We start from the raw sequence: 144,179 nt of genomic DNA on the forward strand, positions 1-144,179 counted from the left end.
AAATACCTTGGGGATACAGCAAAGACAGTCTGCGGCTTCTTCAACAAAAAAAAAAAAAAAAACCTTGGATATACACCATGACTCAACCTCTGTAGGGGCATTTTTCATTGGGGAGCTGAACGTAAGTCACTCCCGCAAAGCAATCTGTGAACTTCATGCAAGGGTAAAGGCAGATAAAACCAAGTCTTTGGAATTCCTGATTAACCACCAGACTGATATGGCAACGTCATACCCAGACAATGAGGGGTCAACCGTGATAAACTTGAAGGGAGGTTGTTCAGACACAGTTGGGTGGTAATGACAAGTGTTAGGGTTGTGTGCAGCTCTATACCAGTGTTGTGAGGTGGGTTTGTGCTGTAAAGTAGAGGGGCCACTTGAGGTAGGAATGGTATCTTCTGATGCTGGTTTGTAAGAGTGTGTTGAGTGTCTCTCTGACATGCTATAGACGTTTAGTGAAGTTTGGTGCCATTCACAGCATGTCGGAGGTCACACAGGAGAACGCTCCCTTTAGAGCGTCACTGACTGAACAAGGTGTCCAACACAGACTTCCACAGACCAGAGTGAAGCCTGATTTTGGCTATCAGCACATAGCCAGATAGAGACAGAAGGGAAAAGAAAAGAAAAGAAAAGAAAAGAAAAGAAAAGAAAAGAAAAGAAAAGAAAAGAAAAGAAAAGAAAAATCATAAAATATATGGTAAGCATGTGATATGTTGTCACATACACTCTTTGAGGCAGGATGCATGTGCTGAGCAGACGTTTAAAGAGTCGATATCCAAAGTCAGATAGTTTAAACAGGCCAGGGCCAAACCACTGTACACAGATATATTCAAACAGGACTATATAAGCAAAGACCAGTCGATGCATAGCTCGATAGACTCAGAGGGAACACGGAACTTTCCAAGGAACCATTGCAAAAACATAGAGTAGTAAAACATAGTGTGTTTGTACACTGAATGAATGAGTTAACAAGCAACAGGTGTATGGGATATTCAGTTCAGAAGCTGATTGGTTCAGTGGTTAATAGGCCAGTGAGGTTGATTGCTGATTGGTTAGAACAGAGGAGGGCAGAGATGGAGGTGTGACATATGTAGTCAGAGTCCCTGCTTGCTGAGTGGTTTTAGGTGGTTTTACTGACTGTAAATACAGAACATGAAATGCATGACTGAGCGTAATGCAGTATAGTTTGATGCCATTTAAAACTAGAGAATTGGATGTTAAAACCCTGTATGTGGACCATGGCCGACAGGCTCAGGCAGTAAGACTCTGTGATAACGAAACATCCCTGTCGGTGTTTACACGTTCATCAAATGTCCTGTGATATATGCTTAGTTTAGAGTTGCATGTGTTGCCTGTGTTTACGGTGGAATATAAACATCCAGATGGATGTTTTAGGGTGGCTTAGGTGTCCACAGAGCTTCCACAAATGTTTTATAGACTAACACACCAGACTGACAAAAAGACAGGGAAACTCCACTCATAACAGACCATTTTGATGACTGTCACACAACATACAAGACCACAGAAACATACAGGTCTTGTAATACTGTGAGCGTTCTTGTCACCCATTGGGAAATATCTGTAAAACAGATTGTCTCTCACTCAAATTAATGGGAGTGCAGTGCATAACCTCCAGGGTATTAAGCAAGTTCTCTATCTCCAGGATACATGTATCACTCCTAACAAATTCAATGAGTCATGGTAAGTCTTTCGTCTTTCCCATGGTCAAAATGTGTGACAGAGTTTTTGGGTCAGAGATCACACCAGTCAATAAGAAACATTTGGATCGTATAATAAACTTCTCAGCTTGTACGTCTTTCGATGTTATGGGTGTTGTCACAACTCAGATTCTCTTAAGCGTTGTCAAAAATTCCCATGCTGAAAAAACATGTGGCCGGGGGAAATCATGCAATTCCTGAGTGAACCAGTGAAGTTGCAAATTCCTCTATTTTAAAGAAAAAAGAAAGAAAAATGGTTTAGGGAATCTCCTTGGTGATGAGTGTTGTTGCAGAACAACAAATGGGAGGTGGCAGTAGGGATGAGGAGGGGGAGTCTGTGGGCGGTGCGACTGTGGTTGATTAAAGAGGTAATTCAAGGTCTAATATGACTCAGCATTGTCCCTGTAGACAGCCAAGAAAAAAAAAAGCAATTTTATGGGAAAAAAAAGTTCAGAAAAGTAACTTCTGCTAAAAACTAATATCTAACCCAGCCCTAAACCACTTGTTCTTTCTAGGACATCTTATTTCCTCAGAAGACGTTGACCTTTGTTGTCTGTCTAGCTGCAACCCCATTTAGAATCTGATCAAAGAACAACTAACTATAATTAAATATTTTCCCTGACAGTAACTACTACAATCCAAACACAGCCTGCTGGATCTGATGTATGTATGTAGGTTTAGTGGTAAAAGGTCATTGAAGAAGATGTACTAAACTGAAATTCTGCCCTTGAGTTGCCACTACCTCCTCTTCTTTTCACGCAGAATTCTGGGGATCCATTTTCTTTCAAGTCAGCGGTCTGTATGAGAATGAACACGGTTAAAGTGAAAGAGATAAAGAGGTGTTGATATTCTTCCTCTGCGAGAGGGAGAGTGATCCTTTGATGCTTGTTTCTCTGCACCTCCCACTATAGTCTCTGTAAGGGCATTGTGTTATCAGGGACCTACAGGAGACTAACCAGTGAGCAAACATAGCCACATGGTGTGATGGGACAGAAAACAGCAATCAAGCTATAAGCCTGACAATGAGATTACACTACAAGGGCTTGTGTCTCCCACAAAGCTCCAATCCGCCACCCTCAGAAACACGTAAGGGAACTCATGTTACAAATTAACACAGTATGCTTTGAAATACTTAATGGCAAACACGGAACTAAAAGGGATTTCATATAGATTTATGAATAAAGAGCCTATGAAGGGCCGCCAAATATCTTCAGTGTTAGACAGAGATTTGAAAATGTTTGTTTGCATATCATGTATCATTTCATGCAACAATTTACAAATGCCAGTGAATGTATCCATGCAAAAATGATGCATACCATTCAGTAGATATAATATTTGTTATGTACTAATGTATGTATTAATGTATTATTAATTAATTTATTATTAGAAAGTCAATCCTACAACTTACCATACCACACGTACCATATAAATGCCATAGTCAAGCCTATACCTTGCACATTTAATACAGCTAATTTAACAGGTCTTCTATATACAGTTACAGAGGGGAAATACTTCAGAGTTGCCTTTTAAACAGTATTGAAAATGCATGAAATGGTGATTGAATTCAGTGGCACATTCAAGCAAAAAAAAGAAAAGAAAAGAAAAGAAAAGAAAAGAAAAAAGAGGAAAAATGTATCACCATTATTGTCCCACAGAAATGAAGAGAGATTCATGGTTTCAATCTGTTGCAAAGACTGGTTGAATTCCTTAGGCCTTGGCTTTGTAAGAAGAAAAGTACTAATGTACCAAATACAACTAAGAATAGTTATTTTAGGCTTTTTCCCCATAGGGGTCAGACTGTGTAAACTGAAGAGTCGGGGGTGGAGTGAGGTGGGGGTTGGGCTGGGTGTATGTGCGTGAGAGGGGCACAATGAGTCTGTGTGCATTAACACACTGTACTTTATCTTGGGGAACAGTTTCTGGATCCTGTACACAGAATAGATTGGAAAAGACAGGAAGATGGGAGGGATTGTGGGAGTCAGACAGACAGAGAGAAAGAGAAATACAGAGTGAGAGAGAGAGTGGGAGAAAGAAACTAACAAACTTTGCTAAGCCCTAGAGACTTGCTCTTATCTACAGTTCTGCTCAAATTTGGACGCAGTGAGTGCAAAGGAGTTTCTGTGACCTGATTCTAATGTCAAAGTTCAAGAGCGGTTCTAGACCCTAGCCCTGCCAATATCACTTAGCAAGAGGTCAAAGGTCATGCAAAGAGGTCAATAATGTCAAAGTCAGGATCAGGTACCAAAGAACTGCCTGAGGTAGTTTGACCTTCATTAACCTGAGTCACACACTCAAGTGCCCTAAATGACTCCTGAGCTCTCTGTGTCACACAGTCTGCAGTCTGTCTTTTTTGGCAACTGTGATAGACTCTTAACATCCTCTATAAAGAGTCGTTTGTGCTCTGTGTTCTCTCTGCCCACAATATCATTGCATTAAACAAAAGCCTTGATTTTTTCAAGCCTTGAATTTTTGGAGTTCAGACGCATTGCAAAAGAATTACTGACTACTGCATTTCAAAACCCTGACCAGCACAAGATCACAGACTATCAGTTCATTTGAAGGATGTACTTATGTTTGAACTAACTTTTTTTCTGAATTACACAGTCCACAGTCAGGTGAAGGGTCAGTAAAGCAGGTAAACCTGTTTTTACTGATGTGTGAGGGATGTCGTGTTGGGGAGGGTCAGGAGCAGGGCATGGCAGGATAGGAGCTTGTAGGAGGTGTGGTCAGGGGGGCGGGGCTCATAGGCCTCATGTTGGGGTAGGGACCTCAGAATAAGTGCCCCATGGTCAGGGCAGAGAAGAGAAGAAACGAAAAGAAGAAAAAAAAACTGTTCAGTTTGTTGAAGTATATACTGTAAGTTTGTAATATTTTATTTATTTATTTTTATTTGAGTAGAGCACTAGTGCTCTAGCAAGCCTAACTAATGCAGCATAAAAGTAAAAAGGGGAGAAACAGCGGACCGCATAGCCATGAGGGGTCCCTGAAACATCAACAACTCTCTGTCCCATGGTCAACAAACTAGATTGATCGGACATGAACAGAGAGGAGACAGCACCAATGCCTCGGTTCACCAAAACTCTCCATGACCACAGTTCACTACCTCTACCCCTTTGGCTATGGAAATTAGCTATATGCTAGGCTTAATAGGTAAGTCTTTAGTCTAGACTTAAACTGAGAGAGTGTGGAAGGCCAAAGTTTTGGAGCCATAAAGGAGAAGGATCTTCCACCAACTGTGGATTTCGCTAGGTACTGAAAGATGATGTACATTTTGTGATCTTAGAGGGTGAGGCAGACTATAAAGTGTTGGTAGGTCACTTTGGTACTGAGTGGCTAGAATATTTCAGGCCTTGTATGACAAAAGCAGAATTTTCTAGTCAATACAAAACCTGACAGGTAACCAGTACAGATTAGATAATACAGGATTAATGTGATCCTAATATGTAACTTCTTAGTTCTTGTAAGAACCCTCGTTGCAGCATTGTGATTCAACTGAAGCTTGTTTATGGATACAGCAAGGCATCCAGCTTATAGTGCAATCTAACTTTGATCTTATGAATGCATGAACTAACTTTTCTGCATCATGCAAGGGAAGCATGCTCCTTATCTTGGCTGTATTACAGATATGAAGGAAGGATGTTTGAACAATATCACTGAGGTGGCTTACAAATGTTAAGTCATGAGATCTTCTAAGCAGATCAAGCTCAGGCAGCTTATTTCTCGAGGTCTTGGGTTCAAGGACTAATATTCAGTTTCAGGTACTGTTCTGAGACATCTTCATTCTGTGGGAAAATGGATATACTGTCAATATCAGGTCTAAAGAACAAAATCTCTAAAGTCTGATTATGACAGCGAGAGAGTCCAGTGATGTTTTGACTAATCCTTCAGCAAATCCTGATCTCAATGAATCATTCTCGTTCTGCATGTGAATGTTAAAGTGATTCCATGTGAATTTCAGCTTTATCTACAGTAATCACTAGATTTCACGGAAAATCTGCAATTTCCTTTAAAAATTCAGCCTAAGCCCGAGGGGGCCTGCAAATGGTAATAAGAGTGAAGGTCTGAGAGGATTGGTTACTAGTACCAGGTAGACTGACACTAAGAACAAGTACCTTGAATGAATTAAACTTTTACCCTGATCTTTGCGTAATAACTAACATACCATGATAAATTGCGACAACACCTCATCCTCGTCCACTTAGGCAGGGGTTGTGTTTATAACTACACTCATTCAGTACTACTTATTCATCTGATCTGAACCATGTTTTTGTTAGATAGTGTATCAAAACTATTATCTGTAATAATTTCATTATTATATTTGTAATAGATCTAATATTTAAGGGCCCCAGTTTCACATCATGTTTGCTATCATTGCTTGTAGACTCGTTCAGTGTTAATGTTAATCAAGTTTTTCCTACATGGCTTCTTATATTTTTTTTTCCTTATAACGCATGGGAAAGATGCAAAACTCTATTTGAGAGAACCACTGTGACATCTCAAGGCAGCTGGCAGAGTCAAGAACTAATAAACTGAGACTATTAGCCACATCACTTAAGAGTAGAGCAGAGCCTTCCTGAGAGGGAAGGAGGTGCTCTCAGAATCTACCCCAAAAAGAGCTCCCATTATCAATAAACCCCACATTATTGCTTGAATTAGAAATATGAAGGAAACCACATAGTCACCACAAGGTTCTCTAAACTAGAGTCTCAGATTTGGAAAATTATTGTCCCCTGTTTGGCTAAAGCAAGCAAGGGACATAACAAAAGTATTGTTTTTATTAAAAACTCAATTTAGACCTGTTTTATATCCAGTCTCCCCTCAGACACAAATCTGCAGTGGATTAAGTTAAGATAAAATTGAAACAAGTGGAAACTTTTTCTCTGTTAAAAGAAAGAAAAAATCAGTACCCTCTGTGCACAATTTTCAAATATTATTAGTAGTTTGTCCCTCTTATTTCCGAGGCAAAGGAATGCCAATTCAGAGGAGTATGGCAAAAGTCTTCCCCCACATGGCCTTTCTTGTAAATCTGACACAGGTGTAAAGCTATAAGGAGTTTAGTGAACTGTGTCTGAGAACCTTTCTCAAGGCCTTAGACCAATATGGAAAGCTGTTGTGTCGGATGCCTGTGCCAGAGTTAAAGTTTCTTGATGTAATGGAATCTGAATCATGGCATAGAAAATAAGCTTTGCTGGCCAGATACTGTTCATTCAGCTCCTGCAAATGCCACTGAACTGGGTAAGTTTGCTCATGTGGGTGGGATGGAGAAACGGGGGAAACACCCAACAGGGAAATGCAAGGAGCACCACCTTGTCTAGTGCCCCTGCCCCCCCCCCCCCCCCCCCCCCCCACACACACACACACACAAGCATTGTGGTCCCCACCAGGCACTTTTGTCAGATTATGCTATCTTACTGGGGACTTACCAGTCCCAAGAAAGATACCAATACCTGCACACACACACATACACACACACACACACACACACACTCAAAGCATAGGCATACTGTACACATATACGGAAATCCTCCTAGACACACTACAAAACATATGCATCTACATACACATCCCACCAACACACTTCCTGTCCTCCCCTCCTCCCCCCTCTCCCTTTCTTCCTCTCCGTCTCTTTCTTTTTCTCTCTCTCTCTTTCTCTCTCTCTCTCTCTCTCTCTCTCTCTCTCATTAAAGGTCTGTGTCTTGTTAGATGATGAGATCCATGAAGGAGATCTCTTGGTGTCAATCAGATGCAGAGGTGCTGTAAATTAATTGTATGGCTGGTATACAAAAGTCTCTGAGAAGTTCTTTAGATTTTACCACTAATTATGACAAGTTTGAGTGCAAATGACACTGAAAACATTCTCAACATTCATTTAAAAGTAAGAATAAAAGCTCCTTCTGTCTCTCAAATTGTGTCTCTCAAAAATCAGATGGTAATCAGTTGACATATGGTCTTTGTTTTGGTAAATAAATCTACGTGATAATCTTTGTATTCTGTTGTTGCATAAAACCCCAGGAAATCCATTAAAGAATTATGGTAAAACTCTTAGAGACACAGTACAGTTGCAGCACACATAATGAAATAATTAGCTTAAGTAGGGTGAAGTCAATGTTACAGGAATGTGGAGCCATATTTGTCTGAGGGACTCATACCCGCAAGTTGACACACAATTGTTTTCAGACACTGATGCAGAAAACAAGCTCCTCTCAGATCACAGATTCTTCTTTTAGCCCATTTCAAAAGGATCTCCCTGAAAGCAGCTTCCAACGACAATTTATTCAGTCATCTCTGGACTCATCTTTGGCCTTCTAGGTCATCCAAATATCTCTTCCTCCTCAAGTAGGGTTGGACTTGTGTCACTTCATTCTTTCTTTTTTCAGGCAAAGCTTTTGCCCAGGTTTGTAAATAACTGCAAACTGAAGTCAGTCACTGAACTCTGCAAACCCAGACAGTCAGTCACTCAGTCCGTCAGTCAGACACCAATGGTTACTCTGTATGATTTATGCATGAATATGGATCAGACACCTTTTTTCCAGTAACTGAAACAATGTGAAATCCAATACAAATAGCAAGACTTTCCTTAAATGAGTGCCAACTGATGATTTATCATACACCCTTCATGCCTGTCTAATACATTTCATAGTATCTGTTTTATGATTATGTAAGAATGCTATTTTTCCATTAAATGTGAAATAGATATGCCCCTAACACCATATTGGTACTGAAGCAGTAAAACCAATGAGGGTGTGAGATATTATGATTAGCACAATATGCTGTGGTTTCTATAGATATGTGATGTAGCCAGATACCGTAGTCAGTGTTTCATTATTATCAGTATAATGAACACCATTTGCCTCTATTCTTACAATTATAAAATGGATTCATGACTTTATTTTATATAGTAATCATTTGAAGTAATGCCTAAATGAGATGAGAGACAGAATTTATGGAGTTTTATGGAATTCAATAAAAGCAGATACGCACAAGAACGTAATCTATGTACATTCTTATGAGGTGCGTTTGCCAGGTTACCAAAGCACTCTTTGAAAGAATCAGTTTATAGCAGACAAAGAGCATGAGAATCAATGTAAAACAGTAATTTGGTCTGAATGTAGAGCAGTGGTGCTAAGCTGTTCCACCCCTCATATTAACATCAGTACCAGCCAATCAAACTAAACTGAATATTAGGTTCAATGAACCAGATCAATCTGCATCGGTTTCTATGAGTTTACAACAACCAGTTCAATCATAGATGCAGAAGAATAAATGTTTACTAACAAAACAGTTCATAGTGCATCAAACATTCAAGCTCTATTAAATGTAGGACTTTTTAAGCCTGTATAACACAACCCTATGAGTTAAAACACTGTTTAAAAATCCGTATCCCAGGGCGGGGCTTTGTGCTTTGTTAACGCCCTTGGTCTCTTCTAAACTAACATCATATTTGGGGTGGATTAGGGCAATCCTTAGAGAACTGTTTGCCAAAGTGAGCAGAGGACCAGAGTCTACTAGAGGCGGGGGAGCAACAGTTTGAGTTAGGCAACCGTGAAGAGAGAAATAAAACGTCCGAATGGAGTGACAGAGCATAGTGTCTAAGATCCCCAAGTAATGTGTGGTGATGGGCCATTACTCAAACAGCTGCTTGATGCCTAGTATCATAAATACAGGTTTCCCCGTGCAAACTGCGCATTTTGTGGTGAAAACATTCAAGTAGGCACTCTTGCCCTGGACGTGACCCTCTGTGATGTTATGGTAAGGTGAAAATTTTATAAAAATGTGAGATTTTTACGGTGGCTAAAATAAAATTGTGAAACATACACAAATATACATGCCCACAGTTGACTGAGGCCAGCAGTGAGTCTCCGCGCTTCTGTCTGTAATGAAAATCTGCTCTGTGCTTCTTGGCACAGATATAATCTCTAAGGAGTCGACAGTGCGAAGCAAAAGCTTAGTTGCTTTGGCACTACAACGTCTCTCTCTTTCCTGTCTCTCAAATAGACGGTTATGCTTTTCCACAAAATGAAAGACACATGAATATGCCCCTACCCGTACACAAAACGACAGTCACTTGCATATATATCCACCATTTACTCTCAAAAAGGACCCACACCTTGCCTCATCTAGAACCTGTCAAAAGCTATTCTATACCCTGGCCTCTGAAACCGCTTTAAATGGACCTAAAAGACCTATAAGGGTATTACAGCAGTGACACTTGTAGCTTTGCACTCCAGGACAGATGTTTAAAAGGTTCCCCCTCAGATCCCAGCTCCCCCTGGAACATTAGATAATACACTAGTACATTTTTACCCAGCCACGGCAGGGAAGAGAGGAGCAAAAAAGAAAGAAAGAAAGAAAGAAAGAAAGAAAGAAAGAAAGAAAGAAAGAAAGAAAACACAGAATCATGAAGTGATGACATCGTCTTCATTTTGGCTCAGACCAGTGCTTTAAATGCGTTGATGTTTCAAAATGTGGAACATCTGTACTCTGCTGATCAGAAAACCAGCGAAACAGCTCATTATTCCCTTTTTTCTGTGAAAAGGCCTGACATGACAAATCTTTCTTAGTCTTTATGAATCCTAATAAAGGAAACAATGTAGAAGCATACTGGCAGTTCAATAAACAGTGGTTTGTCATGGTATTGCTCATGTTCAGTTCTGGGAAGCTATTTGCCACGATAAACAAGCCCTTGGTAAGTTCATTTGGGTTTGTTAGTGTGGGGCAGACCAAAAAGTATCTCTTCAGTAGGTTCCCAGGACGACAGATCAGACATATATTATAAAGTGCTTTACTGTAGCTATGACAACATCACTAAAATCGAATGTCAAAGCTGCGACCAGACTCTGTTGGCTGGATTTCGATGTTATCATTCTCGGAGCTGTATCGGGAATGTAGCTATAGATACAGATTGAACAGATTGATGTATTTGTTGAAAGTGAGTTGTTCATGATCTACTCACAAGGTTGATGCCGGCGGACCTACTGCATGACCTCAGCGTTTCTAACTCTGAACAACATACTTTAAAAGGTTAGGCCATGAAAACCCTATCTGTCAGACACTGCTGAGACATTTCAAGGAAAAATACCAGCAAAAAAAGTCAAAGACCATAGACTGTTTGAACCGATTCTGAATGTTTATGCTGCCTGTCAAATCGGGGGGCTGTACTAGGAAGCGAGGTAACTGGCTTATCCAGGTAACTTCTGGTTAAGTTAGCTCAGAGTAAGTAGTAAACCTGTAAATCTGTAAATCTCTGTGATTGCACACACACACTGTGAACAGTGAGCAGTGAATTCATCCTCTGCATTTAACCCATCCAACACACCGGTAGTGAACACACACACCAGGCGCAGGAGCAGTAGGCAGCATTCATCGCACCCCGGGGGCATTGGGGTTAATTGCCTTGCCCAAGGTCACGAGCCCAGTTCTCTACCATGGTCCTCTAGACCACAGCTGGCCCCTCCTAATAGAAGAGTCTTATGGCTTGGTTATGCTAGGAGAATGAAGCCATGGGGCTCTTCTATTAGGTTTGCTACTTACTCTGAGTTAACCTAACCAGAAGTTACCTGGATAAGCCAGTTACCTCACTTCATAGTACAGCTCTCTGGTCCACTGATAACCTGTGAGACAACAAGGACAGCCTGACACCTTCCAACATATATCGTCTCTAAAACATTGGTGGGTAACAAGTTCAGAATGGCGATAGGCAAAGCTAGTTGATTGAAGTATCACATTACAAATTTAATAATAGTAGACCATTCCTTTGTGAGAAAATCAAAATTTAAAAAAAATATATGAATGTGTATATTTATTGGTATATTTATTGGATATACAGATTCCAGTGCATTGCTGAAACCAAAGAGCCAAAGAGGAGTTGCTTGTTGATGGTTATGGCCACTTATTTTTGCCAGAAAGTAGCCCACAGAAGCTGATAAATAAGGAGGGGGATATTTGACTCTTGAAGTAATCAAGCTGTATAAAGGCTAATTAGCATTGATCCTTGGTCAGGGAAAAAGTGCTGTGTCTTATAACTGAGACGAGGGGATATGAGCTCTTTTATTGTCTTGGTTACAGAAAGGGAAATGACCTCCTTACTCCATGAGTACCGTGGCATAGCCTGCTCTAATGAAATTCCATTACACACACACACACACACACACACACGCACCCAGAGGTGAAGTATGGAAATAATTTGAGCAATGCAGTAGAAAACCATCTCGTTTTACGTTGAGTTCCTTTTAACGTTTCTTTATGAGGATATGGAAGAAAAGCTGTCTCAGAGTGCTTATAACAATGATGAAAGCTTTTGTTGCTATCATAAAACAAAGGAAACATTCTTCAAGAACCACTCAGACCTCTTAGATCCAAAAATGAGGTCCAAAACAATCTATGATATGTCTATGATTCTTACCAAATTCCTTATGCCACCTCTGGATTTTCCATATACTTCCCTTATTTTTGATGGTGTAGCTTCAAGATAAAAGGTTTTGAAGAACAAAAGATGGGACTTGGAGAAAAACTGAGCTGGTTTCTAAAAGTATGGGTGAACTGGCAAATCACTGCATAAACAAAATTCAATAGGTTCTCCAACTTAGGTTACTGTGGTTACGGCACAGCAAGCTACTGTTTACTCTGGTGAGGACCTGGTTCAAGATAAAAGAACAAGAATCGATTCTAGGCCAAAACATTTTTGATCTCAATGAATGGACTTTACAGCCTTATATCTTTGCAAACAATTAGAGTGGATAGTATTGTTCTGTGTGAAGTTTCTGATTTTTTTTTCCAAGAATGAGAATAATACTAAGTATACTTTGAGTGAAACATAGCCTTAACTATTTGACAATGAACCTGTGGGCTGAATCAAAACACAGGACCTCACAAAGGCCCCACTAAAAGGATAAAAGCTAGGCAGCCATTCCTTTTTGTAGAGTTATATGATCAGAGGTAGAGAAAACACTTTTTCCTTCTGAGCTCTGAAGGCCTGGTCCAAGGTTATTGTTCCCATCCAGGATATGTGTCTCTATAAACTTCTCCTACAGACTAAGGTGTGTCACAATCTTCAATCCCCAGCAGTTTTTCTGGAAAGGAGTGGACTATTTTACAGCCAGGTATTGTATGTATTATTACTAGGTCAATGAAGAATAAATAAGAAGACACACTGAGGGAACTTTGTAGAAACGATGCAAATATTGTGCAAGACAAGTGCCATTCCTTATACAAGAATATCTGTAAAATTTATTGATAGGTCATAAAAGTACATGGTAAAAATTAAAGTACACCTATTTCCAGTTTTGAGAACTGGCAAGAACTCTGGAAAGTTGGACATGTGTGCTACATCTAGATCTTGGCAAGGCGGGTCCTTTTGTTTGGGTTGAGCTGGAAAGATGAGAGAAAGCAATTATCTATTCGATTTTGTTATGTTTTTAATACACAGAGTCAATATGGACGTTTATGAAATCTCTGCAGCCCACACAGTTTCCAAAAGCACAAGTAATTTGAAACAAGACAACCATAATTGTTCAAACAAACAGACAGGGCACAAACACAACAACCAGTGATGATATCTGTAGATATTTTGTGATAATTTGTAAAGAAACAAGAGCTGACAAACCTGGTCAACAGTCAAACAACCAATGAAAATTGAACTAAACAATAATGTCCTAGTTAACTGACTGGTCAGTTTAAGCTTTCTACCACAATTAGAAACTTGTGTATTTGTTTCACATGTCTGCACATCACGTTGGAGAAAAAAAATCGTGCCATGTTTTGTGAGGTTCTGCTTTGTTTCTGCCCAGTTTCTCCCACCAATTTTTTCTAGAAATTGGTCAGGTCATTGGTTACAGACCTGAGCAGATATAACCGACAGCTTGATTTCTTGTTCTTGTTGCTTGATATTATTACATCCAGAACATGACTCTGACCTAATTCTCAGAAATCTTTCAAAAGCAAATCTTTTTAAAGTGTGTAAAACATGTTTACACATCGCTATGGTGAACGTGGGGCTGTACACACGTCAAAAACTGTTTTGTTCCAAATTTGCCAACAAACATTTTGAATCAAGTACTTAATTTAGCTGACACATAAACACTTTATTTGGAAAGCTCATGTGGAGTGGATAGTTTCAGAATGAGAGAAGGTTCTCTAAGTAATGGCTTTGTTCCATTTAAGTGTACCAAATCCATGCTGGAGTGCTTTTAGCCAGAGTACAATCCTTTAAAACACTCCATGGAGCGAGTATTAATGAGAGTGACAGCGACATAGGCCTCTGCTGTAAATGTGATGCTACCAACTGACAAAGAGATGAATACCGTGCAATGAAGTTGTATGAACCCATCCAAAGAAACCATACAAAGAACAGTACTATTGTCTGTTTGATTACCCTTTTCCCCCCAAAACCCACAAATTTCTCCTTTGGGCTCATTTGCCGATATTTTTGCTTTTTGGAGCAGCACTGGGATAAGGAGGAAGGACAAAAAAAAAAAACACTCACACACTACTACTACCTTCTGGCAGTTAACATTTCCATGTTTACTGCATTCTATCTTTATTGTGGCAATCAAGCTGAAACTCAAAACATGGACAATGCAGGTTTTCCAAATCAGGGCTGGATGTTTTGATGACATATTATGCTAATTCTTCAGAGTTGTAAGTCCCAGTTCCTTTGAATGAAAATAAAACACTCTCTGTCTGCCAGAATGAGAACAGATTGGGGTGGATGCTTTAAGCTGAAGCAGACGTCAACAGAAGATTTTGTAACTCAGCAGAAACCGAACTCCAGTTAGCCACAGAGACTGCGGTTCTGAGCATGGTCAGCTAGACAGCCGTTCAATGTGCCAACACTAAAGTGCTGCTTTTCATTAACCCATTAGTTTAAGGCTGATGCCATGCAAAATAATGACTTAGTGTTCCACAAAATACTAAACCGTGTCACTGCATCATCTGACATTCCAACAGCTTTTCTGCTTTGGGCTCATTAAGAACACTGTGGAGTCACAGATGGGAGAAACAACGCTACTCAGCCCTAAGCAATGGTCCATAAACAGAACTGCTACGATTTGCCTAGTATGATTTTGCTCGTAGTGTAAACAATTAATAGGCAATAGACGAGGGAAAGAACATCCCATGACTCCATCTACACCTTTACTACACAAACCCTTTTTCCTTCTTCAGGACTTTTTCCATCCGTGCCAGGTGGAGTAATCACACAAGCAGGTTTGCCAGTTTTATGTGCATCATAAATTCCATGACACATTTATTAAAATGCCCTTGCAGGCAGTTACACAGCTCCTCTGAAAATTTAGTTATCGCAGTATATTTCAGTTCAGGACTGTGACGTCAACTGTTTTAATAATCATAGTTTCAGTTAATAGCCAAATTTATGAAACCTTTCAGCATTGTGTCATTTTAACCAGTTGACTCTGTCACCTCTCTATGGCTAGAGTAACAGTCCTGTGATGTCTTCAGCCAGTAAAACAGATTTTAGAAGTCTTTGAAATGGACAGATAAACCTGTGGTGAAAAAGAATGAAAAACTGAATTTGTTTATAGCTGTACAATCAAATGGGTTAAACCAGTGGTGTTGAATCACTTTTATTTTTAATGATACTCCTTTATCGTGATCCTCTTTCTTTAAAATGGAAGAAGTGTTTAGCCTAGATCTGATTGGATTAGGAAGTAACGAGCCAGTGACTGAAGCCTGAATACAGGACTCCTAGCAGGGTGCAGATCTGTCCTCACTACCAAAGGAACACATACTGACACTGAGTTTGGGATCCACAGGGGGTAGTTATCTGTGGGTTTCCTGCTACTGTAGACAAACAGACACCTCCCACTTTGGGCACCTCCTCTTAACACAAACAGAGAATGTTTAAACCCCCCCCCCCCAACCTCCCCTTAAACTCTCAGCCTTGTTTGAGGACTCAGTAGGGGACAGTGCAAGCAAACATTATAGGCAGAAACACACACATAAATGTAACCATGGCCTAAACAGGCTCATGGGGGAAGGAAGGGACAGAATAATGGGGACAAAAACTAGAGGTTGGGGGTGGTAAAACCTCCCTAGTGCGGAAGGTGCAAGGAAACACCTGCTATACACGTGTGTTTGCGTGTGTGTGTTTGTGTGTGTGTGTGTGTGTGTGTGAGAGAGAGAGAGAATATCTGCCTGTGATAATGATGTGGCACTGGGTAACAGAGCCAAATCAGGCTATTCCAAATTTAGCCTGTGTTTCAGGCAGCAACTACAGGAGATAGAGCCAGGGAAAACAGATAGGATTCCAGCAGACAAACTAAAGCATTTTGATACTCCTCTGGTGTCAGTGTCATGACAGTGTCTAGACAGTCATAAAGGGTACTAATTCTCTAATATTTCATTAGATAAATAACGTGTTGTGCTCAAACAGTTATCGACTGGCTGCTGTCTCATAGGAATTAAACAATGTAGACAGAACTCTCTGATGAACAAAACTTTTTTTTAAATCTTTATCTGTTAAGTAGTTCCAGGCCACATCTTCTGAGAATCTGAGAGGGAGACTGTGTTCAGGGAGATCTTGAAAATGTCTCTTGTTTCCTAATGGCATGTCTGTGGAAAGTTTTCTTATAATATTAGGACAGTGTGTCAATTGCACATAAAAGTAATGTCAGACGAAACCATGGAAACCATGTTGTACCCTCAAAAGTAAAAAAACCAAAAAAAACACAAAAAAAAAAACAGCAACCCCCTACCCACCCACCCGACTTGTTCTAAAAACAAAACAAAATATATGTCTATCAGTAAGAATGTGAAAGTTCAGACAACTGATTATAGTTATTGTTCAGAGCTCTGAGTGGACTTCCATGAGAGGAAGAGGGAGTGCGAGTGCAACTGGGTGGAGTCAACAAAAAAAAAAGTCCAATTACATTTCTTTAGCAAAGCCACTGGACTGAATGCTTGAATATGCCCCATTTTCAAAGTGTGAAAAAGTACACTTTGATGGTAGCTATACTGTGGTAGCTAAGATGAGTTTGTTCTGTATATATAAATTATGTAAAATAAATTGCTTTACTGTCACTATATGTAATACATTAATACAGACATAAAGGATCATTGGTAAGTTGAAATGATTTGCTGTACATTCACTTTTAGGCTGTAGTTTTAGTAGATTTAGGTAAAAAAAAAAAGTTCCTGGTAATGGTTTTAAAATGAAAAAAAAAATCTGTTTTAGGACAAATCTAACAAGGACAAAGAGTGAGTACAATAATTGAGACTGTCAAATCTAGAGAGAGCAACATAAAGGGTGGAAATTTAAAAACAGTCTAAATATTATCTTCATTTTCTCCTTTATACATATCTGAAAATGACTAGTATTTTCTACACTTTCTGGGGCAACATGAATATTTGGGGTCACACACTAAAAAACACTTCAGAAATTTTTAAATCAGTCTGCTCTCTCTCTCTCTCTCTCTCTCTCTCTCTCTCTCTCCTTTGGAATGTGAACGGGTTTAAAACCGTCCATTAACACATCCATATCTCCTAAGTTCCTGTTCCTGCTTCCTTTCTGTTTTGAAAACTACATGCTTCAACTTCAGCTCCAATGAGCTTTCCTCCCACCAGAGAAATGAGCAAGATGAAAGGCTTCCTTCTCTCAAAAACTCAATCTAAGACTGCCTCCCACCAAAAACAATCTCTTTTAAATAAGAAAATTGTTGTTGTAATTTAGCAGTAATAGGTCACAATGGGCTGTGCAAACTCACAAAAAACACGTTGTGCGGGCAGTTTGGGGCAAAGGAAAGCGAATTGTTTGTTCCTGTTTGGTTGTAAGACAGTGGTTTTAGCAGACTGTGTTAATTAACATGGAAATGGTGCAGGAACTGCCTTTCTCTGGGGCTCAGCTCGAGATAAGACACAAATTCCCGGAGTTCCGTTAAAAAAAATGAGTCAGGAAAGTGTAGTGAGACCAGTATGACCAATGTTAAGCACAAAGTCAATAAGCAAGGTGTTAAAAATAAAACTTCACCACATCCTATAGGAACAAATGCTGTAAGTCAAATTATGCAGGTTGCTCTTGGAGTTACTTGGAAATTCTGTCACATTAGATAGCCTTCTTTTTGTTGGTTTATCAAAAATATCTCTTCTTCACTTCAGCAAATTGTCAAGTATCATATGAATCTGGAATCTGAAAACATATAAGTCATATAAGTCCACAGCTTTAAAAAAGCTCCATTAATAAATGAAAACATCCCTGATGTCCTTGGATGACATGAGGATGCATAAGTGGGTAAGAAAAACAGCTCATTTAGTGGTGCTTTTTTTTTTAATTACCAAACATGAGGACAATCTGGACACACACCCTTGGGGAAGTCAAGGGAATCTCAAAATCCCTAGAACGTCTGACATATATTTTAACTGACTCTGGACAAGACTGTCAGCCAAATGAATGTGTGGACACATCACTGCAAATAAATGATCATATTGTTGTGTGACATGCCATCTTGATATGTGACATGTCTGGAAACATATGTCGCTTAATCTCACTTAAGCTATTCACACTTGGATGTGGTCTATACTTATACTTTATCTTAATGGGTGGGTTCTATGTCATGTTTGTCTTTGTGGTTTTGCTTCAAATCATTTAAAAACCGAAAACTGCATTTGCGTTTCACATATGACAGACCCTATATGCCAAAGCCACATGGCAGTGGCACATATGTATATTAACTGCAGTGATTATTCACAATTTTAATTTACGGACTACACGCTTGTGTTAAATAATGTAGGCCTCTTTGTGTTGTCGAGAGTTACTTGATCTTCCTCCAGTTTCCTCTCTCAAGATCACTTCCCATCCCCTATATAAATACACACACACATGCACACACACACACACACACACACACGCACACACACACACACACACTTACTTCAGAAAACACAGTGGTTCAGGCTGAACCTCTATAGTTTGTTAAGGGGCCAGTCACCATAAAGATGGACTCAGATACTCCACTCCACCTTAAAGATTGTGTTTATAAAGTCGACACTTTTTCCAGCCATTGGGACCTGCAAGCACCCATTCCGCATTCATTTATATGATTAATGCAGACAAGCTCAGCTTTCACGCCAAAGGACTCCTGCACAATCCTACACAATGTGGCAGGACTTCTCTAAAAAGCACCCACTGTTGTTGAGGGAAATGTGACACTGGTCAAATGTGAGGGTTCACGGGCAGGTAGACGGATATAAGACACCGAGGGTAAAAGGAACAGGTGGAGGCCACCAAGACCGGGCTAAGGCGATGTTTATGCTTTTCTCACAGCAGGGCTAGAAGAAAGTCACAAATGTTCGCCATAACAAAAACACATTCAAACTCCTCCAGCCAGGAGACCCATCCTGGGAAAATCAGTATATGTATATATATATAACAGGAAGGCCCTGATATTACACAACTCCATTACAAAAGAAAAAGCGACACAGTATTTCATGGTTGTCATAAAAATACCATAAGGAGAGCAAATATGGTTCATACCATCTACCGATAATATTAATACAGAGCAAGGGGAATATTGGTCTATGACAATACAGACTTACTTTCATAGATCTGCTGATTTTAATGGATATGTGGATATGTGGATCTGAGTCTGTACTGAGGTTGAACAGGTTGTAGCTCTTATAATGTCTTATATTTAGAGACCTTTAAATATCTGAAAGTTTTACCAACATACAGAAGTCTCAGTAAAGGAATGAGGTTAAAATCTTGAACTAATTGTGAGGACACACACACACACACACACACACACACACACACACACAGTTTGTATTCATACCCTAGTGGGGACTTCCCATTAACTCCCATTGTCCTATAACCAAAGAATACCAACCTATCCCTAATCCTAACCTTAACCTTAACCCTAACCCTAACCCTAACCTTATCCAAAGCAATGTTTTGACATTTTTTGCTTTATCAGTAACAACAGTATAGTTTAAAAAAACTACTAGGGACCAGCCTTTTGGCCCCCACCAAGCACTTACCGGTCCCCAAAAAGATAGCAATACATGGTGCACACACACACACATATATGTATGTGGTGTGTGTGTGTACATATATATATATGTATGTATGTATGTATATGTATATATATGTATATACACAGAGAGAGAGAGAGAGGAAGAAGACTTTCTGTAATATATATATAGAAGAGGTACAGGTGGAATTAATAGAGATTTGAACTACGATGGCTTGAATCCCCACTTGTTGCTGCCTCCTTCCTGTGACCTGGATGTGAAGCCAGAGAAAACAGGGGTCCATTTAAAAGAGCACCACTGAAAGAGAGAGAGAGAGAGAGAGAGAGAGAGAGAGGGAGAGAGGGAGGGAGGGACGGAGAGGGAGGCCTATGGAACCGGTAGAGTATCCCCCAGGTTCTTCAGCAATATCCTCATACAGGAGGTCTAACATTGACATTTCGCTCCTTTCTCGTGTGTCAGCCGTAGTGTTGACCTGATCCATCTTGGTCTTTTTCCTTCTGTGGGCTTCTGCAGGTCTCATCAGAAGCCTTTTTATGAAGCTCAGTGCTTGACGCCTGTGGGCTGTAGAGGAAGGATACTGGGCGTGTTCTTTTTATTTTTTTAATGTTTGTATCATGAACTTAGCCTTGGGCATACAGAGTCAAATCAAATGTTTAATGAAATTTCAGTGCTAATTTTATGGGTTTAACTGCAAATGCAGGATCAGGAAACAGCTGTGATTTTGTTATTTCATTCTTTAGCACAGCTTTGCCAGGCAGATGTTTCATTCAAAGTTTTTTGTCTTAGCATGTCACATTGATTTCTCACAGCTCCTTGTAAATGAAGAGGCAACGCTAAGACATCCCATATCAACAGCTTCTTGTTTTCCTTCACCATGGACTTATTAATGACTCAACAGGAAATTTTCTAATCTTTCATTTTATTCGCCTTTAAAGTGACACATTTAATTTTTTCCTACTTTACACTGAGGGACTATGTCCCTCGTTCTCGTTGCTTGGAAGCCAGCTGATGCTCACAGACTCAGCTGTGAATGTAAGCTGCTGACATTCCTGCCTTGATTTGATTAGCTCCACTGTCATGGCAGAGAGTTTGACAGGAATTATCATGAGTCTGTATAAGACATGTGTCCTCTAGAGCATTTTTGTTCATAGTCATCATAGTCATCAACTTTCAAATGTGCTGTGGGAAAATGTTGGCCTAATTGTTGTGAAGACAATAGACTTGAGACAGCATGTGAACCTGTGGTACAAAGGTAAACAAACATCTCAGCACTTCACCAAAAATGGCAGTACAACACTGTCTTCTTTTGCAAAAGAAACGCAAAGGTTGAAATAGATGTGTCATGCCAGACAGGGAAACACAGCCAAAAAAGGGTTGCACTGCAAAGAAAGAATGTCCTTCAGACTGACTCACCCATTGCTAACAAGTCTGAAATATCTCCATACTTCTCTCCTCCGACAGAAACAGGTCACACAGACAACCGGAACTCAAAACAAACACTGCTTAAATGTTTCTGACTCCATTTAGGTATCACAGGGCCTGTAGAGATAACTAGACAAACAAAGAGACAGCAAAATAAACTGGTGAGAGATTATGGATTCATAATGCTACTTATTCTGTCAACAAAACAAAAAACAAAACAAAACAAAACAAAACATGTTTGCTTTTATTGAAATGCTATAATCAAACAATAATCAGAGGACACTTCTGGTAAAGAAATGTACAGATATGATGCTGAAACATGAATAGGATGTGTTTTTTTTTTTCAACTGGTTAGTTGTGAAAGTGAATGCATAAACATATTTCTGTCACTAGTAGAAATTGTTTCAATAGAAATCAACATTTTAAACAAATTTGAATCAGGTTTGGCCTGTTCTCTCCTATATACCTTCCTCACACCAGTGTAGCTACACTTCATCTGCTGCTCCAGCATCTCCGATTGAATCACCCTTTAATCAATTATAATCTAATTAAGAAGCCAGTAACTGATTAAAGAGTGCTGAATTTTGACATCTCTGTGATTCTCTTCGCTGTGGTCCTGCCGAGGAGGGAATAAACTGCAGAGCACAGAGGATGAACACTATCACAGATGAAGACATTCTGGTGTAATCATTGCATGTAGATTGGCTGAAGGGTACACCAGGTTCTCCATTCACACCATTATCAGCCATCTGTGGATGAACAAGGAGCCAGGAGTTTTCCCACAAACAGCCTGTTTACCGTTACACTATTACCACTTTATGAAACACGTGTGGTGAGCAAGGATAGGAGAAAATGTTTGTGTGCATGTTTGTGTGTGTGTGTGTGTGTGTGTGTGTGAGAGAGAGAGAGAAAGAGAGAGAGAGAGAGAGAGAGAGAGAGAGACAGAAAGAGAGAGAGAGAGAATAGTTAGAATAAACTGAAGAATAAACTGAATCTTTAGCGATGTTAAAATTATTAAGATGCAGCATTGATGGCAGCATGAGAAACAATTCATATGTCATCAATCAATATGTGAAGTGTTAGTCAATATTTAAGTTGTCAGTATTGAAGAATGAAAATCCTCCAGCCGGAGGTTTTTTATTCTGACCACAGTTCTTCACTCATCCTCATATGCAGTGCTATGAATTTAAGGCCCTGCTTCTGTAGCCACACCCAAGGTCTCTTCTCTTCCTCTGACAGTGTACCTCATGGACTCAGCCACCTCTGGCCCTCTCTGTTCACACTGGACCAGGCAACAAACACTCCATGCCCAAACACAGGTTGCTGGGGACGATATGAGTCAGGTCACTCATCAGTGCCACTGTGTTTGTCATGGTATTTCCCAGGCAGACGCCACACATCTGAATAAAGGCTTTTCATCAAAATAAAGCATCAGAGGAGTTACTGTGGCAAGACCAGACATGCTGGGAAAATACAAGGCAAGGGGCTTTCTCTCTCTGTCTGTTTGTGTGTGTGTGTGTGTGTGTGTGTGTGAGAGAGAGAGAGAGAGAGAGAGAGAGAGAGAGAGAGAGAGACTTTGGTCTAGACAGTGACTAATGTAAAATGTGGCTTAGGAAGGCCCATAAAGTACTCTTCTGACTATATTAATGTTTCAATGAGAAGAGATGTGCTACTCTGATACTACATAAATAGGTAGGTTTTAGTTTGAATGTTTTTTTGTTTGTTGTTTTTTTCAAAACTGCTTTTAGAGAAGAAAATTGAGTTGAAACGAGGTCAAGCTGACATGAAAAGCCTCTGAAAAAGAGCGGAGGTTGTAAAGTCATGTGAAATTGATATGTCTCAGCTCCTCTGGGAAAGTGTTGAGGACAGTCATAACCCTCGGACATTGCTGATGAGGCCAGGCCAAACCAACAGCACCACTCCACCACACTCTTGTTGTTTTTTTTTTTTTTGTGCAGAGGCAGGTAGGACAAATATAGACTTTTTTTTTACTGCATTATTGTTCCTTAACAAGATAACTAATGTATAGCCCATGAATTTCCTGTCTTTTTGTTTCCGTATTTGAGGTTTCAGTTCAGTATCTTGGCATGGTCGTTGATTTTTTGTTGTTGATTTTTTTTCTCTATAAAAGAAACTTTGGTCTCATTGTGTTTCCTTCTTAATAAGACAAAAGTAACAAAAAGTACAATGTTTGAAAACAAAGTCATCTGATCTCTTAGGAAAAGACAGCTTGTCAAGATGACAGCTTACATGTTTTGCCTTTTCTGAGAGAGCATACGTTCACTTTTATGAATGTCTTTCTCCAGATGTTCACACTTATTAGCTAGACCATTACGTAAGGCATCGCTAGCGAGTGCTTTAGTAGCCAGGGAAGGACGTTCACTTCCACTGATTTTAATGATACGAGACTCAGGCCAAATGGTCATAAAAGGGCTACAGACAACTGGCTCCATAATCAGATCAGGAGAACAACCAGAGGAAAGCAAGGATGAAGAGTTTAAATGTGAATAGATGGATAAGGAATGGGAGGTAATGAAAGAAAGAAAGAAAGAAAGAAAGAAAGAAAGAAAGAAAGGGAAAAATTCAGAGAATGTGTGTGTGGGGGGGACAGACAGAGAGAGAGAGAGAGAGAGAGAGCAAGAGAGAGAACACGAGGACTGTGGTGCAATGATGCTGTAAATGTTTTGTATTCTCACAGACATAATGATTTGGGACTGTTTTTTTTTTTTTAATGTTGGCTAAAATATTTGTGGAAACTGTGAGCTGTGACTGGTGATTCCAAACCACATGATCACGTCCTGGTGCCAGTGGAAAGACCTGGAACCTTACATAATCCTGCTGCCTCGTCATACATATCCACTGCTTATGCTGTGTGGAGAAAATGATGACCCACAACTTTTTATACAGCAGTTTTACATAATTAAAGGTGTCCTCCATTCTGCTACATCAGTTTTTGATTGGAATAAATGAGTCACCTCTGTTTATGGCAGAGGGGTCTGTTTTGGGGACTGTGGAGACACTCAGTTGTCACAGACAGGACAACAGGATCTGCCGGATGCACGAGTCCTCCAAACCTGTGCCCATTTCCAGGAGATGTGCCAAAAAATGTTTAGCATACTTTACAGGAAATTTTCACTGCCACTAAAAGCATTGTAGATGCAGACTTTTGGGATGTGTGATATTGCCAACAATGAGGACATAATTGAGCACTGACATAATTAGTGGTCATTTCTGTGCAGACCTTTTTGTTCCTTCCATTATGTTTCGTTGAGTGGTTGACTGATTAATGCTAGTACATCACTTTTCCATAGCAAACGCAGGATGTGCTAAGAATGTCTCTGATACTTGCAGTCCATTTGGATGGGAATCAAAGACTCTAGAGACTGACTTGGAATCTACCATGATTCAGAGGCAGAGCTGGGGAGCGGAGGGGAGGGGAGGGGAGGGGTCACTGGAACAGGGTCGTGAATGACTAGGGACAGAAAAAAGCATGTGTGGGATATTCCAGATCCTCTTTCTGCACCTGGAACAGCCTAATGCATGATAGGGGGAAAAAAGAGAGGGGTCGTCTCAGGACATCTTATCCATCTGCGAGTTTTTTTTTTGTTGTTTTTTTTTTTGTTTTTTTTGAAGAGAGCAAGATTTTCTCTGCTCGCTCAACAGATCTTTCAATTTCACAATGGGAGGTGCTGTAAGAACCTTAAAAGGTCCCTTCTTCACATGCACAAATACATTACATATATACAGTAATGTTGCTTTGTATGTTCAACATTATGTTATGGTAATGTAGTATAATACAGGATGCAGGCTGATGAATTATTCATGAGCACTTTATAAATATGGCAGATGGAAGAATATAGTCGAAAAATACGAATCTTCAGCATAAATCTTTATAAATAATTTTACCATAGCCTGAAAACAGTTCTGCATCAAGGAGTAAATAGCATTTTGACATACTGAGACAGCTGGGCTTGATGGTTTTCATTCAGTTTGGTACCATATATAAAACATCTCTAACAATGCCAAAAAAAAAAAAAAAAAAAGTACAGCAACAATCTAATCAGAGCGCTGTTAAAAATGTTCTCTTACTAGTCAACTAACATCACAAATAGTTGCTGCTTGCCTGATCAGAGTTCAAATCCACAGCAATGGACTGAATTGGTAAATTCCAAATTTAGTTATTTTACCTCCTCTAGTGGAGAACAGCAGTATAACAACAGTCATAAAACAGTAGCTTGTGCTAAGTATAAATTTTACTTAGTGTGGACTGCAGGTAAGATATGTTTGTTTTTCTCAAAGCCAAAACATCTATGAAGATAGATAGTCCACTTCAGATGCTAGAGAATGGAAGAACCTACTGCCCAGTTCCATTAAGAGAGCCAGGACCACGTTACCATTTAACCCAAAGTAAAGACTGCAGTATATTCCAGATGTTATTCTCCTAACTGCCTACATGACACACAGTTGACTGGGTGCTGTTGCTGTCTTCACAGAGAACCTGAACCTGGTTGAAATGACAGGTTAGAAGAGCAATGCTTAGGGGAGATGGTGTTCAGTGGTCAGAGCTGTTAATGAGAGAACATCATTCTTAACACACAGAGACAGAGAACCTGTCTTTGCTATAGGCCTTTATGTCACCGTACTGAACTCTGATTCATGTAATTAATGACAGTCTAGCAAACGGCAACTCACATGAAACCCTGGATCTTGTCTCTCAGCTTAATGCTGAAGTATTATATCTGTCTTCAGGTTTTCCTTTATTTTTTGCCAAATTTTCTAAAGAAGTTCAAACACAAATAAAGGCCCTCAAATAAAGTTGCGTCCAAACTGTTCAGACCTGATTAATTCTTTTCAGTTATTCAGGGCTTTTACCGAAGAAACAGTCACAAGGGAAACTGACTGAAGCCTGAATCCTTAATCTTTAATTTCCACGGAAATATTCCGTGGTAGAATTAAGGTGGAAGTATGACTTTTTCATGCTTTTATCAGTGAAATTTCTTTTGTCCGTATTACGACAAAGACTCCCGCAGAGACAGCAGGGAAACTTTTCTCAGGATCAGACACTGATTCATTATGAAAACAGACCGTATGCCACCACAGTGAGCAGTATCAGAGGAGGGTCTGGTTCCCATTGAATGATTCACTCCACACATTCTTCCATGCCAGCTCGTATTCCCACAGAGAACTCACAGAAATTGCTGCTTTGGCTACATTTCATTTGTTCCCACTGAAGGCGAATCATTACTTTAAAAAAGGCTACACTCCAGTGGCATGGTGGATTGTGGGTTTTGGTGTTTTTGGTTTTACTCTGGGAAGAACTTGGTAACTGAAAATTTGAGAGAGTACATTAGTCTCTGTGTTGTAAACTGTCTGGACTTTGTGAATGTTCATCTGGTTTCATTTTTTCATTTTTTTTTCTTTCCTTTTTTTTTGTGTGTGTGTATACAGCAGCATAATCACTAAATTTGTGTTTGTAATCCAACAAAAATTATGTACTAACCAAAAAGTAATTTTACTATTTAACCCAGTATGAGCTGTAGAATATCCACCTATAATACAGAACTTCTTTGTCCCATTTTTGGGTAAGTACTTCATTCCATATGAAATGCATTTTTTTTCCCCCATCTCTTTCTCAAATGCGTTACTGTAGAGGAAGCCAGAAATGTGACTGCAAATCCCCCAGATACTGAAAATGAAGTCATATTCCTTCCTTAGAGACACTCTCCCATGACCGTGTGCATATGCATTACCCACTTTCTGTAATAGAAATATTATATGCAAAATGAGCATGGTTGACTTGAACTGTAAGATACTTACCACAGCTACCCCATACTCAGGATAGCGTCTTCCCTCCGAATACAACCAGCCAGTTAAAGAGGGAGATAAAGTGCAGTCTTCGAATGTCACAAACTCATTCTAAATACGAGCTTTCTTCTAAATGAACAAATACATAATTCACACTGACGCAGTTGTCTTTGTGGAGAAAAAAAAAAAAAAACATAAGCTCTTCCATGTCATTTCTGAGACGCTGGAAGATTGTGAAAAGAACAGTGTGGACACTGAGGGGAGTGGAGTGACAGTGGTGTCGATAAAAGTGACATCTCACACAGAAGATGTCTCATTTGGTATCTATACAACACTTCTGTTTCATGTTCCCTTAGGCATCAGTTTATCACACTCTGCACACAGACACAGACACAGACACACACTCTTACCTTCACAGCCTGGCGGCTGCCCACTGCTCCTGGCTCTTAATGTGTGCGCTCACTGGTGTTAGGATGGGTTAAATGCAGAGGCTGCATTTCCCTGCTCACTTTGTGTGCGACAGTGCTTCTACTTCTTCTAGTTGAAAGTCATTTGATGTGACAGAGCACAGGTGAAAGCAGGTTTGTGAAAGCAGGTTTGTGAAAAATCTGTGTAATCTACCAGGAGGTTTCTCTGTGAGAAGTCAACCTGCCTTCTCTTACTTCCAGTTTGTTATAATGTCCTTAATGGTTGCATCAAACTGGGTTAATCTCATACTGCTGAACTGCCAGAGGATTGATGGAACACTAATAGTGAAATAATGACTTCCCTTGAGAGAGGAAGAGAGGGATGGAAGGAGGGGGCAGAAAGAAAGATATTACAGAATGAGAGAATAAAGAGAGAGAGAAGAGGAGAGGAGAAAACACAGACAAAGTCATGGGAAACAGGTCTATGTTTAAGAGAGAGGGAAAGGGTATGTGAATTGTTCTTTCTCAGGCGGTGGTCTCTTCCCCCATAATCTGCTGTTTGGGTGTGTAGTTCCTTTTGAGTGAGTGGATATCCTCTGTTTTGGAATAGGCATAGCACCTCTCCTGAGATGAAGGTTCTCTTCACTCACTCACTCTCTCTCCCTCTGTCTCTCTCTCTCTCTCTCACACACACACACACACACTAAAAAAAAAAAAGATCTTTCATTCAAGAGCACCACTGTGAGTGATACACACCCCACTGGTTCCCACCGCTGCACTAGAAATTCCAAAAATTCAAGTATGTTGAACTCCAGCTGGTTTCTATGTGAGAATGTTAACAGTCAGTAAATGTCAAATACAATCCCCAAATGTGACACCATGGAATGTCTAATGAATAAGAATTGTGTGTGAACGCCCTTCTATCTGTGAGACCTCTTTTGGCCACTAGAGGGCAGCACACATCAGTATGAGATGGGCTCAGGGACACAGGCAGCTGTGATTACAGGCTTTTTGGCATTACTGTATTGGATTTTCACATTACAGATTTATATAAAAAAAAAAAAAAGGGACAAGAAGAAAAAAAGAGAAAGGCGAAACAGACTAGCAGTTCATTGTAAACACATTTAAGTCCCTGAATCCTTTCCCAGTAACCGATTTGGGATGGGTAATGTAGTATTTTCTATACATCATGCTCTCTTATAAGACAACCCTGCCAAATTTATGTATGTAGTGAACTTAATCCAAAGAATGAAACTGATCAAACATAGATAAAGAAGAACTGAATAAGAACTTATAAGAACAAATGATATATTCTGGTAATAACACTTCCAAAACCATGACTGAATTTCACAATGGAATAACTGCGGTGCACTATAGCAGTAATAGCATTAATGTTATGTTATGTTAAACGGCATGAGTAGAATGAGACTTCCGGGAGCAGGTGGACTGGTAAATATTTTTATTCCATAGAAACGCAGCATCTGACAAGTGCTGACTCAGTAAAACCATGTTGGAGGCGTTGTAGAACAGGAGGGTGATAAAGGTTGGAACAAGCAACATTCTCCAAGCGAGGAACATATGTGCCTGCACACGCACACTCACTCTCACTCTCTCTCTCTCACTCACACACACACACACACACACTTAAAATTATACATACATTCTGACTTCCTTTCTTTCTCCTCTCTCTCTCTCTCACACATACCCACACGAACACATAAGCGATACAATGCAGCGATATAACAGCAGAACACTGACACAATGTGACAGAGCCAGCTGCAGCCCCATCCACACTCACACACAGCACTCTGATTTATAATCCACCTTACACAGAGGGCTCCTCCTCTCATTCATCTCACCACACAGCAGATATCCAAAATAGAGACTTTATGTTCCTAATACAGTACATTCTCTAGCTCAAGACTGATAAATATGCACCTGTCACTCGCAAATTATGTACAGAGGTCCATGCATCCACGATATACATACAGAACAATAAATAGTCAAACATCTATAAAGCATTAGGATGGATAAGCTCTCCTTCAACAGGAACAACTGAGCAGTACAGCTAACGGCAATAGGCAGCATTCACAAAGTGGGGTGCGTGTGTTTGTGTGTGAGAGAGTGGGGGAAGGGGCGGTACTGCTTCCTCAGAGGCTTTTCCATGCCGTTTGATCACCATGGTCACGTTTGTTAACCCTCAGCTGTGAAGGAGAGACTCTGGAAATGGAAGAGTGTGGCTTCAGGCTTGCAGTGGGAACAGTGGTTAACAGTGGTTTCACTCTAACTGAAACAAACCCACTACAGATAGGAAAAATTTATGTAACAGAAAGGAATGCTTATCATTGAGAAAACTGTTTGGCAGTTACGAACAGAACACTGATATAACCTCAACGACCAAATATCAAATGAGATTAAAACAAGTTACACCTCTGCAGATGCCACTAAGAAACACAGCTAAAGCGCCATTGAACTATAGACGGTAAGAAAAAAACCCCAACAAAACCACCAAACTGTCTGAGACGCTAATTCTCTGTCAGTCCTGTCACTTCTCTGTCACTTCACTCAACATTCGAAAGCTAGACATCTAAATGGGAACAGAAAAATTGACAGACAGAGAGAGAGAGAGAGAGTGAGAGAGAGAGAGAGAGAGAGAGAGAGAGAGAGAAACATTTAAGATGGACTGAATTTGGCACTGTGGCTGGTTGCTAGGTTACGGGTCTGAGGGTGCACAGAAAACACCTCTTTGAGGTTTGTCTCTCTCTTGTTTCATATTGAATACTCTAACCCCGTTCATCCTCAGAAGCCAGGCTACCACAGCGCACAGTGAGAGAGAGAAAGAAAGAGAGAGAGAGAGAGAGAGAGAGAGAGAGAGAGAGAGAGAGAGGGTGGGGCTTTAATGTTTGCAGTGACTTATCAATCTGTCTGATGCAAACACAGCTCAGTGGTATATATGTTAGTATGCTAGCAGTCATAACAGAGGTACAGTACCATGTCTCATCATTCACACACCACAGGCTAAACAAACTAAACAGTCTGTGGAAAAGCCTTTCATTTCCCAAGAAATTTTACTGTTGGGATGCTTGGCAAATATATTTGTTCATATGACACAGTCACAGTCGTGTTGTGGTGATTTTCGAAGATTTTCCTTATACTGGTTAAATAAATTATTATAATTTATATACTAAAGTTTTATATACTACAATTTACTTTGGGAAGAATGATGGCCATGCAGAGGTACTGTAATTGTACCTACAGTTGTTATGACTGATCTCAGCAATGAATTTCTTTGAGTAAAAAAAAAAAAAAAAAGATCCCTGTGAGTCTCTAATAAAACCACGGAAGTTTTGATGAGTTGAAAGTTAAGGTAGTCTACAAGGAGCCTTTCCAAATCCATAACATCACATGGTTTGTTTCACCCTCCCAGCACCCCCAACTCGTACCCTAAACAAAAGGCAGATTTTGGCATCTCCCTTTCCTCACCCAACACAATTGTGAATGCTGCCCATATAAGAGAGATATAGATATCCATACACAACAGTAGACACACACACACACACACACACACTCAACATTCCCATTAGTAACACAGGTTTCCACGGGTTCAAGTCTTTTTTTTCTTACTCTTTATGTTTTGTGTTGTTCAGCAAAAGGAAACAGATGCAAATCTTGAGGCTATGAGCAAGCAGAGTAATAACATACAATAATTGGCAACATCATTTTCTCTTTTCCCCCTCTCCTCACATCTGTGGTATGTGTTTCTGAGTAATACCTCCTCTGATCGTGAGTGAGACACAGTAGAACAAACTTATTTCCAGTTGAACATACCTCCATTTACCACATGCAGTAGCATAGTTGCAGTAATATAGCACAGTTTCAGGACAGGAGCAGTTGCATTAGCGCAATGCAATATATATGACTCCCCTTAAGCCAAGACTGTTACAGAAAAAACAAAGGATAAAGACACATTTGCATTTCCTCGAGAACACAGTAACCACAGCACCCTGTAAATCTACATTTAGACAGAAAAGATATATTCTTGGGGCGGGGGTAGGGGGGGGGGGCAATTTGGGACAACTGACTAGCCATTCTGTTAGATAAATAAGACATGACAGATGACCAAGTTTAAGTTTTAAGAACTATTTCCAGTGAAATAAAAGCTCTCTCAAGGATGTAGAATCGAGCCCAATTCCTTTCTTTCTTCAGGCTCTCAGTGGTTCTCAGAAAAATCATTCCTGGAGCAGTGAGACACAGTGATGAACACAAATGAACGGTTTGACCCTGTAACCTCAGCAGGGGGTTTCATCTCCAGTGCAAACACCCGGCCCTTGCAGAAAGACCAGAATCAATATGTGTGTTCTCTGAGACTGGCTGCTAGCTGCTGACCACGGTTAGCTTTCTTTGTAACATCTGTAAAGTGCTCATTGTAAAACATGCCCGCGAGTTTTGTCTCACAAAATCTTGGATTCAACGTACATAAATATCATCACCCATCCATGTCCCCTATAGGAAAGACATTGTCTGAAATTCAGAGACAGTACACTGTTATGTAAACTCTGTCTCAGCAAAGGTGGTGGGCTAAGGGGGCTAGCTTTGATGTTGTTTCTCTACAGATGAGAAAGTAAGCTGTGAGACCCCTAATCTCGGTAACCAGTGGTAACCACTGATGGACCCAGTCAGAGGGGTTGACCTAGCATCTTGACCTAAAACATTCAATTTAGCTGACTAAGAGTAGTCTGTCCATTCTGAAAACCATTAAAACAAAATAATTCATGACATCATTCCTAACATATCCAAAAGAATGTAAATTCTGGTGTTTAACTTGCTTAACACTGCAAAGAAATACAAACCATAAATATTAGCACGCTAGCATATTGATATAAAACAGCGGTATGCCAGACTGTACACGTTTTGTCTGCTGATATATAATCAATATAACATGACAACATCATAGAAGGCACAAAACCTTAATATGCCATCAGAAAAAAAAAAAAAAAAAACAGGCCCCCTGAATGTTCATATTTATTCATGAAATTGCACTGGGTTTTAATCTCTGAGATTGAGAAGAGGCAGAGATTGGCTCCTGACTAGTGTTTAGGCTTGTGAAGAAGGGTCAAAGGTCATTCATCAGTGTTCAGAGGTCTGTAAGACTGGGATTATGGTAAAGCTCAGCCACTTGCTAACAGGTGTGGGCAAATGAGTATAGAACTATGTCATTTTGTACACATAAACTAAGCGGTACTTTCATTTTGTACTTTAGTTGAGAAATTTGATATTAAAACTCTACTTTATACTCCAGTCTGACTCCAGAGACCATTTTTCGTTTTTGGCCGGTGAACAGTATTTCAAGCGACTGCTAAATTGTTGCAGCATCTAATCACTTTGTGAAGCAGAAGTCAGCAGGTTAGCTAAGCAGACAGCATGCTGAAAGACAAGTTTGGGGTGGGGTCAGCTTTTGGTCACACTCATCGCTATGGCATCACAGTGGAAGTTCTCCACACTTCCTGCTGAAGTGCACGCTCAAAGGCCTCTCTGTCTCACCGTAGCACACTTGTCCTGACTTGATATGAAACATCCAGGCAAAAAAGATAAAATAAAATAAAATAAAAAAAATAAAAATAAAATAAAATAAATAAATCTATATTAAACACAGCAGGTATAAAAACATTTCCAGTTATGTGCAGCAGGTCAATTTCACAGGCAGTTTAAAATAAAATAAAATAAAATAAAATACAGACACATTGGACAAACTGACGTTTTGGTAACACTGTACTTGAACCTCTGTCAAAAGCTGACATAACAGTGCCTTTAAAGCTGTTATAAGTGGTCTTGGAACTAACCATAACAGCTGATAACTGACATAAGTTCATTATGACATGCATAAGAATTACACTATCTAGGGCTTTCTTTTAGACATGACACAGCGATTTGTTAGCTTCATGACTAATGTGATTTTGGTGTAACCTGTAATTTGGCTTCAGTAATTGGTTGGTTTAGTGCATGTAATTCTGTCATCTTTTGACACCTGTCATGGCTACCATATGACAGCATTATGTCAGCCTTTTGAGACAGAGGTCTCACATAACGTTACCATACCATTTTTTCTTTGTGACACAGAACGTGGACAGTGGACAATGAAGACTATCCTACGTACTAGAACTTGGTAATACCTTGTGATCAACACTCTGAAAGATGCTTAAAAAAAGGATGGAACTGAAAAAATAAAAATCAATGTTTTGGCTTGTAGGTCTATGTGAGAAAGAGTGAGAACTATGATTTTTGTGTGACTCATATTCTTCATCGATGAAAGAACGCAGTTTTCAGGTCAGCGTTACACTGATACACTGGTTCATACCATCTAGCACCTCTTGCATGTTTTAAATTTGGTACATATCTTTTCCAGCTATTTTACAGACTTTCATTTTTGCTAGCCTACAGCAATTGGAACTCTCCATCAAGTGTAACAATGACCACACCACTTTTTCAAGTGCTTCTTGTCTAAACATGAATACCTGCTAGTCAGACTTGGGTCAAATACATACTAAGCCAGCCAAGACAATTTTAATAAAGGAGATTAAATCAAATACTTCCAAATATTTGCTGTCATGCAGCACTTTATGTCAAAGACATTACAAGTGGTGACGAATGCCGAATCCTTATTAAAATAGAATAAAATATCGAAATGTAAATAAAACTGTTGTGAGGACGTCATCTGGAAGAACCTGGAAGAACGCCAAATGCTAAGTACTTCAAGTGATATATATTTGATCCAAGTCTGTCACATAGACATTATGTCCATTGGTCATCATATCCACTATGACCACGTCAAAGCAGCGCAGTCTACAAAAATGCTGGAACTAAGCTCGCAATTAGGCATCTCGACTGATGGAGGCCATTACTGATTGTATGAGTCCATCTCCACACTGGTGCATAAGAAGATTTCACCCAGGCATACAAGTGCAGGCTGGCAGATGCAGCTTGGCGAAGCTTACTGCAGCTGGCTTGGAGGATTGCTGGGATGCACTCTAGTCTGATAGAAAAAAAAGCGTTAGAAACCTCCCCCACGTGCCTCTAACCTAAAGCTACGGAACAAAGCAGGATTGCATGATCATCTGCGGATTACACTGCCCACTACAAACCAGCAGCAGGCAAAAAGCATTACTTCTTATTTCAGGCATGACTTCTTGTAAGAAAAGGGAAAAAAATCTAGGCAGATTTATTGCATACTTCACCAGAGGGAATATCCTCTCTAAAAGCCCTACCAGCCAAACTATTGATTTTTAGGCTTTTTTTTTTTTCATTGTTCCACACACACACATACACAGTACACAGGACACAGAACAAAAAAAATGCTTGTCCATAGGGCTTAACATTCAGCTCCATGCAGAAGGACAAAACCATGTTTCATGTTTCCATGGTTGCACATGTTCGTGGTCTCGTAAGCCATGGCAATGAAAAAACACTCTGCTGAGTAGTCTCCATTCATTCATCTCTGTATATCCAGTGTAACTTCATTCATAAGTGGTATTATTCAGATAGAGGAACAGTCCCCTAGAGATAGTATATTACTGTATGTTTGACATAGTTTGGGGAGAACCCTCTAAAACCTTCTCTGCATCTGCATCTGCATCTGCATCTCTCTCTCTCTCTAAACTCATCAGCCAAGCAAGCCATTGGAGGCACAAGTAGGCATATCTCCAACTACAGCAGAACTGGTTTGGATGTGTTCCTCCAGGCCTCTCGGGGGAGCTCTCTGATTTTCATTTAAGCGTCGAGCTACTAAATGTGGCTTTTAACCTTGTGAGACCCCTCAGAGGACAACTTCATTAGCAGCCATTCTGTAAGCAGCTCTAGCAATAAAGCGACATCCTGCTTCGACGCATGGCCTCGCTTATCAGGTAGGCCGGACTGACATCTGGCTCCTCCGTCATCACCACAATGTTCTGCCATTCGCCACACTGGTTGGACTTCTTGATTGTGTCCACCACGCAAAGTGCATACAGGCAGTCCTCGAAGGTCGCCGCCATGGTAAGCGGCCGTCCGTCCCAAGTGCGGCGGTCATCCTGATTCTGGAAAGCCTGTCGCACTGCTTGCACCATGCAGATGGTGCCTGTGAGGTAGGGCGAAGGGATGTCGCTAAAAGCCTTGTCAGGCAGCGAGGCATTGCCCAGAGGCGTACTGTCCTTGAGCAGGAGTTCCTGTCCGCCCTCTCCGCTGTTCTTTTGCCCATACAGGTCCGTGCCGCTCACCGTTAGCCGACCAGCTGTGCCCACCACCACCACCTCCTGGCGGAACTCGCCGGGGACGTTGAAGTTTAGCGTAACAGTACAGCAGGCTCCTCCCTCCAGAACCATCTGAAAGGTACAGAAATCATCACTGGTGATCTGCCGGATCCCACGGATGTGGTCCGTCTGCTTGACGAAGGTCTTTAGGAAGCCATGCACCTTGGCGGCCCGTCGGCCAGTCAGGAAGGTCAGCAGGTCGATGATGTAGCTGCCCACAGAGTGGAGCCCTCCGCCACCCATGAGGTCATCACAGCTCCAGTTGTATTTCTTACCTAGGAGGCTGCCACCGTGAACCTGTGCCTCACAGACAAGCAACTCTCCCACATATCCCTCCTCCAGCAGCTCCTTCATGCGTACAAATGCTGGCAGAAAGCGCAGGACATTACCCATTATGCTCAGCAGTTTGGGGTAGTACTGGGCAGCTGACATCATACGGAAAGCGTCTAGTGGTGTGGCTGTGCGGTCACAGATAACATTCTTGCCAATACCTTCGGTGGTAGGAGAGAGAGAGAGAGAGAGAGAGAGAGAGAGTTAATTAAAGGATGAACACGTAATAGTACAATCCAAAAAAAACAAGACCATCTCAAACTGTTATGTTAAAGCTACAGCTGGCAGAGATGAATAGCTCATGCTCCCTAATCAAGAACGAGAGGTCAAATCGGAATTAACAAGGCAACAAAGGAGATGACATCAGCAGGCGGACTAGGTCAGTTTTGCTTTTGTTCTAAATCTCCAACCAGGGAGGAAATGGTCGACCTCCTTTAACCTATGAGGGGGGTGTCTTTCGCCCCAGTGTATTACAGACAGCAGTGTGGGTCACTGCAAGGGAAGGAGGAGGGATACAGCAGAAATGCGGTCAAAGCACATCAAAAGAGGCCTAATTAATCTTTTCCTTTCATTTTATCACTTCTAAATCCCAACAGATGACGAGCGCTGCCAAGCATGAATACTAATGTGAGATGTGATGGCTGCAGAGTGCTCAGTTTCAAAGACGTTGCATACATCACTCTCCAGTCAGTAAGTTCTATATTCAAATCATCCCAATGATCGGGACGAAGAGGCTGAAACAATTAACACAGGCATGCTAATCGCCGATTACACCATTCATGCTCAAGGGCACTTTCCCCACAGCAATTTTCTCTTCCAGAACTCTCAACAGTGATAATTGAGAGAGTTGTGAAAAGTCATTGGAGGGACCAGGGCACCAGGGAAGCAGGCTTCCCGACCTGAAACCGGAGGAGTGTCTTTATGTTCTCCTCTGTGAAAAGTAATTACAGACTGCTTTTACCACACGATACAGATATGGTTAAGATGTTTCTTTTAAAGATTGTAGCAGTCGATTGAAAGAGTATGTTAAGCTTGATTTAATAGCGATAAAAGCATCTGAGAAATTTCTAATGAAGAAAAAAAGAGTGGTTAAGTGGCCATATTGTAATGTTACTCTTGAAAGTTTGCTTTAATCTGTGTGGTCCTTTGGTATGCTGCAAACGGACCAGTTGATTAGCCTGGTCAAACAGCACGGTAGTTGGATAACTGCCATTCAGGCTGCATTCCCCAACCCCCTTAGACCAGCCCATGACCTTTTCCTGAAAGAGGCCCATTTGATGAACAGCAGCCCTCCTGCCTTCCAGAGACTTTTCGACACACAACTTCCCAGCTAATCTCCCATTAGCTCACAATGTAGGATCTGAGCCAGAAAATTAATCCGGTTGACCCACTTTTACACTGTTGTGGCTAAAAGAAAAAAAAAAAAAACAACTATTATGACCAAGAGGGTAAAACAGCAAATCCCACACAAGGAGGCCCCAACTGCAAGTAAATTCTGATGATTTACAGTGTATGGTAACTCATGCTGTGGCACACAAATAAAACCTTAGCCATTTCTAAACATACTGAAAACACTCGCTGTATTGTCAGTGTGCAATGGTGCTGCTGCTGACAAGTCTGTCAGCTGAAGGTGACCTTTTTCTTTCTAAGCCTCTAAATTGTGACCAATCACAGAATACAGTACAAGCACAACTGTGCAGACTGTCTCCCAGACAATGAGGGCCCTCATTATTTTCCAAACCTTAAGAGGACCTGTGTTTCCATCCTCTCCCTTGGAGACTATTACAAACACAGGTGACCACACATAGGCCTACATACAAAATACCCCTTAATTAATTACTGTAAATTTTCACTCTGATTTTGCACAACAAATGATCACACGTGTTCTATGTTCACAAAAGGAGAGTGGATACATCCTTTGTCCTTGAAGAATGTATCCATGCGGATACTGATATTCCACAGTGTACTGGAAGATGTGATCAGAACTGACAGGAGTGACAGGAGAGCTGACCAACAGGGTCACTTAACTTAAAGAGATGACAGCAAATGTGTCAGAGATAGTCCAATGGTCTGTCACTATCTGAGGATATCCCATAGTAATCAGGCTAAAACATGACACCTCCCACCACTCAGATGAGTATGTCTCTTACTCTTCGTTGCTCATACTCACACTTGGACAATAGTTATATATGACGTTACTGTCTTAATAGAAATACTATGACAACAATTATAATATTTCATTTAGGAATACTAAATGAAAGTGCGCACTCTCACAAATGTAAGAGACGTTACAGATTATGGTAATTATGGTTAAACTTTAAGCTTGGATTGAGAACTCATCTCAAAAATCACCTCATCAGCTTGGGATGCAGTGCTGTGCAACTGTGTAATCCCCTCTAAATATCACTAGAAAGAATGAAGGGGAAAAAAAAAACTGTTTGAAGATTTAATTTAGAAACTCATCTGTGTGGCAACTTGTCAAAAATATGATTTAGGCCTAAGCCTGAAAAGCTACAGGAAACATTTCAAATTTCTTCCTCCTCTGGAGACAGAGCTGCAGGGATTCTAGGGCTACGTTAATCCAGTTCGTCACCAAACTCTGTCCACACAGACTCTGTTCAGTTTGTGCTACAAAGTCATTATGAAATGGCTGTCTCTTGGGTGAGACCAGAGCTCCCTACATAGATCTGACACTATCTTTGAGATTAAAGCAACCCCTCTCTCTTCCCCCCAAAGCCATCAATAATACAAGCATAGACCAGCTGACACACTTCAAAGCTGTTGACGGTGAGAGTGCTGAACTTGTACAGCAGGCCTGATACAGATTGGCAATTCAAAGAGCAACTCCAACATCAACAGCCACAGTCAGTCTTGTCCAGAATCCCTTTTCACATCATCTTTGTCATCTCAGGGTGTAAAAACACCATATTCTAATTCAGAAACCAAAAATATGATTTAAGGTTGAAAAGCCAGGGAAATACAGAAAAACTAGAAAAAGATTTAGAAAATCAGGAGAATCAACAGATGCCAACCTTCCTTCCAAAGTCTGAATGACTTCCAACATTCAGCGTTAATGACTGTGATCAGTGTGATATAATTAAAAAGCCAACAAGACAACCTAAACATGAAAAGGTCAATATTTCCTTATAAGGCTAGTTAAGCAGTGAGCATGTGTAGTGTCATGTAAAGACATCACTGACCAATGAGCATCAAGCCCAATGAATGAATGATGCAATAGGTATGATACCATAACAAAATGGGAGTCAACCACAAATGAGTCATGTATGTGTGGTAACCAAAATTAATTCCTGTGAAAAAGGAAGCTCTTAGCAGGATGTATCTAATCACACTAGGGGTTAAGACTCAGGTTTTTGATCAGTACGGAAAGGAACTGGAATGGAAATGAGCCAGCCGAGATCTAAAAACGTACATCAGCTCCCATGAGTCCACAGTCCTCCCTGACTTTCCCCTGTGCAATAGCGCTGAGCAAGGTAGTACTGATCCACACAACTGACTGAATGAATAAAGAAAGAAGAAAGGATTTTGTATTTCTGTTAGCTTGTTATTACATCTCAGATCTTTTTTTTTAACAGAAATAGCCACCTCTATTTAGCATATACTGAATACATTTGTAGATATGACATCTAGCCTACAGCTGACTGAATCAGTATTCATCTACAGACCACTGTCTCTTAATCAGCCTAGCCTGAGCAATTCACTGAATGTATTATTGATAAATTGTAAGAATGTTATTTGTAGTTAATGGAGAGTGATATAAACTCTATCTGCTGTATTTCTTTCCTCAAAAATAGCTTAGCTGAAATCTTTGTATTTGCTAGACAAGATCTGGAGTAGAGTGTAAAGCCCAAGAGAGCAGTCAGGTAAATGCAACTCTATGAGACTGGAAGAAATGAAAAGCATACTACAGCAATGCATACCTAAAATGCAAAGATTAAAATTGCTTAAAAAAAAAAAAAAATTGCACGCACACGGTATACGTTGGCATGGAAGGAATAATAAACCTGTGTGGTATTTACAACTTTCTCTCACAAAAAAAACAGAAGATCCTATTAATGTGAGAAAATATGACTTGAACTGTGTTCTAGTAAGCAGGTAATTGCCTGGCAAAGAGATGTGACAATGAAAAGCCTGACAGATTCACAGCTACTAACCACACTGGGTCAAAGTGAGCCATGAGAGGAGAAAATGCTTAATGCTACAGTGATGATTACAGAACCACTGCAGAGCTAAATGAAAGAATAGAGACAGCGAGAGCAGAAAGGGATGACAGAGAAGCTATCGGTGAGCTGGGTGTGAGAGGAAAAGAAAACCTTGACAAGAAAAGAGAGAGCAGGGTGTCTCTGTGTAGAAGTCATTTACACACTGCTGCTTACTCTCTGTATTGGTTAGAAAAGACTGAACACTTCTTCTGTGCATGAAGCACATTTGGTCCTTTCAGTGATTTTAAAATTGACCTTCAGTAAACAGCTTTAAAGTGAATGTCTGATAATACAGTGGCAAACCTGGCCTGAGATTCTTATCTATGCTGTAGCAGTAATTTATCTTGCCTCTATTTTATAATTAAATTAAATTAATCAGAATATATTAATTAAATCATAAATCTAAATTAGAACTCTTTTACAAATATTCTTGTGCATCTTGAATCACTACAGTAATATAACCATATATAACACCATGTATCCAGCACATTTACACTGGCCTAATTATTAAATGAATGAATAGTATTAGGCTAGTAAAATGGTCCAGCTCACAGGCTCATCATGCAGAATGTCTGAGTCAGTGGATTGGAGGGAATGGTTTCCCTGGAAACAATAACAGAGGCAGAGCCAAGCCAAGCCAAGCATACTCACACTAACAGACCAATGAGAGAAGGCACACATGGGTCTGTCTGTAGAGACTACTGTAGTAGTCCCATGCCTCATCTTCACCTGACAGCAATGCAGGACACATACACACACTTCTCACCCCATTACCTCAGGCTCGCAAACAACACCAGTGTAGTAGAGTAAAAAAAAAAGTCTGGTAAAACAGGTCCAACACAACACACACACACACACACACACACACGTGACAAAAGATTTTTCTGAGTGTTGCTCTGTTCTCTGATTACTTAGTACATAGCAGTGAATGAAGATGGAAATGTGACTCAAAGTGTGTGTGTGTGTGTGTGTGTGTGTGTGTGTGTGTGTGTGTACGTGTTTGGGATGTGGCGCAGCTGCATCCTTAAGACAAAGAGCCCAGCGGCCTCCTGCAGGGTTGTAGTGTGTTGTGCTTTACACACTGCCACATTAATCAACTGTGAGATTCCTGCATGGCTGCACAATATTCCAATAAAGCCACGCGTCCACACGCCCAGATACACATTAGGGACCCAGAAAGGCAGAGCAGACACAAGCCTCAAGCTCTGCTGCTATGAAGCATGTTCAGCCTTACTGAATCTGAGGGGCAATAGAGCAAATAAACAAACAAACAAAGACACAGATGTAAACATCTGTCATGGGAGGCAATGCCTGTACACACACACACACATACAATAAGTGAAGACAGAAAAGGAAACAATGTATATGCGCGAACGCAGACACACACAGACACAGACACACTGATATCAAAGGGAAGAGGTCTGTCAGCTCAGGTCCAGCCAAAATACACCAGTGACGCAAAAAGCACACTCTTCATTACAATACTCACATTAACTGTACATGCACACAAATACCACCTCCATGGGGAGGAAAAGAAGAGCAAGAGGGTTGGGGGTCTGGAGGCTTTCTGCAGATAGAGCAGGGGGCTGTCTCTGGTTTGAATTACAGCTCCTCTGGGTGACTGAACCCAGCCCTCAGCGCATGCAGAATCGATCTGAGGCGTGCCGATAAGTGTCCACTCCTGGGTGTGCGCACAAACACACACACACACAAAGGCCAACTGACTGCCTCCAGTGACCAGACAACCCAGATATGACTGGCTGAGGTCAACTCTACACAATCTGGCTGATGTTTTGTTCACTCAGAGCTTCTGCATCACCAAGAAAGAATATGATGTGTTTAAGAGGTGACTCTAATTGAGTGATTAACATCTATTTTAATACTGAAAAAACATGAAAACTGAAAAAACAAGCAAACAAACAAAATACATGGTTTTCAGAGAGGCCTGCAAATGTCCTGAAAACGTCTAAATATCGTAATAAACAAATAAATAAATAAAATTTTTAAAAAAAGAAAGAAAGAAAATTGTGTGTGGAACCGGTTGGACATCATCTATGTGACATCCATGCCTGATAGCATCTCAGACGTGCATCTCAGAGGCTCCTAGAGGTCAGAACAGGAAGCCCTTACTGTCTGCGTGTGTGGCTCAGTGAACGTTCTGAGTGACTAACCTACCAGCCTCTCTAACACTGTTACCACACTCACACGCCCAGCTGGAGCTACGGCTGCAAACACTCTAAATGCTGAAAGAAGCAGAAAACGTTTGTGACGGAAAAATATACTTCCATAGGTGCCACCCTAAGGTTTGAGCTCTGTTTAATAAAAAACCATTACTGCAGAGACGTAGACTGTTTTCCAGAAGATGCAGTGGGTTTATAATTAGAAGGAGCTGCTGAGCAGCAGAAAGAATGGTATGCTCAGTAAAACAATCGAATAACTGACACTGACTTTATAGAAAACTTTATATTACAGCGTGCCCCCCCCCCCAAGTAAATAAAGAAATAAAGAAATAAAGAAATAAATAAAGGAGAGGTGATTGAGACATTGATATGTATAATAGTAATCTTGTCTATAATACAGGCCAAAATACAGGGAAATATATGAGAAAGGTCACCATCATCCATCATTAGCCCTTACACCACTAATGAGTTCTGATTAAACATTTGCTTTAAGTTAGCACAACAAATACTGTTGTACAAAAATACAAAGTTTTTTCCCCCTGATTGTGGGAAAATTTAGGCTCCGGTTAGAACTTCTGCTTTGTTACCTGAAAACACTGTTTGTTTGTTTGTTTGTCTTTCTGTCAGGATGAATAGAGCTGCCTGAGGACAGGTTGACAAACCAGACACTTTTCTGCTGACTAATTCCCTCTAACAGTGCCTTTGGCTGCAGCCCCAGCTGGTCTGCAACACCACCATTAGCATCATCATATCAATACACCCACGCTCAAAAGTTGATGGATGAGTCCATCTCTGTGAGTAAAACAATGTTTGTTTAACTGGACCTGAAAGAAGACATGCACAAAAAGGTCTTAATGGGGCTGAGGGGTAGAAACAACTTTAACTTTGTTTTTTTTTGTCAACCAGCTACTTTTCTCAGCTGCATTCTGATGGGCCATTGCCACTGTGTTTTTGTACATCACTGGTGTCAGGAGGAGAACTCATGTCAGTCGCTAATTTGGAGCAACCCACAAAGGGAATGTGTGACTGTACTGCTGGATTAAGAAGCAGTATTTTTAGTACAGTGGAAGCAGGAACATACTATGTTACATTACAGGGATGAGCTCCTGCCATGACCCAAAATCTTGAGAGGATTTTTTTTCTTAAATGTACAAATTTAAAAGTCCTCTGGGATGGTATCAGTTTCATACTGCAATACCAGACAGTGGTCAGAAGGGTGTTTGATTACAGGTCAGAATGTTTTGATTACAGTGAATCTAGTCCAAGGGTTTGAGAATGGAGAAAACAATGGTAATTATAACTAACTTCCCACCAAAAACAGAACAATTCCTGGAAACTTCCAGAACGTTGCAACACAGCTCTCAGGTGTCTACATGAGAACTATGACATTCCATCCCTATCTGATGAGGCCACACTCTTAAACCCTTTTTTGCATGGTACTGTGTCAGTTGTGAAGTAGAGAGCAGGCTTCAAAGACCATCCGTTTGCATTTGGCTACACACAAGAGGTTTGGACGTCACAAACACCATTAGCTCTAATGAGAGGAGGCTCTTCCAGTGTGGATGATGGTGGACATTAGCATCACTTAGTGGGGTTTGTTTACCTGCTAATGCCCAAGAGTACCAGACAGTTGAGAGAGAGAGAGAGAGAGAGAGAGAGAGAGAGAGAGAGAGTGAGAACATTTTAAAGTGTAGTAATGTGTGTGTGTGTGTGTGTGTGTGTGTGCGTGTGTGTGTGAGAGAGAGACATATCTGGAGCAGCAATAACACTGGCAAATAACTACAAAAATATCTGTTAGTCACGGCACAGCTGACTCAAAGTGCTCTGGATTAGTTCCCTGTACATTTTCTATCCTTTCTTAAACTGCAGCTAAGGCTTTATGCATCTAAACAGGTTTTGATAAGCCAAACAGGACAAAACAGCAAAGCATTTGTTCTGTAGCTATGTTTTACCTTATCTCAAACAGTCACACACGGTTAACAACATGTGATTGCTCTTGTCACTCTTGTTGGTGCTCAGTTACATTGAAGAACTTCTTTGTCTGATTTTCTGATTCCATTTTTATCCTCTTTCTCTTTTATAGGCAAACAAAAGACACTGATTTCCTGTCAACATGCCGTGTGCACTGTCAAGCCCTCTTGTCCACAGGGACCAATTAGCCACACTGCCAACCTCATCTCATTACGCGACACGGCTAAAAGACATCCAAGTGTATTAGCGCCACACACAGACAAAAAACAAGTTGGCCTGACTAACAAAGGAACAATGCAAATGACTTCATTTTAATCCTAACCCCCTTTTTTAAAACCCATTGTCATGCAAATATACGGACAGTGGGCAGTCGCTAGGTAAATTAGCCGTGCGCATTAGCCGTAAACAGGCTCTATCCAATTATTCGGAGTATATAAATCTCGCCGCAATCACCGACTACTTAGCGGGGTGAAAAAATGTTTGTCAAGGCCCGACGTCCTGTGAATAATCATGGGGAACATGTTGCCGGGTTTGCGGTTTGTTGCCTGTTATCTTGAATGGAGAAAATAATGGCATTGCGGAAATCCCAGTGGACTGTTTGTTCATCTCTATTCTCTATTCTCGCAGTCAAGTACCAGGGCTCATTGTCTGAAGGCACATGTCACACCGCTGAATCCTTTCTCTGTTAAGTCCCTCGAGCTGTTTTTCTAAGGAGGATAAATCTTCATGTGACAATGCTTTTTACTGTGAAGAGACTTTCCGTCTTGCTTGTCATTCTACATACATTATATTTTAATAGTCTCTCTCTATCTCTCTCAATCAGTGGCCAGTGAAAGCACTGAATGGAAACTCATATACACTGAGTTTCTCTTTTGAGACATTCTTCCCTTTAGATCTACTCAGTTCCCTATCAATACCATTGCTGTCTACCAAGGGGTGAGTAAAATGGATGGACTATATGAAAAGTGCTTCTTTGTCCCTCCTCCAACCTCTTTACGTGTGCTATGTGCTGAAGCTAACTGGGATCAGCTGTCTCTGCCATAACTCAAACATGAGTCACAACAAATCTACGGCTGTATTAATTTGATATGGACACAGCGTTCCTCCACGAACCAGCAAAGTCATCCCTCCCCATCCCCCTAGCCTGCTGGTCACTGATGCGGGGGGGGGGGGGGGGGGATTAACACGTGTTCCCGTGTGCATGTGACAGTCATGCACGTCAAATCCTAATCCCGTTTCTCCTTAAATGATGACAGGGCAGTGGAAATACGAAGCAGACGAAACAAGAGGCTTCCAAGAAAAGGAAGAACGACAAACATCTTCTGAATATCAGTCAGGATTAATCCTAATCTCCTGGAACATGTCACAGTATTTGAGGGATGAAGACAGTTACGTTTGACAGTTACGTTTTGATACGTTTGAGTTAGTCCTTCAACGTCCTTCTGAGATGTAAAATTAACAGAATGGATGGACTGAACCACATTTACCTGACTGTCAAACCATCCGTCAATGTTCTTATGGGTCTCTACCTACTCAAACCAGGAATAACAGAGTATATGAGACAGAAAAGCAAATTAGAGGCAAAAGAGACAAAAAAACTCACCAGTAATATCAGTCTTCGTAAGACAGGGGAGAGCATGTATTGTTTCAAGATTCACTTATAATTCAGTTGTGGGATTATTACATTACTTTGAACAAGTTAGGCTTTTGTGTGGCAGCGTTTCACAGAGCAGGGGTCTTTCTCTAACAGGACAATCAGGACTTTTGATGGCATGTTTACTGCACACATCCTCCAAACTGAGAACTAACCCAGCCAAATGCCTTTTCGATCGACCAGCATGAAACCTAATATCGTATATATCAAGGCTGATTTGGTCTGCAGGTTCCACACTGTCTGTCACTACAGTCTGTGAAACATTCAGGCCCTTGCAAATAGCTCACTATCCGTGTGCTGAAAACGAGATCCTTATTTAATCCAGTTTTGCAGTATTGCAACTGTGAGTTACAACAACAGACAAAAAAAGCCTAAAAGCATGATCACCAATGATAGCTTTAATAATTACAGCCGCAGACCCATTCAGTATCATCAGTGTCATCAGCCCAGTCACCACGGCGTGAGAAGAAGAGAGGAAGAAAAGGAGTTTAGTGGATTTAATGAAGGAAGACATCTCCACAGACTCACAGTGATCACTCACACACACACACACACACACACACACACACACACACACACACACACACACAGAGTCAAAACAGCTGTAGGCTGATGCAGCCGCAGCTCTGCCCTCTGCTCTCTCTCTCTCTGTCTCTCATCACTCACTCTCATTTAAGACAGCTACAAATGGACTGTGTGTGTGTTTCTTTAGGGAATATGGAGGGAGAAGAGAAACATTAACGCCTGGCTAGCTCTTTTGAATAAAAAGTAGGAAAAAAAAGGAGTCAGAGGGCCTCGTATTGTTACTGTGGCAATAGTCTCCTCCCTGCCACACCCCCCACCCCCTCCCAGGGTCACTGAAACACTGAAAAAAAAAGGAGGAGGGTGGGAGGGGAGAGAAAGGGGTGGATGGGAGGGGGAGAAAGAGAGCAGGAAAGACAGCAGGAAAAAATGACAGAGCAAGAGAATGGACAAAGAGCGAGAGAAAGAGAGAGACAGAGAGAGAGTGGACAAAGAGAGACTGAGAATATCATGGCTTCAAGGCAGCAAGGGCAGGAACCCACTCTTCTCAGTGTGAGATAAAGGAAGAGAGTCAGGTCTGTGGGCGTTATGAGACTGTGTCATATTCCACACTATAGATGATCTGAGAATGACAATGCTCGGAGGGGGATTTCCACATTAAAAAAAAATGAATACGAGAAATATTGATCAGGCTTCATTTATAGACATTTTTTAAGCATTTAAATCCTGGTACATTAAGGCTTCAATTTAGTTATTTCTTGTTAAGCTGTTATTTTCTGATTTTCATTAATGTTTAATTAATGTTCTCCTCTAAACTCTCCCTTAGGATTTGTGAATTAAATTAAGACTACAACCCAAGACAAACCTCATATATCTTAATATACAAAGAAGCAACCCGGTTTGGGCGTTCCTTATGGTTACAACTAAATTCTTCCTTCATTACTTTGGAAGACCTTAGTAAACACACACTGGTGGCAGACAAACAAATTCCCAAAACAAAGTAAAATGCTTATCCTCTGAAAATGGAGGACAGTTTTTGGTAGAGGGACACAATCATGCTCTGGTTTGATGGGAAATATTGATAGCAGGAACATGAGAGAAAGGCACTTTTAATAAGCTTATTAGCTTATTAAAGAGTCTTATTCGACAGATGTCCCTTATCTTTCCCAGTCCATGCTGTGTCAGGAAGACTGAGGGCTTTGCCTATCGACGCCATTCTTCTGTGTGTATGCAAAGTTCAGCATTTGCATAGTCGGGACAGGAGCAACCTTATCTAGTCTACTGACAGATCAAAGGTCAAAGGGACATCAGCACTCATGAAAAAAATGAAGGCCATCTTTCCATTAGAACAGTTTTTCTTGATGCCTTATCTGTTTGCTGTGTCCAAACTATGGTTGGATTAGTTCATATTTTAGTTAGCTCTGAATGAAAACACACTAATGTACAGTATGGCACGTGTCCTTCATTATTCAGCTGAATGACAAAGAGTGTTGAAAAGCACAATGAATTTAAAAATCTGAGGATAGTAAGATGATTTTCTTTCTTAACCATGCAGGGACAATAAAGGGACAATTTGAGAGAGGAACTGTATTCAATGAAATATAACAAGTGAAAAAACTTAAAATACTGATAAAAATGATCTGAGCATTTATTGAGTGTTTCTGACAAGTATTGTGAAGGTAAATCAACACTTGTGATATTCTGATATGCTGATACTGTGATAGCTAATGTCAGCCACTGTTTCCACTGGAGGATAAAGGGCAGTCTATATTTATCAGTTCTTCATCTCAAGGGGGGAGAAACTCATTTGGCAGGTGACATTAGAGAGGGATTCAGTTCAGATGCTAAACAGAACGTCAGGGAAAGTCAAGAAAATGCGGGTATTGATAATCAAGACAGACAGGTGATCAAAGCCACAATGATGATGTCAAAGGATAGCCTATTCACCAAAAATCAATAGGACAACCAAAGGAACTTTGTTTACCCATATTTCGTAACACTACATTTTAAATCTCTGGACCGTGTGTGTCTAAAATAAGCTCACATTTAAGGACAGTTTCTATAACATGCAAATATGACACATCCTCCAAAGAGACACAGCTCAAGGGATACACACAAGCCTGATTTTTTCATTACCATCACCCATCAGAGGCCTGAGGGGAGGAATAATCTGCTAATTGAGGTGTGCGCCAACAAGACCGACATTTTCAACGAATTAGAGCGTTATAAGGTGTTCCATCAAAAATCGGTCACATGACTGCTTTTTTTTGTGTGTAAGATAAAATATCACACCTTAATAGAAATATTTTATTATGTCTATTTAGATGTTCTAATTAGTGTTTGAAAACACTGAGGTACAGCTGCAAATTGGCTGTTACTATGTTAGCTTGCTCAGTAATTTTTATCAACGACTTTGTCATTCATTATCAAGTGCAGGAAGCTATTTGGATATATCGCAAAATGACACTTTTAAGCAGTAATTAAGTCAATGCAAAATCATACTGAATAAGAATTAATCTTCACACCCAGCACACGAGAAAACTTGAATAGTGGGCAGTGTTTACAGATGGCGTCAGTTCCTGGGTTGAGCTGCCCTAACTAAACAGCGTCTGTTTGTTCCACTCTCTTTAAGTCGATTTAACCTGCTTGTTTCAATTTAAAAATCGTAACTGACAATTCAAGCAGTCACTCACTTAGAGCCACCCTTAAGCAGCTGTGTTTCTGTGTTTGTGTAAAGGTTGCGATTCCACGAAGAGGCCAAAACACATTTAAGATGCGACCATGATCACCTGTAAAACGGATCAGAACCATGGGAAATAAATACTAGAGAGGTAGGTAAGCACAGACAATAGGCTCGAACATAAAGAAGAATGAAACACGTTAAATTACACCATTGTGTTTCTATGGTATATCACCACATGGATAGCCTTCTCTTAAGGTCATATTTACTGACATCAAACTAAATGCAGATAACAAAGAACACGACCAAACCCTGGAGCGCCTCCAAAGGCCTGTTAGCATTTACCTGTGGTCTGATTGGTTTGTCTGAACTCAGATGTTCACATGCTTATAGCTTTAGTGATATCAGGCCCTTGGTGCAGGCCGCAGAGTAAGACTCAGTGAGAAAACAGGAGATAAGAGAGTTTAGTCACATAGATATGTGTGAGGACCTTAGTGCCTTGCCATACAGCAAAAAATGGATTTATATTCCTGCATGGATCATATGCCTTTCAAACAAAAGAGCTAGACTGACAGTCTGTTTACAAATAAAGGGGGTATTCCAGAAAGCGGGTTTAGTGAAAACTCAGAGTTAGTTAACTCAGAGTATGTAGTAAGTGTCCTATTAGAAGAGCCTTATGGCTTCATTCTCCTAGCAAAACAAAGCCATGGGGCTCTTCTGTTAGGAGGTTTACTACTTGCTCTGAGTTAACTAACTAAGAGTTTTCACTAAACCCGCTTTCTGGAACACCCCCCAGTTGACATCAGACAAAAATCTTCATACAACTGAAAGCGGTAATGTCATCTCCTTATGACTGTCAATATTTGGACTTAACCTTTTCATCACACAAAGAAGTGGTTGTTCCAGTAAAATAAATATATTTCCAGAATGTCTTAAAGACAGAAGAGGGTTACACTTCGGAACACATTAAACGAAAGTATTAAACCACTAAAATTCGAACACGACTTCCTTTTTCTTTTTTGGTGAAAAGAGAAGCGGAAGGATGTTATAAAGCCCAGTGTGAGTCAGTGAGGTCAGGCGAGTCAGATCAGAGCCCTAAAAAAAAGATAAAAACAAAGACACTTAAAAACTGTAACATGCACGCAGTCTGCAATCATCATTAGCATTGTCAGAGCGGAGAACTCCTGCTTCCTGTATCCTGCAATGACATCACTACCTACACAAGCCAAAACCGCCTAAAAACTCAAATGTATACACACGCGCGCGCGCGCGCGCACACATGTATACACACACCTGCTAACTAACAGTTACATCGCAGCATAAGCACATACAAGCCACAGGAAGTGAGAATGTTTCGAGTCTACCCAGCCATTAAACATGCCCCTTCCGGTGTTTAACACCCTGATATTAGCCTTCATCTGATAAAGCTACAACACATATCAAACTGTGCGCATAATAATCATGAACATCATTTATCAGACGGACACAGGCTCATGCCACAGAGTAGGTTGCTGAGGTATTTTAATCGCCAACTTGGTGTGTTTACAGATACTGAGAGAAAACTTGATTTTTCCTGATTGTTTAAATCTGTACACCATTTGCTAATCTCTGACTCTGTAATTACAGAGTAAACATAACAAGGACATGGTAGAGGTGCTAGAGGCTAATCACTGATGAAAGGGTCTTTAACAGAGGGCTTTTTAAATTCAGACACACTTGACAGACATTTGAATTGTCTGTCTTACAACCCTTTCACAAGTGGTGATGAAGTACATGATGTCGCCTTTAATATGTGTAATAGAGCCCCTCGACTCTCCCCGGCAGGCCAGACAGGACAGGCTAGCCTCATGTTTGGTATTCCCAAAGGTCTAATTTGGACACAACATCATGGCGGGGCCCATATGGGGAGAGGAGTAGTTTTCTGTTTCTCCATAATTGCTGAAATTTCAGCCTTGGCAATCTACTCCTTGGCCATGTAAACCAAGTAAACCAAGGAAAAGACTGTTTAGGGAAGAAAATTACATTATTCAAGTGTTTGGTAGTGAATCAGTGCTGAAGCATGAGTCTAAATGCTTCATTAGAACCTCTGAACTATTAATTATGTTGTCATGATCAGGTTAATAGCTTTGTAATGACTAAGGAGATGTAGAACATCTTTATGAAGTTTTCTGTAACAATGTCTGAGAGAAAATGTCTTTTGTAAACAACAGTGATTCATGTCAAATTCTGTATATTGCATTATAGCATTAGCATTATAACAAAATTATTTGCACTCTTTCACATCTCATAAATGAAATCTCTTGCCTGATTATTACACATTCCCTAGGAAATATGAAATATATTTGTATATATGTGTGTGTGTGTGTGTGTGTATATATATATATATATACACACACATATATATACACACACACACACACACACACACACATATATATATATATATATATATATATATATATACACATATATATATTAAAAGGGATGTGTGTATATAATGACTATATATATACTTTCATGTTATTAAGTGGCTAAACATACATTGTCATGCAGTGCTGTCAACAATTTAAACTTAAAATGCATCCATTTCTGATGACATTGCAATATTAAGCCAAAACTATAACTTTAGGTTGGTACACAGTTACACCACCTGAAAGTTTCTATACAGTAAACTCAGACATGTTGATAAAACAAACAAATAAAAAAAAAAACCTTGATCATGTTATAAAACTAATAGACTTATGTAGGTTACACTCTCACACCACAACAGCTACCAAACCCCTTAGCTGCATGAGCTAACTTTCCCTCAGAGGTAAAGGAGTGTTTAAACCAGATAAGAAAAGGTTCAAACACATGCACCGCTTAATAAAACAACACGAAAACCTGTATGATGACTTCCCTGCCCTTGGAAAAAATATTAGAAATGCGTGATTCTACAGAGTCATAGCAAACAACGTGTCTCTTCTTGCACAAGCAATAACGTAGTCATGAAACCGATTACACAAGTATGCTCTGCTACCTACACCTTTGTGACGCGAAGCTGAAGGTCATTCAAGCTTTCCTAAAACAGATGAAAAATGAATGAGGGAGGGTAACACACTCTGGGAAGCAGAAGCTTCCTTCTCCTAACATGGATGTTCTACCCACATTAAGACAGTGCCTGGCCCAAGAATGCTCACTTTTCAGGGGCTTAGAGAAGGTAGACTGAAAGGCCTTGTTTGGAGGGATTCATTTAGCGAACAAAGGCAATTTCACAGGACCTTAAGACTGCGGCACTCACTCTCAATCATTCTCCTCCCTGCTTCCATTAGCATGTAAATGGCTGTCCAGAAAGCTTAACATGGAGGGCAGGGAGACTCCAAAAACAAGCGCTGGCATTCATTAGAAGCATGGGAATGGCACCATCACCCTTTCTCTGGGGTCTCTTAGAGGTGTCCTCCCGTTGGAAAAGAAAAAAAAAAAAAAAAAAAAACATTGTGAAGCTAGACAGCAAGAGAAGGACAGAACTGAGTGAAAACGGGGGCAAAATGTAACTGAATGTGTGTTTCTGAGACTGAAATACAAGGGTGCAGATTCGTGTAAAAAGGTGAAACATAAATAATGACAGCTTGCAGAGTCCTCCGAGTGGCCTGCCGTCTCCATCTGCCACATTAGTTGAAGAGCTGACTAACAGGCAGTAGAGTATGCAGTAAATCTAAATTATTTTTTCATGGTGTTCTTATCTTGAACCTTTTTTTCACTTTTGAAGTTTGCTTGGTCCTTAAACAACCCATTCACACTTTGGTTACATGCAGTTACACCAACCTGACATGAGCTGATCTCAATTCAGTTTTTCACTCAAACTTATCTTGATCCTAACTATTTCAAATATATTAAAATGAATGTACCTGGATGTGAATGGGGAAAAGCAATTTGCAAGCATCACTGCATATCATGGAAACAGATCCATTTGGACTTCTGAGAACAAACCAGTTTGCAGTGTTTTGTGCTGTACACCCTAGGTAGCACTTGGTAAGACCTGTTCTATTCTTAGATCCCCCCTACAGTCTATGATGGCAAAGAACTGCCCATCTGCCCACATCCGTGGACGCTGGGCTGTGTTACGTGATACCTCTACCTGCTACAGCTGTAATGAGTGGCCCACAATGCCTCCGAAAGGTCAGCTGCATTAGCCTGAGAAAATCAGTGAGAACAACATGAGCGTGGTCTGTGTGTGTACACAGCAGGCCTCTGCACTAGAGCCCATCGCTCTAGCATGCTTTCCTAACAGATAAGCATTGGAGAGATAGAGAGATATGGCTGATTGTGTCAGGTCAGTCTTCCATTTGAAGGCTGAGAACAATCTGATCCAGTGCACAGGGCTAAACCATCATAAAAGAAGGGTGAGATGTGCATAAGGTCGTTTATGGTGAGATAGGACTCCTTTGTCCCTGTAATTCTGCCTCTGTTCAACACGACATGACTGTGCTTTTATACGACACACATTTAAGTTTGATACTAACCAGTGGACATATTGCATCTGGAATAAAAACCAAGACGTATGCATGTGTGTGTGTGTGTGTGTGTAGCACACACTGTTCTGCAAAACAACAGAGAAAACTTCATCTTGTACATTTTAAGAAGATTAAAAAAAAAATTCTTTATATCACCGAATTCTATCCATACACATAGAGGCTACGGAGTAACCCAGATCCCATGTGCCCACGTGCATTGCAAATATTAATATATTCTTCTCAAACCAAGCATGCTTTAGACAGCTTTAAATCCCAGCTGCAAGTAAGAGCTACACTTTCACAAGCTCCCAACCAGCAAATGCAAAGACCTCACACAAAGCAGACCCAGTATCACACATAACTATGACTACACACACTATCAGAAAACTGTTCTGTTAATAAATGACACATACCCTAAGCAGAGCAGTTATATACAATGTTTTCTACGTCTCAAGTATTCCAATGCTCTGCCCAAAAAAAAGATATAATTTCAATCAAGTACAAGAATGCAGCCTAACAGGACGAACTGGTTCACTGTAATCTGATGAATTGTGTCCCATGTAGAGTTACTGTCATTGCAGCCATTGAGAAACATGACAATGTAACCGTCTCACCTATTACCACTTGATTCTGCAGCAGTTAAGGTGCATATCTGTCAACACATTTCACTACGCTGTCATTTGTGTTTGCCAGAATCAGCGAATGCAGTCTGAGAAAGCACATTCCTTGCATGGGCTAGCTGATTAGCCTTATCAGCGCAACACACAAAGTAAATATGTCCACAGTATGGTGATAAGAATCGTTCCACGACCTGAAAAGGGGAAGTAGATTTGAATATTGTGCAAAAGCCTCAGATGTGCACAGCCCTTATGGCACTACAGCCATCAGCCAACGATTGTCTTAGTTCTGAGCATAATCCATCTCTCATTCACAGAAAAACTCCACAAAGAACTGGTTTCAAAAGGTGACAGAGGATACCCACACCAGATTTCACACTGAACAACTTTTTTTTTCTTTTGGGGGTATGTAATCCAGGCCAAAAAAAAAAAAAAACCCTACTACCAAGCAAACAAAGTGAAACTGTGGAAGTAACGTGACTAGTGGTAAGCCTATGGAAAAATACTTGTGAAAAGATGAGGATAAAAATAGAGGGCTGTGTCATTTCATTAAGTAAATGTCTGTGGTCATATTTAAATGAATGTTTCAGGCCATGACATTGTTATATTGAAGAGAAACACTGGCAGATGTTGTACAATTTGGATCTGAATTCTGGAGACAAAAAGCACAACTCATTAGCTCCACAGGTATATAATAACATGTACATGCGTGTACATTCATACTAGATTACTTGGGCATAGAACAGCCAGGTGGTGATGTCATATTTACAAAGCACTTTATAAAAATAACACTAAAAAGAAGCTTTTGTGTAAGGTGTTCCTTTATGGATTTGCACTGGTATTGCCACAGAAAACCATAACCTAATATTTACTTAGAGCAGCAAACATAACCCCTTCATTGACACAATTATTGACATAGCCTCTCACAGCCTGACTGGAGTAAAGTTTGACTTCCTGCAATTCCACTGAACACATCCCATAATTCCATTAAACACATTCCCTTGTTTGCCTAACACCTGTAAGCAACCTAGCTCATCAGTCCTGAAAGAATATTCTAGAGGGTGCTCATCTAAATACTGATAACAAAACCACTTAATCATTATTTCCTGAAGGAGAACCAAGAACCAGGATGGCCAGTTTAAGCATCCGGCTAAACTGGTGTGACTTGGTAGCCAGCAGATAACTCTACAACAATAATCTTCTTACTACCACAGCCAATCAGACAAACTATACATAACAGACCCTTCCTGCTGATCTAGTTGACGATTGAATTCCCATTAAGTAGCCTACATTTAACTGCTCAGCCGTGAGAACAAACAAGATGCAGTAACCTCTGATTCAAGTCCATCAAACCGTCGGTGCTGACTTATCCTCTTTTCGGGACGGCTCTCGAGTTACATAACACAACAGCAACCTGCAGTCATCAGAGACCGTATCGTTATATCATGCCCTCGTGCAGTTACCTTTTGCTGGCTCAGTCGGTCGTAGTTATTTTTGGGTCGCTTGGATGAACGCGGCTCCGGAAACGATCCCGACCCAGACTCCCACGGTTATTTTCAACCGTCACTGGACACCTGCGTGCGTCACTCTGTCCATCCCGTCCCGACAAGAACAGCCACACTAGCCAAGTGCATGAGTGTGCTTTAACAGACTGATGTGATAATCGAAAAATGACCTCTGGCAAACCTCGGGCAGTTTCCTGTTGAAACCTAAACCTGGACTCCCTGTCGACTGTATAGCTTTAATAGTTATGAGTTGTTCTGTGCTATGCCACAAAAAAAAAAAAACAAACGTTACCATACAGCTCTACCACGTCTCAGTGCTCTGTCCTAACGGCCAAACAGACCAGTGCATCAGTGTCAACCCGTCACAGCTAATGTGTCTGACATTAAGGCTACCTGCAAGTGTTTGTAGAATGGCATACCATGCTTCAGAGTCAAAGAAAAAAGCCATCAGAAATCCACGGGTGTTAGGGTAGTGTTGTGTACAGATGAGGGAAAAAACGATGTCACATAAGAACTAAAACAAGTGGCCATACTTGACAAAATAGTTATTCTCGACATAGAATTACAGGGCCTTGATTCAGACATCTAAATAAACTACTTACAGTACATTTCTCGATTAAAAAACCCATGGTGCTATGGATACAGTGTCAACCTAAGGTTGAACACAGTCTGTTGCGATGTGAGTGTATGGAATGGATTTTATACGCAAGAGATGAGTAACATATTGGAAAATGTTTCGCCGGTGATGTAATTAGGGGCCATTCGTTCTAGTACTAGCATTGTTATGGTGAATTAGGAGTCACACCTTCACTGCTAGCTCACATCAGGTCACACCTTACTCCAACAATTGGTAGTGTGTCAAGGTCCACACGCTAACAAATATCTGCGACTCACAAAAAATATCGAGTTACCGGACAACCGAACGAGAAGTTGTCTAATAGACAAAAATCGCCGAAAAGCCTATGTCCTTCCTTGCACCATTTATGTCATATTCTGTTACTGTTTCTGTTAGGTTATTGCGACAGAAATCACAACAATGAAGACCAGCCTCGACGTAGTTAGTGTAATGTATCTTTTCTGACGATTCCGGTGTACACTGATTTGACAATAAATTACCAAAGTACTACAGGGGTAGTGACTATATCACGCAGTGCTGTACACGTGGTAAAAGGATTTCAAAGAATTTCATGTCAACCCGCGTGATACAGCGACAGAGCACAATGTCAGAGCGGGGAAAATGCGCTGTCACTCGCCTCTTCCACTCACCAAGCGTTTTGACAGCAATCTGTCTTGTCAGCGGTGGTGGTAGGTTAATGCAAACCAAATCCACATCCTGATGTAGAAGTACGTCGTCGATACGACTGGTGTAAAATGGCACATTCATCTCCTTAGCGAGCTCCTCGGCTTCCTCTTGAGTCCGTCCCCATAAAGCTTTGACAGCGAAACCCTCATTTTTTAAAAGAGGGATAATCACCCTTGCGGTCAAGCTGGTGCCAAATACACCGACCCCGGGCAGCATGGCTTGCCTGTCGCCGTGGTTCACAGCTCTGTTGCGGGCGTCTTCGCTACCATCGCAGCCTCACAGCATAAGCAGCGTCAGAAGCGGGTAGAGTGAAGACTCGCTCTCATCAGGTCGGCAATCCACCTGCACAAACCGACCCAGTGGTTTGCATTTTAGCATCCGCCCTGTTATCCTTAACATAAATCCTCCTCTACTCTCGTCGCAACATTTTGAAGAAGTACTCAGTGTATTATATCCAAACAAAGACGTAAGAACAATTGCATCCTTCTCCGTCTCTCTGCCGTCAATTGCACTGAGTAACGAAGGACATGCTTCTAGATATTTTCTGCAACGCCCTCTTGCGAAATGTACAGTCAAAATGTCGTGGTCTAGAATTCACCCTTATTTGTCAAAAGTACATTAATATTGTTGGATTTTAAACCACCCAGTGAAGATTCCCGATTTACATTGTGAGGAGCGTCCCAGTGGTGATCTGCCGCTCGCTATCAATATTGCAATCATCGTCTGCGGTGCTTGCGGAATACGTCAGCCTACCAGCTCTTCTCCCCTCCCTGCTTTAACCCTCGCGCGCCTGGACCAAACAGCGAGCGTGCACGCGCTTATGAGAGGGACGAGCAAGATGCTACCCATCCTAGTAAGGTAAAAAAAAAAACTTTCGTGTGTGTGTGTGTGTGTAAAATAAATACATATTTCGCTTTAAGTCTTTATTTTAGAGGAATATTGTGCATAACTGTTAGGCTACCAATTCCACAATCTCTCCATTTTCCCCTCTCTGTTGATCAAACAGTGGAGGGTGAACCTCTGGACTGAACATGGAAATTTAATGATAGCTCTCTCGCATTCACTGGGAAGTGGTGTGTTTGAAACTGATATGAAAATGAATGATTTCAGTCTCTGTCGCTTCAGGGCACTGTTTCTGTAGGAGTGAACAGAAAATCCCCAGCATGAGATTCTGATATAACTGTTATGTTTCTTCAATTCACAGTGGCCCATCCACAACAAAGAAAAAAAAAAGTACAAGATGTTGACATGGCTCCTCGTCAAGCACTGTTCATTACATGCCTCTATATCCTTTCCTATCCTCTAAACTTCAGTAAAATAATATCACAACCCTTGCGTCTTAGGGCCACAATTTTAGTTCTAGATAATTAGATTCTAGATTCTAGTTCTAGATTCCACTTCATGTCAACTTGTCGATCTAATGATGCAGTCTTTAGATTAAGGTTTGGTGATTAGCACCAGATGTGTTAGGGCAGGGCTGGACTGAAAATATTAATCAAGTACACACCTAGGACAGAAATCCAGAAAACACAGTTCAGTTCAGTATTACAGCAAACAGACTGCAAAAATAGACTCATCACTGAATATCATGTCTCTGCTTCCACTTTGTCAATACATTCTTTCTACCGTTCTCATTCACATCCTGTAAGAGGGTCTAATTTTAATATCCTGTGGCATAAATCACAATGAACTTCACCGAGCTAAGGAAGCATCTTAAAGAAACAAATTAAATGTGGTGTAGGCCTTGTCAAGATTCTCTGTGAAGGTAAGATTAACGTGATTGTAGCAGTGTGTGAATGGAAAAACCTTTCTGTGGCAGTGCAGGACTCAGCTCAGCCCCAGGCATTTGTTTGCATGTAATTAACACGTTGACCACATACACTGCAACAAGTGATGTAATGGGACCCGATCATGCCTGTCTGTAGCAGAGGACATCACTGACCAAATGAAACAATGACACAAACAGTGACTGTAAACAGCAGCCGCACTTTGCCCCACACACAGCTGGTGTCGACACAGAATCGGTAGGGGCTCAAAGGTCATCTAGTCCTCAAGGTCGCAGCAAATCTGGAAGTGGAGAGAGAGAGAGAGAGAGAAAGAGAGAGAGAGAGAGAGAGATAGCATTGGCATGTTTATCTTTGTTTAATGCTGATCATTCTTTATCTTGTATTCATGGTAGCTCTGAGTATCTTTACTGCTAAAGTTAGCATCTACAGTGTATTCACACACTGAACTGTTTTCTGTTGTGAGACTCAGAGTGAAGTTATACCTTCACATAACCCAGTGAGAGATAAAGGATGATGGACCTTTGATCATTATTCTATCATCTTCTCACTGTATATTCATATATATGCATGTTGTACTCTTCTATGTAAAAAAAAAAAAAAAAAAGTACAGTAAATAACATTAATAATATCATTGCTCTTTTTCCATCTCTCCATCTGTCTTTTCTCGGTAAATGAATTGGATGCGCGTGCTGTTCATTTTCTGCTTGCGGGCGTCATTGTTTTGTTCTCGCGCATGTGAAAGGCATGTGACTGGAAAGAGAGATGTGTAAGCCCAGGGGTGTGGGAGCAGACGCAGAGACAGAGTTTGTACAACAGCCTAATACTGGAACTGGCGATAAACGCACAGTTTTAAAGACTCACGTACCTGTGCAAGATCGTATTTGTACACGATGCAAAGCAGCCACTAAGCTGTGTGAAGGTTCAGGCCCGAGACCGAAGCTGTATTATTTTCTGAACCTCGGAGTGCAACGATGTCGATACATTGAACAGAATAGTAGTTCATCAGTCAGTACGAACCAAATCATCCTACTCTGTCAATATATGGATTTGTTTGGAAAATAACTCCAGTGCAACGTACTTTGGTTCTACTGGTAAGAGAAATGAATGCATTGCGCATAGCTGCTGTTGACATATTGGGGTGTGGATCGATACAGAAACGAAACTAGAAAAGTGAGTGAGATATTGAAGAGGTTTGACATTTAGAGACTTCTTCATGAAGAAAGATTTCCCCTTTAATTAGAAGAGAATAAAAAAGAGAAACAATTGCAGAAAAGGCTAGTGAAGGGACATTTTGTCATGATGTTGATTATGTATACGGGTACCTTACAGAATTGCCTTTCTGAGCATGGAACTAAACTGCGTTCCAGTGTCAAGCATCTTTCTCACAGTTCATACTCATAACCCCTCGCATTACTGTTGGGTCATGTACGAAGCTTGTGCAATATAGTTTTGAATTTGTCGCCCCCTGGTGCATTAAACAAAACTGATAATAAACTTTTTAGAAGGTTTCGATAAGCACAGCATATTCGAGAAATCACAAGGACAAAAAAAAAAAAAAAAACCTGCGATGGACTGCAGACCTGGCCAGGGTGTTTTCCCCCGCCTTTCGCCCAATAAGCGCTGGGATAGGCTCCAGCACCCCGCGACCCTAATTAGGATAAGCGGCTTGGAGAATGAATGAAAGAATGAATAAGGACAAAAAAAAAAACTATCAACAGAGACATGCAGCTTTCAATTTTATGGATTTTTTTTTTTTGAAGTTTAAGACTTTCCCCCCACTCTTACGTTTCTCTTCCAGGGTTGTTCTGTACACTCTTCAACCTTTTTGAAACTTACAGCCAAATCCTTACTATTTAGACCTTAGCTCTTTGAATGATACCCAGAGTGCTGAAATGCCCCTCTATATTTACTGCTCATTGTTTTCAGTTCATTTCTTTATTAAATATCTCCTGTTTATAATGTATGAAATATATTCTGTATATATTATGTATTTATGGATAATGAACATATGGGACCATATTCTTATACACACTCCTAATTCAAAAAGTCAACAAACATTCATATTGAAATGATCAGTGAATCTGATTTTTTTTTTTAAATATTTATTAACATTTTAGCCTGCATGTGAAAAGTTTTTGACAGTCACATTAACTACCTGCAGCAACAAAACATCATTAAGTCGACACTGGCATGTACTGACACAGGAAAGAGCTAAAATGATCAAAGAGAGAGTGGCTTTGAAATAGATCAGCACTTTTATTTAAATTACTCCGAGGCACAAGTTTAATTTTAAGGGCTAATCTCCTCTACATGTGCACCCACAAGTAACATCCTACTTTAAGTCTGTCACATTAGCCAGTCCATGAGCTGAATAGCATCAGAAGATCAAGGCCTTTATATATATATATATATATATATATATATATATATATATATAATAAAATCCTGTGACCACATATTTAGGCAGACAACTCCCTCATCACACATCTGGGACCAGTTTTTCACTTTAGCTCATCACAGTCCAAGGACCAATTGGGTAAAGAAAATTTGCATCCTAGATTTGCTTTCAGGGAGCACTCTGATGCCCAGCACACACACACACACACACACACACTCACACACACACGCACACACAGAGCTCTCCAGTCTTCTTTCTAAATGGAGACATGCTGAAATTAGAGCACACAGGAAAAAAAAAGTGATCCATTGCACAGGCTTGGAAATGGATAAAAAAAACCCTCCTTGGTTACCACAGTGAGGTAGATTACATTCTCTTGTCGCACTGAGACTCAACGGGATCCTCATATGAACATAAAAGATGATGCTCTACTGTTCACATGACTGCAGTCTCTGCTAACCCTCATCCTTTTATCTCTCATTTCATCTTCATCCTCAGCTATTCAGCTCAAGTCACACCATTACACTTCTCATCATAGTTACATTTATATATGTATATATGCACATTTTTCAAAACCAAAAACTAAATTTAAACATATTTATATCTATATCTATTTATCTATCTACAGTATATAGATAGATGTATATATATATATATATATGTACACACAAACCACTGACCATTGACTGTATCTCTGGGAAATAAAATCTTTATAATAAAACAAATAAAAATAAAAAGGTTTCACCCAATTTTACTCCTGGTCCCATGGCGGAAATTTTTGAGTTTAAATAGAGGGGAACCAGCCAAACTTGAGTCTTAATTTTATTGTCCTTGGTTTAAAGGCAAAAAAAAGAAAAATGAAATTAAATAGCCTCTTCTTTCATACAATGCTTGCCAATATATACTCACTCAAAAATTACAAAGGAAAAAGAAAATCTAATTTTTAAATGAACACTTTAGAGTAACACAGCTGTGAAGTGCAGAGAATAGAACAAGAAGAAAATGTACCAGATATGGATATTGATGCCAAATTCTATGATATCAACTTCATTAATCACTGTTAATCACTGTTACCCCCCCCACAGTATAAAATACTGCAGTGCTAACATAAAGCCCCAAAGAATGAGACACAGTGCATGAGATAACGTATCCCTTTCTGTCAGTTCCCATACAGTATGTCTCTATGCCTCTGTATCTAATTGGGCAGTGATCAGTCAAATGCAGACAACTGTTTCAGGGAGATGAAAACGAGACTTCACTAATCTCTCTATTCAATGCTGATGTGGATATATACATATATATATACACACACACACAGTATATGGTGTTTTTTTAATTAAGTCTCAGTATTAAACTACAAAAACTTAAAACCAATTCAGGCAGTGAATTTGGTCCTTCCGGTTATTCTGCATGAGTGATCTGAAACAGATTTCCACAAACATTTTGTTTGTTTGTTTGTCATAATGTTGCCATGTCTGTTCTGAATTGCCACACAAATATATAATAAAGTTACACAGTTTCCTTTTATTTTTTGGCACACGTCGTCCTAATATACAAATCCAAAAAATAATCAGCTAAATTAAGGATTTAAAAACCTACAAATACTTTATGTAACATTGAAAATGTCATTATAAAGAACACAACCAGAAACAGTGACATCTAATCTCAAAATAGATTTGTTGTTCCAGTAACTGAAAACAAGCATTTTAAAATTCCCCCCCTTGTGCATGAACTTTTAGTTAGAAGTGTTGAACAGAGAAATACTCAGTAAACTCACATGGTGTGCTTGCACTACTGTGACTGTGTCTTCATAATTTCAAGCAGCTGTACTGTTGTTTTCTCTTTTTTTTGTGCTTTACGATGGTTGAGACACACACTTTAATGGTCTCTTCGTGTTTCACTTTTAGCAGAGCTGCTCCTCATATGTCTGACACCTTTTAATGTCTGAACGAAAGTGTCGCTGAAGGTAAGTATAAGGAAAGACATTTTGGTTGCTGCGACTAAAGACTCAATAATCTCTGAGGGCCAGTGTGCTGAACCTTTGGAGATTATTTTAACACCAAAAAACTCGGTTGGTTTCAGAAAGGTAAACCAAATTATTCTTCCCTCTGGTGGTTTTCAAAGCCTACACAAAGATTCATCGGTGGACCCCATTCATCCCAATCACTCTTATTCCCCCATAGGTATTTGGTACAATCCTGGGATAAACGTACATAAATAAAACTGTTCCCAGGTCAGGGAGTGATATTGAGTGATCTGACACTTTTGATATTGTTGTGGGGAAATGATCAGCTTTGGTCAATCAGGTTAACAACGAGTGTTGCTGAAACTGAGCATATCAGAAGAGAATCTAGCGATTCATACATTTGTCAAAAATCACCTGAAGCTTTTGTAGTAACTGAATGACAAATTGACTCATCAAATGTAGATTGAAGATTGTCAAAAAAACAAAAAAACAAAACAAAATTAAACAAACATATGGCTATTTTCCCAAAATCAGTGCTGGTCTTTCAATGGTTAAAACAGTCTGTCAAACATGACCTTTAGTCAAACTCTCACCGTGTGCATAGTGATATGTTTGTCATACACAGAAAGAACACGACTATTGCACATTTCCAATCAAATATGCCCTATATACCATATCCCCTTAACTTTCATCCCTTTCCCCCCCACAAACACTTTTAAAGCATTTCAGAGTTGAACCTCTACTTAGGCCAACACAATCAGAGTTCACAAGGAAGGAAAAAAAATCACTACACTAATAACTCAATAATCCAACCGTGGTTCTTCTGTAATCTGATATGATGTACTGTGGTAGATTGATTTCTAACTCACAAATCTACAATGTTAAAAGCTTCTGTGACCATTAGAGGCCTTTCTCAACTGTTTATGTGCGATTTCCTGGCACCTATTCATTGAGTATCAGAATTAACCATGGCAAGTTGCGCCATTTGATTGAGATGGAATCTAGCCATTTAAAACAGATGCTAAGACAGTTTGTAAGCATATCAGAAAACATGTTAACAAGACAACGCTCTTGGTTTTGCTTACGAGACACAATTACACAAAAGCAGGTCATGTCACGACAGTCTGTACAAATATAAATGGAACAGAGACAGTATTATCTGAGGATAGAATGTGAAGAAAAAAGAGTTGAGTGTTAAACAAACTATAATTTGTATTGTATTTTTTTTTCATCGGTTGTACTGTAGCTGACAGATTGTGCGTCAGAAGTCCAGTCTTCAATTCCTTCATAAAACTTAATAAAGCGAAAGAACAATCAACAAGAGATTAGGTTTGTACACATAGTAACACAGACAATCTCACTGATATTACACACACATATATCACTGACAGACAATGAAAAAAGCAAAAAAAAAACCCAACAAAAACAAAACAAAATAAAATAAAATAAAAACAACGAAAAAAAAAAAACTGAACGCGGATTTCGGAGATAATCCAGGATATTCAAAAAGACAAAAGGAGAAGTCAAGTCAGTGTGTATAAATTAAAGGGCTGTAACACTCCTCCTATGTCATTCAAGACTGTGATGACCTCACATCCTGTCTCTTTTCTCTTCGTTGTCAGACATGTTCCCAGGTACCTCTTTAGAAGAGGCCAAAACCCACTGTCTTTCACTCTCTCTCTCTCCCAAAAACAAAGAAAAAAAAATTGCAGCTAGCCGTAAAATGCCACTGACAAAATCCCACCGCTGGTTTCTCCCACAATGCCCGACGGTGTTGCCGTGACAAAGGATTCCTGGTCAGGGGGGTGCTGCATATGGCAGGGGGTTAGTTTAGGAATAGATGGTAATAACTTCACGGCCGCCACCACGCACCAGCAGGACTCTGTTGAGACCCTCCATCAGAACCTCAAGGAATTCCATATCTGAGGTATATCGGTCAAAGAACAGACAAACAGTCATAATACCACTGTAATTATGTTTTACAGGAGACAGTAGTAAAATGAACTCTTGAAGATGATTTGTTCAGACCTGATCCAAGTACAATCTTTGAATGCTATTCTAACTCCTCACTGTTGCCTTGATGTGTCCTCTTCTTTTGTAAGATCAAAAAATCAGAATGTAATATAGACTACAAATGTGATTTGGATTTACAATGTGATCTAGATCTAGATGTCTTCTGAAAGTGTTGCTTTGCATAGTAACTCTTTAAATGCTCTCACATTGTCCTCATTCATGTCCAGTTTCAATAGTGATAACATTACATCCCTGGCAACGTGAAGAGGTCCAAACATTGATCCTTGTGGGACGCCTTGTAATGTATTTCACACCCACTAAATGTTATAAGGCTGTGCAAATAAATGAGATGATTATGAACATTTTTCTAATGTATATGGGATATCTTTCAGTTAATGGCTGCAACTAACCATCACCATTTTGAACAGCCCCCCCCCCCCCCCCCCCCCCCCCCCCCCGCATAGTAAGGAGGATACAGTTTTCGTCTCCGTTCCTGTTCTTTGGTGGTCCAGGCATATTAAGAAGGACCAGATGTGCTCCCTGGGACTTGTTGACAACGACCTCATTCAGCTTGACTGCAGTGTGCATACGGCGAACGTTCGACTGGTTCCTGTGTGGGAGAGCCAGATGATGATGGACTTGACCTAGCACTGGGACCTCGTGAGGTAACCTTTTACTGCATATTACTTCAGTCTATGAGACTGAATACGGCACTGAACCATAGACACCCAGTATCAGGACACAAGAAAAGGGCAGAAAACACTGTATAAAGTACTTGTACACATATAAAAACTTTTAAAGTCCTCTGTAAGTAATTTTTAAGCATTGCTGATCAAGCACTATGTATTTAGTTTATGCAGTATTCCAAAACAAGTAAAAATTATGTTTAAACACTAATAGATTTTTGCCAGCAGCTGACTAATGAGTTTGGATAGAAGCCTGTAAAACAGCTGTTCATAGGCTCATTGCAAACCCAGGCATATTAAGTAAATCATTTTGTACATGTAATAATTTAAGATTGATGTGGGCTGGATTTTACACTGGGGATCATGGTTCTTTATGCCTTTTTAAAGTAGTTTAAATAAAATCCCTTAGTCTCTCAGAAAAGATTTGATCACTCTGCCTCAAATCTAAGCTATTCTTTAAGTAATCACAAGGACAATCACAAACTTGTAAGGAATTTCCTCTCTCAACTCTGCTCTTAACGTTTTCATACAGCAAAATAATATTAGACATGGCATTAGTTACACTACACTGGAACCACTGTGAATTTAATGATTATATATCTATATATACACATGCATACAGAAACATTTAGCTCATGCTTTGGCAATAAAGCTTTGCAGAAAATAGCGGCACCAATTAACAGAATAGCACTATGCTGAAGCAAGCAATGCACTCAGATAAAACAGCACCGTATAACACAAGCTGAGTCAATACTGTGACTTTCTGTGTTATAGTCTGTGTGTGAAAATTCACCAGTCTGAGTTCCCTTGTGAATCTTCAACAACAATGACATCAATGCAACTTTTAAAAAAGCTTTTAAAATAAGCACTTGAAAGAGTCACTGATAAAATGGATGGAGGAAGGAAGGTGTCATATTATGAAGTCCTTCTGACTGCACGGTATAAAAAGCAAATATCAGAGAGAAGAGCAAAGCACCACAAATGCACACTGTGTTTTAAATCTTGCACTTTCCTCACTCAATCCAGCATCTGTTTGCACACATTAACCCTCAGTATAAAGACTTTCAATTATTTCACAATTATGAGAAATTCCTCAAGAATTTCATTTTTTTTTCAAAGGTCAAGTCTCTGACCTCTCTTGTCCTAAAATAAAGGACAAATATTTCTTTTATTGATTTGACTTTTCCACCCCTACATTACCGACACCTTACTGTAATCTTATTGTAACGCTATAAAAGCCTTTGAAGCCGTGAATGACTGTATTTGACAAAGGAATAACACTTGTGGTTGTGTGGGTTAACAGTTGTGTTGGTAAGCAATGTTTTAATTGCCATTTCAGTGACAGACACTAGATTTTACAGTGAGGAAAGCACAAGTTTATTCACATGACCTAAAGAAGCCAATAAAATCTGCCATGCCAGTTACACTCAGGATAATGAAAGCAATGGTGTGACACACACACACACACACACACACACACACAGTCCCAGTAAAATGAATGATGGGACGACTCTGAGAAACGCAAAGACACACACAGACAAAAACATACAGACACACACACACACGCACGCACACACACGCACGGGCACACGAACACACACACACACACACACACACACACACACACACACACACACACACAGGTTACAGCAAAAAGAAGATGGACTTACAGACTCTCCCACTCTCTAGAAGGAGGAAAACAGGACAAAAACAACAGAAAGAGGCTTAGACGCTTTTACAAATCCCTTCACAAGGCCATGTTAACCACCCCAGTCTGTCTATGGATGAACCCACTTTGACAAAATGTACCCTAGCACTTCAGTTTAAATGTTATTAGATCTCTTTCAAATTAAAATCTAAATTTCTGACAATAGATTTTTTCTTTTAGTCATTTTACAATTTTTTCATAATTTTATTTTGTATGTCAAATATTATTTAAAATGTTTCAACAATAAGGTTTCAAATAAACCAAACACAAAGTCTAAACTGTTGTGCTATAAACTATGTGCTATAGATTAACGGAGAAAACTAGTCTTAGTTAATGTTAGCCTTGGGGATGTTTCTATGGTAACATACAACACGGAACATGTGACAGGAGACATGACCATTAGTCCAGACAATGAGTGGACACACTGATCTGTGGGCTTTAACATGACTGGCTGCACTGCTCCACACACGTTTACACATAACCCTGCACACAGCATGCACGCCAAGTCAGGCTTACACATGCATCTCTTCCTCAGACCAAAGTCTAATACATATCACACGTGTTTGAAGTCACAAACACATTCTGATTCACTCATTTCAGTGATAATCATTAATTAATGTTAATTTCAGATTTATTTACTTGTAAAAATGAAAATGGTTATTGTATAATGTTTGTGTGGTGCTGTACTTTAGAAAATGCATGAAAGAGAGAACAGATTATTACGGTACTTCTCTAACTCTTCGGTTAAAGTATCAGATGTAGAATCTAGTTAACTGGTAGTTAAAAAAAAAACCACACACATCAGATACATTAAATACATGTTGGAACAAGGTCTGTTCCAACCCTAACATGTCTGTTTGTACTGCTTCTTGGAACTAGCAAGGAAAAATAAAGAAGTGTTACTTGGCAACTAGTTTTGTCTATGTACTTTAACTCTTCATGATACATGTTTTAAACAAACTCCTAATTCTTCAATAAAACAGCACAAACATACAGCAGTTAAGGCACATGCAAACCTATCCATCTTTCAACAAATAGCCCATTTGTAGCTTTTGCTACTAAAAAACAAACAGAATGCAAAACAGGCCTGTGCCCCTTCATATACACATAAATGTAATCCTTTCACACTGACACTGTAGTGGAGTGATGTGATGTTTCTGTACTCACGGTTTCATGTTGAATAGGTCACGAACGCCAACGCTGGCGTTAGGTTCACGGTTACGGTTGCGTTCGGTGAAAAGCTTCTCTTTTGTCCAGGTCATATGGACCCGGTCAGGCGTGGCATCCCCCTTCTCGTTCATTGCAGCATGGGAGGCAGTGTTCCTATCATGAATGAGCTGGGCCTAGGAAACAGTCACAACGACGAAATCACCAAGGATATGTATGCCCCAATTCCTATTCTAATGGAACCAACGTCATTTTCAGAGTGTATATGAGCTTTAGTAACTCGAAGAATGTTTTTTTTTCTTTCGAATCATATATTCTTGTACTATTATACCTAATTATGACTAAATGCTTTCTTTTATCCTCAGGTTGTATTCGTTGGGAACACAAATCTTACCAAATTCAAATACATTATTTCAAATGATGTGACTTGCAAGAGAGTCATGCAGTACATTTGAAATACACAGTAGTCTGGTTATGATCACTGGCAACATGCAAATATGATGCATATCATCATCCAACGCAATGCAGTGAAGTGCATAAACATACAAAATGTGTGGGTATAAGCAAATAACAAAAACAAAAACAAAAACAAGGTACTTGGTGACTGCTATTTTTAATCTAAAGAGGAAGCTGAGACTGGGGTGAGGCTACTAGGTGAAAATGGAGGACAAGAGATAGGAAAGAGAGAGCATCACAAAAGGCTCACACGGGGTCATCAAACTACCGTGCATTTGCATGACTGACACATGCACAAACCAGACTGTTGGAGGGAGAGTGGACGCACCAAAACAGTTACAGAGCCACCGTGACTGCTGTATCAAACACACCTGTCATTTAGTTAGGGCACTGACTGTCCAAATAAGATTTAAGACACAGAACTTCACTGTGATTTTTCTTTAAAAGGAGAATACACATAAATACACATAAAGGAGAATACCACTATATAACCTAGTTCATTAATGCGAATATGATTCAGTACTTCATAGTCATAATGTGTAACTCTGAGGATATCTTAACTGTTGATTGAGTGCACCCTTTTGCAAGACAGAGTACACAATCCTCTTTGAGCCTGAAGTGCACTACTGTGCATCACTGACAATAACCACACCAAACTAAAGCTGGCACTGAAATCTGGGTCTGCATGTACAGTAATTGCGGTCTGTGAGGGACCGTTAATGGTGGAAGTATGTGCAGGAGTGGCTCTGTAAGTGCAGGCATGGGGTTGATGACGGTGTGCCTCGGGGAGGAGTCTTCGTTTTCGCGTAGGCGACGCTACCTCGTCGTCCTTGGAGTCATCCAGCTGGGCGCCCTGGTTACCGGAGCCTGAGCCCTGATCTCTGCTCTGATTCTTCCTCCGAATGGAGCTACGAGACTCGTCTGTGATGCTCTGAATCTGAGGGAGGGTGGGGGTAAATGCAGTCCCCACACAGCAGCAGCCACACAGGAAAGGGGCCACAAAGTCAAAATTCTACAAGGTGGCGTACCACAAGGTACCCTCCTGGGTGCCTCATTATTCTACCATAAGACTAACAGCTTTGCAGATATGGCTTTAAAAGCAATTAAAAGACCAGGTAGGATAAGTGTGACCATGATATAAGACAATGAGGGAAAGTTGGCCACTCTACTCAATTAAATAACAATTTTTACAAGGGACATTAAAAGATATATTACGGCTAGTGCTATCTTTCCTTCATTGTCTTATACAATAAATGGTTCAGCTAATCCATGTGTAAGTGGTACAAATGACAGACTGAATCGTGCTCATTGAAAATATTCACACACACTAGTGGCCGGCACTCTCTCCTCACAAAGCATTAAGCAAATTCAAAACCAAACCAGGCAGCAAAATGCAATTACTAACACCTAATACATGGATATGCATCAAAAGACTAGTAAATACCATGAAATTTTGCACATTCAAGTAAAAGTGATGCTCTTGAGTCATTTAATAGAAAAAGATCATTGTGAAGCATCCACATAGATGCTTGAGGAATCTGTTACCTCTCTCTCTCGCTCTGTCCTCGACAGCTGCATCTGTTTCAGCATCTGCGACCGCTGCTCCATCACCAAGGTTTTCTCATAAGTGAAGGCTGAAATATCACTGTCGTGCTGTTAACACAGACAGACAACCATGCAAAGTGAGCTTTCAGATATCAGTGACTCATATACGAAAAGCCTGTGCTAGTAGACGAACAGGAGTTGGAGGGAAATCTTTTAAGTCCATTTGTTTCAAAAGTGAAAAACATCCTTCAGTTTCTGTAGTACTCAGACTGTAGATCATTCTGCTTAAAAAAAACAAAAAAAAAAACAGAATGTAGCAATACGTGCTACATGTTTTTTTTTTTCTGGCTTTTTTTTTTTCGGGCCTTCCTCTTAGTAATATAAAAATAAACTCAAAATGACCTCACCATTTCCACGACCTCCACCTCAGCATCCAGGCGCAGGTGGTAAAGGAACATCTGCAGGTCTTTCTTCATCTGGATACTGTTATCATCCATCTGAGCCACAGTGAAGATACGCATCTTACACTTTCTCCACACCTGTCAGAGAGAGTGTGAGAGAGAGAAAGAGAGAGGAAGAGGAAGAGAGGGAGAGAGAGAGAAAGAGAGAGAGAGAGGGAATAAGGAGTGTCGGTGAAGAAGCGTTTTTTGGATGACCTGATCTGTGAATGACGTTAATGACAGAAGTGTACCTACCTTGTGCTGGCGGAGAAGGAAAGGCAGCAGCATGAGTAGACCTCCATCATGTACGATCCACCACACATCTATGGTCCCCTCTGCCAGTCTCTCCTGATGGGGGAAACTGTCCACGTTCTTAGCCACCAGCAAGGCCTGATGGGCTGCTGTGGTCTCCCTGACTGTCTCTGTGGAAGAACAGGGTCAGAGTTGGTTTGGTACTCAGTATCCACAGATCAGCATGTTCAGATGACCACCTCACACACCACCACACAGGCAAACTAATCAAACTTAAAACATTTAGCACAACTTGAGCTAGAGTTCAACGAGACTTGAGAACTAAATTTCATACAAGACCAATGACCAAATGTGGATATATTGTAACTTGAAAATTAATCCCAGAATATGTTTTGATTATGCGACTACAGTGAAATCTTCCCCAAGTGGAAATGATCAGCATGTCTGGATACACATATTGTCCGAAATAAAACTTCACAAAACTTAACAACTAAACAATTTCACAACAACTAATTGCCAATCACTAAAATGTGGGAAAAAAAAAATCAGTGAACTCGACTAAAATAGCATTTGATAGTCAGCAAATGGAATGATGTTGGACAGCATACAAAACATACTTATGTCGTATGTGTTAAAAATAAAAATGTGTTCCCATCTACAGTCTCAGGTAAGCTAAAAATCAGTGTGAATGTGTGACAAAAACAGGTGTGAACATTACACCTGAATATGAGTGGTTAGACACTGACCAATGAAATTCTGCCAGTATTGTGGGTCATTTGATTGTTTCCAGGAGCCTGGCCAGGCCATTAGGACAGCATTGTGTTTCATGCCTCCCAGTCCTGCTGACTGGATGAGGTGGGAAAGGCCATCACGCAGGTTGGACGACACCACAACGTGACAGAAACCTTTGGTTTTCTCTGTAGCCATGGCTGACTTGACGTTCTACAAAAATCATAACAAGGACAATGGTATACATTAGTGGTGATTCCCCACTGATGTGAGACACCAATGTCAACTTCACTCCATCAATAATCAAAATAACCTCCTATGCTCCTAAACCAGGTCATAAAGTGACCAATGGTTTTGGCACAGCTGCAACTGAAAGAGCAGAATGAAATGCTTCAAGAAAACTGCTAAACTCACACCAACATTTCATTTTGGCATCTCTGGACATTTAGCTGCAGTTCTGTTGCTTGCCAGAAGGTGTCAGCACACATCTGACATTAAGCCATAATGACTGCTCTAATAGACGCAACACTAATGAGGAGCTTACACAGAGTACATACAGACACTGCAGACTTACCTGCTCTGCAGTTTTAGCCTCACTCTCCTTGGACAGATAGGTGCCCTCCAGCACAGAGCCTACGATGGTCAAACCTTTGCCTGCTTTCAGCTGCGTGGTGAAAGATAGGAGGCGTGGATGTTTCACACTCAGATCTGTGTCTAGGTTGAGCAGTACCAGCAGCTGAGGTCTATGTAATAAAGCAGAGAAATCAAAATATATGAGAGTCCAATACCTGCTACATTATATTCCTGTATTTCTAAACAATGCCTTAGTGTTCCCTTGTCGTTGCAATGTAATTTTTAGATGTGTCATTGCTTTTTATGAACTGTAAACAAGGTTGTTTTTCAGCCATGCTTAATGCTGAAATATTAGCATGAGTGTCAAGAAAGATTAAGAGATTAGAGTTATGTGCGGCTATTAGCAGTGACCAAGAAGCAGTCACTTTAGGGTTAACAGAGATCTGATCCTGTGTGTCCCTTTGCCTGTGTATAATAGGGCTCTGAAAAAGAAGAGTTAACTGATAAAAAAACCCATAGTTCACATCACAGCTATGGCCTACAAGACAAAACTGAAAAGGAAGTGTATTTTGAGTGGATTTGAGTTAGCATGGTTGGGGGGGGGGGGGGGGGGGGGCAGTGACTTCACTTCTGACAACCTAAAAACTGAAATGACAATTCTTCAGGCAAGTCTGCTTGATTCTGCCTGTTTGAATGGCCACACACCGTATTCTGTTGAGTGAAAAAAAAACAAAGCGGAATCTTTTTTTTCTTTAAACAAACGGCCTTGTCAGGTTGCAGGCGCAGAGAACCTGTGGCACACGGCCGAGTAAAGAAGCTTAAGGTACATTTAGAACAGGGCAGAACACAGGAGAAGAATAAGCACAAGATCCCCTGCCCACCTGCCACAATAAAAATATGGATTTTAATACGGTAGATTAATAGCGTAGTCCTTGGGATTGGTAGGGAATTAACAGATATGACCTGGATCTTCCCCACAACAGTCTTAGATTTCGTTAAGTCTCAGCACAGAGTGGGTCATTTGTTCCATGTGGGATTACCAAGGCTTCTGGGACAAATCAAATAGCAATTCTCTCTCTCTGGATTACAGGTGACGAATGGAGAGACCATAATCTGAGAGTGGGCGTTGAGACAGTCGTAGTGAGTAATACATTAAGCTTTTGTCCCAGGGGTCATCATATGTAATTAGAATCCTAAGGCATTCACTTTAATGAGCTCCCATGTATCTTCACATGGGAATATATTGACACATACATGCGTGTGCACACGCACCTACGCACACACACAAACCCATACTGCACGCACACACACACACACGCACACACACAGACACACACACACACACACACAGCTCACCTCCAGTTTTTGGTGTGAGGCGGAGCCTCCTCCAGACGGAGAAGAGCAAAACGAGCAGCGTTGAGAGACAGGCCACGGATGCCGTCTCCCCATTCCTTCTCTGCCCTAGAGACAGAGACAAGAGACAAAGAGACATCTTTTAAACAATTCCAATTAACCCAAAGAGCCCAAACCTGCCTGCTGGCAGCACACTCCTCCTCACATGAACATGTGTCAGAGTAAAGCCCGGTTAACACCACACTAAAGGATGGCACCTGTGGATCTTCTAAGAGTGGAGCAGTGGTTAGAGGAACGAAAGGCTTTATTTACCCTCTGTACTCAATGTATTTGTAGATGCAGCCAGCGATGAGCATGGCCACCAGAGCGTAGTACCAGGAGGAGATGAACATGAGGGACAGACACAGACTCATGCCCAGGAAAGACAGCGTCCTGTGGGAGAAACAAGACCCAACTCAGAACTACACTGAACTGAACACACACATCCTCAGCCTCAGAGAGAAACACAACATATAGAGCTTCTGTCACATCATGTCCCCACATCTGTGTGTGTGTGTGTGTGTGTGTGTGTTTCTCCTCTCTGAAGACCACGGACGCAGCACTTCAAAACATGGCACGCAGGTGAAGTAAGCTAGTGTGTCGCCACGGTGACCCAGACAGTCGACAGATGTGCCAAAGCAGGTCAGGCTGTCTCTCAATGCTGATTTAGATAATGTTTCACCCCTTCTGCCCTCTCAAAAGCATAATATCTGCGTTCTAAGAGTCCATCCTACGGTTAAGCGTGATTCTGTTTTCTGAGTGGCACAGAGAGGCAAATCAAAAAGCCACGACAACACCAGAGTGCTTCTGCAAACATGTTACTTATGGACGTGAGCAAAACCACACCAAATAAATACATAAATAGATAAATACTACTACTACTACTAACAATAATAATGCACAATATTTCTATTACTTTTCATAACTGCTTCCCAAAAATCTACATATTGCTATTAAATAAAAATAAAAATGGTTTATGAAAAGACAAAGTCCGGTCTGTATTTGTGTGTAAATGTCTGCTTTTCCGTAGGGTGTGAGTGGAAACTGGCAGTCAGTATGATTGATTTTTAACTGCCTAACTCCTCCATTTAACTTTGGCATATAACAATTGACCTCTTTACCATTTTACGATCCAAATGGAAAGCCTTTTTTCTACTCTGCTGAAAAAGTTAAACTACATTTTATGTCTGTAACAGTGACTATCAGGCACAGCTCTGAGTGTAGGTAGAATTACTCATGACTCCTTTAACACTCATCAGCAGGCATTGTGTGATAAGACAGCTGTCAGGCCTACTGGTGGAGAAAGGCCAAGGTACCCTCACCCACTCACCAGTGGTAGTATTTGAAACGTGGTCTCCAGTTAGGGGTGCGCAGAAGGGTCTGGAGAGCACAGGCCAGGTTCACAAACAGGTAACACATCAGAAAGAACCTGAGAACACCAACACACGCCAGCATCTGTCACTAAAACGTCCATGACTTTTCAGAGAAGGAAATTTAAAAAAAGAGGTGAAAGACAGGATGATAAATCTAGAGAAGAAGAAGGAACGGGAGAGAACGAGATGGAGAGAAAAACTAGGATGAAAATCAAGAGAGTGCAGAAGAAGGATGGAGAGGGGAATGACTGGAAAAAGAATTAGAGAGGACAAAAGATCAAACGGGGATATTCATATTATATCAATATAATATCTGTAATGACAGATTACAGAGGAGAGCAGAAACAGAGGGATGAAGTCAGAGAGAGAGAGAGAGAGAGAGAGAGAGATGGACTTACATGGAGAGAATAGGAGCCACAGAGTCGAGAGAGGCGATGAGAATGCCAGTCTCACAGATGCAGGCAGTAAGTAACAGGGCCCAGGTTGGTTCTCCATTCGCCTTGCCATGACCAAACACCTAAGAAAACAGACAAAACACCCCTCACGTCACTGAGGGTGTGTGTGCTCGTGCACGCGTGTGGGTGTTCGGAGGTGTGTGTGGATGTGTGTGTGAGGTCTGATGTTACCCAACACAGAGGCTAATTGATGTACATCACTGTGGATATTTTCTTTATTTGACGCACTACATTAGCAGAGAACAGTACATCTTCATCCAGAAGAGCAAAGCTTACATGACCTTCAAGAGCTTAAACTGCTTTGTTTACTGATGAGTGTATGCATGCGAGTGTGGTTTTGGGTCTTAAGGCTTTTATGAGCCAAATGTCTTCAGAAAGAGATAAATATCTGGAAAAAAACATGTTTTTGGTGGTCTGCACTTGAGGGAAATGTTTTCAAAAACAGACACAGCTGTGATTGTTACAACAAAAATTGGTTATTTACTGTGTTGTTAATCTTTAGTTACAGTAAAGTGGAACTAAATGGACTGGAAGTCACTAACAAGGGTGTGAGGGTATGGGTGTTTGTGTTTGTGTATGTGTGTTTGAGTGTGTGTGTGTATGTAGTCTGACCTGTAAGAATGGCACTATGCCATCTCTGGCGATGGCCTGTAGCAGTCTCGGGGCACCAGTGAGACTCTGAAGTCCCGCCCCACAACAGGAGAAGAAAGAGCCAATCACAATGACCCACGGGGAGGGCCAAGAGAGTGTACCAATCACCAAGTTCCCTTTCACAGAATCACCAAACCTGACAGAACACGTACGAACCCAGACACATCAAGTCAAATGTTGAGAATAACAGTGTGCATTCTTTGTCTTTGTGTGTCCCACAGCAATTTTCAACTCAAACTGTTCTTCTCTCACAGCTCTCAGAAGATACGTCAGAATAAAACCCCAAAGACACAAACATTCCTTTGAAAACAGAATGGCAACCAGAACGAATCAACATAATGTCTTCACCGATTATTCAGTTCAGTTTATTTACTTATTTATTTTTAAACAGTTTGACATGATCATGCACACTACTGACATACTGTCTTTCTCTATGAGAGTTAAGGGATAAATTCTCTCTCTCCTTTTTCTTGAGGAGGGGGGTAAGAAATAAACAAATCTTACTTGTCTCGGAGGACGATGCCCTCGATGCAGGCCCCAAACAAAACCACACAGGAAAGATCTGAGGTAAGACCCAGTTAAGAAAACGACCCTCCTGAGTGTACAGGGGAGTGCACAACACAACACCCAGTCTCTTCTAGTTTTGGAAACAGAACAACAACAGATGTATAGATATGAACAGGTAATTTATCGCTGTGTAATATTGCTATGTGATTTGTGCAATAGCTAAACCATGGCAGCTAAATTACTTTATTCACTTTATTCCTTTTTTCTTGACTTACTTTCTTTAGAAAAAAAAAAGGTTTCCTCTACAAACTGGAGCCAATTTTATGCATGATGTCTCTCAAAGACACTTCAATTTGACCAAAAAATGACATTTACAAATCTAACAGTACTTTTTTTTCAGCATAATGATTTGTGAAGATCAGGGACAGGAGGAGGTTTTGTTATTGTGTCATTAGACTTTGCCCAGTATGAGGACAGGATAGAAAAAGAAGGATACAGATGATGGTAGTGGTTACTATGGCGAGGATAGTTCCAATAGGAATAGACCTCTGGGCATCACGCAGGTCCCCAGATCGGTTTGACCCAGCCATGATACCTAACAACACACAGACAGAGACAGACAAACAAAGATTAATGAATACTTCAGTGTTTCACACACCACATGGGGACAGGCTCTATGTTGGGGGGGCGGGGGGGGCTCTCTATTTATTAGGACTTGACAATTAACAAAGGAATACAAATAGAAAACTAAGTTGTTTCAGCGGTTAAGTTATTTGTTTCTTTTGTTTCCACGTATGTTTTGATATTCTGATGAACACATGGTGCATTTTGTATGCAGAGAGAATGTTCCAGAACAGAGTTCCCTGACTCAGAACACCACACTCAGGCAGCTCTCTTATGAAAGTCTCCTTTCTGCTGTGACGTGAAAGGTTTCTATAGAGCAGTGAGTACTCCCAGTGGGAGGCTGTATAATGGAACCATGGGGCCAAAAAGAGAACTCAGTCTGGATCTGACAGATAACAACAGTCCTCCAAGACTGGAGATAGGAGTTAACCAATCGCCCAACTGAGCAAAAACAACAAGAGCGTTAAAGAAACAGGTAGGATAGATCAGTTATGAATATGGTGACTGGTATGTTTTATATTACTCATATAATTCCTTATGTAACCCAGTGTGGTGTTATTTGGGGGACAGACAGAGAAAGACAGAGAGAGAAACAGGAGGGAAGAAAAAGGGTGTAGACAAAGTGATGGAAAACTACCCAGTCAATAGGCTAAAATTCAAAGACTTAGTAATAATACAAACAAAAGAAACAACAGACAAGACAACCAGCCAATCAGCTCAAGAGAGAATTTGTGACTGACCAGTGAGAGACAGAGTCATACCTGTGACAGAGGGGAAGTAAATTCCCACCAGCAGAGTGAAGAAGGTAGCGATGTCGTTGACGACGTATGGCAGGTACAAGTCCTGAGAAGTGTCAGAGGCTGGTACAGATGGCATGGCCTTCTCTACCAGCATACCCGCCGGTCCGTAACTCGACCACATGTTCTCTACACAAGAGAGAAAGACAGGAGTGTATATTTACACTACAGACGCCAGAATGGTGAACTTCACGCAGAACAGTACAACAGAGCAACTGCACTCAGCTTGTCTGGATGGTAAAAAATATGTAATTGAAAAAAAAAAAGGCATGTGTGTGTGTGTGCGTGAACATGCTTCAGTGCTGTAAATAAACAGAATCTCCAACATCTGGGCAAAATTTACAGACAGCACAGTGGAAGCTGTATGCTTCATTCTAATAGTTCTTTCTTGTTTTGCTGTTATTTTCATTTTGAAATCCCTGACCAGACAGTCAAATGAAGTGAAAAAAAAAGAAAAGGCTTCCATCTTGCCCCAGTATCACCATAGGCCAAATAACTCAGATTTTTCTCATTCTTCCCAGAAGGTGTCCAGCAATACTCACAGGCTTACAGATCAGACAGACGGACCATTTCATCGCACAGTTATTTGATTCTGCAGCATAAACTTTTGACCTTTTCCATCCTGTTTACCATTTTAACCCCTTCTTCATGAAAAAATCTGTGTAGCCGAAACCAACTGTAGCCAGTTAATTACTCTGATCAATGGAGCCAGTCCATTAGTTGTGCTGATGGCTTACTCTGGACTCCCTGGCAGTAATGTCTGTGTTTCATATACACACACACACACGCACGCACGCACACACACAAACCCATACTGCACACACACGCGCACACACACACACTCTGACTGGGATCAGACATGCTATTGCCTACCAGTGGCGCCACTGTAATAAATAAATCAGCTCATTAGTAAATTCAGTCTATCAGTTGCCCTTATTCTACTTAGCTATCATTTGACACAATTTACCTGATCGTACTGATGGATTTGGGTTCAAAATGTTCCTCAATTTTATTACATTTATATCTTGAGCCACATTAAATCCAGTTTACTCACATCAGTTGTGTACCAGTGTAAGAGGACTCTGTTGAAAGCAGAGTGCAGACTGATTTTAAACTGAAACTGTGGCTCCAAAAACACAGATTTGCTGCACTGACGCTCATGTTACTAAACATACAACCATGGGGCCCAGCTGATTAAATGTGTCTTTAACAGGCCACAGTGGCAGTTGTCAGCTGATTAGTACATGTTCTCTGTGCAAACTCACCTGATATGACTCCACTAGTGAGGCCTGGAATGCCCTGGATCTCTCTGACATCATTCAGTTCAAAGTACTCGTTACAGGTGGCGTTGAGGGCAGCGCTGTCACAAAACAGGGACCACAGCTTAGTGGTGACAGTCACGTTGTCCACTGTCTCGTTTTTCAAGCACTTGTCAAAGCCGTGGTTCTGGAGACTGCGATTGCCCAACAAGCACACCCTTTAATGGTGAGAGAAAGAGCAAGAGAGAGAAAACAAACAAATAAACAAACACATAAACAAGGATATCTGTAATCAAAGACATTGTCATTGCACCTTTAAGCTCGAAATCTCATTTAGACTTGGCATTTATGTGACCACAACAGAGTCTAATATTTGCGCGGGTGTGGCTTCACTCACGGAAAGTCTGGGGGTTCGAAGATGGTCTTGATGACTCCGGCATAGATGGCGAGAATGGAGAGGACGACACAGGCCAGAAAGACCAGGGCCAGTTTGTTGACGTACTTGACCCCAACAAACACGACCAAAGCCATTAAGGTAAGGCAGCATGTTCCATACACCCTCATGTTGTTGAGCATGGCCTCTGCCTCAAACTCCTTCTCCTCTGCCTTAAAGATAGCTGCACTGGGCACTATGTATGTCTGCAGAGTGACAGAGAGAGACCTGCTTATATTGGCTTAGTTTTGGAAGAAACCGAGAAGAGTGCGAGGGTGATTAACTTACACATCCTGCAGGGGATGGTTTTGAAAGGTAATGCAGACCTGACTAAATTACATTACCACGCTCAATGGCCTAAGTAAATTAGTGTTAAAGTCAATTCATCCATGACATAGAGAGCTTTAAGCTTTTCTGAGATGAACACTCACAGAGATATTATGTTTGAACACAGCAGCTTACTTACACACATACACACACAGACACAGACACAAACACAAAGACATAGACACACACACACAGACATGGACACACACACAGACATACACCATGACTCACCAGCAGAATCTCAATGGTACCAAGTATATACATTGCACCAGCAAATGTGGTGCCCAGATAGAAACACAGTCCCACGGCTCCACCAAACTCAGGGCCCAGTGATCTGGAGATCATGTAGTAGGAACCTCCAGCTACACACACAGAAAAAAGCAGGCTTCACTGTACCCTCAACATCAAAACAGGACTAAGGCAATTATTAGACTCTGGTGTGGTGTTTAGTGAGTGAAGGACCCCATGGATCAGATGTTTGTATTTGAGCATATCTGAACTACCCAGCCAAACACCAGTCTAAAGGCTCTTTGCATATCTGTGCTGTGATCAGGTGAAAAAGGTCACATTTGTGAGGGTAAAGGGAACATTTTATGTTACAGACATTCACTGAATTCACACAAGCAGGAGCAAATTACTGACTCTGCGTTTTTTTGTTGTTGTTGTTGTTGTTTTTTTACAAATATCTAAAGCATTACTGAGGTTACTTTTTAGATTGCTCTGAGTTACAAAAAAATGGGATAGAAAGAGAAAAAAATAAAATAAATAAAAATAAAAACTGTACCTGGAACAACACCATTTGTTGCTATGGCACTCATTGAAATGGCTGTCAACAATGTCTGAAACAAACAAACAAACAAACAAACAAACAAGCAGTCAATATACAAAGTTCCAGGAATGTACTGTTTATACTGACACTAAGGAGATGGCAATGGCTTTATAATGTCAGTGTATTTAATGAACGTTTAATGCCTTTCAAGGATTTTTTGCATCTGCTGATTATGTAATACTCCTCTGTGTCTCAGTGTCCTTGAGACGACTCAGGCAGAGTGACCAGGATAAATCCGCTCTCAGATTCTTCCTCCCCACTCTCAGGCCATGATATGTAAAGCTGGACTAAAGCCAATTACTGGTAATTTACCTCGAACAACAGCTTAGTGATAGCAAGAAAGCAGGATGACTGTGCCTGATTCCATCATCTCCAGTTAGAATCATGAACACTATGGAAGGGGTATTTATACAACTAACAATATCAACCAACAGTTACCCAGAGTCCTGCGAAAACTGTTCTCTGCTCTATCTCTCTCTCTATCTCTCTCTCTCTCTTTCACACTCTCTGTCTCTCTCGCTCTCTGACTTTTCCTCTCTCTTTTTCTTTATGCATAAGATATGTTAGCACTAAGAATAAAAAATAAATAAATGGGCAAGTACGTGATTTGCCTAATAAACATGATAGAACACATTCAGGCAGAACATCCAAGAACAAGGCAAAGTAGATTACAATATTGTTATTCTGTAGTGCCAGTTCTGAGAACAAAAAAAAGGAAACAGTGAATGGTTTCAAAAGAAAATGTAGTATCTCTATGATCAGTGTTTTGTTCTGTTCGTTATGGAAGTAAATGGATTACTTAAAGTGACTGAGCTTAACCTACTCTGTTTATGACTGCTGGTGGAGAATTTTCATTATATTGCACCATGTTTGCACCTCAGAAACAAATTATTTTTCGCTATTTTTCAACTTTTTAAAAGGAAAGCAGATTAGCTGTGCTGGGTTTAACGTCAGTATTCTCTATGGAAAACATCCATTCAATGCGTACACAATGTATACAATGCAACTTAAGCCTATGTTACCATATATCAGCTGCTCCGGTGGCTAAGTAATTTTCCACAGCTCTTTCTCACGACAGAACTAACTAACTTTGGGCATCTGAATCGTTACACGATAACAGGAAGTGCATTATGACACTTGTAAATGTTTCTTCCTGTGAAGGGGTGCTTGATCCCATTGTCTGCAGTCGGTTGAAAATAAACCCCTGGCTCTGGTAGCCTGAGCAGACCTAGGATTACAGCGTCAGGATCGCAGGTGCTGTCAAACGTGAGCTCTGTCTAAGAAGGAGCCAGACTAAATTTAGAGTTCAGGATCACTAAGCAGGACTGATTTACTCACTTTCTCCCCCCCCTCCCTCTCTCTTTCTCTTTCTCTATCTTTTGGTCTCTCTCTCTTTCACTCTCTCTCGCTTTCTTACTCAACACAAAACACATCAACACATATGCAGAATATGCATGAAGGACTAAGTCCAAGTAACTGTCATATTCTTTTATATTTTAATTCTATGTAATGTTACCCCTGTGTCAGCACTAATGGCTTGGTAAAAATACAGCACAGTACACAAAATTCACAAGCTAAAAAGCAATTTAAGGAAACATCAAAACTTGAAGTCTCATTTTGACCCATAAATGAGAAGTCCTCTTCACAGTCAGGACTTCCGGACTCCCCCCGTAATGTCACTCAGCCCTATTCCAATCATCGTGTGGATCAACACAACATCTCCTGTCCTTGGATTCTCCAGTGAAGACTTCTTTGACTATGTCACATTGTATGTGTGCATGTCTGTCATAAAGGTAGTTAAGCAGGACATTTTTCTGTTGTCCTCCGCCTAAATGACACCCACTGACAGACAGTTAGATGATGGACTTACACAAGAGCAGCACATAGCCACGATGATAAAGGCCTCCAGGATGCCAGCGGTACCGACAATCCACGTCATTCTCAGGAAGAGGATGACGCCCAGGATGTTCTGCAGGCAGGGCAGGTAGACACCAATGAAGGTTCCCATCTGTGGACTCTGAATCAGGAGAGAACGGTACCACACACATTAATACGCTGCCAATCACAAATCACACTGCAATCTATAAACACCAAACACACTGCAATCTATAAACACCAAACACACTGCAATCTAAAAACACTGAACTCACTGCAATCTATAAACACCAAACACACTGCAATCTAAAAACATCACTGGTTATTTTAAAATGTTGGCATCACTGTAGAGAGGGGGGGAAAGGTTTAGGCTCACTATGAATGCCAATATTACCAAATAAATATAAAAGCAACATTACATGACATTTTACGATCACATCCTATACTTAGAGGATATCTAATCCAATTCAGTACGGGTCCATTGTACATTCATCTTTATAGTGAAGCTGCTATGCACTAAGAGTAAAACTAAGTACAACTCCACTGTCTGGTAGCATGGTCTACATTAATCTACTGAAGTAAAAATACAAGAAGAGGCTGATCTTCTGATTCTTTGGCTCCTTTAAAGTATTTGTAAACACAGGATCCTTAAAACTGAGTTTAAGTTACATATGTATTGTCCTCTGAAGAACGACGACATGCTTTTCTGAGCTTATACAGCATCGTTTTGTGAATTGGGCGGTGTTTTATTTCTCTGTAATGCCAAGAATTTGAAATCATTTTTTTAACCTACACAACACAGAGAAATAAAATACGCAAACACTAGACTGAATCAACGGCATGCGTCATTCCTGTCAAATCCTGTTTTGGATGAAATATGTCTGTTCGAGGAAATGCTGGCTGGAGTCAAGCCAAAGTCAGTCGTCTCTGCTGAAATGACTGAATGCAAATGGTGAAATGGGTCCAAACACAACAGGATCCGAAACTTTTTGACGAAGAAGAAAGTGAAGAGAGGCCTCTTTAAGGCATACCACCGAATGCCGCACACGTGAATGATGAAGACAAGGGTCCCAGCTTGGCAGATTTGGGATGTAGAAAAGGGGCATCTCCTTTACTACCAAACTCCACGGCATAAAAAAGTCAACCTTAAATTGCCTCAGCGAAAAAACTGAAAAAAGTGACTCCCGGACGTTCAAGAAAACACTGAGGTTGCGTCAGCATCCACTGATCTTTGCGACAGCTACTGGATAGGACAATGATTCATCAAAGTTCAGATAGTTTTTCTTCCTTTGAGTATAGAAAGGATGGCGTTCAGAGAGCGTGCCGTCTAAAGTTTCTGGCCTTCGAATGAGGACAGGCATCACATCGATTTCACCCCTTTGCTCACTGTCACATCTCGCTGACCAATCGGAGAGAGTCTCTGAGCTGAAAATGTGATGATGCAACTGGCGAGGAACATGAGATGTGGTTTTTGCGGCAGCACTTGGCAAGAGTTGATAAAAAATGTATTTACAGTCAGCAATACAGCAAAAGAATAGCAACTAAAAACACTAGGTATCCTTTGGGTTCTGTGTCTGCAGACACAAAGAGTATTGCAATTGTGTTACAAGGCCCTATGTACAATGTGGTGTTGTATGAGAGAACTGTTTCAGACCACATTTCATATATGGATGCAGTATATTGCTGCTAATTCAAAACATGTTTTAAATGAAAAGAGTTTATTGATTTCACTACTCATATAGTCTTGGTAAATTATCAAAGCAGTCATTCCCAGCATTCTGACCCGCATTCATTTCCTGCAGAAGACAGAAGACAAATCCCAAAAGAATGAAGAGAATGCTTTTTTGATTTTCTTTGGGATTAGGGAGTGACAGTTTTGAGAGAAATTACGAGAACATGCTGCTTTACAGGACAGCTGAACAAGCTGAACGGTGAAGTAAAGTGAAAAAAACACTACACAACTAAGTTACCTTGGAAGGATCTTTAACACACACTACCTTTGTTCTGGTCAAACATCCCATCACCCAATGCAAAACCATCATTTGAAAGATAAAACAGCCATGTTTTGCACCAAGGCTGGCCTTGATCATCCAGAATTTCTTTAATCACAGTGGGGTGTGTCCAAAACTTCAGACAAGTCAGGGAAAGTACACTCAAAAACAATGGTGTCACTGCTCCGCAAGAAGTTTGGTTCCTACTGTAAAACTAGCTCTTTTTCATGACTTAAAAAGAAAGAAAGATTGATTTAAAAAACAAAAACAAAAACAAAAAAAATCCCAAAACAAAAAAGCACTTGTAAATTTGTCAAAAAGTAGCCAACTCTGGAGAAGTGTAAATGAAAAACAAATTCCATTAAAACTGATGTGATGTTTGAAGGGGATGCTACAGCTCACCTTAACAGTTTTTTTCTTCGCCCCCTCATCTTCGTCAGCTTCCTCGTGCTCCCTAACGCCCTGGGTGAGGTTGGTGTAGTTGGCCAGGTTACTGAGCAGTGAGGACACCATTGGATTGCTGTCCATCTCCTCCTGTGAGAGAAAAGACCGCCCATTTTGCAGAACGTCAACAGCTTTCTGTGCCATTTCAATAACAGCTTATTCAAATTTACTCTCAAAACCATAGAGAACTGGCACGTTAGATCCAACTGGCCAAAAAACATAATCAAGGAACATAACAGTAGCATGGCCTGTCCAAACTCTGAATGAGAAGCAAAAATAGACCTCACAGCTCCTAAATTACTTTATATGGCAGAAACACAGGATGTGGGTGAGAGAAATCACAATGCCAAATCGTCTGGCACAGAATTTATATAATTAAAACTCTCTGCTATTGATATTTCATATATGGTAAAGTTATAATTTAACAGAACAGTACAGGTCAAATTGCTAATGTCTGTTTTGTCATCAGTTCTGGGGTGAAAACACATGACCAGCAGTAGAGATTGAGGATTTTCTGAGACATGATGGCACAACGAATGAAAAGACTCAAACATACCTCGAAGAGAGCCATATTCTTGCCATCATACAGGTTGCCTTTGTCATTGTCTGTGTTATTGATGAACGGGCTGTTTTCCTTTGGGTTTCCATCTCCTGTGGTTGAAGAAAAAGAGAGCAGTTTTAAGGATGACTTCACATAAAACCAAAAAAGGAACCAGCACAGACAGATGATATCTGTTAGCTACAGAAGAAAAACAAACAAATAAACAGAACTCTGTGTCCCAGTTACTACACAGACTATGATATGGCGATCTAATAAACTCCTATAACACAGTAGACTGTGTCATTTATTGACTTATGCAATGTTTATTTCGGTGATTTAACAATCTTCTGGCATCATACTGCTTCACAGAAAGGATTTCATTGAAGAACTGGGTCTTAATGGAAACGAGACACACACACCAGTACAGGATCTTGGACTCAGGTGAACTCGACTGTATAGATTTTCCTGTAACTGGAACATAATGAGGTTGAGTGTCTATCCTGTGGCTGTATTCCTCATTGATCTCCATGTAATGATGCATGGATGAAGCATGGCCCCTATCATGGGCGGAGGCCTGGCCTTTCACACATAAAAACTGCATGATAGGACATCGTACTCTAGCTTCTAAAAACCATGGTTTTATTGATCACAAAGAGTTAAAGGGTAGAAATATATTTGGCATGTCCTATAAAACCACTGGAGAGGAAATATAAATTAAAACAAACCCGGGGGGGAAAAAGACGTCAAAGAGTGATGGACTTTGCCAAATGTATTTTCAGATGCCCAGCTCTTTTTTTTTCCCGCCATCTCTGACTTTCAGCTGGCAGGAGAATGAAAAAAAACTTTCCAAAGTCCACTTATTTTCTCAGTTTCTTGTGATGTCAATTGGCCAGTCATCCATATTGGTGAATTTGCATGCTAAGTGCAAAAAAGTCACATCAACCTGAAAGGGCAAGCTCAACACTGAGGGCTTTGTGAGATTTCTGTCCAGCTAGCCACAGGAAAAACAACAACAACAACGAAAACTAAAACAACAAAAAATGTTTTGACCTTCGCATTTGTTTCCTTTCTCTCATGGTTGAAACAGCAGAGTGCCACTCAAGCACATGAAAAAATAACATTTACAAACTGTTGATGGAGAACCAGATGCATTTTGTATGTTTAATACAGGTACAAAATAAACACCACCACGGCAATGCAAATACAGACAGATATGCAATGAAAACTGTTTTGACACAGACAACACTTGGCAACCCATCAACCTCATTTCTTACTGGCTTGGACTTCACCCAAACTCTCTGTGCACCATTACATAACACTGCCCAGGGGCCGAGATCCAAAATCAATTTCAATTTTCCTAAACTTGTCCATCATAACTTGGGTCTGACAGGTATACTGTTGTGACAACTCGATATCAAGCAACTATACATTGTAAACAGGTTGGAAAACACCTCCTAGACATGCTTCATTCCAAAAACTGGCATTAATCATTACATTAAATCAAGTCAATTACTGGCCAGAGTTCACACTGACATTTAACCAACCTGAGAACATTCTGGCATCAAACTATGATGTGAAGAGGACCTTTGAGAGGTATTCAACACAGCAGTGAGCAGAGTAAATATTTTGAGTTAGAGGAGAACTCCAGAGCCACTACTGGACTGGATCCTGCCTACTATCTCTGAGAGCTACAGAGAGATTCCCCTTTCCAGGTATGCTTGGTCAAAGTAACTCAGGATCCTTTTACAAGCCTAAGGTAAATTACCTTACGCTTCAAGATCTACCAACTCGCAGTGCTGACTTTCATAACTTTCACTCACTGCTCAGAATAAGACGTTTCCGGCTTAAGCCCTGAGGTGATTGTGAAGACAATCCAATCCTTCGTGTATCTCTACCCCCAGAGTATGGCCAGGTCAAACTAGAAGAGACGACAGGTCCCTGCGCTGGTCATCTTAAATTTAGTGACAATAAAGGGACTTTACTGGGACAACTAGCCATGTGAAAGACTTTGGTACAGAGGGAAATGGTAAACGACAAATGGTTGGTTAAAAGCGTCCAGCGCCTTTAATTACACCAAATCCAAGCAGTGTCAAATCCTCTTTGAAACAAGGGTTAATGCTGTGATCCACACAGACTCTTGGATCTAATTCTGGCTCTCAGTAGCCTTTCTGACCTCAGTGCTTTGTGAAGGTTTGTACTATTCGATTAGGATCAGTTTCTCCTTTCCATTACATTCCCCATTGTATATCCTCTATTTTTTTTGTGCAGTATCAGTTACAGGCTTGTTACAACAGCCAGGCAACACATGACTCTGCAAAGGACACATGGAACCAAGAAAAGAATCAAACACATCAGTAAATTTACATCTAACAGCTTTTCCTTACGGCCTCCTGTGTTTGTGCTTGAGACCTCTCAGAAATACCTGATCCATTCATTATCAAACCCTAGCTTCTTATTATTCTCACAATGCAAGCTAAGCTAAGAATAGCACATGGCAGCCACAGACTAACTATTTCAATAAAAGACCTGAATGTGATTTATCTAGATTTCTCATAAAACAAAAAAAAAAAAATATGATGCTCCTTTTTCATTATTCACTATTAAAAGGCAACATTACTAATCCTTTCACAGGCCTGTTCCTTACTTGCAAAAGTAATACGCAATTACTGTATTGTAATCTAGTCTGTTTGAGTGTACATGCTCAGCTAAAGAAAGCACTAATTGTTTCCTTTGTTCATATCAAAAATGTGTGTTTCAATCCATCCATCACTGTACAGGTTTCCTGAATTTGTGCCAAAGACTATCAGTCGGTAGAATTTTCATCAGCATTGGGTCAATAACATAAATGAGGTGCTAATATTTCTCAACAGGGCCATTAACTCAGTCTTGCAAAACCATAGTGATTAAATAATGAAATAAAGATGAGTGGCAGTAAGATTATGTATGTAGTGTGAGTATGAGTAGGCAAGTGTGTGTGTGTGTGTGTGTGTGTGTTTGCGGGGTGGGGGCTAAGAGAAAACAGTATGGCACATTCCCGTGAGACATGATCCACTTTCCTTTACCAGAGACAGGATTATGACCCAGTTTGAAAGAATGATTACGTCACTGCCAGCGTCACATTGGCTTATTCATGCCTTTGCTTTGAGCTCAATGGGGCACAATGGTGCATCTCTGACCAGTGATAATGTAACATGCAACACTTGGGGGCAGGGTCAAGGGAGAGGAATAGAAAGAAAGAGAGCGGTAACAGGGAGGTAGTGATGAACGGATGGTTAAACATCTGTCCACATGGTCAAGACAGCAATGTTTTCCAGTTTCCCCTCGAATGCTGGAAGATTCTCTGTGGCAATAGGCTTGCGTCTTCGCAGCGCCAATTTACATGGTCAGCCGGTCCAGAAGAATACGCAGGATTCTCTGAATTCCACTCTAAATCTGAACACAACAATCCTTCACACGCTAGTAGCCGACCAAGGGTATCCTGTAGGTCACTCGCTCAAGTGCCCCGCGCAACGTCCTCATGTACTGAATACATGCAGTAGCGTTATCTTACGCATTAGACCTTTACTAAACCTTCTATGGTCAACCAGTACGACTGGAAATAGGTCATTATGCCAGAAAATCAATGCTGCTTCTCTGTGAATCTGGAATTACACAAGCTTCAGCCTAATGGAGTGCAGTCCTAAAAAGCAGAATTAAAAGGAGTATCCGACGAGGCACAGAAATTTGCTGTACTGGCTTATTGTGCTGACTTAAAACACTGTAAATTAAAATGACAGCAAACCAAGTAAAATGTTGAAATAGCTTCTGGAATGTATCAGTATAAACATTTCAAAGCCATGTCACACACTCTGTGCTTTTTTGTTATCTGTAGACTATGTAAGAGACTTTACCCTACACTGTTTTTGAGCAGAGTTTGCAGTTTTGAACACGGCGAATTAGTAACAATTAGTCAAGACCAGTTTGAACTGATAATAAGAAAGTTGTAAAAGTTTCAAATAAAGTTTTTGAAACTTCAAAGGCTTTATCACATATGCTGACTGCACAATCACTGAAATATTTACATAAATAACTATATGTATATATACATATTTAACATCATGAGGTATCAGCACATTAAAGTTAAAGGAAGGCTGAACCAAAATCGCAAATTCATCTGAGGAAAAAAGACCTCCATTCTCCTTCATGTTTTACTCTCAGAAAAAAGACGCACTGCTTATTTATGGTAGGCACTGTCACACAACAAAAGCAAAAAAATATGAGATCAGTGATGAAAAAGAAATAACACAGGGAGAAAGCTGGCGTATAAGGGCCTTAAGTTATGTGACAGCGATACTAAACTCCTGTGCTGAACAGGGGATAAAAGCTCTCACGCTCGGTTTTAGTAAGTCTGTACAAGAGCAGATTGCTATGACAGTACCAGCCAAAATTACCAACAGGATCATGTTGTATCCTATCAGGCGGGCTGCACTGGCTGTCCTTGGCGTAAGTCGATCTTTTCCAGACGTAACCCCAGCTTCTCATTAGACATACGTCCAAGTGTTTACAAACACTCCAGATGCCAAGGGCCAACAGCATCCATTATCAAAGCCAAATCGAATAGTCTGAATGATCCGAACCCATCACAAAACCTAGACTCGAGTCTGACTGACAGTACATATGCGTGACTTATGTAAAATGCAGACGCAAGTGTTCAACACAACCAAACATTTACTGGAAGGGGATCTTAAGTCAGTGCGCACATTCTCATGCCTGTGAAAGTCTTCCCCTGCAGACAGGAGTGCTCAGGAGCCCAATGGTATTTCAGTCCAAAAAGAGGAAAAAGTTCCCCAGAAAAACAGACCATAGAGTATAAAACTACTGCTTGTCCAAGAAACTTCTGAGTGTTCTGGCCCAGGAACACACAAACCAGAACACTTGGGTCAGAAGCATATTTCATGGGCAAAATGTGTCCGGCACCTTCCTCAGAGTCCAGTCTCTTTCAAAGGTTTAGGGCCTATGTTGCAACTGGAAACATTCAAAACAAGCCCCAACTGACAAAGCAGAATGGGAGGTTCACCGGCATTACATGCTTGACGAGAGTGAGAAGTCATCCTCATAAAATCTCACCACATACCAGCAGTAGATTTGTATAAGTGCAAAAACTGGTGCCACATTTCTCACGATGCACACTTATAACTCAAAGTTAACATAACTGCAGAAAAAACAAATACTGAAGGTGAAGTGCCTTAAGTACAGCCAGTTACAATTTTCATTCCTTAAATGCTTAAAAGAATTTACTGGAAATGCAGTGGTCACAGGACAGAGTTCTCTCTCGCTAGACAGCAGCGCTGGTCAGGACGTAGTCTCTGCCACATGCTAGCACTTACACAGTGTCAGTAACACAGCCTGCTGCTACTGGATAACCCAAAGTTAATTTTCCTTTGTAGTCATTTGTCATTTGAACTCCAATGTGTTTTACGACATCTAATAGAGCAGGCTGATATTCATAGTCGATCGGGCAGAGCTGCCCTTTGTTACAGAGAGGAACTGCTGTAGGGAGAGGCAAAGGCCTTGCCTCGGATGATGAACGACTGCAGGTGTGTGTGAGATACTCTGTGGGGCTTGTGTGCATGTGTATGTGTGTGTGTGTGTGTGTGTGTGTGTGAGATACTCTGTGGGGCTTGTGTGCATGTGTATGTGTATGTGTGTGTGTGTGTGTGTGTGTGTGTGTGTGTGTGTGTGTGTGTGTGTGTGTATGTGTGTGTGTGAGTGTGTGAGTGCGTGTGTGGGTGCGTGTGTGTGAGTGTGTGTGAGTGTGTGAGTGCGTGCGTGAGTGTGTGTGTGTGTGTGTGAATGTGTGGTGGCGGGCAGCCGGGTTCAGTCCTTGAGCTTCCTCACCGTTTCACCTCCGCAGTCACGAACAAGAAAACGCTCCAGCATTGAACCGACGTGCACAAATGAACAGGCATACGTTGGAAGATGTTTACCCCCGCTACATCTTCAGAAAACAAGAAAGTCTCGTCGCATCAAGCACATAGGACTTGACTGCCATTTTCTTCTAAATGTCACTCTAAGAGAGGTTCACTCAATTACTGGGGACTGGAACGATGAAAACCACATCCTCATCTACCTGCACCTGGAATATTCAACATCAGGTATCTCCAAGCAAAGGGGAAAACGTTTAAGCCTGTAAGACTCATTCAGAAAGTCTGCTTTATTAAAGCGACTGCTGTTTTAGAACTGCGGATGCAATGGAGCTGTGTTCTGCTCCACGGAAAGAACATTTCGAGGAACATCGGGCAGATCATCATTAAGGGAATCAAGCGTTTCAAACCTCGATGGTAGTAAACGACCACACACTCTATTTGTGACAGATAAGCTCCCTCTTTCTCTGCTCTGTAAGCTGCCTTAGGGCTCCTACGATTTCCTTTGGCTGACGGTGCAATAGAGAGACAGAGAGAGACAGAGACAGAGACAGGAAAGCACTAAAATCCCTTTATCCAACACTGCTCCCAAGTCATTAAAGGGCCAAAAGTGAGGCACTGTAAATAAATCCTCACAAATCCAGCTTCTGATACAAAACTCAAGCCACGAAAGGCAGCTCGTTCGACACTCACTATAATTTGGACCGTAGAAAAATTAGAAAAATAAATTGTCCCAATGGACAGGTCTTTTAATACTGCCTGAGTGTCCAAACATCTCTAATTCAGCAGAACAATTTATGCATCTGTCCAAGCCGAGGAGGAAAACACTGTTATCGCTCTTATGTGAAAGTGAATGCTGCCACACACTGACTCAAGGTTAGAGAAAACACAGAAACTAACTAACTAAGTAAATAAATAAATAAAATTGGTGCAAATGAAAACGAGCCACCACCAGCTGAAGACTAAATCCCCAAGTGTTTTGTCTGTCACTTACCCAGCCGGCGGGAGCATTCCCCCTGCTCCATGGCAAGGAGTCAAGTGGGGTGGGGTATAGGCTGTTGGGGGTCCCTGGTGAGAGGTGCTAGGGGCTCTCCCTGCTGCCTGAGCTGAGGATGAAGGTATGCTACACTGCGCACTGAGAGTCAGCTGCAGTGACACTGCCAGTGAGATGCCAGCAACACATCATCCCCTGAGCTCTGATCCCTGATCAACGGAGCTCACTCACCGAGGGGGAGGAGCAAAGAGAGAGAGAGAGAGAGAGAGAGAGAGATCGGGGGAAGAGAGATCGGGAGAAGAGAGAGAGAGAGAGAGACGGGGACAGGGACAGAGAAAGAGAGCAGAGTGATGGTATGAATGAGCGGAAGAGAGCTACGCAAGAGCGTAAGTGACAGTGAGAAAATGAGAGCGTGGAACAACAGAAGGAAGAGAGAAAGAGAGAGAGATGCGATGCAATGCTTACTTACCAATGGGAATGCTATAAGAGAAGTCTTTAAGAGCCTGAATGCAGCAATGCTGTACATGAGTACAAGACAGAGGAATTCACTTCAGTCAAACTGTTCTTTTTCTGCCTTTTTTTCCCTTTCTTTTTTTAATTTAAAAAAAATCCAAAATGACTGTATTTCAGTGATGCTCATGCATGACACTTCAGCTAAATACGAAAGCGAGAAGCTTCCTCTACTATGACGCTTCAAGGTTCTGAGATGGATTACCTCAAGATTGGGCAAGATCCTCAGTTTGATGACAAAACACACGCTGGTTATACAAGAATGATGTTACATAGCTGAAGCAGAACAACTAGCAATAGGCTAAAAAACTGCTCCTTATGATTTTGAAACAGAAATTTTCCATTAAGGAATCAAAGCTTAAAACAAACTATGTGCCCATACACACACTCTAACACACACTCGAACTTACACACACACATGAACACACACGCGCACACACACACACACACACACACACACACACACACACACACACACACACCCCTTGTGCAAAGGCAAAAAAGTATGAGGCATGACTTATATCTTTTTACATGCACAGTAAACAGACAGTGTTTCTTGTTTAGGCCATGGACCTTCCTTGCAAGCGAGTAAATTTAAATTTTCCATTTTTATCATCACTTAATTAGTATTTACTGGTCAGTACTTAAGAGCAGGCGAGATTACAGCTTACTTTCTTACTGCTAAGTGCAGTAACACAGTTAGTAAACACAAAGGCACTAGCATGACAGAGGGATACAACCTGGACAGTAAAACAGAGGACACCATGGTTGACATCCTAGGCACTGGACACGTCTCACTTTACTCCAGTGGCATGTGAACTGGAAGGTAATCACTTAACCAGATTAGCCAAATCCTGACCTTTTTATAAAACACAGCCCACCGGAGCCAAGCAGAGGAAGTCTTACCACACAATAGTGTGACTGACCAAAACACAGAAGAGAAAGGAGAAGAGCATGTGCAGTCATTCAGAGTAACTGAGGATTAATCCAGGATGACAGTTGCTGACTATAGAACAGACAACACTTGGATCACAAAACTATCTGATGAGCAATCAGATTTGCTCCTTAAGTGCAGCTGTTTAACTTGGAGGAGTAAACATGATGATGGATTTTAACGGTGGATCTCAAACACCTGGGCTAATTTTACATTTCAGGTGTGACTGATAGGTTACTTTCATACCAGTTTTGTTGTATTTGGACCAAGATGAAATTTATTTACTCATTCACTTTGTGCTTTGTTTTAAAATGTCAATGACTTTTCTCTTTATTTCTTTTTTTTGGGGGGGGGGGGGTGTTTGGTGATTTTCATCAGATCTAATTAGTAACTCCACAGCAACGTTTTGTTGACCACTTCTTAAATCCTGAACAATGAAAACTAAGCTAACTGAGCTGTGGCGTGGGTGAATCCACTGTAAGACAACAGAGCACTGCTTGTGCCAGGTCCGGTCAAGTAAATGTCACGTATGCCGTAGTTTGTGGCGCTTTAAGCTGTTAAGATGTTCAGGTAAAAAGAAGCGTTGATTACATAACACTGTAGACCAGGACAGGAGTAAGGAGAATGAGGAAGAGGACAAGGAGGAGGAGGAGGAGGAGAAGAGGTGGGTTGGAAAGGGGGGGTTGTATCTGTGTTGGGTATGTCCCTCTGAATATGGATCTCATAGGGTACACTGTCATGATCAAAACATTGGTTCTGATGCTGTCCAGAATAATCCATTTCACACCTGTCTGTTAGCTATAGCTGTATTTTCACTGACTAGCCCATTACCAGAAAGCAATGGATTTATCAGTGCAGTTGAAACTAAGTAAAAAAGAGAACAGAATAATAATAACTCAGATGTTATATTCCATAAATCAAGTTGAAAAAGTTGACTGAAGGTCTTTTGTAAATACACTGTACAACAACACACATTCACATTGAAGGGGGCTTAAGAAAGTATGCAGTATTTAATGTGTGACTTGGTTATTACAAGGCCAAACGGAGTCCAATAATGAGAAATATTAAGGTGTAGGAGGACCGCTTCATTCAGAGCTTCATTCAGTTCCCCCCATCCAATACAACCACACACAACCTTGCTCTGAATCTCTCTGAAGGTGCTAACTGTTCCAAGTCTTGTGCCCAAAGTCGCTCTTTAGACAGACTCCTATTCACTCTGCTTCAGAGCCGTCTTCACATACCAGATATGAGAAATCGGTCGTTCAAAGGAGTTTACTTTGAACAAAACGTGGAGGAACGTAACGTCCTGTGGCATGACTTTATTTACTGAGTGCAGAGGGCCTTGTCCAGATTTCCTAAAAAACATACTATAGTATGGTAGATTTAAAAACAGTGGGTGTGTTATGGCTAGGGAAGATAGAGGAATTGATCCTCCAAACTACAGCCCATAATGAAAAAGCACATAAGACATCAGCATGATGTTTTCAATGAAATGCATTAAGTTGTCAAAGCATTATATGTCTGGTATAATCCAGAGGAGTCATCGAAATTATGCTGCAAAAACTTTAAAATAAATCAATTAATAAATAAAATCAGCTTCACACACTGTTTTCGTGACAAATCGCGGTTGTGAGTAGTCCTGTGGACCGAAGGACATCATTCAGTCCAGTGATTGAGTGAAACTAAACAGTGTCTGCGTACAGAGTCAGTGGAAGAATGGCAGGTCATTTATCTAGCCCTACTGTGTGGAAAAATGGATTACTGTCTCTCTATGATGCAGTGACATATGAACTCTGCTCAGTTTCTAATGGTCCCATGACTGTGACAAGACCTCATGTACAATGGTTCAGTTTATATTACTGCCACTCATTTCCTCATTTTATCTCTCTCCCTGTGTCTTTCTCTCTCTCTCTCTCTCTACAACACACACACACACACACACACACACACACACACACACACAAAGACTTGTCATCACATCAGAATTAAATCTGTACTCTCTCTAAAAAGAGTAATGAACATTGGTCAGACAGACACTGTTGTCATATGATATGTAGGGGCTGATCTCTGGTGAGTCAGAGGCCAATCAAGGATCAGTCATGTTAATGCTTCTCATCATAAACAAACAAAAAAACCTGTTTTACACTGTTCTGTAGTCCAGTGAAATGTGACACGGTGATGCTGATGTCTGAGATGAGAGGCCAAGCCAAACAAGGCCATGGATCCTAGAGACACTTGAGCTGTAATTAGCCTAAGTAGGACAGTCCTTGAGTAAAGGGAGTCGTGCGGGAGCAGCAGGTTGTTTGTCAGCAATTGTTTAACATACAACTGAAATAAGCTTGACCAACACCTCAGTCAGTCTGCTCAGGTAAATCAGTTTAATTCAACACAAAGTCACATTTCTCTGACAGAGAGCCAGGGCCATCTTCCACCAGAGGGTGTCACTGTGAGACAGCAGTATTCATATAAGCTCTCCTTTCTCTCTCTCTCTCTCTGTCTCTCTCTCTCTCTCTCTCTCTCGCTGTCTCTCTCTCTCTGTATCTGTAATAAAGCAAGGGACAGGTACCAGAGCTACATGCTGGTACTTGACTCTTGGCAGTAGTTTAAATCACACCTGTTTAAGCCTGCTCGCGTTTGGCCAGGTCCTGACAATATACAGGTTGACCCATGTCAACCATGAAAAGGAAACACAGTAAATCCATAAGCAATATGAGCGACACAATGGTTTTCTTACAGATGCACTAAAGTTGCGCGGCAGTTGCCATGACTACAGGCGAGTGGACCGGTTCTTGTTGCCAAGCTGAAGAAAGTAAGTGTTTATGAGCAGCTGGTGACACCAGGTGTTTTTTCCCCTCGTAAATTACAAACTCACAGGCCCCCTCAACATGGCATAATTTTTTTTTTTGCTTTTTAATGAAGTCAGCAGGAAATTTCCTCCTGATACAGACAGGAGCTCTGAATCAGTTCATATTGGACGGACCAAGCCAGGGTCACGTCGACAGAAGATTTTACGTTAGTTAAGAGGCTTTATGCTGAATTCTGAGGAGCCTTATCTTTCCGTCTTTGCCAGGTGTATGATCTGGCCAGGTAAAGGTGCAGTGGTGCTATCACTTCCACCTTTATGAAAGATAAAAAGTGAAAATACAGACAGGTAAGATGAAAGCAGGACTGAAAAGAAGCAGGAGAGCCAGAAAAAAGAGGTGAAGAAGACTCCTGGGCTACCATGAAATAGGGAAGCTCAGAGAGAGAAGAAGACCCAGAGAGAGAGAGAGAGAGAGAGAGAGAGAGAGAGAGAGAGAGAGAGAGGAGGGAGTAGAGATTCCTGAGACAGTCATTGCCTGTGGGCCTGCCCTGCCTCACCGCTCACACGTGTCTAACAGGTAAAGCAGAACTAGCTCTTATCTAAATGTCCCTCCTCTAAAAACACACCAAGGCTACAGACTTTTTTTTTCTTTTTTTGGGTTGTTTTTCAGACTTTTGCAATTTGCAGGAATGTTCAGTGACTTTCTGTGAGGCCAGAGTGGCTTGCATAAGCCTGCATACAGGACACAGCAGTGTGATTCCACTTAGCTGGAACAGCACTGTCTGACCGCCATCCAATAGAATACCAGTCCACTCTCACAAAGACAGTACATTAGGACTAAATCTAGACACGGCCGAGCTCATGCTTTCACTCACTTTTCAATGAGAGCATTGTCTGTTTAGCACATAGCTGTTACCACTTTGCTCATCTTGTTCTTAACTAACGTGTATTTATATCTTTTCAAACATACTCACTGTGTATGCACACATTTATACTGTTATACTGTGTAGACACAAACTGACAAACTCTTGTATTTTTAAAGACTGTAATTTTACCATTTTATCTTCTTTTTTCCACAAGAATTGGTGGTAATCTATAATAGCATGGACCTACACACATTTTATTTTTAGACATATAGTTACTTCTTTGACTAGTAAGACAAAAAATAGACTAAGATTATTTTTCCCTGCTGTTGCTCTTGGTCTTGTAAAGCCTCGGTTTCGTGAGAAGGAGTAGCTGGACCGTTAACTTTCAAAAACTTGCTTTGTAAAATTTACCTCACCAAGCTCTACAGCAAGTAAACAAAATCATTTTTTAAACTGCAGCCAAATACATTAGCCTCAGTTGACTGACAGCTGAGATTAAGTCGGCCCACACAGTTCCACTGTGTTCATCGATTGCAAATCTCCTCTCTCCACCCTGTCTGAAGCCCTCACAATGACACTCCACAGTGCTTTTGTCTGGACAAGTCCAGGTATTATATAACACACCGCAGGATAAAACAGGTAGAACAAAGCTGTCACCTCTGTGACAGGTAACTTAGAGACTGTTAAAAGCCCGCCCGTTGTAAAGAGGTGTAACGGTTTACCCCATCTGTGGGTCCGTTGTACCTCAGATTTTGGGCTCTGGTTCGGTTTGAATAACAGTTTGGGTTGAAACAAAACTGCGCCAGCTGAAAGTTTTTCTTTCCTTTAAAACATATTGAACTTCAACTAAGAAAAAAGAAAAAATTCAATTCAGACTGCAACAAAGCACTTCAAAAATGATAAAGACAGAAAAGTAATCTTCAATACCTTTAATTTTAAGGCTCCTCTTTTGGAAAATGACTTTAAGAAAACTAAACTGAGTAACAGTTATTTTAAGGCTCTTCTCCATGACGATGAGTGGGAGAAATGTCGACATCAGTATCTTTTCAGGTTCTTCATCAGGAAAATGACTGCAAGATTTCCATTGTCATAAATGACAGCAAAATTGAAGTACTGCCTCAACAGTGATTTCACTGGGGCAGAAGGGTTCTCAATTTTCACACTAAAAAAGCTGAGGTGATCAAAGAAAAAAAAAAAAATCTGTGGTTTGCTCCACATTTACCATGAACCAAGCCCAGGGCTACACATCCTAGGTTTTTGGTTTCAGTACAAAACCATAACACCCCTGGTTATAATGAATAAAATTATATCAACTGGCACCATCTCTGTCAACACACAGCTATTGCTTATCTACAGCTGTTTTTTCCACGTTGCTAAATATGAGCTTCTCTCTAACTGTCAAAAGCATCCACATTTTTCTGGTTAAATCAAAAATTATTTCTTTTCTAAAACAAATTTCAGTGACATTTTCACTTCATTCAGGCCAGCTCATCGATACACTGAGGCCAGCACAGGCAAAGTGAAGGAGGAAGACAATCTGTCAAACATGACAGAACTAATTAAACATGAATTCATTTGACTGTCAAACCATGTAAACAGTGGTAGCTGGTAACTGTGTTCTCCATACTAGGTTGAAGTAGAGTTAAACACTCGACCAACCAATGATTGATACGGTGCTCCTTGTTAATGCGGTTAGAGAGGAGAAATAACCTGAGTTGACCTTTCTTTCATGGCTAAGAAGGAGGCACGTCTGTTTCCCGAAGGTGCCTGAGCAGAGCTAAGCGAAGCAGGCCTCAAAAACGAGCCAATCAATGCGAAGGGAAACACACGCACGAGGCCTTATCAGGGATAGCATATGGCAGACAGAGCAGGAGGCAGGCTGGAGGCCGACCCCACCGTCAGGAAACAGGATATCTGTGTGTGTGTGTGTGTGTGTGTGTGTGTGTGTGTGTGTGTGTGTGTGTGTGTGTGCGTGTGCGTGTGTGTGTGTGAGAGAGAGAGAGAGTTAGAGTGTGAGAGTGTGTGCATCCGTGCATGTGTGTGTGTGTGTGTGCATGTGGAGGAGAGAGAGTCAGCACAACCAAAGCCCATACCCCCCACCCTCACCCCCAAACTGATTCCTAACAGTAACTACTCCCCAATCCCAACCTTGAGCTATCTAAAGAATGCTTCATCCGAGAGTCAACACTTGGCCTAATCCATAAATCATTGAAAACTTCAAAAGCCCGACACAGACGAGACAAGACAGGTTTGTCTAGGCCTCAGCACACGTCCAGTTTCCCGTCCTGTGGATTCTGAGCTCCTGTTATCAGCTGAGGAGGACAGTCTTGTAAACAGTGTTTTATCACAGGTCATCATGGCATATTCGACCTGAGAGATGAAGCGTGGGAACTTGTCGTGGATGGAAGTGTGAGCCCTCATGTCTTGGCTGTAGGCGTGTTGTGTTAGCGTGATAAGTCCGACTCTAGACCGCAGCAGAACGCTGTTGTGTAACCCGGGACAGGACGTACAGCTGTACAGGGGATGCTCCCCCTGGATATTTCATCATTCACCTCAGTGTGGTTATGACGACAGCTCTCACCGAGGTCAAAGTGAAAAACACGGTAAAAGCCTCCCTAAGGACAAGCACTTAATCACTTAACAAAAAAAACAAAAAAAAAAGTGTGAGGCACTGAAGAATAAAACAGGAGAACCTCAGCATGCTGTGTTTTGATCTCTTTGTTTCACTAACTCTTTCTCTTTGTTCGTTGTACTTTTGCGTGAACCTTTCCACTAGTAAATGCTGTTAAAAGTTATGATTCTCTTCTGTTCATTTCTTCTAGTGCAAACATTGCTAATGTGTGTGTTACACAATCTTTGCTTTGCACTTAACAGCCACTACTGATGAATAGCTACCGGGAAAGGCAGCAGTGTGGGTTGGGTGCAGACGCAAAATATGCGTGCATCTGTACGTGTGTGTTTGAGTGTGTGTGTGTGTGTGTGTGTGTGTGTCTGCGTGTGTGAGAGAGACTGCATGTACAAAACAACAGTGCATGTCTCGCAACAATTCATTTGCATGGATGCATTACCCCCACAATCATTAGTGTAGTGCTTAATGTTTCAGAGGAGTTTTACCACAACACTGGTCTATTTAAATGGTACAAACAGAAAAGGGCAAAAGAGAGAAAGAGAGAGAGAGAGAGAGAGAAAGAGAGAGAGAGAGAGAGAGAGAGAGAGAAAGGCGCACAGAGAGGGAGCATTGACCCCCGAGCAGGGCACGAGAGCCAAGGATCAAGGCCTGTTCGCACACTGCCGTAGTCACGCAAGAGTTTCCAAATCCCACTTTGGTATTCAGAAGTGCGTAAACATGTGTAAGTGTGCCCAGAGTACGGGGAGGAATCATTACATTGGCTCTGTCTGTTTTGAAGATAGAAATCCACTGGGTTGACAGAACAGGTTTTCTCGCATGTAAACAAAAACTGAACTGTTGATTTGTTGTGGCCAGAAAATGGATTAAGAACTTTCCAGAAACGCAATATGAATTTGTTAAAATGAGTGATACCCATGAATTTGTCCAGAACACAATTCTTATGTCTGAATGTGGTTCTAGGTGGTGCTAGGGGATTTCTTCATATAGTTATCCTCTTACAAAGCATATGTCATTATCCAGCCACTTCTCCACTCGCAGAGACTGATCAGTGACACCCTGGTTAACTGAGCTGGGTGCTGTAGAACAAAGCACAGCACAGAACAGAACAGCCACGCATCTGTTAGCTCCAGCCCGACAAACTTCACTCAGCTCAGAATGTCGGACATAACCACATTTTGTATTGGACAAAACGAAACACACACACACACACACACACACACACACACAGGTCATGGGAGGAGAAACCAAAAGCATGCAAAGACTGGACACAGATCTGCAGCCTCTGACACACAAAAGTAACTGGAATCACTAAAAGCAAGGCAAGGCAAAATGACAATAAGGGTATAGCAGGGGTAGCACTATCTGAATAGTATTCTAATTATTCACGTTTCTACACATGAACTGTCCCTATTTATGGACGACGACGTGAATCACTGGCACGATAAAACCCTTCAAAAGTCAAATGTCAAAACAATAATGAGCTGAAGAATCAAAAGCATGAAACTCTAAATTGTCTGCAAGTCAAGCATTATTTCACTGAACTGCAAATGATACAAATGAACCAAAACATAACATGTTGTAAGGCAGTAAAAAGCAGCCCTTCCGATTTAGTTGCAGTCCATGTGACATTACAAGCCGATTCTGAACACATTTTTAAAATATCAAAAGCTTCTAAAAAGCTTCCGCATATAGCTTGAACATTAGGTTTTTTTATTTTTTTATTTGTTTTACGAGCAAAAGACAATATAGCCTGGACTATTTGGTTTGGCCAGCTGAAATGGTGAACTGAGCCTCGTAAAAGCGCTGAGTGGGATGCTAAAATGTATGCTACATCTGAAATGGTTTACAGTTACCCTGTTATTCAATTTCTTACTCTCTCTCTCTCTCTCTCTTTTCCTGGTGGAGTTCAGAAATAATCTGACACAGATGTCAGGTTCTATGCTCCATGTAATCAGAGAAGGAGAAGGGAGGGAGACAAAAAAGATCCTTTTAGTCTCTGATGGGGTTTCAGCAATACCCAGACACTCCCAAATCTGCTCACACACACTTACAGACACACACACACACACACACACACACACAAAAATGCTGACGTTGGATCTTCAGATGTCCGTAGACCTTATCAAAAAAAAACTCACGGGAGAGAGACTGTTCCTGGAACAGCCTAGAAAGACAGCAGATAGGAGCAAGCTCTGAGTCTGTGCTGGAGGCTATTGTGAAATCGAGATCTCTACGCGACGCCCCACTGAAGTAAGATGTGATGGAACGGCCGAGAACAATCAAGATACAAGTCCTGTATCAGCCAGGACCTCCACTGCCACCATGGTGAACTCACAGGAGGCAGCTAACCAGGTGGATGAACGACCCTGACCAATGTCGTTCAGAGTCAGAGAGAGAGACAGAGAGCAGAGGAAAAAAAAAAACCAATCATTGCACAACACAGACCCCTGCCAGCCCCGTCAGCTTACATAACTCTAAAAAAACGGCACACTGCTTTTCCAGAGTCTATAAAACGTGAGGGTGTAATTGCACGCCATGGTAGCAATTAGCAGATGCAACAGGATTGGCTGGAGCCTTGTGAAAGAGTGGGAAAAAAACGACAGCAGCAACAACCGTTCTGGAGCTTGAACTCAAGAGGAGTTTGTTAGTGTTTGGCATGCAGCAGGATGCATGCACTCAATGCCATTAGTGTATCAAATAGCTTTCCCTGACATTTAATCAAACACATGTACTCTGTGCCTTTTGTGTACCACAAACCTTTCTCTAACATCTAACTGAACACATGTACTCAATGCCTTTTGTGTATCACATACTTTTCTCTAACATCTAAGTGAACTGTCACTCGACATGAAAATGGCATTCTACCCTGCGTCAGAGGGAAACAACAGCCTGGTGGTGTGATGTCCTGTTCCACTCTAATTATGAACATGGAAACATTAGTCACTTCAATAGAGCCACACTGCCATGTTGCTCTTCAACCAATGACTAACTCATACAGACAGAGAGAGAGAGAGAGGGAGAGAAAGAGAGAGAGAGAGAGAGAGCAGGATAAGATCAGGAGGCATAGGTAGTACTGAATAGACAAGTCAAAGCCTTTAAGAGAATAAGGGGCAGAGAGACAAAGCAATAACCTGTGTTGTCACACCGGCTTGCTAAATCTGCCTCTCAGAAGTTCTCCAGTCGCACGTGTGTGTTAAAAAATATAAGGGGTGGCCTCTGGTTTTTGCCTTCAGCAAGGCAGGGGAGGACGAAAAAAAAAAAGAAAAAAGAAAAACAAACCCTGGAGAGAGTGCTGGTTCAGTCCCGCAGAGGGGCAACATAACAGGAAGTACAACGAGACAGTGCTCCAGGAAAAAATAAAAACATTTTTAAAAAATCAATATCCAAAAGTGTCTTGAACACTCTCACCTGGAGTTTCCTCATCTTCCTCCTTCAGGACATCGTTGTTGTCATCTGTGTCTTCCTCGGATGCCTTCTTGCTGTCATTTACAGGGACCACAGTGAAGTTAGTGGGCATTTTCTCAGCATGTGTATCTCCCTCTCTCACTCTCTCTCTCTTTATCTATGTCTCCCACTCTCAGCCTTCTTTCTCTATTTGCTTGTCTTTTTTTTTCTCAACTGTCTGTCCTCCTCTCTTGTGGCTTTCCTCTGCGGTGGTTCGAAGTTCTCAGTTTCATTCCTATCGCTTGGATACCGGGGGCCCTCATGTGACCAGCCTTTTACCATATATGGAGCTGAGTGCAGCCCCGCCCTGTGGGCCAGGCTCTCTGCAGACACACAGTGAGGAGCTGATGCCTCCTCCCCTTGCTATCTGGCATGGCCATAGCACATACAGCCTGCTGAACTTCCTCAGAGCCACTGTGAATGAGATATGAATGAGACTATTGATTAAACAGTTAGTCTTTCCGGTCACTCAGGCTCAGACAGGCAGAGAGAGAGAGCGAGAGAGAGAGCCTGACTGGAAGACATAAAGGAGGGTGGGGAGAGTCGCTGGCCAAGATTCCCATTGTTTACTGGAACCCAGTTATCAAGTATGGGAAACAGGCTACACCTTCACACCGGCACTTACAATTCACTGTTCACTACAACTTTGAGCTCATCTATAATGAACACGGTGTAGTAGATCGCCATCTAAACTTTTGCAAAAAGTCAAAAGCACACCAGTCAATTAGATGTGATGCAACGTGTCCTCTGCTCCAGTGGAGCCAGGCAGTTAAGGTTTCTGAGCTTGTCTAGAACTATTGTTTCCATGACGAAGACAAAAATCACAGAATTCCAGAACTCCGGCCAACGACTAAAGAATCTTGTCGGAAAAACATTGATAACAGATTCTGCAAAGTGTTTAAATAGTTTCTTCACTGCATCTACTCACAATCTATTCATCTAAAGATGCATGTCAGATGTTCTTGTCCACTCTAAATCCACACAAAGTGAAATGAAGACACCATCCTAATGGACATACACACAAACAGTTTACAAGTGTTACTTTTCTTGGAATGGTTCCATAGCAACGCCCTGTATCCATTTAAAAAAAATAATAAACTTGGAAACTTCACATGTACATGTACTGCATAAGAAGGGGACAAAGCAGTTTCCAATTTCTTCTAACTGGGCAGGACTTTATTTTTGGAGAATCTGTTGTCCAGATCACAAGTGTCACTGCAACACTGCTGCATCATTTCATGGTTTAAAGTAAAACAAAGCAAAAAGCTCCCTTGTGCTTTTCTTTGCCTTTAACGATCGATTCACAGAAACCTGCACTGGTTAGGCTGATATGTAAATCTCATAACGTCTTGTGCTTTCTGCATTGCTTTGCGCATCTGTTTGCAAGAGACAAAAAAAAAACGTTGTTGCAACAACACAAACAAACAGAAACACTTCTCCATCTTGGAATAACAACAGTGTAGTGTTATGTTTTTCAGCGACATTAAAAACCCACCCTTTCCGTCCTGTTTATGTGAAACCATTTTTTTAGTCGAATAAGTAATCAAAGTCGGTCAGAAAACAGCTGTCATGGCTGGTGTGAGTACAGCTTGGCAGAACTGAGGCAGTGGAAAACTCTCAGCTGGGCTCGAGCTCTTAAACTTCATAGCTCTCTTATCTCCATATTCCACTAGCTGTGGCACGAAATAATCAAGGAGTCTACTGCCCTGAAAACAAAGAGTGTCTATGCCTAGAAACAGCCACTCAATCCTGGACGGCTCCTGCCAAAATTTCCTCATGGTAAGTCATTTATCTTATAATGACTGCCTGGCACACAGCTCAAGTCTTCCAATTTTGGATGCGCTGGGACCAGTTCAAACCAGTCCATGAGTAGGCATGTGTACAGTCACTGACAGACTAGGAACCACTGGGATTATTTTGTTCGGGTATATGGGTGTGTATATGCGTGTGTTTCTCTGTTTGAGAGTCCTCTGGGGAGTTGGCCTATCATGAGGAGCACACGTGATGTTAACCACATATGACAGCCCAGAACATTTATGAAGATACTTGCTTTTGAATGAAAGAGGACTCCTGAAGTGTATTCTCACCCCCCCCCCCTCCCCAAACGATTTCATTTTCTTTAACTGGTTTGACATCTCTAAAACAAAGGGTGGTGTTTTAGCATGCAGATTAAAACACTACGTACTGCACAATATGTGGACTCTTTTTCACAGTAATCAGTTAATTCCAGTTTCACATTTCCTAAGTGTGAGGTCAACCACATAAAACACACACACACACACACACACACACACACACACAAACAGAATAACTTGAGGAAGTTTATCTGGTCAGCAAGTTTCTGATGTGAGAATGTTGAGAGAATGTCACTTAAAGGCAATCAGTAGTTGAATGCTCACTGTATGATGAGTAAAGAGGACTTGAAAAATGAGGAGAGAACAATGAAATGTTTGCTAGAAGCACACAAGGTTTCAGCATCTGATATTACTGTGTTTCTTAAGATCTCCACATCAGTTTGAAGTGCACTACATCAACTGTCTCAAAATGTGAGTTACAAACCATTATCCATTCCTCTGATCTGTATCATGATAGTAATGATAGTGATAGTAATCTACTAAACTTGTCTTATTCTCAGATAACCTTTTAAACCCGTCTAATTCTCAAATATGAGAAACGTAGTATGTTACTGTGGGCACTGTTACTATGGCAATAAATCAGACTGCCTCTGTGACATGGACATATAAAGGAAGATACAAAGCGTACAAAATGAACATACTCAACACACAAAGATATGTTCACCTTATTCCATGAACAGGTGATAACTTTACTTTAAATCCTAATTCACTATAAACTGATTTAGAAGAAAAAAAACCGAGCATGCAGGTATGAAAGAACCTTCATAAAAGAAGCTAAACACTATTTTTATTACTAACATTTTTTTATTACAAACATTTCGTGAGCCATGTTCTAGGAAGGTTGCCAAGAAAGTTTTGCAACACATTTTGTATTGCTATTAATATACCATAGCATTACTTGAACATACTTGTAGCATATGTAAATGCAGTCACTTCTTCACCTTTCGAATAACCTTGTGACCATCTCCACGCCTCTTCCCACTGATGGTGTCTCTTCACTCACTCTGAACAGGTGGAAATCATGTTAAGGGGGGACCTCAGCAACATTTTTGTGAGGTCAAACTCCCCTTAAACATTCCTGGGATTTTATTTTTTTTTTAAGACTTTGAATGTAGTCTCATGATGTTTACCAAAATCATCACTTCTGCACCCAAAAAAACCATACAAACAACAACAAAAAAAAGTTGTCATAATTGTCCCCACTCACAAAAATGTTGTTGAAATCCTCCTTCAACATGAGAACACACAACCACACATAAATTTGGAAACATAGGATGCAATCCCAAAAATGCAGGTGGCCTATTCGCCCTCATCCAGCACAGATGGACAGCACAGATCTTGTTCCCTCAGATTTGTACCTGTCCAGAGCCCTCAGAAGTGCCATCAATGGGAAGAGGTTTGGAGGTGATGATGCGGTCAATGAGAAGGTGAAAAGGCGACCGCAACTGTAGGATTAAGACTGGAACAAGAAGAGGGTGTATTGTTTCTTACTGGGGCAAGGCCGTTACAGCTGACAGAGATTATATAGAAGAACGAGGAGTGTAACAAATACATTTGCTTACCCTGAGTATGCTTAAACAATGCAATAATAAACTACTTAAAATAAAAAGGTTGTGCTGTAAAACTTTCTAGGCAACCCATGTACATGTAACGGGGAATACAAAGTCAAGACCGTTCACACAATTTCATATTTCTCGTCAGCTATAGGACTCATTTTACCATAGACACAAATCGGGCACTTTCCCTCCAAAAACCAGGTTCCTGTCTCTTCCAAGAACCAGGGCACTTTCTCTTCAAAACCCCCCACAGAGAAGACCAGACCTCCATGGAGACTATCAACCTCATCATCACGGTCTGGTAACGCAGGGAGAGGTTGTGAGACTACGGTGGGAAAGTATCAAAAGGACGTGCATTGTAAACACCAAAGCTATAACTTGTGGATCAACAGGCATTGCTTTGATTTGATATGTTATTACTTGGACAGGATGTATCACAACCTCACAAGCCCTTGTATAAAATTAAAGGCGATAGCAATGTTCACGAGAGAGCAGCAGACACTAAGCAGAGAGCTAAGTACCAATCCTTTCTGGTTTTGGCATCAGCCTGAGGGAAAGGATCTCTGTCAGTAAAGGCAAGACAGTGTGAGTGGAGAGAATCCCCGCTTATGTGTACCCACAGGGAAAGTTCGCAGGACACTAACGGTACGGAGCGGTAGTTTTATCTGCATGTTAACAGAAAAAAGTCCTAAAGCCTCACTGGCTTGCTGCCCGCAGGATGCAGCCTGAAGGCAGAGGGAGAGGTCGTTTCTGTTGTTACAGAGAGACGAGAGGGATTTCTGGTTACTGAGAACTATGCAGAACGACCCCAAAGCACAGGACATTCTAAAGTTTTGAAGGCAGTAACGTCTATCCTGATTAATGCAGCTCCTGCTGACTTCAGTGTAAATAAACATTCATTAGGCTCCCATTTATGGTTCCGTTGCATCATTGTGCTGGATCCAGCATGTAGCCTGGTTTCCCCCACCCCCTCCCCCTGAATAAGACCAAGGACGGAGAGAAATCAAACACCTCACAAAGCTTTATTAGAATTAGAAGACTCTCTTGCAAACATTGTCTGGAAGTTTAACATATTGGTTAAGTCGACTGTTCGAATGTGTATGAATGATTCAGGATGTTCTTGATTCACTGTAATATGATAAAAACTAAGACAATGTTTATATATATATATATATATATATATATATATATATATAAAACGTAATCATATGACAAACCCCAAGACGGACTTCGAAAATATAAGGTTTACAAGTCCTACTTATAGCAAAATATTAGGCAAGTCAAACAATTAATTCAGAATTTTTGCCAATTGTTCATTCTAAGAGTGAGCAGTCATGCTTGTGAAATCAGATATGTGTGAGAGATCCATAATCACAGAAGCTCTAGAGAGGACTATGCAGGTTTTCAAGGCCAGAAAAGGTAAATTATCTGTTCTATTTCGGACACAGTGGTTTAGAGAGACTCTCATCCTGGAACACAGCGCTATCGAGCGATGAGACATCAGAGATGCACAGCACCAAGATACTATCTAATGCATTCCCTCATCTCATGAAAGGAGGTTAAAATTTCACTCCTGTTCACTGACTTGAATGTATGGCTGCAAGATTCGCTGCATAATAATAATCGCAATCGATAAACTTCACCACCCCGATTAACTAATCATAAAATGCTAATCACAATGAGCTCCTCTTATGAATATAGCCATGCTATCAAACAGTGTTTCTCAGCATATGTGCATGATGTAATCTTGCTAACCAATCATCGACGATTACATTCAGTGTAGCGTTTTCTGACAAATCACGGGAGTTGTGCAGAATAAGAGGTTTTCCAAAGTTTGCTCTGGATAAACAGAAGAGAAAAGGTCTGAAATAATGCAGGGAAAACTGTCACCTGTTGCCATTCCCCTGTAAGTCTGAAATGCCTTCACATGCTTGGATTTTACCTATAAATCCTTACACACTGCTCATTTATAATAGGGCAGCATGTGAATTTGGGGATATACTTGTTCATTCATACACATAAAATTACAGAAGTTTTTACATAAATGCTTGTAGCAAGATGCTAAGCACATTTATATTGACTGTAGTGTAATAGTGCGGTAAAAAAAAAATGTATACTGAGAGAGCGGAACATTAATGGGATGTACAATCTCGGTTAGGCACAATCACCCTAATTAGCCCCAACATATGAACAAGAATAATCGCAAATTATCACAGAATAATTACTAGCCTATGGTTATGCTCACGCAGCCCTATTCATGTGCTTCTAAACTACGTGAAACATTTTAAGAAATATTTTCATATTTCTTGGCCACGTCAGAGGTTCTACAAAGAACAATCTTTCATCAATTCTCTTTACCTTCATAAATAAATCTGCCAATTCAAGTTAACTTTTTCAATGCAGCACCATACTAACTTCAGCACCATTTCCAAATTTTTCTTCAAATTTTACCATAGTCCCCTTTCTTACATTCGTTCACCCGTAATCAGAGCACAGACATCTTATTTGGAAACCAAAATGGTTTCAACTCTCTCAAGTTACCCTCTTTTTGTCGATATCAAAACCTCGACTATAACAATTACATAATGACAAAAGTGTTAACTCCCTACCTTTCAACTAATTTAGGTTTAAGCTACAACAACAGACGAATACGAGGTAAAGACTAGGGCTGGGTGTCCTTTAAAATTTTTTGGTATTGGTGCCAATACTGGTACCTGGAATTCAGTGCCGGTTTCGAAACATTACTTTTTTCAGTACCTCATTATGCTCCTTGTTGTTGTTTTTTCACAAAAAGGTTCACAACTTTTCACAACTCATTTTTTACAACCATCAACTGACCTCTCTCTGCTCCAAAAATGATGACAAACATAGTTCATGTCAGGCGGTCACCCTCGAGTGTTTTCAGAATGCAAGTTATAAGTTTTGTCTGGGTGGTTTCTCAATTTTGATTCTGAGTCTCTGTCAGGTAAAAGTTTGAGAGGGAATAACACACATTCTGAGACAAAATGCTACATTACAAGAATAATATAAAGTAAGCAGTAACATAAACAACACCATGGTGTGCAGCACAAGAGAGTGCTGGATTTAAAAGTTAGAAGTACTATTACTATACCATATACCATAAGACATACCATAACATACCATGAGATACTAAAATACTGTAACACCATGGTATTATGGGCAACTAAAGTTTACCAGAAGGCATTGTTTGACTGAATGTCTACATGGTACCATCAGAAAATGGTAAAATGTCGTGTACAATGGGGTTAAAAGTACTCCCTCAAACATCCTCTTGTATGACCAACTGTGCATATGCGAACGTTTTCAGGTTTGACTAACTACTGCCACCTTCTGTCCTCTCTCGGATAGTTACTGTAAATGTGTTTATGAGCTTATTTTCTTTGGGCTGAAATTAACGGCAATATCAACGTGACTGTTTATGTCACTTGTGGGCTTAATAAGACCTAGATCACAAAGAAACTTATAAGCTGTAAAGATGTCTGCCACAAACTATCCGCACACAAATGCATGAGAAAACTGGGCTATTTTGTAATTCTGTAATTTGGTGAAATTTGAAGATTTTTTTTTTCCTGGCATGCTTACATGCTCCCAAACAAAATTTTCCACTTAACATTTCTTTCCTCATTGACATTTCCATTTCAAGGTTTTGGATTGTCAATAGTCTCTTTTATCCAAGCCTTTACTTCTGAACGTAGATTGCGAGGTAAAAAGTGATAAAATTGCCTGTTTGTCTTATAAACCCTCAACCATTTTTGCAGGTTTCTCACTGTCTTTTCCTGTTCCTATTCCTGCTTCAACGAATGGCATGACGTTATAGAAAGAGTGTGTGTGTGTGCGTGTGTATGTGTGCACGTGTGTGCATGCAGGTGGGGGGGGGGGGGGGGGGGGGGGGCGTGCATTTTAAAAGAGCACAGCACTGATCCCTAAAATGGTCATGTGAACTTCACTCTGTTAGACCTCACACAGGGCATGGATTAACACCAAACCCATAGAACACATAAAAATAATCATTGTCCTGACTTCAAAACAGTAGAGTCAAATTCAGGAGGGGCTTAGGGTCACTTTCGTTTCGACCAAAGCAGCTTTTAGCAAGTGGAGGGTCACTCAGGCATACTAAGGGGGACCACCTGTCTCAAATGTCACTACACATGTTACTCTCTCAGCTGTCTGACGGACACGACAGGATCGGGTGACACTTTTTCATCCTTACGCAACGCAAGCTGCATAACCAGAGAATGCTATGTCGTATTTGCCCGAGCGTTGGCACACACTCTCTCTCCTGTGCTTGGGAGAGGTTTCCTGAACTGGGGAACAGGGGGTAAGCAGAACCGGGGGGAAAATCAAAACTGGAGCCAATGGTGTGAGTAGCTTAGCTCATTTCCATGAAAGAGGCAATTCTATTGTTCAGTTGAAATCACTTGAGAGTACACATTTTTTATGCAGTGTTAAGTGGAATGAACTGGTTTAACTTGTTCACAGAGATTCCCCTCTATAATCATGGAAATGACCCAAGTCTGTCATGGTTCATCTCAAACTGGGCATTTGATCATCCATTCTATACTGCTTTGTTTTTTGCAATGGTTTCCTTAAATATGAAAGAGGTGAAGCCTCAGTTTAAAATCAAGAACACACACACACACAAACACACACACAAACACACCACACACATTTACATAACTACACAGCATTCTAAAATATTCTGTATGTTATGGCCTGTGTAAGTCAGCAGAGTCACTCTAAGGTTTAGCACACAACAGCTTAAGGCTCTAGTCAGTGGAGTTTGACAGTTGTATGCACTGTTTTCCACACCAAGTGCCTCGGGTACTTTTGGGATCGTCAGATGAACTCATCATCGTCGTCTCTGTGAGCAGGAGTCAGTTGAAACCCATTTGGAAAATCCCAACAAATGTTAAAATGTGCATGAAGAACACCCACCCTCCTAAAGTCTTTCTCACTCACAAGGGAAGCTGAGACGCATAATGCTTTCAGTAGCCAATACCAGCGAATTACAATAGAAGGAAATTGGGCAACATGAGTCATGTCATAATTAGTGAGTCCTGCATCAGACTAACAGTTTACTAACAGTGGAAAAATACACAAGAAAAACCTATGAGCACTAAGTGGAAGACGCCCCCGGAAACAGAACACGCATCTGAATAAAACTATTACAAGAAAACTGAACAAAACAGTGCAATGGGCATACCATAGGAGAAACCAAGAGATGGGAGAAGGCCTGAAGGCCAGAATTCCTACTGTGTTTCCGCAAATACTTTTACCCATCTCAGCATTTACTGTGACACTAAACCTAACCCTAGCCCTAACCCTAATCAGTCAAAACAAAAGATTCAAAAAGCCTATTGACCTGTCCCTGACGGATATGAAAATATTTCACCAGCTGCCATAACTAAAGGCCTTAAATGGTGTAGAACTAACCAAACGCCAAGACCTGGAGACGGATCCACCCTTTTTTGGCATGGAGTAAACTGGTGCTGAAAAGTCAACACGAGAAGGAACACGGGGAAGACAGATGCTGGAGTCAAGATATTTGAACTGTACTGACTGGAGACTCCAAATTAAGATGTGGGGCACTATTTGATACCCACAGAGTAAAACCATCCACTCCTTCTGTTACCTTCCCCCGAAGCATCCACTGAAAACATTCCTCTCCATCAGACCCAGGGTTGAGATCCACTATGATCAAAATGATCCTTCAGATGAGGTCTGGCTATTGCCTTTGCAAAAGGTACTGTAAAGACTGACTGATTCGGCTTTTGAACACAAACGTTGCATAAAATAACTTCATAACCATGGTTACTGTTATTGTCTTTGTTTCCATCACATGCTGTCCATTTTCTTTTCATTAAAAACACAAAAGCATTCTGGTTACCGGGTCAAGCTGCGTCTATGATTACACTGGATTATAAATTACACTGTGTCCATGAAGACTGAGGCTTGGTCAAAACAAATAAAACCCCATGGTAACATATGGCACAATTTGCATCAAGCTGTTGCCCACATAAATAACTATAATCGTGGTATAATTACTGGCTCAGTGTCTTATCTTTCCTAAGTAGCTCAAGGTGGAGCAGGTAGGCTAATTGACCGAGGCTTAATGACTATTGTGTGTTGACAAGTAGAGACTGTTTGGTATTCAGCTAAAAGACAAATGCATTCATAACACTCTGCTAGGCTACAATCGTTATGACATATTCACTGGGTTTAAATGATATATGAGATAATACGGACAGAGATGTTCTTATGTCCTTGTGTTGGTATAAAATCCAGTATGGATTAGACTGTCGGATGTAATATGACCCTAAAGTGCATATTTACAGTAGGATACCTCTCATTTCACATAATGTTAAAGAGACACACACCTCGAGACCTGGGCCAAGCGCGTACGCATCAAAGCACAATTGTGTCAGAGAGATTTGCATTGCATGAATGATGGGATAAAGTCGAGGGAAACCAGGTAAAGAATGTAAAATGCAGTTCAGTGAGACTGTAGCTGCTTCTGGTTCTTCTGCATCCTGCTGTTTTTTTTTCCCCTAAGATGTATTCAGTCAAGGAAATGTTACAGCTATTTATCTTCACAGAAAAATAGTGGTTAATTGATTCTGATTGTAACATCCTTTACAGAGAGCTGTCAATTATCTAAAGTTGTTCGATTGTTTGAGAATTTGAGATTTGCAGACCAAGGCAGCTCTGAAAAACTTAAGTGAAGACCTGACATAACAGTGAGCTATTTCACCTGACACGCCCCAGTTGACATCCCCTCCACAATTCCTGCCAGCCCGGACGTCCAGAGGAAGAACCTTATATACAGTCTGTCACTTCACAGAGACGAACGCAGACATACTCCATCAACAGCTCTGTAGAGCCAGCTGAGTGAAGAGATTAGAAACTGGAGTGGACATCCAGAGATTTCTCTTTCAGCTGTAAAAGTTCTTCTGTCTGTGCTGATGCCTGACATATGAGATATGAGGTTATGAAGCATCATTCAGTGTCTTGAAGTCCTCCATAGAGCTATCCTCAATCCCGGGAGGATTTTATTAAGTTTGCTCCATATGGGAAAAACAGTTACTGACCAGACTGTGTTTGTGAAGATGCTCTGAAAATGCATATTGTAAACAAAAATTTGAGGCATGTATACTACGGACATAGGACAAAATGGACCTTGTGCTGAGAAATCAGGGTTCCATTCAAATCCATCATTATCCAGAGACAAACTGTATTGACCAAGACTGTATTGTTTGATTTCCCCACCAGTACAGTGCAACTCAGTTTCCCAAATTGAGATATCTGCAAGTCACTGATTCAGTTAGCAAAATTTGTTATCCTAAACCAAACATAAAGGTTAGGGGAAACAACAAAATGGGAACAGAGAGTCCCCTCCGAAGCTCAGTTAAGTTTCCGTGAGTATGTTTGGGCAGTGCCTAGTTCACTAGCAGCATGGAAAACAAACAGACCCTGTCAGACTAACAGCTTCCAACAGCTGAGCATGAAATGTGGTTTACCACAAAGATCATTTAGTGTTCCAAAAGACAGGTCTATACTTGTCCCCATGCTAATATGAAGGAGTACTACTGAGCAAATGGGCTTCATTTTATGATAAACGGACCGTGGGTTGAACAGATGGAATGGTTTGTTTTCTCAGGACCCCTGAAGCGGACGGTAATGCTTCATGTTGGATCAGCCTGCTCAAAGTTCAATAACAATAATTAAAAAATAACAACAACAACAATAATAATAACCTGCAACGAGGAAAAAAATGTTAAATGATTTTAAAATGGGACGATTCCACAGAGCAACAACAATTCGTAAAACATAAAAATTGAAAACAATTCTTACTATCTTAGCGCTGCTTCTATTATTATTCCATGATTAGGAGAAATTTTTTAAAAAAAACTTATTTTAGTGCCATTGTTTTAACCACCTTCTCTCCCTCTCCTTCTCTCTCACACACACATACAAATAATGCAAAGCATTAATGAAACACAGGGGAGTCTAACATAAATAAAACATGTAGTAATGTCGTTAAATACAGGTTGTGAAGTTGCACCAGTAAGTGTTAAACACCATCAAAATACATCCGGGAGAGCCAAATAAAGTGCCAACAAGTGAACGGTCCGCATTGCATACATGTGGTGACAAATGGAGAACGCCCCGGTGAGGTAGCCTATACCTCAAGTCTATAAAGAACATTCCGGACGGACTAAATAAATCTGGCACCAGCCTGTTACGAAAAGCACTGGGTAATTATGAAAAATAGGATGCCCGGTAGTGTGACGCAAGTTAAGGATACCGTGGCACCTGTTGCTATGACTCTTGTTGAACTTAAGGCGCTGACTGTTAATCACAACAATATATTCTCAATTAAAACTATAACATCATATACAAGGCAAAACATATTACATTAGAGGTTCCCTTTCACTGACAGACGACACCTCACACCAAAAAAAGCCTATTTATGCCCTGTCTTATTGTACAAAGTCAATGCAAACACTGTTGCGCGGGCACGAGGAGACGGCTTCAAAATAAAACATTTCCAAAACCCGAATATGATTTTCATGCTAAAAGTAATAAAGAAACATATTATGATTACAAACTTAAACCAACGATATGCCCGGAAAACATAACGCTAGCCAACGTTATATTTTCCGGGCATAACCGCTAGCCAACGTTCTCAAATTTGCTTCCCATAAATAAATGCACTGAAAGGTGTATTTTATCGACATTTTATGCAGGTGAACTGTGAGAGGTGCTTGCCACATCAGTTGAACTCACTGAATTACAACACACAGTGACCATTTCTAACTGCCCTCACCATACTTATTCGGCTCCCTGCTGTACTCCAGAATCGGAACCGCTCTTTGCAGCTCTATCGAATCGCCTTCAGCTCCTGAGCAAGCAGGTACAGGATCCCTGTTGACCTCTTCGCCGATGCTTTCATCGCCGTGCCCAACGGGGATGACAACAAATCTTTCGGTCATATCTGTCGTCCGTTTCTCGGACTTCTCCAGGCTTTACAAAACTTCAGGGATCAGACGGCTCTAATCTGTGAATCATAATCGGCAGTCTACACTGTGCAGAGGGAGCTCATAAAACAATGTATGGGCACACGCATACATGTTCCACAAGATTGATTACACTGAAGGCGTGCCCAATTGAGGTGCTTTCTCATTGGCCAAGGACTCGCACGAGCCAGTGTCAATCCGAGCTAAATGCAAATTTGTAATGAAGGTAGTTCAAATTGTAGGCGCATAACCTGGGCGTTAACATGAATTAAATGTGTTTGTATGGTAAATAAGTTTTCGAACTAATGCTGAAATAGCACAGAGAAACGAATTTTTTTTTCGTACAGTGGAGCAGATTAAGAAGCGAAATTTGGTTTTAGCTAAATCCGTAACTAGCCACCCACCGCAGTTTCGGCAAATTTTGTGTAATGTAGGCGCTCAAACTAGCTGCTTGATGTTAGAATACAACGTTATAATGATTCCAATGTTTTAAGTAGTATTTTGCGTAGTTACCGTCTTTGATGGCCAAAATCACGAGTTTTATAGGTATCTGTCAATTTATATGGGTTCACCCATTACAGATTGTACCAGTTCAGCTCTACTTCAGTACTGTTATTGGCTGTGTCTGCTTGGTGAATACACCGACAACGTAGCTGTCAGTGGCTGTAGGTAAACCAACTCGCCACTCTGAGTGATGAAGTAAATTATTAAAAAAGCAGAGATTAAAAAAAAGATATACAGTTGAATGTGTGATTCTGGATTTATTAACAAGTATCTCATAGATCCTTTCATTGTTGCGAATTAGTTCAGTACATAGTCCACAGTTCCGTGTCACTACTTTCTGCATCAGTTTCTTCCGTACTTACGATCTCCCATCAGTGTTCCATAGCTGGAAATATATGAACGGTGAGAAATGAGTCATCTGAGTTTACTAGCATCAGATTGTTTCCAGTAGTTCATGACCATCACTCAAATGACGTTGTACTCTTCCGTGAAAGAAGACCAAAATAAACAGGAAATCACAATCAAGGTAGACCTCAAGGGTTTTAATTTTGAAGCTAGAAATGCTGATTTCACACTGGAATTTCACGTTTTATTCCCAAAGTCCCTTCTGCATTTTGTCTCTATCTGTATATGGAGTCAGAGCAAAAGCAGTGTGTCTAAATGTTCAGTTTACATTATACTACAAATACTGATGTCTGTTTGAACGTGATACAAACATTTAAGTTTTACAGAGGGGTACAAAGCTGAAGACAGAGTTTTCTGGGAAACAGAAAAGGTCGTAGTACTTAGGTTTAAGCTTGCCATTATTAAATATTTACATCATCTTTACAATATCTTATTGATTAGTGAAGGACTATAGTTGCCCTTAAGGTCACTGGATTGTGTATCATATCACACAATCTACATCTGGATCATTGTTCACAGTACTGAACTCAGACAAAGATTAGATTCCAGTCTGAACCACGAGACTCCTGTAATCAGATAGAATTTTTATCCTGCTGTTTGCTTTTACATGACTGTGTTTGTTTGCTTGCTTGTTTCGTTTGTTTCAGGTATGATGGACCTTAATAAGCAATGGAATGCATCTCATTTCACATGTCAGTTTTCCACATAAGGGGAAAACCAGTACTTAATAGGGGGAAATTATTCGAATGAGCCTTGCACTGCTAGCATATCTATTTGTATCTGGGGAGTGGAGACTACATTAACAGTAGCATATAAAAGCTTTAACATCACTGGGGCACAGGGGAATTAAGAATAAAAGTCCAGGCCTGTGGCTGTAATTATTGCCACTTTACACAGCTGTAATTTCCACAGTGCTGTTCCTTTCCACTGGCCTGTTTATGGCTATTAATGCTACTAGTGTGGTGGGTGGATGCATTAGACTCCCATTATGCATTAAACATGCATGTCTCTCTCACTTTATTTGAAATGAGTGAGTGTCTTAAGTGTCACAGGTTTAGACACAGAGAGAGAGAGAGAGAGAGAGAGAGAATCAGTAGTTGTGGTTACCTTTAAATTTACAGGATGTGGCTCACAGTTTTAATAATGTCAAAGGCAGTGCCTGCACACACGCTCAGCCTTTACGATTTCACCATAAACCCAGAGTGTAGAACAATGATGACAGCTAATAGTACTCTCACCCGCTGTATTTTACGACCTGTTGTCTGACGAGTGGAGGAACGGCTAAGCAGACTAAATTACCGTGTCTTACAGATTCATTCCCTCTCCAGGGCTTAGGGAGAGATTGAACCTTTTTCAAGGTTGCCTGTTCTGTTGTTTTAAAAATGACTCTCCAGGACTGTGCTGAGATCACAGGAGCAGTGAAGCGTGAATGTGGGTTAGCAGTACATCATGAAAGGCACCTTTTGTGTTCTCTATCTCTCTCTCTCTCTCTCTCTCTCTCTCATCATAGGCACAGTGGACACCATGCTGCTTTGCCAAAGGTGTTTTTGTCCCAATGACAATACGGCATGCGACAGTGGTGTGGGAGAGAGACATGCAACAGTGGTGTGGGAGAGAGACATGCAACTCATGAATGCCTTGTGCACATGTCTAGGGTAAAATGAAGATTGTAATATTGTGGTACTATATTTAATAAGCAGTGATGGTCTCTGCAATAGAGAGATCTCTGTAGATGGGCAAGTGTTAGCCTAGTCGACCGCTGAGGACAAAGTGTTTTTTTTTTTTTTTATTTGTTTAGTTTTCATTGTAGGTATATGGGTTTCAGATATACAAATAATACATTATGACAGATTTAAACATTCCACCAGCCCAGGACTCTGGTAATAGGTTTGTCAAAAGTTGAAACATAATACCATTTAGAACAGTACTGATTGACAGAAATATGAAAAATTGATTTCACACGTCTGGTTCTGCCAGTCAGAATGGTCTTCTATCCTCCCTAAAAAGCCAAAGGCAATTTGGAAATTACAGAGACAGAACAGTAACTGCTTGTTTTGTTTAATTTTCAGCAGCTGTGTCTTTCCCATTAAATGTCACAAAACATCACAACCTAAATTATGTGTACCAGAAATGACCCTTTATGAACAAATTGTCTTGGACCATCAGTCAAACACATTTCAGACACACACTGCTATGAAATTGCAACACTGATATCTTTCTTTTAAAATTTAATTCCATTACTTTTTTACCAGTGTTCACCTGTAATCATTATTTAGTCGCCAAATATTTTGGCATGGTCCCAGAATTAGTGTATATTGGCAGAAATTTGACCTCTGATCCTCAAAGTGTATTTTATAGCTCGTAAGAGAGCATTTTGCCCTGTTGAAGCCTCCTGATACTGTAGATACTCTGGCCCCCTTTCAAAATCAGTGCATGACTGGGCCCCCATAGCTCTGTGTTTGCATTATGAAACAGAGTCCCCTCTGAGGGCGTGGATTGTTTCCTCTCCGGTGGAGACATTTCAGCAGTGTGAGTGGACTTTTGTCACCACAGCCCACCCCTCCTCTCTCTGGGGCTCCATAAACACAGACCTGGTTTGGCACTGGCTCAGTAGAGAGAGAGAGAGAGAGAGAGAGAGAGAAAGAGCTAGAAGATGGGAGAAATGAAAGGGAAAAATCCAGAACAATGGCTAAAGACATTATGTAATAGACCCAAAGCTTGCCTGTATTTCTGCACACCATTCTGGTCAATTTGAGTGCTCTTGATGTGTGCTGTCTTGGCAGGGTTTTTTCCCCCATTGTCCTTAGGGTCATTTGTGTCATATATGTCAAAGGGAAAAAATTGCTGTAAAATGCTGCACAAACAATCGATAGGCATAAGAATATAAGAGTGCTGTTGGATTACCTTGAAGTCTGTGCTAAAGAAAAAACAAAAACCATCCAATCTAAGGAATTTGCTTTCTCAACACGCGTATTTTGTACTGTTGAGTTACACTATTCAGAAAACATGGCAAAGTGCTCCTTTCGTGTGTGTGTGTGTGTGTTGTTTATGTGTTTCCTCCTCTCTTTTCCATTGCTTACCAACAGCAGTTTGTGGATTCATTAGACACTGGAAAAGGTGACCAAACTCACTCGACCTCAGTGGTATTTTAAGGAATGAGGATTTTATGGCTCAGGTCCAAATTGTGTAGTCTCGATAGTTCCTCTAAGCACAGTGCCCGGGCCGCTGGGCAGGCAGCATTAAGCGTGCCTGTCTCCCAGGCTTTGTCTCAGCTGCCGCCGGGGGTTATTTTGAGAAGTGGACAAAGAAGGACGGGATGGTTCTCATACCGGCCGTGACGGGCCAAGTCATGCCGGGGAGTGGGTGTGAGGGGTGGGTGAGAGCCAAAGGGCTTTGGCATGACTTCGCTCTCGCGACCAGTCTTCACAAGTCAGCATGTAAAGTATGCTCCTAGACCATCTGCCAAGGAAATATCATTCAGTTATAGTGGTCTCATGTTCCTCGGTGTTGTCTAAAGGGAATTTACGGCTTTTGGTGTTGTTACTGATAAGGTAACAAAAGTTTGGTGGGGTTTACTGCATAGTTGTTGAATGAGTTTCACTGATGTTAAGGCATCACTTTATTTTAGTGGCCCACCTTGGAGACCACCTTATCAAACTATGACGAGCTACAGTGTTGCAATTATTGATATGATATTGCATATAATGTCTGCACTAATATTAATCACTTGCATATTCTGTAACTCTGTCATGTTTTATGACAGATGAGGCTTGGTAGTGTATTACTGCAGTGCACACTTCCAAAACGCTCAAATTAAACAAGTCCCACTCAATTCTATGTTGAAACAGAGGCCTCAGGTAATGCATAGCATCAGTAATGTTTGGAACTCTCACTGTATTTTGTATTGTGAACAAGCATATTCTATCTACAGGCTATTTAGCTGAACTGAATAATGTATTAAAGAAGAATCAAGACTCACATGCAGTACCACAATATTGAATGGACACAAAATACAATTACAGGCCGCTGGCTAAGTCCCCCCTGTAAGTAGGTCATTTCGTTTGTCGCACAATTCCATTTTTATTTGAGGCTTTGAAACTAAATTTGACCCTAGTGTTACCCATCTGCATCCATTTAGGCAGAACTAAATGCCACAGTGTCGCTATTAGAGGTTTTTGTTTTTTCGTGACTTTGTCCATTGATGTGGACATTGTTAGAGTGTTGGAATTTACAAAACTGCTACCCACTTGTTTTTCTATAACCAGCGATAGAATTGATGCGGGAGAAAAAAAAAATGAAAACAATTCCTGGGAAAAATGTTTTAATATCCACAAAATAAGGTCAAAATAAATCGAATACAACCAGAACAAATATGTTTTTCTCATGTAAGCTATTCTCCATCAGTACTGTGTGAGCTCTCTTTTATAAGATAAGGATAATAGGACTTATTGTATGATGTAATTAAGGCGAATGGATTAATTGTATGAACCTGGTGAACTCCATTAGGTTAAGTCAGGACTGGAGGGACTGCTACCATGGTAACTACATCCCAGTTGAAAAAAATAGGTACCTAGAAAAAAAAAGAGAGAGAAGAATGAAAGAGGGCATTTGAATTTTAATTTGCATAGTGAGCATTGACTAATTTTGATAAAAAGATCAGCACGTTTTCAAAAGCAACTGTTTGTCACTAAGTGGAAATCTGCATTTTGCATATTTAGGTCACTGTAATTTAGAATGTTTTTTCTAAGCTGGTCGTGCAATGCCAAGTAAACAGAAAACTGGAGGTTTTCTCATTCAGATATAATCTAGAATGGTATAAAAGTGATTATTTACATTCCTAAATTCTTCCCTCTACTTCTGCTGTGCGAGAATAAACAGAAAAGTCACCAAGAAATCTCAATAATAATCTGTATGACACAGCGAAGAACAAGTAAGGCAGTAATCTAGTGTAACCACTAGATGGCACACTTGATCAATAGTTTCATCTTGATCTCGTGTCGCTGAAACCGTACAGGCACACTCTAGCTCTAAACATTTTCAAGTTTTCAGCCTTTATTATCATGCTTTATCAAGGCCTTATCACAAATTAAAAAAAAAAAACAAGGCAAGTCTCTGTCTTTTAAATTCTGTCTACTTTCATTTCTTCATCCCCTTCTTCTTTCTTTCTTTCTTTCTTTCTTTCTTTCTTTCTTTCTTTCTTTCTTTCTTTCTGTCTTTCTTTCTTTCTTTCTTTCTTTCCTCTGGAATAAGCACATAAGAACTGAAAACCAGCTCAGTCAAAACACAGGGATACATGATGACTTCCTGCACAAATTTGAGGCAGATCAACAATTTTTATGTATATATAGTACAATGCATAGTGAGCATTGACTAATTTCGATAAAAAAAGTTCAGCATGTTTTCAAAAGCAACTGTATAATAGTACAAGTATAGTATAATAGTACAAGTCTGTGCATATGCACTTTATAGGAAATCAGTAAGAAAATCCTTAAGTTCGTTGAATTTTTTGTCCCCTCTCACCCCCTCTTCTCTTTCAGACAGAATTTTGTGAGTTGCTGAAAAAATGTCAGCGCAGTGTATTGTGTGAGATAAATGGTCAAGTGAAGAAGTGCGTTATTCCCTCCTCCTTTTATCCTGAGATAAATAAAAAGTTCATTTTCAGATCATTTCAACATTAGACCATGCGCTGTTTGTTGTCACCTAACTTCAAAAATCAGTCTACATTGCTTCACCTCAAAGAATTCTTTTTAGTCTCAGATGATAGGTACATCATGTATCATGCAGTTGTGAACATTTTTTAAAACAAAAATTTAGAAATGCTAGATTATCTGCTTACTCCAACCATGTGCCTATTTTAAGGAAGCCCTCTCCTTGCATAATGTTTGTTTGACACGTTTAAAACAAAAAAAGTAGTAACATGGCCAGAGATTACTCACTGTATTTCTGATGTACCAGTCATAGTTATTTTTTACTGATTTTCTATGAATCAAGAAGTGTTAAATATATACAAAAGACCTCAGTAAATCTGGCATGTATTGTCTTGCTTTTGTTCATGACGGCACTGTGGTAAATGTATTCTTTTCAGTTACGCTTGTTTGATTTCCCGGTCAGTTGTGTTCATTCAGATTGTGGAAACGGTGCAGTAATAGTACTTTCTTTAAATAATGAATCACCTGTTTTGTCTGGATTTACCAGACACCAGATGGTAACTGTTTTGTGCCTTAATAAATGATGGAGGCTGTGATGGGATACTGAACAGAGAGAGAATTCTGATTTCATTTTCCATTGGTTTAACTGAGACCCACTCACAAAAAACACAGATTAAAACCTCTTCCTGTCAGTTGATTTACACTCCCTCAAAAACATTGATGTACTGAATTTCTTAAGTGTGCTTAACTACTGTTCTTTATTTGCTTACAGGAGAGAATGACCAAAGCTGTAAAAATTGCTTTTTTGTATGTTAATTCCTTATCAAAGTACACAAAGTACTTTGACAATGAGATGCATTGATTAGCAAATCCATACTCCGGGACTCAGAGTGAAAACAGACTCAAGTTCAAACAGAAGTTCAAACACACAGGGAAAGGCAAACCAAAGCTGACTGATGATTCAGGAGACAAGTGTGCTCTTGTAAGAACTAAAGCTGCTCATTTTTCCTCGAGAACATTCGTGGTATACCATGAACAATGAAGAATGCCTTGGACATTCTTGGTTTACCATGTATAATGAAGAATGCCTATCTTAACATGCCCAGAGACAGAAGTATTTAGTTTATATAGCGGCCCCTATATATAGTCCTGTATGTAACAGCTTACGTGTAGACATGACTTTCCTTCAAGATTCACTCAGCTATAGTGACGCATAAACCACTGTTACCATGACGAGCTGTAAGAATGGCAGTTCTACGTGAAGAATGAGCTCTTTTACTTTACCATTCAGTGCTCTTTCACCAAGACATGGCTTTTCCTGTTCTACAACCACAACACCCGTTTTACCACACCATAAAATCTTCAGCAAACAGCACAGCAGTGAAGAATTTCTGATAGTAAAGTCACACCCATGGATTATGTGCATTTTAATGCGTTTTACAACTCTGATGCAACTAATGTTTGGCTTCCCACTCAATCATTTTAAGATTAAATTCATTTTAAGATTGAATTATTTTAATGTAATTGATACAGAAATTAAATCACACATGAAATTTTAACCTTCGACCTGTATGATAAAATAATCTTTATAATCTCATCCAGAGATTATGAAGTGATCATTTACACATGTGTATATAATTTAGATAATGAATCAATCAACAACATTATAAAAGTAGTTTATTTATTATGTTAGTTACAATGGCCCATGAAAGATGCTTAGAAATTCCATTTTCATGATCACAAATCCAAAACCTATCAATTAGTGACACAAATGTAATGTTCTTTTTTGATTTGTCAGAAAGAAAAGCCTTGTATGTAAAACATTCAAATAGAGAGTACAAATTTAAAGGTTGTTACTTTAGCCCCCATCAGTCTCTGTCGCAACACTTCTCTGCCTGTTTCCCATTGGTTTCCCAGAGCAACTGTGCAGGTGAGCCTTGGACTGTTTGCCCAGAGATTCCGGTTAACATTGTTTACGTAGGACACTCCCCCCATTCCCCCCTTTCCCTGGTGAAACTCAGACCATGTTAAGCCTGCTGGGATTGAGGAGATGAGGTGCAAACTGACGGATGCAGCATCCTGCATCCTGGATGGTCTGCTCAGAGAAAGCGAAGCCATGGATACACCCTCTCCCATTGGGATTACAGGAATGCAGCCTTGCACCATCAGGCCGGGGTGGGGGGAGGGGGTTGAGCGCGATAACCAAGACAACAAAAAATGCAAGTAGTGCGCCTGTACATGGGATACAAGAAACTAGTTTGTGTAGAAGTATCCATCAACAAAGTTTAATTATGTGGTAGAAAACGCATCAGTAGTACTAGAAAAGGACTGAGACTGAATATTTGAAATGATGCACTATCCATCTGATTCTAAATATGATGCAATTGCGTCAGTGTGATTGTCATTGTGTCCAAGTCCATGAATTTTAAACTTTTGTTTCCACCAAAAGTTTGTGGTTGCGCTTGGTATACACAACACATTTTTTTCAGCAAACATTTCATTGAATTGCCTCACAGTTTCTAGACACCAGCATATGTGCCATTGTAGAAGAATGGCTTGTCCGACACACAGTGACCTACGACCTCTGGTGTCCATCTCTGAACCTTGGGGTAGCCCTCCTTGTCTGGACGTACAATGACTGTACTCCGGGAAGAGAGCGAGGGATCCTCGTTGAAAAAGTTGAAGGGCCGCAAGAAGAAACCCACAGCATTTCCCGGTGTTGCAGTGTTTGGAATGTCCTCAGAGTGTGGAACATGCAAGAACCCCACTGTTACCCAAGCAACCAAATCCTGTAGAGAAACACACAAGAGTCAAGAATCAGAGGACAAATTTCTCTTATTCCTGCAGAAAGTAATGTGTAAAGAAATAACCTTGGTCCCTTAATGGTACTGTATATAGAAGTACTCATGGTCTCTCATAGTTAGAGGATATTTTGTGACTAAATAAACAATTGCCCATGTACAAAAAATTTACTCAGCTGTGTAGATGAAAACCACATTTACATTATGAACCCTGGTATTTTTTTCTGGTGTGCTTTTAAAATCTTATGTATATTTGCTTATATAGATAGCAAAAAATGTGAATAAAAATAAAATGAAAATGACCAACAACTTTAAAACGGTAAAAATTAAAAATAATAACATGAAATTTATTTAAGCAGATATGAGAGCTGTGCTCCAAAATTCGCTTTCCACACCAATTAGTATTATTTTCTTGTACCATTTACCTGGTTGACAATGTTCTCGTTGTTGCGAATGTAGTCTTCAAAAGACACTACAGGCTCCCAGGGATCATTCTGGGTATAGATGCTACTGCTAGTCAATTCACTGTCCTTATGTCGAGTAACAGCTAAGGAGTATCTGAACGGAAAGAATGGAAACAGTATCACATGGGGCAGACAGCCAGAATCAATCATCTTTAAATGAAACTACCGTAATTACAGTAGTTTATTCAGCCTTAAAATTTAGGCAATATCATGGGCAATATCATGGTCATATCAGTGGGGCAATTCCTAGTTCATTCTCTGCTCTCGTGTTTAGTTTTCCCAGTTCAGTCAATCCCTTGTTTTCCTTGATTTGGTTAGTTATTTAATCATTGGGTTCACCTATGTTTGTTAATCAAGCCTGGCTTTCAGTTTGTATAAATATCCTTAGTTTTACTTAGTTTCCTTTGTAAAGTCTTTATTTTCTCCTCTCTGACATGACCTGATATTCCTAAATAAGCCTAAATAGGATTTATTTTGAATCTTGAGTGAATCCTGCTTTGCTCTGTTTTTAGTGTTCTTGTGCCTCTGTTTTCTGGTCTGCTCTTTGTTTCAAATAAGTGACGGTTCATTACATATGTATCCAGTCTCACCTCAAATTCATGACAGTAATTTATTTTTTTAAGGTTTTATGCATATATGAATGTGTATTATTTATACTTTTTGCTAATTCAATACAGTTATTAATTACCAGTTTTGATTGTTTTTGTTTTTAAAGAAATAAAAAAAATACTTGTTTGTCCTCTGTGAACATATTTAATACTCTAATTTATGGTGTCCTCTGTTATGCTGTCCACGTCTGCTAGTGTTCTCAGATAAACACTTTAACAAGCTAACAGTTGTCACTCGACAGCCTTGGTCAAAGTAGTATTGTGTATGATGTTGAAGTGCCTCACCTTGACCAGGTAATGCCATTCTCCTCTCTCCAGCCCCTGGGGAGTACGCTGTGGCCGTGTGAATTGTACTGGATGCGGTAACCCTTGTGGTGTCCCCATTTGTTACGTTCACTAGGATTGTAGAAGTGCACATAGCGAGGGAACTTCTTGCCAAAGCGGAAAGCAGCACTTCGTTCCGTCTCATGCTGGGTCTTGTGAAGTTTGGACTGTCTGATGGTGTGCCCAGGACTCCAGGGGTTTGTCACATTAACATATTTCAGGTCAATGGACTCAAAGCTGTTGTCTCGCCCTATACAGAACAAGCAAACAAGATTTAAGGTTTTCCTAATATGACAATTGTGGAAAGCAAGTTTAATCTTGTTTCACTTCATTTTAAGTACACTTGGAGGCTGTGAACATTTGCCAATGAGATGAGGAATGTAATCTTGTTGACAGAAATCAACCAGTCAACCAGTTTGTAGGGCTTTATGTAGAGTTTGCTTCCAAGGAACCTTAATGATTTTAAGAGTGGGAACTCACCTGCTATATCTAAATCAACCTTATAGTGGATGAGATGAGTATGTAGATTTCCGAGAACATAGCTGTAGACTTTGGCACCATAATGCAGTCCATTTTCTGTGAAAAACGTGGCATGGATGTATCCTGTGGCACTGACTCTTGATTCCATGACACCATTTTGGTAGAAGATGAAGTCCCAGATATAATCATAATTGTAGACAGTAGATGTTGTCCTTATCACTAGCACGTGATTTTCCAGCCCACCATAGAAATTGTAACCTCCTTGGAAGTTGCTGTTGAAGTGTCTCCTAAGAGGCATTCCTGTGGTCATTTCAAAGATGCAAAGGGCATTCTTGTATCTCACTGGCTTGTCTGTGTCATAGTAATGGTACAAGTCTACAAAAGTGGCAATTTCAGGGCAGTCAATGCCTGGTGCCAACTCATAGTCTGAGGCTCCCATGGCCCAGCCAGCGTCTATGTATTTGGTCTGCATGGCAGCAGGTGTATCTCCAGAATAGAAGGCGATGGCTTCCTGCAAGCTGATCTCATAGGCAATTCTCTCTCCATTAAAACGCAAGTCAAAGATCTGGAGACCTGCAGAGGAACGCACACGGTAGGCAAAGGACCAGCCAGCATATTCCACGAAGTTTCCATCCATGTTATACCGTTTCCCCTGAGGTTCTACCAGCTTCGGTCCGTGGATGTCTGTGCGTGTGTTGCTGTGGCCACGGGGGATGTAGGTGGAGTACAGGTCTTGTTCATCATGCTCTTGGAGCTTGAGTTTGTTTATTGTCCCTTTTTCATATTTCTCCACCAACTCCTCTACGCTGTCAAAATATTGCTCATTGTACCACACCTTTTCCACTGTCCACTTCTCAGGATCCAGATCTCTGTGGTTAACGAGAACCTCAAAACCTACTGGATGGATGAAGTACCCTTCCACAAACTTCTGCAGCATGATCCATGTCCGCCTCTCACCTGGTGCCAGTCCACGGGGTGCAATGTCTGAGAAAGTCAGGCAGCGATCAGCGCAGTCTGTAAAGGTGAACCCTGTGCTTTCTTCTAAAATCTTGCGAGCCTTCGTGGTGACCCCTTCCAGAATGGTCACAATATGTTCATACTCTACGCTAGTAATAGGCCTCGACTCAAAGCGAACCGGTCGACCTCCCTTGAAAGTCTTGACCTTGTGTGATGTTGGAAAAGGCAAGGGCCCTATGATGTACTCTGTCACGTTGGGTTGGGCCTGGTTTGCAAACTGCACCACGACGCGTGCCTGTCTTGGAGGTTTTGCCTGACCGCGGTCCAGTGCTCGGAGGGCCTCGTGTTTCCGAGGAAGGTGGAGCTCCATTAGGAGGATGCTGTTCTTCTTCAGGCTCTTGTCCCGTGCTGAAATCAGGCCCAGCTCACTACGGGAGTGAAGGTAATCTCTCACGCTGCGCATCTCATGCGGTGTGAGATCAGCAAACATTGAGGCCCCATGTTGTGCCCACTCCCGAGATCTGGAGGATGCAGCAGGCAGGATCAGTGAGGTGAAGAGTAGAAAGCCGGGGAACCTCATGTCCACACACTGGAAGAGAAGACAGGACATTTAAATTAGACCTTGAAGGCACCTTAAAGTCTGAAACACCTCTTCTGAGATGAGCACTATCCTTGGGCCTGTCTTTTGTGAAGGGGGAGTGTCCCTCCAACTATCTTAACCTGAGCTAAATAACTGCAATAAAAGCATGTGATAAGAAAAGATAAGTGCTCTTGCCTCTCTTCCTCCTTGAAAAACAGTGAAAGCAAAATACTGCTTGAAAGTCAGTATCAGTCTGAGAGTTCTCCTCTCTCCACATTGTACCCCCCACTGCTTCCAATGAGATTTCTTGTCCTTACATGCTAATAACTGTGGATCAAATTTCATTCAGCTTGGTCCTGTACGTGTGTGTGTGTGTGTGTATTCCTCCCCCTCAGTGTACATTCCTCATCGTGCAGAGAAACATTATCGCTGTAAGTCTGCAAGTTCCATATGTTAACAAAGTTAATGGCCCCCAAATGAATGGATGATTCATTGCCAACATTGTTGGCAAAGCCTTAGATTTTACAACACCATTATGTAATTGTTGGATGAATAGTACAAAGAATTCAATATGAAAGATGAACAAACCCAGACAGAAATGCATGAATCTGCAGTAAAAAACAAACAGACAAACAAAAAACACTGACTAGACATACCTATTCCGTGTCTCTCAAGCCCTCACAGATTGTTGTATTCCTTATGTGTCCCTGAGTGTGATTAGTGTTGGAGATGAAATATGTTTAATGAATCCAGTCCGGATGGATGTAGCGTTGTTCCATACAGCTCTTACGAAAGAAAGGAAAGACGTGTGATGGAGCCTTGTGAAGCAGCAGCTTTTATCATCTACCCTCTTCTTAGGGATAGACAGTGATTGGCTGCAACAGGTCATAAAGCTGTTAAACTCGACGGCGTGCTATAGATGATTAATTAGTGCCAAGCAAGCATTTTCCCTCTCTCTGTAGGTTCTGTGATACACTGACAACTGACTTTATGAGACAAATGTTTATTTTCTTATTAATGTGACAGACTAATCAGTGCAAATGCTTCATGCTGGAAATCTAAACATGTATCATGGTGGAAATCCCCCAGCAGGATTCAGTTAATTTTTTATATATCAGTTTGGCTGTGAATCCTCTTACCTCTGAAATTTTAGAGAGAATACAGGATAATAGAAACTGTGTAAAATGTTGATATGCTTTTACAGTGTCTTCACTCAAGTGGAGCTAAGTGGAAATGTTTGTGAAGTGAAATTCCTATCATATTTCTTATATATTAGTTACAGAACTGGGTACTTGTTGTTGTGGTGAATGAAGTTTTATGAACCAGGTTAAGCAGGGTATCTGCTGATCAAGCATAAAATGCTGATAAGAAATGACTGCATGCTATAGTTTTAGAGATTTATTTTATTAAGGTCAGCAGTCAGCTATATCAGTTTCTACCATAAGATTTTGTTGTCGTCAAAGACTGGCATGGATTGACAAAGTCCAAATTGCAATAGAGAGGGCAAACATTTATTAATTAGGTCATGTGAGCATGCTCAGTCACGTACCATGTATTGAAGAATAATTATGTTTCAGTTACTGGAAGTGAACCACTGATATGCTGTTGGTGGTTTACTTGTTTTAGCACCTGAGTTCTCAAATCAACATGAATGGGCTATTCAATGGGCCATCATCTGTGATGATATCTCCAGTTGTGAGAATGAATCGTGGCACTTGTCTATCCTTTTTTATCCTCTCTGCCTCTCAACCTTGGATGTTTTAATGAGGTAATCACAAGTAAGTGTCTAATAAGGTAGGGGCCCTGTCATTTAAGTCAAATGACTCAATTCCTATTGGCTGTTGAGTGTATACACTTGCATTCCAGGAAGAGGTCTGCATTGGCATGAAATTGAAGCCTGAACCTGACTGTGAAGCTCATACAACTGAACAGTAAACAGTAAATAGAAAAAATGGCCTAAATCCTCTAACGTTCACTGTGAAGCCATTCATTATCTCCTGATGAACAAAGTCTTACTACATTTCAAACAAAAGAAGTACTTGGGACAGAGATTTCAGAGATAATGAATATTCTACAAATGCTCATGATGTTTGCCTCATGTGTACATTTCAGCTGTGAAGCAAAGAAACATGTTTAGATACCCTGCCTTACTGCTGTAGCATTGTCCCAGATCTCGGAACATGATCTTTACTCTGAAGTGTCTACTGTTACACTATATGTTACACTGGTGAGCTGTATGAAGCTGAACAGAAGAGGATTAACACACTGATCGGCTGTGGAAACAGCTGTGTTTGTGTATTTCCCTCCAGCCACAGGTTGATGCTCCAGGCCCTGCGATTCCAGTCAGGCTACAAGGACCCCCCGACCCTCAACCTATTGACACACTTTATTAAATAAACGCCCCTTGAATCCTTCCCCAAAAGCAGCTCTTTATAGGATTAGACTTGCACAAACAGCCCACTCAATCAGAACCTCTGCTAATAACCCCACTCCGCCCCCTGCTTAGTTGGGACCCAGACCTATCCAGCATTGCCGTCACTGGACTGGGAGCTAATGGCTGCTCTTGCAGCTGTGACCCAGTGGCCAGTCCTCCAATAGCAAGTGTCTCAGATGCTGCCATGGGCCTGAGCATCACCTGATGTTTAAAAATCCCAGCCAGGGTGACGAACCACCCCAGCAGCAAACCAACCGACTTACGGAAAGTACTGAACACCTATGCCAAAGAGTAAAAGGAGATAGTGAGTGCATAGGATAGTGTTTCAAACTGTCTAACCGACATAAAAGGAAGAATCAAGAAGAGAATATAAGGAAACAAGGAGATATCATATGTGGAATTTTTGTGGAAACTCTGAACTGAGAGCAACAGAGTGGATAAAGAAGTAAAAGAACATCATATCTGATACACTGGGCTGAAGCAACTAAAAAAGCAAGTAACCCATTGTGAATTGTTGGCTCTTCTTTTGCAAATTTACTTTTACATTTGATTGATTGATACATTTGAAATTGAAACTGAATGTTCCTTTGTGCAAGATTTTCAGTAAGTAAAGCCATATGACACCGTAGGATCAAATTGCATTAATGACTTTTTCAGGCATGCTTTAGATATGTAGTCATTTGGTATTTGCAGTGAATAATACAATACAATACAATACAATAATTCTGTAAATCCCTTACCAGATTTTGACCACAGAGTTCTGAAGAAACATTATGAAGACTTTGTTTGTGTTTTTGTTGGGACTGCATCTGGTTATAGGAATGGGGTAAGCTCCACTGATTTTTCAATTACTTTTTGTTTGAAAGTAAAACAAAATCACAATAAGTGTGCATTTAGTCTGTCAAAACAAGGCAAGGATAAGTCATACATTCATGGCAATGAACCAGATTTTTCAGACTGAGGGTTTTTTTAATTGCTAGTGAATACTGTTATTACTGTCAAGACAAGCTTATGACAAAGCTTTCTTATAGCGAGTGTTTTCTTGTTTTCTTCATAAGCTGCTATGAAGAAAATTAGAGCAATTATTTAAACAACCTTGAAAAATCCTAATTCTCAATTTTTCCACTGGAAACCCTTCAGACACTGGTGCGAACATACAGTGGAGGAAAAGGTAGAGCGAGTAGTAACCCCCCGTCTACAGCTGGAGGTGGAATGTTCCAAAGTGTATCAATACAACACACAGGGCTGGAGACTGGACGTGGACAGGATGCGCCATAAGCATGGGGGAGATGATGGCATTGCACTGTATTATAAACAACAGGGTCCAAAGGCATCCTGTTATTTATTCAAGTAAGAGACAAAAAACACATCCAACCATATGAGAGCCAAAAGAGAACTTGATTAATATGTTTTGTGTCTACTAATGTGATTAAAACAAATAAAACAAGAAAACATGCATGCAAAAATGGAAGATTTAGGATCCGAAACGACATTAAATCACTCTCTCTCTGAGCCTCTGTGTTGTCCTGCATTGTCCTCCAGACCCCCGGCCATGGAGGTCCAGCTTTTAAACAAGACTGTGCATGGCTGCTGTGAGGGCTGGGGTGGTCCTCATTGTTCACAGGGTAAGCAAGTCCTCAGTCTTCATATGTTGAAAATCTCCAGATATTTGATGGCTTACTCTGAGTGTGTTTCCAGAGGGTTTGTTCTAATAGTCTGTCTGGGTCGCTTTTTGATCTGTCATTTAGGTTTAGATCTGTCTTGGGGAGAAATATGCTTCTAATATAACTCCACTGTCTGCCCTTACCTCTGCTCCATTTGCTTTATGTGTATTGATAGAGAATCATACACTACCATAAGGTCATACAGTCCTACCAGACTACCATGCCATCCTAAACACAGAATAAAACATTGAGTGAGTCTGAATCCCTGCTCTTTCTGTATTCCCATTCATCATCTCTCTTTCTCTCTCTCTCTGTCTGTAGGTGTGGGTGTGAGGGGACAGTGCTACTCCACATGGAGTTGTGAGGAGTTCCCTGGAGTGCAGAACTCCTCTCTGATGGCTCTGGAGCAGTGCTGTGGAAGCCTGTGGGGTCTGAGCTGGAGGAATGCATCTGACCAGACCTGCCTGTCCTGTAGCTACACACTCCTCTCAGGTTAAATACAAATTTAATTATTAAATACTAATATAAATGTCACATATATTTTAAACTCATGAATGCTGTTCTCCCTCTACCATTATGTAGTCCATCCAGTGTGTGTGTGTGTGTGTTTGTGTGTGTGGGCACAACAACAATGCAATTTGTATGAATAAGTATATGTATTCTATTACTGAACTACAAATATAATGCATTTTTAAATGTAAATATAATTCTAGAACATTTGAATTTATTGAAAAAATGACCACATCAGTATCCACAGACAGATACTTGGCATAAGCCAATGTGATTTACCTTGCCAAGTGCAATGTGTTATTACTCCTTCTTTATCACACCTTTGAGACAGCTGTAATTTCATCTAATTTTCCTCACAACATCCTCTCACCTGTTAAGACTCCCAGTCTTTGCCCATCCTGCGTGGGGGTCTTCTCGGTGGGATCCGAGATCCTCAGGCGTCTGCCACCTGTATGAGCTGGGGTGGAGTGCATTACCGCACCTTTGACAGAAAGCACTTCCACTTCCAGGGCAGCTGCACGTATGTCTTGGGTTCGTCCACCGATGGGACATGGGCAGTGTATATAAGCACTGCCTGTGATGGAAATGGACACTGCAGCAAGGTACATCTGTCCATTGTGTTTATAAGTTCATTGTTATTATTCTTTACCTTACTGCTAACCACGGCTTAAAAATGTAGGTCAAGAGGTCAACATCAAAGGCAAAATTTTCAACAAAGTCTCCTTATATTTAACAATGTACAGGGACTAATGGATTTGTTGATTTTTGATAAATTCAGTTAAAGACCAATTTCATTGTCAGGTTGGAGACTTAAACAGATTTATAATATCATTTTCATAGTAAAATATTGACTCACTAACGGTAGGTGGAACGAAGTTGACTGCCCAGCACAGAACTTTGAGTGGTGGAGTGGTGTGCTCCATGGCGTATACTTACTCTATGTGGTTCCATCTCTTTCACAGGCTCTGCGCATGATGTTAGGGCTGGACTTAGTCACCATTCACAAGGGCAATATGACTCTCAATGGACTGATGTTAAAACAGGGAGAACCTCTCTTCCAAAATGGTATGAGCCCCATTCAGGTTCTGTATTAGTTCATTTTGGGTTTAAAACTAGTAACGCATTCTTCATCAATCGTACTGTATTTTATGTAGCATGCTGACTAGCTGTGTTGACTGCATGCCTCTGATGACGTATTTAGCCTGTATAGGCTAGCATAAGTATGTAGTAACATAAGAGCTCACACATTGTCAGCTGCTTTTTGGTTAATGTATAGGTGAAATATATGAACCTCTAACAAACAGTACATCAGGATATACTGCAGAGGACATTGCCAATGGCCTGTTACTCCTGTTGGAGTTCACGAACAATGCTCATTGGTTCATATCAGATTTACCATCCATCTTTTCCATTAATTAGCTTATTACTGACATAAGTGTGACCTTTGAAACTGATAAAACTCACTGTTAACAGTCAGTCTTTATGCTCCCTGTGTTTGGTTTCATCTAGGAGTGAGCATTCACTGGCTCGGGGACTTTGTTTTTGTAGAGAGTGGTCTCGGTGTCCGATTGAAATTTGACATGCACAATACCGTCTACCTGACGGTTACTTCAGAGCACTTAGCAGCCACAAGGGGGATGTGTGGCGTCTATAACAACAATGCTGATGGTAAGTGGCATGCAGTTGGCATATCCTAAAAGTGATGCCAAGAACATGTTGTTACCTAATGAGGTGATATTGGATTATGAAAATCTCTTCTTATCATATAACATCATGCCTTCCACCCATCCTTACCAACTAAAAGCTGTATGAACTTAATTATTGTTCATTTCTCCATGAGGATAATTTTTGACTGAAAACACATTGTCAGTGTCAAGCTTATCATACAAAGGAAAGCCATTTAAATGAACAGAGACTTTACAAGTATACCAATTTCCAACAATTTACCTTGTAGCTACGTATTTCAAAAAACAAGTAGTTGTGTAACAAAGGGAAAAAGCTTCAGTGATGTCAGTCTGGAAGTAAAATTTGTTTTTGCTTGTGTTTCATTGGTGCTATTATTACACAGATGATTTCACCACTGTGAGTGGAAGTGTGTCACAGTTTGCAGCCAGCTTTGGAAACTCGTGGCGTGTTCCTGATCAACATAAGGAGGTAATTTTCAACTTCTTCCTGTGCTGGAGATGTTCCAAATTACTTACATCTGGCCCAGTCCAATTTCCTTACCATTTTCTCCAGTACTTTTGTGATGTGCATTCACCCATCCTTGTCTAACACAATGTTTTCATCCATGATTTTATGTCAACTTTGATTAATGGCCTCAACGACAGTGGAGGTGAAGTGAATAACAAGGTCCTTTGCAGTGGATGTTTCATGTTTTTGTTGTTGCTTTATGTTGTTGGGTGTCCTAGGCTTTGTTTGCGTCAAGTATGTTATGTAATGTCGATTAAATACCTGGTTTCTGTAAGAGTTGCAGTGATGCAGCAGAGCTGGGCCACAGCTGCGACATCACAGGTGACATCAGTCTCCGCAAGAGTGCAGAGTCAATGTGCTATCAGCTTAAGGAAAGTCCCTTCAGACAGTGTCATTATCGGGTGAGACAGAGAAAATACTCTCAACAACACACACACTCACACACACACACACGCACACATCTGTACACACACACACATACATACATATGTGTACACATACACATACTTACACATACACATACACACACAGAGAGACACACACTCACACACGTTACCATAAGTACATACGGAAAGATGATGGTATTTCGTTTGTGTTTAATTAAGCATTAACCATACATTTACATATATATTAATCACCATTCCAACGTCTTGTCACTGATTATTTGTCCAGTACTGAGAAGATGCAACCAACATAATGTTCGCATGTTACATGTTAAACTGTGAACAATGTCCCTTCCTTGTGATCTGTGCACTGGACAGGTGGATCCAGGGCCTTATGTGGACACGTGCCTGTACCTGTACTGCAGTCTGGATGCCGGTGAGAGAGAAGGGGCTGTGTGTGACACGTTCGCTGGTTATGCCCGCGAGTGTGCCCAGCATCATGTTATCATCAGCTGGAGAAGGCCTGGGCTTTGTGGTAATGTCCTGAACCCAATTCTGACTGATGCTTGGCCTCTGAAATGGCTTTTAAAGTGGGACAGTACATCATTCCTTCATTGTGCTGAAACAAATTTCAGAAACACAACCTATTGGTGTAAACAACCTATTAATCGTCATTCAAAACATTCAGATGTGCAGCGGTTTGGACTTTGATTAACTATGTGACTTTCAGCTTAAATGGTCTCTCACAGTATTACATACCTTCATACACCACCCCCTCTCTCTCTCTCTCTCTCTGACCACAGAGAGAGTGTGTCCAAAGGGGCAGGTCTTTTCGGACTGTGTGTCATCCTGCCCCCCAAGCTGTTCCTCACCTCTGCCTCCTGCATCTGGGCAGTGTCGAGAGGAGTGTGTGGGAGGGTGTGAGTGCCCCCCAGGACTCTATCTCCAGGGTGGACAGTGTTTACGGAGGGACGACTGTCCCTGCTTCCATCGCAGACACACCTATCAGGCAGGTGACTCCATCCAACAGAGATGCAACACCTGGTGAGTGACTCGTGCACGTGACTGATATTTCAGTCTGTGTTCTGAACCATTGTGTCACTGCCCAATATTTACACTGTAACCCATTTGTAATTGTAAATAATTGTAATTGTACTTAAGGGGAACCTGATAAAAAGTCAGTAATGGAATAGCAAGGAACCATGAACCGGAGGAATGTGGCTTTAAATCTCAGGCACGGTAGTTAAAAGATATTGTCCCCATGGGCAAGGCATTTAACCCCAAAGTTACACCGGACTATCTATGACCTCTGACTCAGCCAGCAATAATTGTAATTTGCTCTGGATAAGCGTGTTAACTACGTGAGCAAACATTATAAATTTAACCAGCCCACACTCTCATAAGCTATGTGCAATAACTGATGTATGTGTCCAGTATCTTCCTTTATAATAAAGCATTTGCTGTCCATTCTCTCTGTCTCGCAGTGTGTGTAGAGCAGGCCAGTGGCAGTGCTCTGGGGAGAAGTGTGCTGCCCAGTGCAGCATCATTGGGTCACTACAGGTCACGACCTTTGACAAAAAGAAATACACTCTACAGGGAGGAGACTGTGGTTTCATAGCAGTGGAGGTGAGACAACTATGTCACCTGGTTACCATTATAGTCAGTACTGCTTGGCAATGTCAGAAACAGAAAACTATCCTCACTTCCAATCAGTAGATATCTCACTTAGAAAAAACATTTCTAACTTATATATAATCAGGATCTTTGAGCATTGGAAATATTTATGTTCTGTTTGTGTACAGGACTATTTGGACAGGAAGCTTGTAGTGACGATCAGAGGAGGTCAATGTGTGAGCGGTGGTGGTCACGGCTGCCCAAGAGAGATGTCCGTTACTGCTTTCCGCACTACAGTTATCGTCACTGACACAGGTTGGCATCTGTCTGTCTGTCTGCCTGTTTGTCCGTGCATCTAACTGATTGTCTGTCCATCTATTTGTACAACCATCCATCCATCCATTCTCTAACATTTGACATGTTGTGCCCAGAATCCAGTGTAATCCAACATTTCTCTTTGGTCTGTTTGGCTGTCAGTGCTTGTCAGTCCCATTAAGTACTCTTTCCCATTGGTTGTTTTGTCAGGGGCAGTAATGGTGAATGGACAGCGTGAACCATTGCCTGTCGTGACAGGGGATCTTGTGGTGAGGAAAGCTTCTTCAACCTTCCTGGTGATCCAGACCTTTGGAGCACAGTTACTGTGGTATTTGGATGGGCCACTAGCTCTCATAACACTACAGCCAGGCTTTGCTCATAAGGTAAACGGCACCTATCCCAATCTGAACTCCCTTTGTTTCAGTAATTGGAACCTTTCACCATTCTTATATAGTGTATTGGTTGAGTTTGTCAGGACACCGTACTAAGGACACCTCCTTTCTCTTAGGAACCTTTGTGTGTACTTGTGTACTTACCTCTGTATTTGTTGTGTGTGAAGGTTCGAGGACTGTGTGGCACTCTGACATGGAATCAGCATGATGACTTCACCACTCCTGAGGGTGATGTGGAGAACAGTGTGTCCTCATTTGCTGCAAAGTTCACCACCGGAGTGTGTCCTCCTCTGAGGCCTGTCACTCCAGACCCCTGTGGCACATACACCCAACGCAGGCAGCATGCTGAGAGTGTGTGTGCCATCATTCACAGCCCTGTGTTTCAGGTTAGCACTCCTGACACTGAGGTCATAATCATCCATCCAATGCCATGTGACATTATCAGGTTAATAATGACAAAAGATTTACCAAATGACACGATAACCATTACTGCTAGGCTAATGCAAAGACAAGGCGTAGGTTAGAATAGAATAGAATAGAATAGAATAGAATAGAATAGAATAGAATACGAAAGGAAAGTTTGTTGTTTTTTGTGTTGTCATATGTACTCAAGATACTTGGAGCACTCAAATACAATGCAATTATTGTGCTACGGCTCTCTCTTTCACAGCAACATCAAAAAAGAGTGCAAAGAAGGGAGGAGAAATATACAGTGAATAGAAGGAGATAGGGGATAAAAATACAGAATGGTATGCGTTTGGACAGGAGAAGACAAACGGGATGTGATGGAATTGAACAGGATGAACCTGTCATACTAGGGAAACATGCTAAGGTTTTGTGTTACATCAAAGAGAATTCTTTTAAAACTGTTCATGAAAAAAACGTATGCTGTCTCACGGACATTCTTGTGGTTCTTACAGGGCTGTCATGACGTGGTGGACAGGGAGCCATACATGCGTCTCTGTCTAACGGAGGTGTGTGGATGCCCCGCTCAGAGCGCATGCCAATGCACCGTCCTCACTGCATATGCCCGGCAATGCGCCCAGGAAGGAGTCCCTATCAGCTGGAGAAATCAAACCTTTTGTCGTAAGAACCTTGACCCCCATGCCACGAATAACTTCTGGGTACTCATTTACTGGGAGAGGTTGAGTTCAATGGTCTTATCTGTACAAGGATGTGGGATTACACAAAAGAAACACTGCTAAGTGCTTTTCCAAGGATCTGTCATTCTTCCTTATTGAGTATAGGAAATAACATTTCCAAAAAAGGCCTTTTGGCCTAGTGGCTCACTGACACAGTGCTTGGACCAAAGCATAGGTCCTTTAATGGTGAAGTCCTTTGGTGAAGTACTACCAATTCTGGAATCTTTTTTTGTGTGCTGATTTTATGGTACTGACATTCGCATCATTCCTCTCCATAACACAGAGAGAGGCCTGTGAGTGTGTGATTTAGTGAAATGTTTTCGTGGCACCTTAAGCAGTAGTGTGGAAATTATGCAATTCATCCTGTTTGCAGTATGTAGTATGCAATGGCTCCGAGAGATAGACATTAATCTCCACCACTGCTGGTGAATGTTTCTCAACACTGTAGAGCTGCCATATTGCTAAGTTCTACAGAAATTAGGCAAAGTCATCTTTCAGGTGGAGAGGTTTCAAGTTTGCACACAGGGACTCTCTCACTTGGAATAATAGGAACATTACTCTTTATAGCCCTATGTGTTATCAGTACTCTGCAGGTGTGCCTGAAGCCCACAATGAGTGCATGGAAATGTGATGAATGCGAAAACAGCATCAGGTGCACAGTTGTTTGTGCAACACAATTCAGCAAGAGGTCATATTCCATTGACATCAAAAATTATTGCTTGGCTCAGTTTTGTGACATTTCTCTGTGTGATTCCAAATGAAATTGTACTGGTGTACCCGAAGTGTTCAGAGGATGTCTGCAAAAACAGCATTCAGAGTGCCAGTATCTTATTAATGAGGCTCTCCCCTTTAAAGCCTGCACTCACAGCTTGTCTTAGACTCCCTCTCTTTCTCTCTTTCCTTCTCTTTTCTCCACCTGTAGCACTACAGTGTTCTGGTGGTCAGGTGTACCAGGAGTGTGGGCATCCGTGTGGGGGCTCTTGTGCTGACCTGCGCCAGGGCTGGAGCTGTGAGGAGGGCATTCACAACTGTGTGCCAGGCTGCCAGTGCCCACCAGGCCTGGTAGAGGACAGCCGGGGGCAATGTGTGCCCCCCACCATGTGCCCCTGCATACATGGAGACAAACTTTACCTGCCTGGTAGCACCATGCAGAACAACTGTAACACCTGGTAGGTTGGAGACATAAAGGTTTCATTCAGTAGGTCAGAAACAGAAAGGATGCAGTGTTAAGACTTCATAGTGTCTGTACTTCCAAACTTTCACCCCCATCTCTCACTTCTTCTCTTCTTTTCTTTCAACCTTGTTTCTTAACTTTATTCCCTACAGTCAAAAATGACTATGTAAAAAAAACGTAAATGTAAGTGATTGCACACACACAGTGAATTTGTCCTCTGCATTTAACCCACCCAACACACCAGTAGTGAACACACACCAGACGCAGGAGCAGTGGGCAGCATTCCTTGCGCCTGGAGAGCATTGGGGTTAAGTGCCTTGCTCAAGGGCACACAGCCATGGATGTTGGTCCTGGGAATTGAGCTGGTAACCCTCTGGTCATGAGCCCGGATCGCTAACCTTTAGACCACGGCTGCCCCATTGGGCTATGTAGGGCTGTATAAGTTAAAAAGCAGAGTCTTCGGCTATTTTGATGTTTAAAGGGCATTTTCATCTTCTGTAATTTAATATTGGGTATTGGGTCATATTGGGTCATATTTACATTCCATCCTCGATCAAATGAACAAATAATTGTGTTTGAGTTCTGCTTGTGATGACTTGTTTTTCTACATCACAGGAGTGCATTGCTCAGTCAAATGATTTAATGAGAGTAGGAAAGGACCATATTTAAGAAGACAGAGATTGTTGTTCTGATAAACTCTCTCTCTTACTCGTGATTTTAATCAAAACTGAAATCCAATCAAAGTTTAGAGAGACAAAGACCTTTAGACAACCATTTTGTTTTGTTTTTTTTATGGATGTGGGTGTGGTTGTGGTTTGTTTTCAGAACTTTGGAGAGTTATATGTCTTGACATGCGTGTGTGTGTGTGTGTGTGTGTGTGTGTGTGTGTGTGTGTGTGTGTGTGTGTGTATGTGTGTGTGTGGCCTTCATGTCAGCTGAGGTTTTTTTTTTTTACACCAGCGAATGCATAGCTCTGAATATTACAAATCCCTCTCTAATTATTCCATTACCAGGCAGTTAAGTAATGAGCAATCAAGGAAATGTTTTAAAAGTTTGTTCTTCTTTTGAGTGTTAATGGACAAACATATGGTAAATTAAAGGTTAAACCAAAAAATGAAACAGGAAGGACATACACAGAAGGGGAGACAGGGAGAGGGAGAGAGAGGCAGACAGAGAGAGAGAGAATGTCATGAGACCTTTGAAGTTGTTTACTGAATAGTAAAGACATTTTTTATGATCTCATCAAAATCATGATGCCGACACTCTTTCAACACGATGACAGCAAGCGGTGAGTTTTTTATCACCTGAACTTTGATAACAGGACACAATGACTGGCTGTTCTAACTGCTGACTGGCAACACACCAGACCGACTGGGTTAAAGGCATTAAACCCAATCAAGGAACTGCATTTTATTATTCTACATGTTACAATTAATTATGTAAATTACAATAAAAAACAACTCTTATACATACACAGTGGCACTGTTTTAACATCAGAATACCATATATTTCTAAAAAAAGAGATGGTAACATGTGGCTTAAGCAGTGCAAACAGCCCATACCAAACACTACAGGCAGGCTGCAGACGAGAGCTAATTCATACTTAATCTCTTGAATCAGTTGATGATTTAACAGCTTTTCAGCGAAAAGCATTATCCTCCCGGAATGATCCATGGTCAACCTTGACAAAGTTGCACTGACAGCATTCAGTTTTACCTTAGGACTGGTCCCAGACATTAAAGTAGTCTTTGTCAGCTGGAGATAATGGTAATCACTCTTCCAAGAAGTGTTTGTTTAGGTAGAAATGTTTAAACATGCAAGTTATTATTTTTTACCAATCTTTTCTCTTTTTGTTTCATTGTTAATGGTAAGCCATCTGAGCATCTTTTTGGATGTGTTTTGGATTACAGAATTTTGATCATTTGAGCATTTCACTTGTTTGCTTGATGAAAACAGTGTGGCTTTTTTACATTTGTGTGTGTGTGTGTGTGTGTGCAGTAGGAGTGGTGCGAGAGCTCTGATGAAATCACTCTATGACCTGCTGTAATTCATGGTGGGATAGGTTGATTTCATTGCATCTCTTTACTACATGACAACGCAACAGAGTCTGGAGTGTGTGTGTGTGTGTGTGTGTGTGTGTGTGTGTGTGTGTGTGTGTGTGTGTGTGTGCCTGCACATTTTGTGACCTGCTTTTCAGGTCAGAGTTGCATCATCTCAGAAAAGCCTTACAAGTGACTCCTTATCCATTCACATAAAGATTGTGCTGTAAACTGGTCTCTGTCTCCAGGGTAGCCTCATGAACTTTTGGTCTCTCAGACTAGCACTGCCAAAGACTGTCAGAGTTTATCCTAGCCTTTCACTTAATATACAAAGCATGCATTAGAACCCTGTGTGTCACCCATTTCACATCATATTCAATTTCAAACAACTTTTATTGTGTTTCTGAGAGATTTTGAAACACTTTAGATG

General features: G+C 40.8%; 4 protein-coding genes across 6 annotated transcripts in view; 1 reads left to right on the top strand and 3 right to left on the bottom strand.

Annotated features, from left to right (window-relative positions):
- Window positions 1–35,123: 35,123 nt before the first annotated feature.
- gfod1 (glucose-fructose oxidoreductase domain containing 1) lies at window positions 35,124–57,304 on the bottom strand. The gene is made up of 2 exons (XM_030769584.1): window positions 57,052–57,304; window positions 35,124–36,104 (listed from the first exon to the last, which is right to left on the bottom strand). The coding sequence occupies exons 1-2, from the start codon at window positions 57,302–57,304 to the stop codon at window positions 35,182–35,184; spliced, it is 1,176 nt and encodes a 391-aa protein (XP_030625444.1). The 3' UTR covers window positions 35,124–35,181.
- A 4,778-nt stretch (window positions 57,305–62,082) lies between these two features.
- slc12a7b (solute carrier family 12 member 7b) lies at window positions 62,083–117,094 on the bottom strand. Of its 3 annotated transcripts, none has more exons than XM_030767253.1 (26): window positions 116,929–117,094; window positions 86,322–86,416; window positions 85,724–85,855; window positions 83,326–83,472; window positions 81,411–81,465; window positions 80,858–80,988; window positions 80,264–80,505; window positions 79,873–80,084; window positions 78,572–78,736; window positions 77,683–77,781; window positions 77,184–77,241; window positions 76,641–76,815; window positions 75,972–76,090; window positions 75,531–75,629; window positions 74,474–74,593; window positions 74,165–74,269; window positions 72,810–72,978; window positions 72,253–72,448; window positions 71,510–71,676; window positions 71,222–71,353; window positions 70,815–70,922; window positions 70,090–70,206; window positions 68,814–68,989; window positions 67,609–67,623; window positions 65,729–65,862; window positions 62,083–65,161 (listed from the first exon to the last, which is right to left on the bottom strand). In XM_030767253.1, exons 1-26 carry the CDS (start codon window positions 117,092–117,094, stop codon window positions 65,070–65,072), a joined length of 3,426 nt encoding a protein of 1,141 aa, XP_030623113.1. In that variant the 3' UTR covers window positions 62,083–65,069. The 3 variants fall into 3 exon arrangements, with proteins under 3 accessions (XP_030623113.1, XP_030623114.1, XP_030623115.1); XM_030767254.1 differs by lacking the exon at window positions 116,929–117,094 and adding an exon at window positions 104,354–104,606; XM_030767255.1 differs by lacking the exons at window positions 70,090–70,206; window positions 116,929–117,094 and adding an exon at window positions 104,354–104,606.
- A 9,100-nt stretch (window positions 117,095–126,194) lies between these two features.
- aoc1 (amine oxidase copper containing 1) lies at window positions 126,195–129,889 on the bottom strand. Its single transcript, XM_030767630.1, has 4 exons — window positions 128,353–129,889; window positions 127,834–128,122; window positions 126,902–127,034; window positions 126,195–126,464 (listed from the first exon to the last, which is right to left on the bottom strand). Exons 1-4 carry the CDS (start codon window positions 129,887–129,889, stop codon window positions 126,195–126,197), a joined length of 2,229 nt encoding a protein of 742 aa, XP_030623490.1.
- A 3,207-nt stretch (window positions 129,890–133,096) lies between these two features.
- The window catches only part of sspo (SCO-spondin), a 76,447-nt gene continuing 65,364 nt past the window's right edge, over window positions 133,097–144,179 (top strand). The window contains 17 exon segments of the mRNA XM_030767631.1: window positions 133,097–133,149; window positions 133,464–133,673; window positions 133,866–133,948; window positions 134,309–134,479; window positions 134,876–135,099; window positions 135,460–135,562; window positions 136,007–136,165; window positions 136,566–136,651; window positions 136,966–137,091; window positions 137,452–137,608; window positions 137,877–138,117; window positions 138,558–138,699; window positions 138,876–139,002; window positions 139,213–139,385; window positions 139,562–139,780; window positions 140,315–140,480; window positions 141,459–141,705. Of these exon segments, the coding sequence (XP_030623491.1) occupies window positions 133,097–133,149; window positions 133,464–133,673; window positions 133,866–133,948; window positions 134,309–134,479; window positions 134,876–135,099; window positions 135,460–135,562; window positions 136,007–136,165; window positions 136,566–136,651; window positions 136,966–137,091; window positions 137,452–137,608; window positions 137,877–138,117; window positions 138,558–138,699; window positions 138,876–139,002; window positions 139,213–139,385; window positions 139,562–139,780; window positions 140,315–140,480; window positions 141,459–141,705 (2,687 nt within the window).

The sequence above is a fragment of the Chanos chanos genome, chromosome 3 (assembly GCF_902362185.1).
Source record: "Chanos chanos chromosome 3, fChaCha1.1, whole genome shotgun sequence".
NCBI lineage: Eukaryota > Metazoa > Chordata > Actinopteri > Gonorynchiformes > Chanidae > Chanos > Chanos chanos.

Excerpts from the sequence above, each read along its gene's own strand:
- gfod1 (XM_030769584.1), bottom strand. The coding sequence starts at position 57,304 with ATGCTGCCCGGGGTCGGTGTATTTGGCACCAGCTTGACCGCAAGGGTG. Across the intron at positions 36,105-57,051 it reads GATTGCTGTCAAAACGCTTG|GTATTGGCAAGAATGTTATC; the intron begins GTGAGTGGAAGA and ends CTACCACCGAAG.
- slc12a7b (XM_030767253.1), bottom strand. The coding sequence starts at position 117,094 with ATGACCGAAAGATTTGTTGTCATCCCCGTTGGGCACGGCGATGAAAGC. Across the intron at positions 74,270-74,473 it reads AAATACATTGAGTACAGAGG|GGCAGAGAAGGAATGGGGAG; the intron begins GTAAATAAAGCC and ends CTCTGTCTCTAG. Across the intron at positions 65,162-65,728 it reads CAGGAACGGAGACGAAAACT|ATATGGAATTCCTTGAGGTT; the intron begins GTATCCTCCTTA and ends GATATACCTCAG.
- aoc1 (XM_030767630.1), bottom strand. The coding sequence starts at position 129,889 with ATGAGGTTCCCCGGCTTTCTACTCTTCACCTCACTGATCCTGCCTGCT. Across the intron at positions 128,123-128,352 it reads GGTTGATTTAGATATAGCAG|GGCGAGACAACAGCTTTGAG; the intron begins GTGAGTTCCCAC and ends TGTTCTGTATAG. Across the intron at positions 126,465-126,901 it reads ACGAGAACATTGTCAACCAG|GATTTGGTTGCTTGGGTAAC; the intron begins GTAAATGGTACA and ends GTTTCTCTACAG.